Source organism: Giraffa tippelskirchi, chromosome 13 (assembly GCF_054371585.1).
Source record: "Giraffa tippelskirchi isolate mGirTip1 chromosome 13, T2T-mGirTip1v1.2.pri, whole genome shotgun sequence".
NCBI lineage: Eukaryota > Metazoa > Chordata > Mammalia > Artiodactyla > Giraffidae > Giraffa > Giraffa tippelskirchi.
Window position 1 is genome coordinate 44,454,194 of NC_137287.1, and position 137,081 is coordinate 44,591,274.

Sequence of the window (137,081 nt, forward strand, 5' to 3'; positions counted from 1 at the left end):
GTACCAGAGGCCTGCAGACAGGTCCTCACCTCCCGAGCCAGGAAAGGCCTAGTCATGAGAGCTCTCTCCTGCAGAGTAAACGTGACGGAAGAGCTGTGTAGAGGGAGCCTTAATGTTCCCGGGCAAAGGCAGCCCCAGAGATTGGGTTTTTCGGTCTCCCTCGCACAGCAAGTGTGGGGCTATGCAGACGCCAGTACAAGAGGCCTGCAAACAGGTCCTCACTTCCCGAGCCAAGAAGGGCCTAGTTTCAAGAGCTCACGCCTGCAGAGCTAACGTGACGGAAGGGCTGTGTGGAGGGAGCCTTGATGTTCCCGGGCAGTGTGGGAGGCCTAGCTGTCAACGTGCAGCCAGCTGCCATGGACGCTGGAAACTGACTTCCCAGGCAGCACTTCCCAGCCCAATGTGACTTTGAGGTTGAAGGCGGCCGAGCAGGCTGTCTTCCTTGGAGGGAAGAAAGGCAGCCCCAGAGATTGGGTTTTTCGGCCTCCCTCGCACAGCAAGTGTGGGGCTATGCAGACGCCAGTACAAGAGGCCTGCAAACAGGTCCTCACTTCCCGAGCCAAGAAGGGCCTAGTTTCAAGAGCTCTCGCCTGAAAAGCTAACGTGACGGAACAGCTGTGTGGAGGGAACCTTGATGTTCTAGGCAGTGTGGGAGCCCTAGGCATACACCTGCACCCAGCCGCCATTGCCCCTGAAAACGTACTTCCCAACTAGCACTTCCCAGCCCGATGTGACTTTCAGCCAGAAGGGGGCCGGGCAGGCTGTCTTCCTTGGAGGGAGGAAAGGCAGCCCCAGAGAATGGGTTTTCAGGCCTCCCGTGCGCAGGCAACGTGAGGCTCTTGAGACGCCCGACCATAGTGCTTCGAGCAGGGCCTCACTTCCCGAGTCAAGAAAGGCCTATTCTCGTGAGCTCTCTCCTGCAGAGCAAACCTGATGGAAGAGCTGCGTGGAGGGAGCCTTAATGTTCCCAGGCAAAGTCAGCCCCAGAGATTGGGTTTTTCAGCCTCCCTCTCACAGCAAGTGTGGGGCTAGGCAGACGCCAGTACAAGAGGCCTGCAAACAGGTCCTCACTTCCCGAGCCAAGAAGGGCCTAGTTTCAAGAGCTCACGCCTGCAGAGCTCACGTGACGGAAGTGCTGTGTGGAGGGAGCCTTGATGTTCCCGGGCAGTGTGGGAGGCCTAGCTGTCAAAGTGCAGCCAGCTGCCATGGACCCTGGAAACTGACTTCCCAGGCAGCACCTCCCAGCCCAATGTGACTTTGAGGTTGAAGTTGGCCGAGCAGGCTGTCTTCCTTGGAGGGAAGAAAGGCAGCCCCAGAGATTGGGTTTTTCGGCCTCCCTCGCACAGCAAGTGTGGGGCTATGCAGACGCCAGTACAAGAGGCCTGCAAAAAGGTCCTCACTTCCCGAGCCATGAAGGGCCTAGTTTCAAGAGCTCTCGCCTGCAGAGCTAACGTAATGGAAGAGCTGTGCGGAGGGAACCTTGATGTTCTAGGCAGTGTGTGAGCCCTAGGCATACACGTACACCCAGCGGCCATTGCCCCTGAAAACGGACTTCCCAACTAGCACTTCCCAGCCCGATGAGACTTTCACCCAGAAGGCGGCCGAGCAGGCTGTCTTTCTTGGAGGGAGGAAAGGCAGCCCCAGAGAATGGGTTTTCAGGCCTCCCGTGCGCAGGCAACGTGGGGCTCTTGAGACGCCCGACCATAGTGCTGCGAGCAGGGCCTCACTTCCCGAGTCAAGAAAGGCCTATTCTCGTGAGCTCTCTCCTGCAGAGCAAACCTGACGGAAGAGCTGTGTGGAGGCAGCCTTAATGTTCCCAGGCAAAGTCAGCCCCAGAGATTGGGTTTTTCGGCCTCCCTCGCACAGCAAGTGTGGGGCTAGGCAGACGCCAGTACAAGAGGCCTGCAAACAGGTCCTCACTTCCCGAGCCAAGAGAGGCCTAGCTTTGCGAGCTCTCTGCTGCAGAGCTAACATGACGTAAGAGCTGTGCAGAGGGAACCTTGAGGTTCTGGGCAGTGTGGGAGCCCTAGGCATACACGGGCACCCAACGTCCATTGCCGATGAAAACTGACGTCGCAACTAGCACTTCCCAGCCCGATGTGACTTTGAGGTTGAAGGCGGTCGAGCAGGCTGTCTTCCTTGGAGGGAGGAAAGGCAGACCCAGAGATTGCGTTTTTAGGCCTCCCTCGCACAGCAAGTGTGGGGCTCTGCAGACGCCAGTACAAGAGGCCTGCAGACAGGTCCTCACCTCCCGAGCCAGGAAAGGCCTAGTCATGAGAGCTCTCTCCTGCAGAGTAAACGTGACGGAAGGGCTGTGTGGAGGGAGCCTTGATGTTCCCGGGCAGTGTGGGAGGCCTAGCTGTCAACGTGCAGCCAGCTGCCATGGACCCTGGAAACTGACTTCCCAGGCAGCACTTCCCAGCCCAATGTGACTTTGAGGTTGAAGGCGGCCGAGCAGGCTGTCTTCCTTGGAGGGAAGAAAGGCAGCCCCAGAGATTGGGTTTTTCGGCCTCCCTCGCACAGCAAGTGCGGGGCTATGCAGACGCCAGTACAAGAGGCCTGCCAACAGGTCCTCACTTCCCGAGCCAAGAAGGGCCTAGTTTCAAGAGCTCTCGCCTGCAGAGGTAACGTGACGGAACAGCTGTGTTGAGGGAACCTTGATGTTCTAGGCAGTGTGGGCGCCCTAGGCATACACGTGCACCCAGCGGCCATTGCCCCTGAAAACGGACTTCCCAACTAGCACTTCCCAGCCCGATGAGACTTTCAGCCAGAAGGCAGCCGAGCAGGCTGTCTTCCTTGGAGGGAGGAAAGGCAGCCCCAGAGATTGCGTTTTGAGGCCTCCCTCGCACAGCAAGTGTGGGGCTCTGCAGACGCCAGTACAAGAGGCCTGCAGACAGGTCCTCACCTCCCGAGCCAAGAAAGGCCTGGTCTTGAGAGCTCTCTCCTGCAGAGCAAAGGTGACGGAAGAGCTGTGTGGAGGGAGCCTTGCTGTTCCTGGGCAGTGTGGGAAGCCCAGCTGTAAACGTGAAGCCAGCGGCTGTGGCCCCTGAAAACTGACTTCCCAGGTAGCATTTCCCAGCCCAATGTGACTTTCAGGTTGAAGTTGGCCGAGCAGGCTGTCTTCCTTGGAGGGAGGAAAGGCAGCCCCAGAGGTTGGGTTTTTAGGCCTCCGTTGCCCAGCAAGTGTGGGGCTCTGCAGACGCCAGTACAAGAGTCCTGCAAACAGGTCCTAACTTCCCGAGACAAGAAAGGCCTAGTTTCGCGAGCTCTCGCCTGCAGAGCTAACGTGACGGAACAGCTGGGTGGAGGGAACCTTGATGTTCTAGGCAGTGTGGGAGCCCTAGGCATACACGTGCACCCAGCCGCCATTGCCCCTGAAAACGTACTCCCAACTAGCACTTCCCAGCCCGATGTGACTTTCAGCCAGAAGGGGGCCGGGCAGGCTCTCTTCCTTGGAGGGAGGAAAGGCAGCCCCAGAGAATGGGTTTTCATGCCTCCCGCGTGCAGGCAACGTGTGGCTGTTGAGACGCCCGACGCATAGTGCTGCGAGCAAGGCCTCATTTCCCGAGACAACAAAGGCCTAGTCTGGCGAGCTCTCTGCTGCCGAGCAAACGTGACGGAAGGGCTGGGTGGAGGGAGCCTTGCTGTTCCCGGGCAGTGTGGGAGGCCTAGCTGTCAACGTGCAGCCAGCGGCCAGGGCCCCTGAAAACTGACTTCCCAGGTAGCGCTTCTCAGCCCAATGAGACTTTCAGCTTGAAGGCAGCCGAGCAGGCTGTCTTCCTTGCAGGGAGGAAAGGCAGCCCCAGAGATTGCGTTTTTAGGCCTCCCTCGCACAGCAAGTGTGGGGCTCTGCAGACGCCAGTACCAGAGGCCTGCAGACAGGTCCTCACCTCCCGAGCCAGGAAAGGCCTAGTCATGAGAGCTCTCTCCTGCAGAGTAAACGTGACGGAAGAGCTGTGTAGAGGGAGCCTTAATGTTCCCGGGCAAAGGCAGCCCCAGAGATTGGGTTTTTCGGTCTCCCTCGCACAGCAAGTGTGGGGCTATGCAGACGCCAGTACAAGAGGCCTGCAAACAGGTCCTCACTTCCCGAGCCAAGAAGGGCCTAGTTGCAAGAGCTCACGCCTGCAGAGCTAACGTGACGGAAGGGCTGTGTGGAGGGAGCCTTGATGTTCCCGGGCAGTGTGGGAGGCCTAGCTGTCAACGTGCAGCCAGCTGCCATGGACGCTGGAAACTGACTTCCCAGGCAGCACTTCCCAGCCCAATGTGACTTTGAGGTTGAAGGCGGCCGAGCAGGCTGTCTTCCTTGGAGGGAAGAAAGGCAGCCCCAGAGACTGGGTTTTTCGGCCTCCCTCGCACAGCAAGTGTGGGGCTATGCAGACGCCAGTACAAGAGGCCTGCAAACAGGTCCTCACTTCCCGAGCCAAGAAGGGCCTAGTTTCAAGAGCTCTCGCCTGAAAAGCTAACGTGACGGAACAGCTGTGTGGAGGGAACCTTGATGTTCTAGGCAGTGTGGGAGCCCTAGGCATACACGTGCACCCAGCCGCCATTGCCCCTGAAAACGTACTTCCCAACTAGCACTTCCCAGCCCGATGTGACTTTCAGCCAGAAGGGGGCCGGGCAGGCTGTCTTCCTTGGAGGGAGGAAAGGCAGCCCCAGAGAATGGGTTTTCAGGCCTCCCGTGCGCAGGCAACGTGAGGCTCTTGCGACGCCCGACCATAGTGCTTCGAGCAGGGCCTCACTTCCCGAGTCAAGAAAGGCCTATTCTCGTGAGCTCGCTCCTGCAGAGCAAACCTGATGGAAGAGCTGCGTGGAGGGAGCCTTAATGTTCCCAGGCAAAGTCAGCCCCAGAGATTGGGTTTTTCAGCCTCCCTCTCACAGCAAGTGTGGGGCTAGGCAGACGCCAGTACAAGAGGCCTGCAAACAGGTCCTCACTTCCCGAGCCAAGAAGGGCCTAGTTTCAAGAGCTCACGCCTGCAGAGCTCACGTGACGGAAGTGCTGTGTGGAGGGAGCCTTGATGTTCCCGGGCAGTGTGGGAGGCCTAGCTGTCAAAGTGCAGCCAGCTGCCATGGACCCTGGAAACTGACTTCCCAGGCAGCACCTCCCAGCCCAATGTGACTTTGAGGTTGAAGTTGGCCGAGCAGGCTGTCTTCCTTGGAGGGAAGAAAGGCAGCCCCAGAGATTGGGTTTTTCGGCCTCCCTCGCACAGCAAGTGTGGGGCTATGCAGACGCCAGTACAAGAGGCCTGCAAAAAGGTCCTCACTTCCCGAGCCATGAAGGGCCTAGTTTCAAGAGCTCTCGCCTGCAGAGCTAACGTAATGGAAGAGCTGTGCGGAGGGAACCTTGATGTTCTAGGCAGTGTGTGAGCCCTAGGCATACACGTACACCCAGCGGCCATTGCCCCTGAAAACGGACTTCCCAACTAGCACTTCCCAGCCCGATGAGACTTTCACCCAGAAGGCGGCCGAGCAGGCTGTCTTTCTTGGAGGGAGGAAAGGCAGCCCCAGAGAATGGGTTTTCAGGCCTCCCGTGCGCAGGCAACGTGGGGCTCTTGAGACGCCTGACCATAGTGCTGCGAGCAGGGCCTCACTTCCCGAGTCAAGAAAGGCCTATTCTCGTGAGCTCTCTCCTGCAGAGCAAACCTGACGGAAGAGCTGTGTGGAGGCAGCCTTAATGTTCCCAGGCAAAGTCAGCCCCAGAGATTGGGTTTTTCGGCCTCCCTCGCACAGCAAGTGTGGGGCTAGGCAGACGCCAGTACAAGAGGCCTGCAAACAGGTCCTCACTTCCCGAGCCAAGAGAGGCCTAGCTTTGCGAGCTCTCTGCTGCAGAGCTAACATGACGTAAGAGCTGTGCAGAGGGAACCTTGAGGTTCTGGGCAGTGTGGGAGCCCTAGGCATACACGGGCACCCAACGTCCATTGCCGATGAAAACTGACGTCGCAACTAGCACTTCCCAGCCCGATGTGACTTTGAGGTTGAAGGCGGTCGAGCAGGCTGTCTTCCTTGGAGGGAGGAAAGGCAGACCCAGAGATTGCGTTTTTAGGCCTCCCTCGCACAGCAAGTGTGGGGCTCTGCAGACGCCAGTACAAGAGGCCTGCAGACAGGTCCTCACCTCCCGAGCCAGGAAAGGCCTAGTCATGAGAGCTCTCTCCTGCAGAGTAAACGTGACGGAAGGGCTGTGTGGAGGGAGCCTTGATGTTCCCGGGCAGTGTGGGAGGCCTAGCTGTCAACGTGCAGCCAGCTGCCATGGACCCTGGAAACTGACTTCCCAGGCAGCACTTCCCAGCCCAATGTGACTTTGAGGTTGAAGGCGGCCGAGCAGGCTGTCTTCCTTGGAGGGAAGAAAGGCAGCCCCAGAGATTGGGTTTTTCGGCCTCCCTCGCACAGCAAGTGCGGGGCTATGCAGACGCCAGTACAAGAGGCCTGCCAACAGGTCCTCACTTCCCGAGCCAAGAAGGGCCTAGTTTCAAGAGCTCTCGCCTGCAGAGGTAACGTGACGGAACAGCTGTGTTGAGGGAACCTTGATGTTCTAGGCAGTGTGGGCGCCCTAGGCATACACGTGCACCCAGCGGCCATTGCCCCTGAAAACGGACTTCCCAACTAGCACTTCCCAGCCCGATGAGACTTTCAGCCAGAAGGCAGCCGAGCAGGCTGTCTTCCTTGGAGGGAGGAAAGGCAGCCCCAGAGATTGCGTTTTGAGGCCTCCCTCGCACAGCAAGTGTGGGGCTCTGCAGACGCCAGTACAAGAGGCCTGCAGACAGGTCCTCACCTCCCGAGCCAAGAAAGGCCTGGTCTTGAGAGCTCTCTCCTGCAGAGCAAAGGTGACGGAAGAGCTGTGTGGAGGGAGCCTTGCTGTTCCTGGGCAGTGTGGGAAGCCCAGCTGTAAACGTGAAGCCAGCGGCTGTGGCCCCTGAAAACTGACTTCCCAGGTAGCATTTCCCAGCCCAATGTGACTTTCAGGTTGAAGTTGGCCGAGCAGGCTGTCTTCCTTGGAGGGAGGAAAGGCAGCCCCAGAGGTTGGGTTTTTAGGCCTCCGTTGCCCAGCAAGTGTGGGGCTCTGCAGACGCCAGTACAAGAGTCCTGCAAACAGGTCCTAACTTCCCGAGACAAGAAAGGCCTAGTTTCGCGAGCTCTCGCCTGCAGAGCTAACGTGACGGAACAGCTGGGTGGAGGGAACCTTGATGTTCTAGGCAGTGTGGGAGCCCTAGGCATACACGTGCACCCAGCCGCCATTGCCCCTGAAAACGTACTCCCAACTAGCACTTCCCAGCCCGATGTGACTTTCAGCCAGAAGGGGGCCGGGCAGGCTCTCTTCCTTGGAGGGAGGAAAGGCAGCCCCAGAGAATGGGTTTTCATGCCTCCCGCGTGCAGGCAACGTGTGGCTGTTGAGACGCCCGACGCATAGTGCTGCGAGCAAGGCCTCATTTCCCGAGACAACAAAGGCCTAGTCTGGCGAGCTCTCTGCTGCCGAGCAAACGTGACGGAAGGGCTGGGTGGAGGGAGCCTTGCTGTTCCCGGGCAGTGTGGGAGGCCTAGCTGTCAACGTGCAGCCAGCGGCCAGGGCCCCTGAAAACTGACTTCCCAGGTAGCGCTTCTCAGCCCAATGAGACTTTCAGCTTGAAGGCAGCCGAGCAGGCTGTCTTCCTTGCAGGGAGGAAAGGCAGCCCCAGAGATTGCGTTTTTAGGCCTCCCTCGCACAGCAAGTGTGGGGCTCTGCAGACGCCAGTACCAGAGGCCTGCAGACAGGTCCTCACCTCCCGAGCCAGGAAAGGCCTAGTCATGAGAGCTCTCTCCTGCAGAGTAAACGTGACGGAAGAGCTGTGTAGAGGGAGCCTTAATGTTCCCGGGCAAAGGCAGCCCCAGAGATTGGGTTTTTCGGTCTCCCTCGCACAGCAAGTGTGGGGCTATGCAGACGCCAGTACAAGAGGCCTGCAAACAGGTCCTCACTTCCCGAGCCAAGAAGGGCCTAGTTTCAAGAGCTCACGCCTGCAGAGCTAACGTGACGGAAGGGCTGTGTGGAGGGAGCCTTGATGTTCCCGGGCAGTGTGGGAGGCCTAGCTGTCAACGTGCAGCCAGCTGCCATGGACGCTGGAAACTGACTTCCCAGGCAGCACTTCCCAGCCCAATGTGACTTTGAGGTTGAAGGCGGCCGAGCAGGCTGTCTTCCTTGGAGGGAAGAAAGGCAGCCCCAGAGATTGGGTTTTTCGGCCTCCCTCGCACAGCAAGTGTGGGGCTATGCAGACGCCAGTACAAGAGGCCTGCAAACAGGTCCTCACTTCCCGAGCCAAGAAGGGCCTAGTTTCAAGAGCTCTCGCCTGAAAAGCTAACGTGACGGAACAGCTGTGTGGAGGGAACCTTGATGTTCTAGGCAGTGTGGGAGCCCTAGGCATACACGTGCACCCAGCCGCCATTGCCCCTGAAAACGTACTTCCCAACTAGCACTTCCCAGCCCGATGTGACTTTCAGCCAGAAGGGGGCCGGGCAGGCTGTCTTCCTTGGAGGGAGGAAAGGCAGCCCCAGAGAATGGGTTTTCAGGCCTCCCGTGCGCAGGCAACGTGAGGCTCTTGAGACGCCCGACCATAGTGCTTCGAGCAGGGCCTCACTTCCCGAGTCAAGAAAGGCCTATTCTCGTGAGCTCGCTCCTGCAGAGCAAACCTGATGGAAGAGCTGCGTGGAGGGAGCCTTAATGTTCCCAGGCAAAGTCAGCCCCAGAGATTGGGTTTTTCAGCCTCCCTCTCACAGCAAGTGTGGGGCTAGGCAGACGCCAGTACAAGAGGCCTGCAAACAGGTCCTCACTTCCCGAGCCAAGAAGGGCCTAGTTTCAAGAGCTCACGCCTGCAGAGCTCACGTGACGGAAGTGCTGTGTGGAGGGAGCCTTGATGTTCCCGGGCAGTGTGGGAGGCCTAGCTGTCAAAGTGCAGCCAGCTGCCATGGACCCTGGAAACTGACTTCCCAGGCAGCACCTCCCAGCCCAATGTGACTTTGAGGTTGAAGTTGGCCGAGCAGGCTGTCTTCCTTGGAGGGAAGAAAGGCAGCCCCAGAGATTGGGTTTTTCGGCCTCCCTCGCACAGCAAGTGTGGGGCTATGCAGACGCCAGTACAAGAGGCCTGCAAAAAGGTCCTCACTTCCCGAGCCATGAAGGGCCTAGTTTCAAGAGCTCTCGCCTGCAGAGCTAACGTAATGGAAGAGCTGTGCGGAGGGAACCTTGATGTTCTAGGCAGTGTGTGAGCCCTAGGCATACACGTACACCCAGCGGCCATTGCCCCTGAAAACGGACTTCCCAACTAGCACTTCCCAGCCCGATGAGACTTTCACCCAGAAGGCGGCCGAGCAGGCTGTCTTTCTTGGAGGGAGGAAAGGCAGCCCCAGAGAATGGGTTTTCAGGCCTCCCGTGCGCAGGCAACGTGGGGCTCTTGAGACGCCCGACCATAGTGCTGCGAGCAGGGCCTCACTTCCCGAGTCAAGAAAGGCCTATTCTCGTGAGCTCTCTCCTGCAGAGCAAACCTGACGGAAGAGCTGTGTGGAGGCAGCCTTAATGTTCCCAGGCAAAGTCAGCCCCAGAGATTGGGTTTTTCGGCCTCCCTCGCACAGCAAGTGTGGGGCTAGGCAGACGCCAGTACAAGAGGCCTGCAAACAGGTCCTCACTTCCCGAGCCAAGAGAGGCCTAGCTTTGCGAGCTCTCTGCTGCAGAGCTAACATGACGTAAGAGCTGTGCAGAGGGAACCTTGAGGTTCTGGGCAGTGTGGGAGCCCTAGGCATACACGGGCACCCAACGTCCATTGCCGATGAAAACTGACGTCGCAACTAGCACTTCCCAGCCCGATGTGACTTTGAGGTTGAAGGCGGTCGAGCAGGCTGTCTTCCTTGGAGGGAGGAAAGGCAGACCCAGAGATTGCGTTTTTAGGCCTCCCTCGCACAGCAAGTGTGGGGCTCTGCAGACGCCAGTACAAGAGGCCTGCAGACAGGTCCTCACCTCCCGAGCCAGGAAAGGCCTAGTCATGAGAGCTCTCTCCTGCAGAGTAAACGTGACGGAACGGCTGTGTGGAGGGAGCCTTGATGTTCCCGGGCAGTGTGGGAGGCCTAGCTGTCAACGTGCAGCCAGCTGCCATGGACCCTGGAAACTGACTTCCCAGGCAGCACTTCCCAGCCCAATGTGACTTTGAGGTTGAAGGCGGCCGAGCAGGCTGTCTTCCTTGGAGGGAAGAAAGGCAGCCCCAGAGATTGGGTTTTTCGGCCTCCCTCGCACAGCAAGTGCGGGGCTATGCAGACGCCAGTACAAGAGGCCTGCCAACAGGTCCTCACTTCCCGAGCCAAGAAGGGCCTAGTTTCAAGAGCTCTCGCCTGCAGAGGTAACGTGACGGAACAGCTGTGTTGAGGGAACCTTGATGTTCTAGGCAGTGTGGGCGCCCTAGGCATACACGTGCACCCAGCGGCCATTGCCCCTGAAAACGGACTTCCCAACTAGCACTTCCCAGCCCGATGAGACTTTCAGCCAGAAGGCAGCCGAGCAGGCTGTCTTCCTTGGAGGGAGGAAAGGCAGCCCCAGAGATTGCGTTTTGAGGCCTCCCTCGCACAGCAAGTGTGGGGCTCTGCAGACGCCAGTACAAGAGGCCTGCAGACAGGTCCTCACCTCCCGAGCCAAGAAAGGCCTGGTCTTGAGAGCTCTCTCCTGCAGAGCAAAGGTGACGGAAGAGCTGTGTGGAGGGAGCCTTGCTGTTCCTGGGCAGTGTGGGAAGCCCAGCTGTAAACGTGAAGCCAGCGGCTGTGGCCCCTGAAAACTGACTTCCCAGGTAGCATTTCCCAGCCCAATGTGACTTTCAGGTTGAAGTTGGCCGAGCAGGCTGTCTTCCTTGGAGGGAGGAAAGGCAGCCCCAGAGGTTGGGTTTTTAGGCCTCCGTTGCCCAGCAAGTGTGGGGCTCTGCAGACGCCAGTACAAGAGTCCTGCAAACAGGTCCTAACTTCCCGAGACAAGAAAGGCCTAGTTTCGCGAGCTCTCGCCTGCAGAGCTAACGTGACGGAACAGCTGGGTGGAGGGAACCTTGATGTTCTAGGCAGTGTGGGAGCCCTAGGCATACACGTGCACCCAGCCGCCATTGCCCCTGAAAACGTACTCCCAACTAGCACTTCCCAGCCCGATGTGACTTTCAGCCAGAAGGGGGCCGGGCAGGCTCTCTTCCTTGGAGGGAGGAAAGGCAGCCCCAGAGAATGGGTTTTCATGCCTCCCGCGTGCAGGCAACGTGTGGCTGTTGAGACGCCCGACGCATAGTGCTGCGAGCAAGGCCTCATTTCCCGAGACAACAAAGGCCTAGTCTGGCGAGCTCTCTGCTGCCGAGCAAACGTGACGGAAGGGCTGGGTGGAGGGAGCCTTGCTGTTCCCGGGCAGTGTGGGAGGCCTAGCTGTCAACGTGCAGCCAGCGGCCAGGGCCCCTGAAAACTGACTTCCCAGGTAGCGCTTCTCAGCCCAATGAGACTTTCAGCTTGAAGGCAGCCGAGCAGGCTGTCTTCCTTGCAGGGAGGAAAGGCAGCCCCAGAGATTGCGTTTTTAGGCCTCCCTCGCACAGCAAGTGTGGGGCTCTGCAGACGCCAGTACCAGAGGCCTGCAGACAGGTCCTCACCTCCCGAGCCAGGAAAGGCCTAGTCATGAGAGCTCTCTCCTGCAGAGTAAACGTGACGGAAGAGCTGTGTAGAGGGAGCCTTAATGTTCCCGGGCAAAGGCAGCCCCAGAGATTGGGTTTTTCGGTCTCCCTCGCACAGCAAGTGTGGGGCTATGCAGACGCCAGTACAAGAGGCCTGCAAACAGGTCCTCACTTCCCGAGCCAAGAAGGGCCTAGTTTCAAGAGCTCACGCCTGCAGAGCTAACGTGACGGAAGGGCTGTGTGGAGGGAGCCTTGATGTTCCCGGGCAGTGTGGGAGGCCTAGCTGTCAACGTGCAGCCAGCTGCCATGGACGCTGGAAACTGACTTCCCAGGCAGCACTTCCCAGCCCAATGTGACTTTGAGGTTGAAGGCGGCCGAGCAGGCTGTCTTCCTTGGAGGGAAGAAAGGCAGCCCCAGAGATTGGGTTTTTCGGCCTCCCTCGCACAGCAAGTGTGGGGCTATGCAGACGCCAGTACAAGAGGCCTGCAAACAGGTCCTCACTTCCCGAGCCAAGAAGGGCCTAGTTTCAAGAGCTCTCGCCTGAAAAGCTAACGTGACGGAACAGCTGTGTGGAGGGAACCTTGATGTTCTAGGCAGTGTGGGAGCCCTAGGCATACACGTGCACCCAGCCGCCATTGCCCCTGAAAACGTACTTCCCAACTAGCACTTCCCAGCCCGATGTGACTTTCAGCCAGAAGGGGGCCGGGCAGGCTGTCTTCCTTGGAGGGAGGAAAGGCAGCCCCAGAGAATGGGTTTTCAGGCCTCCCGTGCGCAGGCAACGTGAGGCTCTTGCGACGCCCGACCATAGTGCTTCGAGCAGGGCCTCACTTCCCGAGTCAAGAAAGGCCTATTCTCGTGAGCTCGCTCCTGCAGAGCAAACCTGATGGAAGAGCTGCGTGGAGGGAGCCTTAATGTTCCCAGGCAAAGTCAGCCCCAGAGATTGGGTTTTTCAGCCTCCCTCTCACAGCAAGTGTGGGGCTAGGCAGACGCCAGTACAAGAGGCCTGCAAACAGGTCCTCACTTCCCGAGCCAAGAGAGGCCTAGCTTTGCGAGCTCTCTGCTGCAGAGCTAACATGACGTAAGAGCTGTGCAGAGGGAACCTTGAGGTTCTGGGCAGTGTGGGAGCCCTAGGCATACACGGGCACCCAACGTCCATTGCCGATGAAAACTGACGTCGCAACTAGCACTTCCCAGCCCGATGTGACTTTGAGGTTGAAGGCGGTCGAGCAGGCTGTCTTCCTTGGAGGGAGGAAAGGCAGACCCAGAGATTGCGTTTTTAGGCCTCCCTCGCACAGCAAGTGTGGGGCTCTGCAGACGCCAGTACAAGAGGCCTGCAGACAGGTCCTCACCTCCCGAGCCAGGAAAGGCCTAGTCATGAGAGCTCTCTCCTGCAGAGTAAACGTGACGGAAGGGCTGTGTGGAGGGAGCCTTGATGTTCCCGGGCAGTGTGGGAGGCCTAGCTGTCAACGTGCAGCCAGCTGCCATGGACCCTGGAGACTGACTTCCCAGGCAGCACTTCCCAGCCCAATGTGACTTTGAGGTTGAAGGCGGCCGAGCAGGCTGTCTTCCTTGGAGGGAAGAAAGGCAGCCCCAGAGATTGGGTTTTTCGGCCTCCCTCGCACAGCAAGTGCGGGGCTATGCAGACGCCAGTACAAGAGGCCTGCAAACAGGTCCTCACTTCCCGAGCCAAGAAGGGCCTAGTTTCAAGAGCTCTCGCCTGCAGAGGTAACGTGACGGAACAGCTGTGTTGAGGGAACCTTGATGTTCTAGGCAGTGTGGGCGCCCTAGGCATACACGTGCACCCAGCGGCCATTGCCCCTGAAAACGGACTTCCCAACTAGCACTTCCCAGCCCGATGAGACTTTCAGCCAGAAGGCAGCCGAGCAGGCTGTCTTCCTTGGAGGGAGGAAAGGCAGCCCCAGAGATTGCGTTTTGAGGCCTCCCTCGCACAGCAAGTGTGGGGCTCTGCAGACGCCAGTACAAGAGGCCTGCAGACAGGTCCTCACCTCCCGAGCCAAGAAAGGCCTGGTCTTGAGAGCTCTCTCCTGCAGAGCAAAGGTGACGGAAGAGCTGTGTGGAGGGAGCCTTGCTGTTCCTGGGCAGTGTGGGAAGCCCAGCTGTAAACGTGAAGCCAGCGGCTGTGGCCCCTGAAAACTGACTTCCCAGGTAGCATTTCCCAGCCCAATGTGACTTTCAGGTTGAAGTTGGCCGAGCAGGCTGTCTTCCTTGGAGGGAGGAAAGGCAGCCCCAGAGGTTGGGTTTTTAGGCCTCCGTTGCCCAGCAAGTGTGGGGCTCTGCAGACGCCAGTACAAGAGTCCTGCAAACAGGTCCTAACTTCCCGAGACAAGAAAGGCCTAGTTTCGCGAGCTCTCGCCTGCAGAGCTAACGTGACGGAACAGCTGGGTGGAGGGAACCTTGATGTTCTAGGCAGTGTGGGAGCCCTAGGCATACACGTGCACCCAGCCGCCATTGCCCCTGAAAACGTACTCCCAACTAGCACTTCCCAGCCCGATGTGACTTTCAGCCAGAAGGGGGCCGGGCAGGCTCTCTTCCTTGGAGGGAGGAAAGGCAGCCCCAGAGAATGGGTTTTCATGCCTCCCGCGTGCAGGCAACGTGTGGCTGTTGAGACGCCCGACGCATAGTGCTGCGAGCAAGGCCTCATTTCCCGAGACAACAAAGGCCTAGTCTGGCGAGCTCTCTGCTGCCGAGCAAACGTGACGGAAGGGCTGGGTGGAGGGAGCCTTGCTGTTCCCGGGCAGTGTGGGAGGCCTAGCTGTCAACGTGCAGCCAGCGGCCAGGGCCCCTGAAAACTGACTTCCCAGGTAGCGCTTCTCAGCCCAATGAGACTTTCAGCTTGAAGGCAGCCGAGCAGGCTGTCTTCCTTGCAGGGAGGAAAGGCAGCCCCAGAGATTGCGTTTTTAGGCCTCCCTCGCACAGCAAGTGTGGGGCTCTGCAGACGCCAGTACCAGAGGCCTGCAGACAGGTCCTCACCTCCCGAGCCAGGAAAGGCCTAGTCATGAGAGCTCTCTCCTGCAGAGTAAACGTGACGGAAGAGCTGTGTAGAGGGAGCCTTAATGTTCCCGGGCAAAGGCAGCCCCAGAGATTGGGTTTTTCGGTCTCCCTCGCACAGCAAGTGTGGGGCTATGCAGACGCCAGTACAAGAGGCCTGCAAACAGGTCCTCACTTCCCGAGCCAAGAAGGGCCTAGTTTCAAGAGCTCACGCCTGCAGAGCTAACGTGACGGAAGGGCTGTGTGGAGGGAGCCTTGATGTTCCCGGGCAGTGTGGGAGGCCTAGCTGTCAACGTGCAGCCAGCTGCCATGGACGCTGGAAACTGACTTCCCAGGCAGCACTTCCCAGCCCAATGTGACTTTGAGGTTGAAGGCGGCCGAGCAGGCTGTCTTCCTTGGAGGGAAGAAAGGCAGCCCCAGAGACTGGGTTTTTCGGCCTCCCTCGCACAGCAAGTGTGGGGCTATGCAGACGCCAGTACAAGAGGCCTGCAAACAGGTCCTCACTTCCCGAGCCAAGAAGGGCCTAGTTTCAAGAGCTCTCGCCTGAAAAGCTAACGTGACGGAACAGCTGTGTGGAGGGAACCTTGATGTTCTAGGCAGTGTGGGAGCCCTAGGCATACACGTGCACCCAGCCGCCATTGCCCCTGAAAACGTACTTCCCAACTAGCACTTCCCAGCCCGATGTGACTTTCAGCCAGAAGGGGGCCGGGCAGGCTGTCTTCCTTGGAGGGAGGAAAGGCAGCCCCAGAGAATGGGTTTTCAGGCCTCCCGTGCGCAGGCAACGTGAGGCTCTTGCGACGCCCGACCATAGTGCTTCGAGCAGGGCCTCACTTCCCGAGTCAAGAAAGGCCTATTCTCGTGAGCTCGCTCCTGCAGAGCAAACCTGATGGAAGAGCTGCGTGGAGGGAGCCTTAATGTTCCCAGGCAAAGTCAGCCCCAGAGATTGGGTTTTTCAGCCTCCCTCTCACAGCAAGTGTGGGGCTAGGCAGACGCCAGTACAAGAGGCCTGCAAACAGGTCCTCACTTCCCGAGCCAAGAAGGGCCTAGTTTCAAGAGCTCACGCCTGCAGAGCTCACGTGACGGAAGTGCTGTGTGGAGGGAGCCTTGATGTTCCCGGGCAGTGTGGGAGGCCTAGCTGTCAAAGTGCAGCCAGCTGCCATGGACCCTGGAAACTGACTTCCCAGGCAGCACCTCCCAGCCCAATGTGACTTTGAGGTTGAAGTTGGCCGAGCAGGCTGTCTTCCTTGGAGGGAAGAAAGGCAGCCCCAGAGATTGGGTTTTTCGGCCTCCCTCGCACAGCAAGTGTGGGGCTATGCAGACGCCAGTACAAGAGGCCTGCAAAAAGGTCCTCACTTCCCGAGCCATGAAGGGCCTAGTTTCAAGAGCTCTCGCCTGCAGAGCTAACGTAATGGAAGAGCTGTGCGGAGGGAACCTTGATGTTCTAGGCAGTGTGTGAGCCCTAGGCATACACGTACACCCAGCGGCCATTGCCCCTGAAAACGGACTTCCCAACTAGCACTTCCCAGCCCGATGAGACTTTCACCCAGAAGGCGGCCGAGCAGGCTGTCTTTCTTGGAGGGAGGAAAGGCAGCCCCAGAGAATGGGTTTTCAGGCCTCCCGTGCGCAGGCAACGTGGGGCTCTTGAGACGCCCGACCATAGTGCTGCGAGCAGGGCCTCACTTCCCGAGTCAAGAAAGGCCTATTCTCGTGAGCTCTCTCCTGCAGAGCAAACCTGACGGAAGAGCTGTGTGGAGGCAGCCTTAATGTTCCCAGGCAAAGTCAGCCCCAGAGATTGGGTTTTTCGGCCTCCCTCGCACAGCAAGTGTGGGGCTAGGCAGACGCCAGTACAAGAGGCCTGCAAACAGGTCCTCACTTCCCGAGCCAAGAGAGGCCTAGCTTTGCGAGCTCTCTGCTGCAGAGCTAACATGACGTAAGAGCTGTGCAGAGGGAACCTTGAGGTTCTGGGCAGTGTGGGAGCCCTAGGCATACACGGGCACCCAACGTCCATTGCCGATGAAAACTGACGTCGCAACTAGCACTTCCCAGCCCGATGTGACTTTGAGGTTGAAGGCGGTCGAGCAGGCTGTCTTCCTTGGAGGGAGGAAAGGCAGACCCAGAGATTGCGTTTTTAGGCCTCCCTCGCACAGCAAGTGTGGGGCTCTGCAGACGCCAGTACAAGAGGCCTGCAGACAGGTCCTCACCTCCCGAGCCAGGAAAGGCCTAGTCATGAGAGCTCTCTCCTGCAGAGTAAACGTGACGGAAGGGCTGTGTGGAGGGAGCCTTGATGTTCCCGGGCAGTGTGGGAGGCCTAGCTGTCAACGTGCAGCCAGCTGCCATGGACCCTGGAAACTGACTTCCCAGGCAGCACTTCCCAGCCCAATGTGACTTTGAGGTTGAAGGCGGCCGAGCAGGCTGTCTTCCTTGGAGGGAAGAAAGGCAGCCCCAGAGATTGGGTTTTTCGGCCTCCCTCGCACAGCAAGTGCGGGGCTATGCAGACGCCAGTACAAGAGGCCTGCCAACAGGTCCTCACTTCCCGAGCCAAGAAGGGCCTAGTTTCAAGAGCTCTCGCCTGCAGAGGTAACGTGACGGAACAGCTGTGTTGAGGGAACCTTGATGTTCTAGGCAGTGTGGGCGCCCTAGGCATACACGTGCACCCAGCGGCCATTGCCCCTGAAAACGGACTTCCCAACTAGCACTTCCCAGCCCGATGAGACTTTCAGCCAGAAGGCAGCCGAGCAGGCTGTCTTCCTTGGAGGGAGGAAAGGCAGCCCCAGAGATTGCGTTTTGAGGCCTCCCTCGCACAGCAAGTGTGGGGCTCTGCAGACGCCAGTACAAGAGGCCTGCAGACAGGTCCTCACCTCCCGAGCCAAGAAAGGCCTGGTCTTGAGAGCTCTCTCCTGCAGAGCAAAGGTGACGGAAGAGCTGTGTGGAGGGAGCCTTGCTGTTCCTGGGCAGTGTGGGAAGCCCAGCTGTAAACGTGAAGCCAGCGGCTGTGGCCCCTGAAAACTGACTTCCCAGGTAGCATTTCCCAGCCCAATGTGACTTTCAGGTTGAAGTTGGCCGAGCAGGCTGTCTTCCTTGGAGGGAGGAAAGGCAGCCCCAGAGGTTGGGTTTTTAGGCCTCCGTTGCCCAGCAAGTGTGGGGCTCTGCAGACGCCAGTACAAGAGTCCTGCAAACAGGTCCTAACTTCCCGAGACAAGAAAGGCCTAGTTTCGCGAGCTCTCGCCTGCAGAGCTAACGTGACGGAACAGCTGGGTGGAGGGAACCTTGATGTTCTAGGCAGTGTGGGAGCCCTAGGCATACACGTGCACCCAGCCGCCATTGCCCCTGAAAACGTACTCCCAACTAGCACTTCCCAGCCCGATGTGACTTTCAGCCAGAAGGGGGCCGGGCAGGCTCTCTTCCTTGGAGGGAGGAAAGGCAGCCCCAGAGAATGGGTTTTCATGCCTCCCGCGTGCAGGCAACGTGTGGCTGTTGAGACGCCCGACGCATAGTGCTGCGAGCAAGGCCTCATTTCCCGAGACAACAAAGGCCTAGTCTGGCGAGCTCTCTGCTGCCGAGCAAACGTGACGGAAGGGCTGGGTGGAGGGAGCCTTGCTGTTCCCGGGCAGTGTGGGAGGCCTAGCTGTCAACGTGCAGCCAGCGGCCAGGGCCCCTGAAAACTGACTTCCCAGGTAGCGCTTCTCAGCCCAATGAGACTTTCAGCTTGAAGGCAGCCGAGCAGGCTGTCTTCCTTGCAGGGAGGAAAGGCAGCCCCAGAGATTGCGTTTTTAGGCCTCCCTCGCACAGCAAGTGTGGGGCTCTGCAGACGCCAGTACCAGAGGCCTGCAGACAGGTCCTCACCTCCCGAGCCAGGAAAGGCCTAGTCATGAGAGCTCTCTCCTGCAGAGTAAACGTGACGGAAGAGCTGTGTAGAGGGAGCCTTAATGTTCCCGGGCAAAGGCAGCCCCAGAGATTGGGTTTTTCGGTCTCCCTCGCACAGCAAGTGTGGGGCTATGCAGACGCCAGTACAAGAGGCCTGCAAACAGGTCCTCACTTCCCGAGCCAAGAAGGGCCTAGTTTCAAGAGCTCACGCCTGCAGAGCTAACGTGACGGAAGGGCTGTGTGGAGGGAGCCTTGATGTTCCCGGGCAGTGTGGGAGGCCTAGCTGTCAACGTGCAGCCAGCTGCCATGGACGCTGGAAACTGACTTCCCAGGCAGCACTTCCCAGCCCAATGTGACTTTGAGGTTGAAGGCGGCCGAGCAGGCTGTCTTCCTTGGAGGGAAGAAAGGCAGCCCCAGAGACTGGGTTTTTCGGCCTCCCTCGCACAGCAAGTGTGGGGCTATGCAGACGCCAGTACAAGAGGCCTGCAAACAGGTCCTCACTTCCCGAGCCAAGAAGGGCCTAGTTTCAAGAGCTCACGCCTGCAGAGCTCACGTGACGGAAGTGCTGTGTGGAGGGAGCCTTGATGTTCCCGGGCAGTGTGGGAGGCCTAGCTGTCAAAGTGCAGCCAGCTGCCATGGACCCTGGAAACTGACTTCCCAGGCAGCACCTCCCAGCCCAATGTGACTTTGAGGTTGAAGTTGGCCGAGCAGGCTGTCTTCCTTGGAGGGAAGAAAGGCAGCCCCAGAGATTGGGTTTTTCGGCCTCCCTCGCACAGCAAGTGTGGGGCTATGCAGACGCCAGTACAAGAGGCCTGCAAAAAGGTCCTCACTTCCCGAGCCATGAAGGGCCTAGTTTCAAGAGCTCTCGCCTGCAGAGCTAACGTAATGGAAGAGCTGTGCGGAGGGAACCTTGATGTTCTAGGCAGTGTGTGAGCCCTAGGCATACACGTACACCCAGCGGCCATTGCCCCTGAAAACGGACTTCCCAACTAGCACTTCCCAGCCCGATGAGACTTTCACCCAGAAGGCGGCCGAGCAGGCTGTCTTTCTTGGAGGGAGGAAAGGCAGCCCCAGAGAATGGGTTTTCAGGCCTCCCGTGCGCAGGCAACGTGGGGCTCTTGAGACGCCCGACCATAGTGCTGCGAGCAGGGCCTCACTTCCCGAGTCAAGAAAGGCCTATTCTCGTGAGCTCTCTCCTGCAGAGCAAACCTGACGGAAGAGCTGTGTGGAGGCAGCCTTAATGTTCCCAGGCAAAGTCAGCCCCAGAGATTGGGTTTTTCGGCCTCCCTCGCACAGCAAGTGTGGGGCTAGGCAGACGCCAGTACAAGAGGCCTGCAAACAGGTCCTCACTTCCCGAGCCAAGAGAGGCCTAGCTTTGCGAGCTCTCTGCTGCAGAGCTAACATGACGTAAGAGCTGTGCAGAGGGAACCTTGAGGTTCTGGGCAGTGTGGGAGCCCTAGGCATACACGGGCACCCAACGTCCATTGCCGATGAAAACTGACGTCGCAACTAGCACTTCCCAGCCCGATGTGACTTTGAGGTTGAAGGCGGTCGAGCAGGCTGTCTTCCTTGGAGGGAGGAAAGGCAGACCCAGAGATTGCGTTTTTAGGCCTCCCTCGCACAGCAAGTGTGGGGCTCTGCAGACGCCAGTACAAGAGGCCTGCAGACAGGTCCTCACCTCCCGAGCCAGGAAAGGCCTAGTCATGAGAGCTCTCTCCTGCAGAGTAAACGTGACGGAAGGGCTGTGTGGAGGGAGCCTTGATGTTCCCGGGCAGTGTGGGAGGCCTAGCTGTCAACGTGCAGCCAGCTGCCATGGACCCTGGAAACTGACTTCCCAGGCAGCACTTCCCAGCCCAATGTGACTTTGAGGTTGAAGGCGGCCGAGCAGGCTGTCTTCCTTGGAGGGAAGAAAGGCAGCCCCAGAGATTGGGTTTTTCGGCCTCCCTCGCACAGCAAGTGCGGGGCTATGCAGACGCCAGTACAAGAGGCCTGCAAACAGGTCCTCACTTCCCGAGCCAAGAAGGGCCTAGTTTCAAGAGCTCTCGCCTGCAGAGGTAACGTGACGGAACAGCTGTGTGGAGGGAACCTTGATGTTCTAGGCAGTGTGGGCGCCCTAGGCATACACGTGCACCCAGCGGCCATTGCCCCTGAAAACGGACTTCCCAACTAGCACTTCCCAGCCCGATGAGACTTTCAGCCAGAAGGCAGCCGAGCAGGCTGTCTTCCTTGGAGGGAGGAAAGGCAGCCCCAGAGATTGCGTTTTTAGGCCTCCCTCGCACAGCAAGTGTGGGGCTCTGCAGACGCCAGTACAAGAGGCCTGCAGACAGGTCCTCACCTCCCGAGCCAAGAAAGGCCTGGTCTTGAGAGCTCTCTCCTGCAGAGCAAAGGTGACGCAAGAGCTGTGTGGAGGGAGCCTTGCTGTTCCTGGGCAGTGTGGGAAGCCCAGCTGTAAACGTGAAGCCAGCGGCTGTGGCCCCTGAAAACTGACTTCCCAGGTAGCATTTCCCAGCCCAATGTGACTTTCAGGTTGAAGTTGGCCGAGCAGGCTGTCTTCCTTGGAGGGAGGAAAGGCAGCCCCAGAGGTTGGGTTTTTAGGCCTCCGTTGCCCAGCAAGTGTGGGGCTCTGCAGACGCCAGTACAAGAGTCCTGCAAACAGGTCCTAACTTCCCGAGACAAGAAAGGCCTAGTTTCGCGAGCTCTCGCCTGCAGAGCTAACGTGACGGAACAGCTGGGTGGAGGGAACCTTGATGTTCTAGGCAGTGTGGGAGCCCTAGGCATACACGTGCACCCAGCCGCCATTGCCCCTGAAAACGTACTCCCAACTAGCACTTCCCAGCCCGATGTGACTTTCAGCCAGAAGGGGGCCGGGCAGGCTCTCTTCCTTGGAGGGAGGAAAGGCAGCCCCAGAGAATGGGTTTTCATGCCTCCCGCGTGCAGGCAACGTGTGGCTGTTGAGACGCCCGACGCATAGTGCTGCGAGCAAGGCCTCATTTCCCGAGACAACAAAGGCCTAGTCTGGCGAGCTCTCTGCTGCCGAGCAAACGTGACGGAAGGGCTGGGTGGAGGGAGCCTTGCTGTTCCCGGGCAGTGTGGGAGGCCTAGCTGTCAACGTGCAGCCAGCGGCCAGGGCCCCTGAAAACTGACTTCCCAGGTAGCGCTTCTCAGCCCAATGAGACTTTCAGCTTGAAGGCAGCCGAGCAGGCTGTCTTCCTTGCAGGGAGGAAAGGCAGCCCCAGAGATTGCGTTTTTAGGCCTCCCTCGCACAGCAAGTGTGGGGCTCTGCAGACGCCAGTACCAGAGGCCTGCAGACAGGTCCTCACCTCCCGAGCCAGGAAAGGCCTAGTCATGAGAGCTCTCTCCTGCAGAGTAAACGTGACGGAAGAGCTGTGTAGAGGGAGCCTTAATGTTCCCGGGCAAAGGCAGCCCCAGAGATTGGGTTTTTCGGTCTCCCTCGCACAGCAAGTGTGGGGCTATGCAGACGCCAGTACAAGAGGCCTGCAAACAGGTCCTCACTTCCCGAGCCAAGAAGGGCCTAGTTTCAAGAGCTCACGCCTGCAGAGCTAACGTGACGGAAGGGCTGTGTGGAGGGAGCCTTGATGTTCCCGGGCAGTGTGGGAGGCCTAGCTGTCAACGTGCAGCCAGCTGCCATGGACGCTGGAAACTGACTTCCCAGGCAGCACTTCCCAGCCCAATGTGACTTTGAGGTTGAAGGCGGCCGAGCAGGCTGTCTTCCTTGGAGGGAAGAAAGGCAGCCCCAGAGATTGGGTTTTTCGGCCTCCCTCGCACAGCAAGTGTGGGGCTATGCAGACGCCAGTACAAGAGGCCTGCAAACAGGTCCTCACTTCCCGAGCCAAGAAGGGCCTAGTTTCAAGAGCTCTCGCCTGAAAAGCTAACGTGACGGAACAGCTGTGTGGAGGGAACCTTGATGTTCTAGGCAGTGTGGGAGCCCTAGGCATACACGTGCACCCAGCCGCCATTGCCCCTGAAAACGTACTTCCCAACTAGCACTTCCCAGCCCGATGTGACTTTCAGCCAGAAGGGGGCCGGGCAGGCTGTCTTCCTTGGAGGGAGGAAAGGCAGCCCCAGAGAATGGGTTTTCAGGCCTCCCGTGCGCAGGCAACGTGAGGCTCTTGCGACGCCCGACCATAGTGCTTCGAGCAGGGCCTCACTTCCCGAGTCAAGAAAGGCCTATTCTCGTGAGCTCGCTCCTGCAGAGCAAACCTGATGGAAGAGCTGCGTGGAGGGAGCCTTAATGTTCCCAGGCAAAGTCAGCCCCAGAGATTGGGTTTTTCAGCCTCCCTCTCACAGCAAGTGTGGGGCTAGGCAGACGCCAGTACAAGAGGCCTGCAAACAGGTCCTCACTTCCCGAGCCAAGAAGGGCCTAGTTTCAAGAGCTCACGCCTGCAGAGCTAACGTGACGGAAGTGCTGTGTGGAGGGAGCCTTGATGTTCCCGGGCAGTGTGGGAGGCCTAGCTGTCAAAGTGCAGCCAGCTGCCATGGACCCTGGAAACTGACTTCCCAGGCAGCACCTCCCAGCCCAATGTGACTTTGAGGTTGAAGTTGGCCGAGCAGGCTGTCTTCCTTGGAGGGAAGAAAGGCAGCCCCAGAGATTGGGTTTTTCGGCCTCCCTCGCACAGCAAGTGTGGGGCTATGCAGACGCCAGTACAAGAGGCCTGCAAAAAGGTCCTCACTTCCCGAGCCATGAAGGGCCTAGTTTCAAGAGCTCTCGCCTGCAGAGCTAACGTAATGGAAGAGCTGTGCGGAGGGAACCTTGATGTTCTAGGCAGTGTGTGAGCCCTAGGCATACACGTACACCCAGCGGCCATTGCCCCTGAAAACGGACTTCCCAACTAGCACTTCCCAGCCCGATGAGACTTTCACCCAGAAGGCGGCCGAGCAGGCTGTCTTTCTTGGAGGGAGGAAAGGCAGCCCCAGAGAATGGGTTTTCAGGCCTCCCGTGCGCAGGCAACGTGGGGCTCTTGAGACGCCCGACCATAGTGCTGCGAGCAGGGCCTCACTTCCCGAGTCAAGAAAGGCCTATTCTCGTGAGCTCTCTCCTGCAGAGCAAACCTGACGGAAGAGCTGTGTGGAGGCAGCCTTAATGTTCCCAGGCAAAGTCAGCCCCAGAGATTGGGTTTTTCGGCCTCCCTCGCACAGCAAGTGTGGGGCTAGGCAGACGCCAGTACAAGAGGCCTGCAAACAGGTCCTCACTTCCCGAGCCAAGAGAGGCCTAGCTTTGCGAGCTCTCTGCTGCAGAGCTAACATGACGTAAGAGCTGTGCAGAGGGAACCTTGAGGTTCTGGGCAGTGTGGGAGCCCTAGGCATACACGGGCACCCAACGTCCATTGCCGATGAAAACTGACGTCGCAACTAGCACTTCCCAGCCCGATGTGACTTTGAGGTTGAAGGCGGTCGAGCAGGCTGTCTTCCTTGGAGGGAGGAAAGGCAGACCCAGAGATTGCGTTTTTAGGCCTCCCTCGCACAGCAAGTGTGGGGCTCTGCAGACGCCAGTACAAGAGGCCTGCAGACAGGTCCTCACCTCCCGAGCCAGGAAAGGCCTAGTCATGAGAGCTCTCTCCTGCAGAGTAAACGTGACGGAAGGGCTGTGTGGAGGGAGCCTTGATGTTCCCGGGCAGTGTGGGAGGCCTAGCTGTCAACGTGCAGCCAGCTGCCATGGACGCTGGAAACTGACTTCCCAGGCAGCACTTCCCAGCCCAATGTGACTTTGAGGTTGAAGGCGGCCGAGCAGGCTGTCTTCCTTGGAGGGAAGAAAGGCAGCCCCAGAGATTGGGTTTTTCGGCCTCCCTCGCACAGCAAGTGCGGGGCTATGCAGACGCCAGTACAAGAGGCCTGCAAACAGGTCCTCACTTCCCGAGCCAAGAAGGGCCTAGTTTCAAGAGCTCTCGCCTGCAGAGGTAACGTGACGGAACAGCTGTGTTGAGGGAACCTTGATGTTCTAGGCAGTGTGGGCGCCCTAGGCATACACGTGCACCCAGCGGCCATTGCCCCTGAAAACGGACTTCCCAACTAGCACTTCCCAGCCCGATGAGACTTTCAGCCAGAAGGCAGCCGAGCAGGCTGTCTTCCTTGGAGGGAGGAAAGGCAGCCCCAGAGATTGCGTTTTTAGGCCTCCCTCGCACAGCAAGTGTGGGGCTCTGCAGACGCCAGTACAAGAGGCCTGCAGACAGGTCCTCACCTCCCGAGCCAAGAAAGGCCTGGTCTTGAGAGCTCTCTCCTGCAGAGCAAAGGTGACGGAAGAGCTGTGTGGAGGGAGCCTTGCTGTTCCTGGGCAGTGTGGGAAGCCCAGCTGTAAACGTGAAGCCAGCGGCTGTGGCCCCTGAAAACTGACTTCCCAGGTAGCATTTCCCAGCCCAATGTGACTTTCAGGTTGAAGTTGGCCGAGCAGGCTGTCTTCCTTGGAGGGAGGAAAGGCAGCCCCAGAGGTTGGGTTTTTAGGCCTCCGTTGCCCAGCAAGTGTGGGGCTCTGCAGACGCCAGTACAAGAGTCCTGCAAACAGGTCCTAACTTCCCGAGACAAGAAAGGCCTAGTTTCGCGAGCTCTCGCCTGCAGAGCTAACGTGACGGAACAGCTGGGTGGAGGGAACCTTGATGTTCTAGGCAGTGTGGGAGCCCTAGGCATACACGTGCACCCAGCCGCCATTGCCCCTGAAAACGTACTCCCAACTAGCACTTCCCAGCCCGATGTGACTTTCAGCCAGAAGGGGGCCGGGCAGGCTCTCTTCCTTGGAGGGAGGAAAGGCAGCCCCAGAGAATGGGTTTTCATGCCTCCCGCGTGCAGGCAACGTGTGGCTGTTGAGACGCCCGACGCATAGTGCTGCGAGCAAGGCCTCATTTCCCGAGACAACAAAGGCCTAGTCTGGCGAGCTCTCTGCTGCCGAGCAAACGTGACGGAAGGGCTGGGTGGAGGGAGCCTTGCTGTTCCCGGGCAGTGTGGGAGGCCTAGCTGTCAACGTGCAGCCAGCGGCCAGGGCCCCTGAAAACTGACTTCCCAGGTAGCGCTTCTCAGCCCAATGAGACTTTCAGCTTGAAGGCAGCCGAGCAGGCTGTCTTCCTTGCAGGGAGGAAAGGCAGCCCCAGAGATTGCGTTTTTAGGCCTCCCTCGCACAGCAAGTGTGGGGCTCTGCAGACGCCAGTACCAGAGGCCTGCAGACAGGTCCTCACCTCCCGAGCCAGGAAAGGCCTAGTCATGAGAGCTCTCTCCTGCAGAGTAAACGTGACGGAAGAGCTGTGTAGAGGGAGCCTTAATGTTCCCGGGCAAAGGCAGCCCCAGAGATTGGGTTTTTCGGTCTCCCTCGCAGAGCAAGTGTGGGGCTATGCAGACGCCAGTACAAGAGGCCTGCAAACAGGTCCTCACTTCCCGAGCCAAGAAGGGCCTAGTTTCAAGAGCTCACGCCTGCAGAGCTAACGTGACGGAAGGGCTGTGTGGAGGGAGCCTTGATGTTCCCGGGCAGTGTGGGAGGCCTAGCTGTCAACGTGCAGCCAGCTGCCATGGACGCTGGAAACTGACTTCCCAGGCAGCACTTCCCAGCCCAATGTGACTTTGAGGTTGAAGGCGGCCGAGCAGGCTGTCTTCCTTGGAGGGAAGAAAGGCAGCCCCAGAGACTGGGTTTTTCGGCCTCCCTCGCACAGCAAGTGTGGGGCTATGCAGACGCCAGTACAAGAGGCCTGCAAACAGGTCCTCACTTCCCGAGCCAAGAAGGGCCTAGTTTCAAGAGCTCTCGCCTGAAAAGCTAACGTGACGGAACAGCTGTGTGGAGGGAACCTTGATGTTCTAGGCAGTGTGGGAGCCCTAGGCATACACCTGCACCCAGCCGCCATTGCCCCTGAAAACGTACTTCCCAACTAGCACTTCCCAGCCCGATGTGACTTTCAGCCAGAAGGGGGCCGGGCAGGCTGTCTTCCTTGGAGGGAGGAAAGGCAGCCCCAGAGAATGGGTTTTCAGGCCTCCCGTGCGCAGGCAACGTGAGGCTCTTGAGACGCCCGACCATAGTGCTGCGAGCAGGGCCTCACTTCCCGAGTCAAGAAAGGCCTATTCTCGTGAGCTCGCTCCTGCAGAGCAAACCTGATGGAAGAGCTGCGTGGAGGGAGCCTTAATGTTCCCAGGCAAAGTCAGCCCCAGAGATTGGGTTTTTCAGCCTCCCTCTCACAGCAAGTGTGGGGCTAGGCAGACGCCAGTACAAGAGGCCTGCAAACAGGTCCTCACTTCCCGAGCCAAGAAGGGCCTAGTTTCAAGAGCTCACGCCTGCAGAGCTAACGTGACGGAAGTGCTGTGTGGAGGGAGCCTTGATGGTCCCGGGCAGTGTGGGAGGCCGAGCTGTCAAAGTGCAGCCAGCTGCCATGGACCCTGGAAACTGACTTCCCAGGCAGCACCTCCCAGCCCAATGTGACTTTGAGGTTGAAGTTGGCCGAGCAGGCTGTCTTCCTTGGAGGGAAGAAAGGCAGCCCCAGAGATTGGGTTTTTCGGCCTCCCTCGCACAGCAAGTGTGGGGCTATGCAGACGCCAGTACAAGAGGCCTGCAAAAAGGTCCTCACTTCCCGAGCCATGAAGGGCCTAGTTTCAAGAGCTCTCGCCTGCAGAGCTAACGTAATGGAAGAGCTGTGCGGAGGGAACCTTGATGTTCTAGGCAGTGTGTGAGCCCTAGGCATACACGTACACCCAGCGGCCATTGCCCCTGAAAACGGACTTCCCAACTAGCACTTCCCAGCCCGATGAGACTTTCACCCAGAAGGCGGCCGAGCAGGCTGTCTTTCTTGGAGGGAGGAAAGGCAGCCCCAGAGAATGGGTTTTCAGGCCTCCCGTGCGCAGGCAACGTGGGGCTCTTGAGACGCCCGACCATAGTGCTGCGAGCAGGGCCTCACTTCCCGAGTCAAGAAAGGCCTATTCTCGTGAGCTCTCTCCTGCAGAGCAAACCTGACGGAAGAGCTGTGTGGAGGCAGCCTTAATGTTCCCAGGCAAAGTCAGCCCCAGAGATTGGGTTTTTCGGCCTCCCTCGCACAGCAAGTGTGGGGCTAGGCAGACGCCAGTACAAGAGGCCTGCAAACAGGTCCTCACTTCCCGAGCCAAGAGAGGCCTAGCTTTGCGAGCTCTCTGCTGCAGAGCTAACATGACGTAAGAGCTGTGCAGAGGGAACCTTGAGGTTCTGGGCAGTGTGGGAGCCCTAGGCATACACGGGCACCCAACGTCCATTGCCGATGAAAACTGACGTCGCAACTAGCACTTCCCAGCCCGATGTGACTTTGAGGTTGAAGGCGGTCGAGCAGGCTGTCTTCCTTGGAGGGAGGAAAGGCAGACCCAGAGATTGCGTTTTTAGGCCTCCCTCGCACAGCAAGTGTGGGGCTCTGCAGACGCCAGTACAAGAGGCCTGCAGACAGGTCCTCACCTCCCGAGCCAGGAAAGGCCTAGTCATGAGAGCTCTCTCCTGCAGAGTAAACGTGACGGAAGGGCTGTGTGGAGGGAGCCTTGATGTTCCCGGGCAGTGTGGGAGGCCTAGCTGTCAACGTGCAGCCAGCTGCCATGGACCCTGGAAACTGACTTCCCAGGCAGCACTTCCCAGCCCAATGTGACTTTGAGGTTGAAGGCGGCCGAGCAGGCTGTCTTCCTTGGAGGGAAGAAAGGCAGCCCCAGAGATTGGGTTTTTCGGCCTCCCTCGCACAGCAAGTGCGGGGCTATGCAGACGCCAGTACAAGAGGCCTGCCAACAGGTCCTCACTTCCCGAGCCAAGAAGGGCCTAGTTTCAAGAGCTCTCGCCTGCAGAGGTAACGTGACGGAACAGCTGTGTTGAGGGAACCTTGATGTTCTAGGCAGTGTGGGCGCCCTAGGCATACACGTGCACCCAGCGGCCATTGCCCCTGAAAACGGACTTCCCAACTAGCACTTCCCAGCCCGATGAGACTTTCAGCCAGAAGGCAGCCGAGCAGGCTGTCTTCCTTGGAGGGAGGAAAGGCAGCCCCAGAGATTGCGTTTTTAGGCCTCCCTCGCACAGCAAGTGTGGGGCTCTGCAGACGCCAGTACAAGAGGCCTGCAGACAGGTCCTCACCTCCCGAGCCAAGAAAGGCCTGGTCTTGAGAGCTCTCTCCTGCAGAGCAAAGGTGACGGAAGAGCTGTGTGGAGGGAGCCTTGCTGTTCCTGGGCAGTGTGGGAAGCCCAGCTGTAAACGTGAAGCCAGCGGCTGTGGCCCCTGAAAACTGACTTCCCAGGTAGCATTTCCCAGCCCAATGTGACTTTCAGGTTGAAGTTGGCCGAGCAGGCTGTCTTCCTTGGAGGGAGGAAAGGCAGCCCCAGAGGTTGGGTTTTTAGGCCTCCGTTGCCCAGCAAGTGTGGGGCTCTGCAGACGCCAGTACAAGAGTCCTGCAAACAGGTCCTAACTTCCCGAGACAAGAAAGGCCTAGTTTCGCGAGCTCTCGCCTGCAGAGCTAACGTGACGGAACAGCTGGGTGGAGGGAACCTTGATGTTCTAGGCAGTGTGGGAGCCCTAGGCATACACGTGCACCCAGCCGCCATTGCCCCTGAAAACGTACTCCCAACTAGCACTTCCCAGCCCGATGTGACTTTCAGCCAGAAGGGGGCCGGGCAGGCTCTCTTCCTTGGAGGGAGGAAAGGCAGCCCCAGAGAATGGGTTTTCATGCCTCCCGCGTGCAGGCAACGTGTGGCTGTTGAGACGCCCGACGCATAGTGCTGCGAGCAAGGCCTCATTTCCCGAGACAACAAAGGCCTAGTCTGGCGAGCTCTCTGCTGCCGAGCAAACGTGACGGAAGGGCTGGGTGGAGGGAGCCTTGCTGTTCCCGGGCAGTGTGGGAGGCCTAGCTGTCAACGTGCAGCCAGCGGCCAGGGCCCCTGAAAACTGACTTCCCAGGTAGCGCTTCTCAGCCCAATGAGACTTTCAGCTTGAAGGCAGCCGAGCAGGCTGTCTTCCTTGCAGGGAGGAAAGGCAGCCCCAGAGATTGCGTTTTTAGGCCTCCCTCGCACAGCAAGTGTGGGGCTCTGCAGACGCCAGTACCAGAGGCCTGCAGACAGGTCCTCACCTCCCGAGCCAGGAAAGGCCTAGTCATGAGAGCTCTCTCCTGCAGAGTAAACGTGACGGAAGAGCTGTGTAGAGGGAGCCTTAATGTTCCCGGGCAAAGGCAGCCCCAGAGATTGGGTTTTTCGGTCTCCCTCGCACAGCAAGTGTGGGGCTATGCAGACGCCAGTACAAGAGGCCTGCAAACAGGTCCTCACTTCCCGAGCCAAGAAGGGCCTAGTTTCAAGAGCTCACGCCTGCAGAGCTAACGTGACGGAAGGGCTGTGTGGAGGGAGCCTTGATGTTCCCGGGCAGTGTGGGAGGCCTAGCTGTCAACGTGCAGCCAGCTGCCATGGACGCTGGAAACTGACTTCCCAGGCAGCACTTCCCAGCCCAATGTGACTTTGAGGTTGAAGGCGGCCGAGCAGGCTGTCTTCCTTGGAGGGAAGAAAGGCAGCCCCAGAGACTGGGTTTTTCGGCCTCCCTCGCACAGCAAGTGTGGGGCTATGCAGACGCCAGTACAAGAGGCCTGCAAACAGGTCCTCACTTCCCGAGCCAAGAAGGGCCTAGTTTCAAGAGCTCTCGCCTGAAAAGCTAACGTGACGGAACAGCTGTGTGGAGGGAACCTTGATGTTCTAGGCAGTGTGGGAGCCCTAGGCATACACGTGCACCCAGCCGCCATTGCCCCTGAAAACGTACTTCCCAACTAGCACTTCCCAGCCCGATGTGACTTTCAGCCAGAAGGGGGCCGGGCAGGCTGTCTTCCTTGGAGGGAGGAAAGGCAGCCCCAGAGAATGGGTTTTCAGGCCTCCCGTGCGCAGGCAACGTGAGGCTCTTGAGACGCCCGACCATAGTGCTTCGAGCAGGGCCTCACTTCCCGAGTCAAGAAAGGCCTATTCTCGTGAGCTCGCTCCTGCAGAGCAAACCTGATGGAAGAGCTGCGTGGAGGGAGCCTTAATGTTCCCAGGCAAAGTCAGCCCCAGAGATTGGGTTTTTCAGCCTCCTTCTCACAGCAAGTGTGGGGCTAGGCAGACGCCAGTACAAGAGGCCTGCAAACAGGTCCTCACTTCCCGAGCCAAGAAGGGCCTAGTTTCAAGAGCTCACGCCTGCAGAGCTCACGTGACGGAAGTGCTGTGTGGAGGGAGCCTTGATGTTCCCGGGCAGTGTGGGAGGCCTAGCTGTCAAAGTGCAGCCAGCTGCCATGGACCCTGGAAACTGACTTCCCAGGCAGCACCTCCCAGCCCAATGTGACTTTGAGGTTGAAGTTGGCCGAGCAGGCTGTCTTCCTTGGAGGGAAGAAAGGCAGCCCCAGAGATTGGGTTTTTCGGCCTCCCTCGCACAGCAAGTGTGGGGCTATGCAGACGCCAGTACAAGAGGCCTGCAAAAAGGTCCTCACTTCCCGAGCCATGAAGGGCCTAGTTTCAAGAGCTCTCGCCTGCAGAGCTAACGTAATGGAAGAGCTGTGCGGAGGGAACCTTGATGTTCTAGGCAGTGTGTGAGCCCTAGGCATACACGTACACCCAGCGGCCATTGCCCCTGAAAACGGACTTCCCAACTAGCACTTCCCAGCCCGATGAGACTTTCACCCAGAAGGCGGCCGAGCAGGCTGTCTTTCTTGGAGGGAGGAAAGGCAGCCCCAGAGAATGGGTTTTCAGGCCTCCCGTGCGCAGGCAACGTGGGGCTCTTGAGACGCCCGACCATAGTGCTGCGAGCAGGGCCTCACTTCCCGAGTCAAGAAAGGCCTATTCTCGTGAGCTCTCTCCTGCAGAGCAAACCTGACGGAAGAGCTGTGTGGAGGCAGCCTTAATGTTCCCAGGCAAAGTCAGCCCCAGAGATTGGGTTTTTCGGCCTCCCTCGCACAGCAAGTGTGGGGCTAGGCAGACGCCAGTACAAGAGGCCTGCAAACAGGTCCTCACATCCCGAGCCAAGAGAGGCCTAGCTTTGCGAGCTCTCTGCTGCAGAGCTAACATGACGTAAGAGCTGTGCAGAGGGAACCTTGAGGTTCTGGGCAGTGTGGGAGCCCTAGGCATACGCGGGCACCCAACGTCCATTGCCGATGAAAACTGACGTCGCAACTAGCACTTCCCAGCCCGATGTGACTTTGAGGTTGAAGGCGGTCGAGCAGGCTGTCTTCCTTGGAGGGAGGAAAGGCAGACCCAGAGATTGCGTTTTTAGGCCTCCCTCGCACAGCAAGTGTGGGGCTCTGCAGACGCCAGTACAAGAGGCCTGCAGACAGGTCCTCACCTCCCGAGCCAGGAAAGGCCTAGTCATGAGAGCTCTCTCCTGCAGAGTAAACGTGACGGAAGGGCTGTGTGGAGGGAGCCTTGATGTTCCCGGGCAGTGTGGGAGGCCTAGCTGTCAACGTGCAGCCAGCTGCCATGGACCCTGGAAACTGACTTCCCAGGCAGCACTTCCCAGCCCAATGTGACTTTGAGGTTGAAGGCGGCCGAGCAGGCTGTCTTCCTTGGAGGGAAGAAAGGCAGCCCCAGAGATTGGGTTTTTCGGCCTCCCTCGCACAGCAAGTGCGGGGCTATGCAGACGCCAGTACAAGAGGCCTGCAAACAGGTCCTCACTTCCCGAGCCAAGAAGGGCCTAGTTTCAAGAGCTCTCGCCTGCAGAGGTAACGTGACGGAACAGCTGTGTTGAGGGAACCTTGATGTTCTAGGCAGTGTGGGCGCCCTAGGCATACACGTGCACCCAGCGGCCATTGCCCCTGAAAACGGACTTCCCAACTAGCACTTCCCAGCCCGATGAGACTTTCAGCCAGAAGGCAGCCGAGCAGGCTGTCTTCCTTGGAGGGAGGAAAGGCAGCCCCAGAGATTGCGTTTTTAGGCCTCCCTCGCACAGCAAGTGTGGGGCTCTGCAGACGCCAGTACAAGAGGCCTGCAGACAGGTCCTCACCTCCCGAGCCAAGAAAGGCCTGGTCTTGAGAGCTCTCTCCTGCAGAGCAAAGGTGACGCAAGAGCTGTGTGGAGGGAGCCTTGCTGTTCCTGGGCAGTGTGGGAAGCCCAGCTGTAAACGTGAAGCCAGCGGCTGTGGCCCCTGAAAACTGACTTCCCAGGTAGCATTTCCCAGCCCAATGTGACTTTCAGGTTGAAGTTGGCCGAGCAGGCTGTCTTCCTTGGAGGGAGGAAAGGCAGCCCCAGAGGTTGGGTTTTTAGGCCTCCGTTGCCCAGCAAGTGTGGGGCTCTGCAGACGCCAGTACAAGAGTCCTGCAAACAGGTCCTAACTTCCCGAGACAAGAAAGGCCTAGTTTCGCGAGCTCTCGCCTGCAGAGCTAACGTGACGGAACAGCTGGGTGGAGGGAACCTTGATGTTCTAGGCAGTGTGGGAGCCCTAGGCATACACGTGCACCCAGCCGCCATTGCCCCTGAAAACGTACTCCCAACTAGCACTTCCCAGCCCGATGTGACTTTCAGCCAGAAGGGGGCCGGGCAGGCTCTCTTCCTTGGAGGGAGGAAAGGCAGCCCCAGAGAATGGGTTTTCATGCCTCCCGCGTGCAGGCAACGTGTGGCTGTTGAGACGCCCGACGCATAGTGCTGCGAGCAAGGCCTCATTTCCCGAGACAACAAAGGCCTAGTCTGGCGAGCTCTCTGCTGCCGAGCAAACGTGACGGAAGGGCTGGGTGGAGGGAGCCTTGCTGTTCCCGGGCAGTGTGGGAGGCCTAGCTGTCAACGTGCAGCCAGCGGCCAGGGCCCCTGAAAACTGACTTCCCAGGTAGCGCTTCTCAGCCCAATGAGACTTTCAGCTTGAAGGCAGCCGAGCAGGCTGTCTTCCTTGCAGGGAGGAAAGGCAGCCCCAGAGATTGCGTTTTTAGGCCTCCCTCGCACAGCAAGTGTGGGGCTCTGCAGACGCCAGTACCAGAGGCCTGCAGACAGGTCCTCACCTCCCGAGCCAGGAAAGGCCTAGTCATGAGAGCTCTCTCCTGCAGAGTAAACGTGACGGAAGAGCTGTGTAGAGGGAGCCTTAATGTTCCCGGGCAAAGGCAGCCCCAGAGATTGGGTTTTTCGGTCTCCCTCGCACAGCAAGTGTGGGGCTATGCAGACGCCAGTACAAGAGGCCTGCAAACAGGTCCTCACTTCCCGAGCCAAGAAGGGCCTAGTTTCAAGAGCTCACGCCTGCAGAGCTAACGTGACGGAAGGGCTGTGTGGAGGGAGCCTTGATGTTCCCGGGCAGTGTGGGAGGCCTAGCTGTCAACGTGCAGCCAGCTGCCATGGACGCTGGAAACTGACTTCCCAGGCAGCACTTCCCAGCCCAATGTGACTTTGAGGTTGAAGGCGGCCGAGCAGGCTGTCTTCCTTGGAGGGAAGAAAGGCAGCCCCAGAGACTGGGTTTTTCGGCCTCCCTCGCACAGCAAGTGTGGGGCTATGCAGACGCCAGTACAAGAGGCCTGCAAACAGGTCCTCACTTCCCGAGCCAAGAAGGGCCTAGTTTCAAGAGCTCTCGCCTGAAAAGCTAACGTGACGGAACAGCTGTGTGGAGGGAACCTTGATGTTCTAGGCAGTGTGGGAGCCCTAGGCATACACGTGCACCCAGCCGCCATTGCCCCTGAAAACGTACTTCCCAACTAGCACTTCCCAGCCCGATGTGACTTTCAGCCAGAAGGGGGCCGGGCAGGCTCTCTTCCTTGGAGGGAGGAAAGGCAGCCCCAGAGAATGGGTTTTCAGGCCTCCCGTGCGCAGGCAACGTGAGGCTCTTGAGACGCCCGACCATAGTGCTTCGAGCAGGGCCTCACTTCCCGAGTCAAGAAAGGCCTATTCTCGTGAGCTCGCTCCTGCAGAGCAAACCTGATGCAAGAGCTGCGTGGAGGGAGCCTTAATGTTCCCAGGCAAAGTCAGCCCCAGAGATTGGGTTTTTCAGCCTCCCTCTCACAGCAAGTGTGGGGCTAGGCAGACGCCAGTACAAGAGGCCTGCAAACAGGTCCTCACTTCCCGAGCCAAGAAGGGCCTAGTTTCAAGAGCTCACGCCTGCAGAGCTCACGTGACGGAAGTGCTGTGTGGAGGGAGCCTTGATGTTCCCGGGCAGTGTGGGAGGCCTAGCTGTCAAAGTGCAGCCAGCTGCCATGGACCCTGGAAACTGACTTCCCAGGCAGCACCTCCCAGCCCAATGTGACTTTGAGGTTGAAGTTGGCCGAGCAGGCTGTCTTCCTTGGAGGGAAGAAAGGCAGCCCCAGAGATTGGGTTTTTCGGCCTCCCTCGCACAGCAAGTGTGGGGCTATGCAGACGCCAGTACAAGAGGCCTGCAAAAAGGTCCTCACTTCCCGAGCCATGAAGGGCCTAGTTTCAAGAGCTCTCGCCTGCAGAGCTAACGTAATGGAAGAGCTGTGCGGAGGGAACCTTGATGTTCTAGGCAGTGTGTGAGCCCTAGGCATACACGTACACCCAGCGGCCATTGCCCCTGAAAACGGACTTCCCAACTAGCACTTCCCAGCCCGATGAGACTTTCACCCAGAAGGCGGCCGAGCAGGCTGTCTTTCTTGGAGGGAGGAAAGGCAGCCCCAGAGAATGGGTTTTCAGGCCTCCCGTGCGCAGGCAACGTGGGGCTCTTGAGACGCCCGACCATAGTGCTGCGAGCAGGGCCTCACTTCCCGAGTCAAGAAAGGCCTATTCTCGTGAGCTCGCTCCTGCAGAGCAAACCTGATGGAAGAGCTGCGTGGAGGGAGCCTTAATGTTCCCAGGCAAAGTCAGCCCCAGAGATTGGGTTTTTCAGCCTCCCTCTCACAGCAAGTGTGGGGCTAGGCAGACGCCAGTACAAGAGGCCTGCAAACAGGTCCTCACTTCCCGAGCCAAGAAGGGCCTAGTTTCAAGAGCTCACGCCTGCAGAGCTCACGTGACGGAAGTGCTGTGTGGAGGGAGCCTTGATGTTCCCGGGCAGTGTGGGAGGCCTAGCTGTCAAAGTGCAGCCAGCTGCCATGGACCCTGGAAACTGACTTCCCAGGCAGCACCTCCCAGCCCAATGTGACTTTGAGGTTGAAGTTGGCCGAGCAGGCTGTCTTCCTTGGAGGGAAGAAAGGCAGCCCCAGAGATTGGGTTTTTCGGCCTCCCTCGCACAGCAAGTGTGGGGCTATGCAGACGCCAGTACAAGAGGCCTGCAAAAAGGTCCTCACTTCCCGAGCCATGAAGGGCCTAGTTTCAAGAGCTCTCGCCTGCAGAGCTAACGTAATGGAAGAGCTGTGCGGAGGGAACCTTGATGTTCTAGGCAGTGTGTGAGCCCTAGGCATACACGTACACCCAGCGGCCATTGCCCCTGAAAACGGACTTCCCAACTAGCACTTCCCAGCCCGATGAGACTTTCACCCAGAAGGCGGCCGAGCAGGCTGTCTTTCTTGGAGGGAGGAAAGGCAGCCCCAGAGAATGGGTTTTCAGGCCTCCCGTGCGCAGGCAACGTGGGGCTCTTGAGACGCCCGACCATAGTGCTGCGAGCAGGGCCTCACTTCCCGAGTCAAGAAAGGCCTATTCTCGTGAGCTCTCTCCTGCAGAGCAAACCTGACGGAAGAGCTGTGTGGAGGCAGCCTTAATGTTCCCAGGCAAAGTCAGCCCCAGAGATTGGGTTTTTCGGCCTCCCTCGCACAGCAAGTGTGGGGCTAGGCAGACGCCAGTACAAGAGGCCTGCAAACAGGTCCTCACTTCCCGAGCCAAGAGAGGCCTAGCTTTGCGAGCTCTCTGCTGCAGAGCTAACATGACGTAAGAGCTGTGCAGAGGGAACCTTGAGGTTCTGGGCAGTGTGGGAGCCCTAGGCATACGCGGGCACCCAACGTCCATTGCCGATGAAAACTGACGTCGCAACTAGCACTTCCCAGCCCGATGTGACTTTGAGGTTGAAGGCGGTCGAGCAGGCTGTCTTCCTTGGAGGGAGGAAAGGCAGACCCAGAGATTGCGTTTTTAGGCCTCCCTCGCACAGCAAGTGTGGGGCTCTGCAGACGCCAGTACAAGAGGCCTGCAGACAGGTCCTCACCTCCCGAGCCAGGAAAGGCCTAGTCATGAGAGCTCTCTCCTGCAGAGTAAACGTGACGGAAGGGCTGTGTGGAGGGAGCCTTGATGTTCCCGGGCAGTGTGGGAGGCCTAGCTGTCAACGTGCAGCCAGCTGCCATGGACCCTGGAAACTGACTTCCCAGGCAGCACTTCCCAGCCCAATGTGACTTTGAGGTTGAAGGCGGCCGAGCAGGCTGTCTTCCTTGGAGGGAAGAAAGGCAGCCCCAGAGATTGGGTTTTTCGGCCTCCCTCGCACAGCAAGTGCGGGGCTATGCAGACGCCAGTACAAGAGGCCTGCCAACAGGTCCTCACTTCCCGAGCCAAGAAGGGCCTAGTTTCAAGAGCTCTCGCCTGCAGAGGTAACGTGACGGAACAGCTGTGTTGAGGGAACCTTGATGTTCTAGGCAGTGTGGGCGCCCTAGGCATACACGTGCACCCAGCGGCCATTGCCCCTGAAAACGGACTTCCCAACTAGCACTTCCCAGCCCGATGAGACTTTCAGCCAGAAGGCAGCCGAGCAGGCTGTCTTCCTTGGAGGGAGGAAAGGCAGCCCCAGAGATTGCGTTTTTAGGCCTCCCTCGCACAGCAAGTGTGGGGCTCTGCAGACGCCAGTACAAGAGGCCTGCAGACAGGTCCTCACCTCCCGAGCCAAGAAAGGCCTGGTCTTGAGAGCTCTCTCCTGCAGAGCAAAGGTGACGGAAGAGCTGTGTGGAGGGAGCCTTGCTGTTCCTGGGCAGTGTGGGAAGCCCAGCTGTAAACGTGAAGCCAGCGGCTGTGGCCCCTGAAAACTGACTTCCCAGGTAGCATTTCCCAGCCCAATGTGACTTTCAGGTTGAAGTTGGCCGAGCAGGCTGTCTTCCTTGGAGGGAGGAAAGGCAGCCCCAGAGGTTGGGTTTTTAGGCCTCCGTTGCCCAGCAAGTGTGGGGCTCTGCAGACGCCAGTACAAGAGTCCTGCAAACAGGTCCTAACTTCCCGAGACAAGAAAGGCCTAGTTTCGCGAGCTCTCGCCTGCAGAGCTAACGTGACGGAACAGCTGTGTGGAGGGAACCTTGATGTTCTAGGCAGTGTGGGAGCCCTAGGCATACACGTGCACCCAGCCGCCATTGCCCCTGAAAACGTACTCCCAACTAGCACTTCCCAGCCCGATGTGACTTTCAGCCAGAAGGGGGCCGGGCAGGCTCTCTTCCTTGGAGGGAGGAAAGGCAGCCCCAGAGAATGGGTTTTCATGCCTCCCGCGTGCAGGCAACGTGTGGCTGTTGAGACGCCCGACGCATAGTGCTGCGAGCAAGGCCTCATTTCCCGAGACAACAAAGGCCTAGTCTGGCGAGCTCTCTGCTGCCGAGCAAACGTGACGGAAGGGCTGGGTGGAGGGAGCCTTGCTGTTCCCGGGCAGTGTGGGAGGCCTAGCTGTCAACGTGCAGCCAGCGGCCAGGGCCCCTGAAAACTGACTTCCCAGGTAGCGCTTCTCAGCCCAATGAGACTTTCAGCTTGAAGGCAGCCGAGCAGGCTGTCTTCCTTGCAGGGAGGAAAGGCAGCCCCAGAGATTGCGTTTTTAGGCCTCCCTCGCACAGCAAGTGTGGGGCTCTGCAGACGCCAGTACCAGAGGCCTGCAGACAGGTCCTCACCTCCCGAGCCAGGAAAGGCCTAGTCATGAGAGCTCTCTCCTGCAGAGTAAACGTGACGGAAGAGCTGTGTAGAGGGAGCCTTAATGTTCCCGGGCAAAGGCAGCCCCAGAGATTGGGTTTTTCGGTCTCCCTCGCACAGCAAGTGTGGGGCTATGCAGACGCCAGTACAAGAGGCCTGCAAACAGGTCCTCACTTCCCGAGCCAAGAAGGGCCTAGTTTCAAGAGCTCACGCCTGCAGAGCTAACGTGACGGAAGGGCTGTGTGGAGGGAGCCTTGATGTTCCCGGGCAGTGTGGGAGGCCTAGCTGTCAACGTGCAGCCAGCTGCCATGGACGCTGGAAACTGACTTCCCAGGCAGCACTTCCCAGCCCAATGTGACTTTGAGGTTGAAGGCGGCCGAGCAGGCTGTCTTCCTTGGAGGGAAGAAAGGCAGCCCCAGAGATTGGGTTTTTCGGCCTCCCTCGCACAGCAAGTGTGGGGCTATGCAGACGCCAGTACAAGAGGCCTGCAAACAGGTCCTCACTTCCCGAGCCAAGAAGGGCCTAGTTTCAAGAGCTCTCGCCTGAAAAGCTAACGTGACGGAACAGCTGTGTGGAGGGAACCTTGATGTTCTAGGCAGTGTGGGAGCCCTAGGCATACACCTGCACCCAGCCGCCATTGCCCCTGAAAACGTACTTCCCAACTAGCACTTCCCAGCCCGATGAGACTTTCACCCAGAAGGTGGCCGAGCAGGCTGTCTTTCTTGGAGGGAGGAAAGGCAGCCCCAGAGAATGGGTTTTCAGGCCTCCCGTGCGCAGGCAACGTGGGGCTCTTGAGACGCCCGACCATAGTGCTGCGAGCAGGGCCTCACTTCCCGAGTCAAGAAAGGCCTATTCTCGTGAGCTCTCTCCTGCAGAGCAAACCTGACGGAAGAGCTGTGTGGAGGCAGCCTTAATGTTCCCAGGCAAAGTCAGCCCCAGAGATTGTGTTTTTCGGCCTCCCTCGCACAGCAAGTGTGGGGCTAGGCAGACGCCAGTACAAGAGGCCTGCAAACAGGTCCTCACTTCCCGAGCCAAGAAGGGCCTAGTTTCAAGAGCTCACGCCTGCAGAGCTAACGTGACGGAAGTGCTGTGTGGAGGGAGCCTTGATGTTCCCGGGCAGTATGGGAGGCCTAGCTGTCAAAGTGCAGCCAGCTGCCATGGACCCTGGAAACTGACTTCCCAGGCAGCACCTCCCAGCCCAATGTGACTTTGAGGTTGAAGTTGGCCGAGCAGGCTGTCTTCCTTGGAGGGAAGAAAGGCAGCCCCAGAGATTGGGTTTTTCGGCCTCCCTCGCACAGCAAGTGTGGGGCTATGCAGACGCCAGTACAAGAGGCCTGCAAACAGGTCCTCACTTCCCGAGCCAAGAGAGGCCTAGCTTTGCGAGCTCTCTGCTGCAGAGCTAACATGACGTAAGAGCTGTGCAGAGGGAACCTTGAGGTTCTGGGCAGTGTGGGAGCCCTAGGCATACACGGGCACCCAACGTCCATTGCCGATGAAAACTGACGTCGCAACTAGCACTTCCCAGCCCGATGTGACTTTGAGGTTGAAGGCGGTCGAGCAGGCTGTCTTCCTTGGAGGGAGGAAAGGCAGACCCAGAGATTGCGTTTTTAGGCCTCCCTCGCACAGCAAGTGTGGGGCTCTGCAGACGCCAGTACAAGAGGCCTGCAGACAGGTCCTCACCTCCCGAGCCAGGAAAGGCCTAGTCATGAGAGCTCTCTCCTGCAGAGTAAACGTGACGGAACGGCTGTGTGGAGGGAGCCTTGATGTTCCCGGGCAGTGTGGGAGGCCTAGCTGTCAACGTGCAGCCAGCTGCCATGGACCCTGGAAACTGACTTCCCAGGCAGCACTTCCCAGCCCAATGTGACTTTGAGGTTGAAGGCGGCCGAGCAGGCTGTCTTCCTTGGAGGGAAGAAAGGCAGCCCCAGAGATTGGGTTTTTCGGCCTCCCTCGCACAGCAAGTGCGGGGCTATGCAGACGCCAGTACAAGAGGCCTGCCAACAGGTCCTCACTTCCCGAGCCAAGAAGGGCCTAGTTTCAAGAGCTCTCGCCTGCAGAGCTAACGTGACGGAACAGCTGGGTGGAGGGAACCTTGATGTTCTAGGCAGTGTTGGAGCCATAGGCATACACGTGCACCCAGCCGCCATTGCCCCTGAAAACGTACTCCCAACTAGCACTTCCCAGCCCGATGTGACTTTCAGCCAGAAGGGGGCCGGGCAGGCTCTCTTCCTTGGAGGGAGGAAAGGCAGCCCCAGAGAATGGGTTTTCATGCCTCCCGCGTGCAGGCAACGTGTGGCTGTTGAGACGCCCGACGCATAGTGCTGCGAGCAAGGCCTCATTTCCCGAGACAACAAAGGCCTAGTCTGGCGAGCTCTCTGCTGCCGAGCAAACGTGACGGAAGGGCTGGGTGGAGGGAGCCTTGCTGTTCCCGGGCAGTGTGGGAGGCCTAGCTGTCAACGTGCAGCCAGCGGCCAGGGCCCCTGAAAACTGACTTCCCAGGTAGCGCTTCTCAGCCCAATGAGACTTTCAGCTTGAAGGCAGCCGAGCAGGCTGTCTTCCTTGCAGGGAGGAAAGGCAGCCCCAGAGATTGCGTTTTTAGGCCTCCCTCGCACAGCAAGTGTGGGGCTCTGCAGACGCCAGTACCAGAGGCCTGCAGACAGGTCCTCACCTCCCGAGCCAGGAAAGGCCTAGTCATGAGAGCTCTCTCCTGCAGAGTAAACGTGACGGAAGAGCTGTGTAGAGGGAGCCTTAATGTTCCCGGGCAAAGGCAGCCCCAGAGATTGGGTTTTTCGGTCTCCCTCGCACAGCAAGTGTGGGGCTATGCAGACGCCAGTACAAGAGGCCTGCAAACAGGTCCTCACTTCCCGAGCCAAGAAGGGCCTAGTTTCAAGAGCTCACGCCTGCAGAGCTAACGTGACGGAAGGGCTGTGTGGAGGGAGCCTTGATGTTCCCGGGCAGTGTGGGAGGCCTAGCTGTCAACGTGCAGCCAGCTGCCATGGACGCTGGAAACTGACTTCCCAGGCAGCACTTCCCAGCCCAATGTGACTTTGAGGTTGAAGGCGGCCGAGCAGGCTGTCTTCCTTGGAGGGAAGAAAGGCAGCCCCAGAGATTGGGTTTTTCGGCCTCCCTCGCACAGCAAGTGTGGGGCTATGCAGACGCCAGTACAAGAGGCCTGCAAACAGGTCCTCACTTCCCGAGCCAAGAAGGGCCTAGTTTCAAGAGCTCTCGCCTGAAAAGCTAACGTGACGGAACAGCTGTGTGGAGGGAACCTTGATGTTCTAGGCAGTGTGGGAGCCCTAGGCATACACGTGCACCCAGCCGCCATTGCCCCTGAAAACGTACTTCCCAACTAGCACTTCCCAGCCCGATGTGACTTTCAGCCAGAAGGGGGCCGGGCAGGCTGTCTTCCTTGGAGGGAGGAAAGGCAGCCCCAGAGAATGGGTTTTCAGGCCTCCCGTGCGCAGGCAACGTGAGGCTCTTGAGACGCCCGACCATAGTGCTTCGAGCAGGGCCTCACTTCCCGAGTCAAGAAAGGCCTATTCTCGTGAGCTCTCTCCTGCAGAGCAAACCTGATGGAAGAGCTGCGTGGAGGGAGCCTTAATGTTCCCAGGCAAAGTCAGCCCCAGAGATTGGGTTTTTCAGCCTCCCTCTCACAGCAAGTGTGGGGCTAGGCAGACGCCAGTACAAGAGGCCTGCAAACAGGTCCTCACTTCCCGAGCCAAGAAGGGCCTAGTTTCAAGAGCTCACGCCTGCAGAGCTCACGTGACGGAAGTGCTGTGTGGAGGGAGCCTTGATGTTCCCGGGCAGTGTGGGAGGCCTAGCTGTCAAAGTGCAGCCAGCTGCCATGGACCCTGGAAACTGACTTCCCAGGCAGCACCTCCCAGCCCAATGTGACTTTGAGGTTGAAGTTGGCCGAGCAGGCTGTCTTCCTTGGAGGGAAGAAAGGCAGCCCCAGAGATTGGGTTTTTCGGCCTCCCTCGCACAGCAAGTGTGGGGCTATGCAGACGCCAGTACAAGAGGCCTGCAAAAAGGTCCTCACTTCCCGAGCCATGAAGGGCCTAGTTTCAAGAGCTCTCGCCTGCAGAGCTAACGTAATGGAAGAGCTGTGCGGAGGGAACCTTGATGTTCTAGGCAGTGTGTGAGCCCTAGGCATACACGTACACCCAGCGGCCATTGCCCCTGAAAACGGACTTCCCAACTAGCACTTCCCAGCCCGATGAGACTTTCACCCAGAAGGCGGCCGAGCAGGCTGTCTTTCTTGGAGGGAGGAAAGGCAGCCCCAGAGAATGGGTTTTCAGGCCTCCCGTGCGCAGGCAACGTGGGGCTCTTGAGACGCCCGACCATAGTGCTGCGAGCAGGGCCTCACTTCCCGAGTCAAGAAAGGCCTATTCTCGTGAGCTCTCTCCTGCAGAGCAAACCTGACGGAAGAGCTGTGTGGAGGCAGCCTTAATGTTCCCAGGCAAAGTCAGCCCCAGAGATTGGGTTTTTCGGCCTCCCTCGCACAGCAAGTGTGGGGCTAGGCAGACGCCAGTACAAGAGGCCTGCAAACAGGTCCTCACTTCCCGAGCCAAGAGAGGCCTAGCTTTGCGAGCTCTCTGCTGCAGAGCTAACATGACGTAAGAGCTGTGCAGAGGGAACCTTGAGGTTCTGGGCAGTGTGGGAGCCCTAGGCATACACGGGCACCCAACGTCCATTGCCGATGAAAACTGACGTCGCAACTAGCACTTCCCAGCCCGATGTGACTTTGAGGTTGAAGGCGGTCGAGCAGGCTGTCTTCCTTGGAGGGAGGAAAGGCAGACCCAGAGATTGCGTTTTTAGGCCTCCCTCGCACAGCAAGTGTGGGGCTCTGCAGACGCCAGTACAAGAGGCCTGCAGACAGGTCCTCACCTCCCGAGCCAGGAAAGGCCTAGTCATGAGAGCTCTCTCCTGCAGAGTAAACGTGACGGAAGGGCTGTGTGGAGGGAGCCTTGATGTTCCCGGGCAGTGTGGGAGGCCTAGCTGTCAACGTGCAGCCAGCTGCCATGGACCCTGGAAACTGACTTCCCAGGCAGCACTTCCCAGCCCAATGTGACTTTGAGGTTGAAGGCGGCCGAGCAGGCTGTCTTCCTTGGAGGGAAGAAAGGCAGCCCCAGAGATTGGGTTTTTCGGCCTCCCTCGCACAGCAAGTGCGGGGCTATGCAGACGCCAGTACAAGAGGCCTGCCAACAGGTCCTCACTTCCCGAGCCAAGAAGGGCCTAGTTTCAAGAGCTCTCGCCTGCAGAGGTAACGTGACGGAACAGCTGTGTTGAGGGAACCTTGATGTTCTAGGCAGTGTGGGCGCCCTAGGCATACACGTGCACCCAGCGGCCATTGCCCCTGAAAACGGACTTCCCAACTAGCACTTCCCAGCCCGATGAGACTTTCAGCCAGAAGGCAGCCGAGCAGGCTGTCTTCCTTGGAGGGAGGAAAGGCAGCCCCAGAGATTGCGTTTTTAGGCCTCCCTCGCACAGCAAGTGTGGGGCTCTGCAGACGCCAGTACAAGAGGCCTGCAGACAGGTCCTCACCTCCCGAGCCAAGAAAGGCCTGGTCTTGAGAGCTCTCTCCTGCAGAGCAAAGGTGACGGAAGAGCTGTGTGGAGGGAGCCTTGCTGTTCCTGGGCAGTGTGGGAAGCCCAGCTGTAAACGTGAAGCCAGCGGCTGTGGCCCCTGAAAACTGACTTCCCAGGTAGCATTTCCCAGCCCAATGTGACTTTCAGGTTGAAGTTGGCCGAGCAGGCTGTCTTCCTTGGAGGGAGGAAAGGCAGCCCCAGAGGTTGGGTTTTTAGGCCTCCGTTGCCCAGCAAGTGTGGGGCTCTGCAGACGCCAGTACAAGAGTCCTGCAAACAGGTCCTAACTTCCCGAGACAAGAAAGGCCTAGTTTCGCGAGCTCTCGCCTGCAGAGCTAACGTGACGGAACAGCTGGGTGGAGGGAACCTTGATGTTCTAGGCAGTGTGGGAGCCCTAGGCATACACGTGCACCCAGCCGCCATTGCCCCTGAAAACGTACTCCCAACTAGCACTTCCCAGCCCGATGTGACTTTCAGCCAGAAGGGGGCCGGGCAGGCTCTCTTCCTTGGAGGGAGGAAAGGCAGCCCCAGAGAATGGGTTTTCATGCCTCCCGCGTGCAGGCAACGTGTGGCTGTTGAGACGCCCGACGCATAGTGCTGCGAGCAAGGCCTCATTTCCCGAGACAACAAAGGCCTAGTCTGGCGAGCTCTCTGCTGCCGAGCAAACGTGACGGAAGGGCTGGGTGGAGGGAGCCTTGCTGTTCCCGGGCAGTGTGGGAGGCCTAGCTGTCAACGTGCAGCCAGCGGCCAGGGCCCCTGAAAACTGACTTCCCAGGTAGCGCTTCTCAGCCCAATGAGACTTTCAGCTTGAAGGCAGCCGAGCAGGCTGTCTTCCTTGCAGGGAGGAAAGGCAGCCCCAGAGATTGCGTTTTTAGGCCTCCCTCGCACAGCAAGTGTGGGGCTCTGCAGACGCCAGTACCAGAGGCCTGCAGACAGGTCCTCACCTCCCGAGCCAGGAAAGGCCTAGTCATGAGAGCTCTCTCCTGCAGAGTAAACGTGACGGAAGAGCTGTGTAGAGGGAGCCTTAATGTTCCCGGGCAAAGGCAGCCCCAGAGATTGGGTTTTTCGGTCTCCCTCGCACAGCAAGTGTGGGGCTATGCAGACGCCAGTACAAGAGGCCTGCAAACAGGTCCTCACTTCCCGAGCCAAGAAGGGCCTAGTTTCAAGAGCTCACGCCTGCAGAGCTAACGTGACGGAAGGGCTGTGTGGAGGGAGCCTTGATGTTCCCGGGCAGTGTGGGAGGCCTAGCTGTCAACGTGCAGCCAGCTGCCATGGACGCTGGAAACTGACTTCCCAGGCAGCACTTCCCAGCCCAATGTGACTTTGAGGTTGAAGGCGGCCGAGCAGGCTGTCTTCCTTGGAGGGAAGAAAGGCAGCCCCAGAGACTGGGTTTTTCGGCCTCCCTCGCACAGCAAGTGTGGGGCTATGCAGACGCCAGTACAAGAGGCCTGCAAACAGGTCCTCACTTCCCGAGCCAAGAAGGGCCTAGTTTCAAGAGCTCTCGCCTGAAAAGCTAACGTGACGGAACAGCTGTGTGGAGGGAACCTTGATGTTCTAGGCAGTGTGGGAGCCCTAGGCATACACGTGCACCCAGCCGCCATTGCCCCTGAAAACGTACTTCCCAACTAGCACTTCCCAGCCCGATGTGACTTTCAGCCAGAAGGGGGCCGGGCAGGCTGTCTTCCTTGGAGGGAGGAAAGGCAGCCCCAGAGAATGGGTTTTCAGGCCTCCCGTGCGCAGGCAACGTGAGGCTCTTGCGACGCCCGACCATAGTGCTTCGAGCAGGGCCTCACTTCCCGAGTCAAGAAAGGCCTATTCTCGTGAGCTCGCTCCTGCAGAGCAAACCTGATGGAAGAGCTGCGTGGAGGGAGCCTTAATGTTCCCAGGCAAAGTCAGCCCCAGAGATTGGGTTTTTCAGCCTCCCTCTCACAGCAAGTGTGGGGCTAGGCAGACGCCAGTACAAGAGGCCTGCAAACAGGTCCTCACTTCCCGAGCCAAGAAGGGCCTAGTTTCAAGAGCTCACGCCTGCAGAGCTCACGTGACGGAAGTGCTGTGTGGAGGGAGCCTTGATGTTCCCGGGCAGTGTGGGAGGCCTAGCTGTCAAAGTGCAGCCAGCTGCCATGGACCCTGGAAACTGACTTCCCAGGCAGCACCTCCCAGCCCAATGTGACTTTGAGGTTGAAGTTGGCCGAGCAGGCTGTCTTCCTTGGAGGGAAGAAAGGCAGCCCCAGAGATTGGGTTTTTCGGCCTCCCTCGCACAGCAAGTGTGGGGCTATGCAGACGCCAGTACAAGAGGCCTGCAAAAAGGTCCTCACTTCCCGAGCCATGAAGGGCCTAGTTTCAAGAGCTCTCGCCTGCAGAGCTAACGTAATGGAAGAGCTGTGCGGAGGGAACCTTGATGTTCTAGGCAGTGTGTGAGCCCTAGGCATACACGTACACCCAGCGGCCATTGCCCCTGAAAACGGACTTCCCAACTAGCACTTCCCAGCCCGATGAGACTTTCACCCAGAAGGCGGCCGAGCAGGCTGTCTTTCTTGGAGGGAGGAAAGGCAGCCCCAGAGAATGGGTTTTCAGGCCTCCCGTGCGCAGGCAACGTGGGGCTCTTGAGACGCCCGACCATAGTGCTGCGAGCAGGGCCTCACTTCCCGAGTCAAGAAAGGCCTATTCTCGTGAGCTCTCTCCTGCAGAGCAAACCTGACGGAAGAGCTGTGTGGAGGCAGCCTTAATGTTCCCAGGCAAAGTCAGCCCCAGAGATTGGGTTTTTCGGCCTCCCTCGCACAGCAAGTGTGGGGCTAGGCAGACGCCAGTACAAGAGGCCTGCAAACAGGTCCTCACTTCCCGAGCCAAGAGAGGCCTAGCTTTGCGAGCTCTCTGCTGCAGAGCTAACATGACGTAAGAGCTGTGCAGAGGGAACCTTGAGGTTCTGGGCAGTGTGGGAGCCCTAGGCATACACGGGCACCCAACGTCCATTGCCGATGAAAACTGACGTCGCAACTAGCACTTCCCAGCCCGATGTGACTTTGAGGTTGAAGGCGGTCGAGCAGGCTGTCTTCCTTGGAGGGAGGAAAGGCAGACCCAGAGATTGCGTTTTTAGGCCTCCCTCGCACAGCAAGTGTGGGGCTCTGCAGACGCCAGTACAAGAGGCCTGCAGACAGGTCCTCACCTCCCGAGCCAGGAAAGGCCTAGTCATGAGAGCTCTCTCCTGCAGAGTAAACGTGACGGAAGGGCTGTGTGGAGGGAGCCTTGATGTTCCCGGGCAGTGTGGGAGGCCTAGCTGTCAACGTGCAGCCAGCTGCCATGGACCCTGGAAACTGACTTCCCAGGCAGCACTTCCCAGCCCAATGTGACTTTGAGGTTGAAGGCGGCCGAGCAGGCTGTCTTCCTTGGAGGGAAGAAAGGCAGCCCCAGAGATTGGGTTTTTCGGCCTCCCTCGCACAGCAAGTGCGGGGCTATGCAGACGCCAGTACAAGAGGCCTGCCAACAGGTCCTCACTTCCCGAGCCAAGAAGGGCCTAGTTTCAAGAGCTCTCGCCTGCAGAGGTAACGTGACGGAACAGCTGTGTTGAGGGAACCTTGATGTTCTAGGCAGTGTGGGCGCCCTAGGCATACACGTGCACCCAGCGGCCATTGCCCCTGAAAACGGACTTCCCAACTAGCACTTCCCAGCCCGATGAGACTTTCAGCCAGAAGGCAGCCGAGCAGGCTGTCTTCCTTGGAGGGAGGAAAGGCAGCCCCAGAGATTGCGTTTTGAGGCCTCCCTCGCACAGCAAGTGTGGGGCTCTGCAGACGCCAGTACAAGAGGCCTGCAGACAGGTCCTCACCTCCCGAGCCAAGAAAGGCCTGGTCTTGAGAGCTCTCTCCTGCAGAGCAAAGGTGACGGAAGAGCTGTGTGGAGGGAGCCTTGCTGTTCCTGGGCAGTGTGGGAAGCCCAGCTGTAAACGTGAAGCCAGCGGCTGTGGCCCCTGAAAACTGACTTCCCAGGTAGCATTTCCCAGCCCAATGTGACTTTCAGGTTGAAGTTGGCCGAGCAGGCTGTCTTCCTTGGAGGGAGGAAAGGCAGCCCCAGAGGTTGGGTTTTTAGGCCTCCGTTGCCCAGCAAGTGTGGGGCTCTGCAGACGCCAGTACAAGAGTCCTGCAAACAGGTCCTAACTTCCCGAGACAAGAAAGGCCTAGTTTCGCGAGCTCTCGCCTGCAGAGCTAACGTGACGGAACAGCTGGGTGGAGGGAACCTTGATGTTCTAGGCAGTGTGGGAGCCCTAGGCATACACGTGCACCCAGCCGCCATTGCCCCTGAAAACGTACTCCCAACTAGCACTTCCCAGCCCGATGTGACTTTCAGCCAGAAGGGGGCCGGGCAGGCTCTCTTCCTTGGAGGGAGGAAAGGCAGCCCCAGAGAATGGGTTTTCATGCCTCCCGCGTGCAGGCAACGTGTGGCTGTTGAGACGCCCGACGCATAGTGCTGCGAGCAAGGCCTCATTTCCCGAGACAACAAAGGCCTAGTCTGGCGAGCTCTCTGCTGCCGAGCAAACGTGACGGAAGGGCTGGGTGGAGGGAGCCTTGCTGTTCCCGGGCAGTGTGGGAGGCCTAGCTGTCAACGTGCAGCCAGCGGCCAGGGCCCCTGAAAACTGACTTCCCAGGTAGCGCTTCTCAGCCCAATGAGACTTTCAGCTTGAAGGCAGCCGAGCAGGCTGTCTTCCTTGCAGGGAGGAAAGGCAGCCCCAGAGATTGCGTTTTTAGGCCTCCCTCGCACAGCAAGTGTGGGGCTCTGCAGACGCCAGTACCAGAGGCCTGCAGACAGGTCCTCACCTCCCGAGCCAGGAAAGGCCTAGTCATGAGAGCTCTCTCCTGCAGAGTAAACGTGACGGAAGAGCTGTGTAGAGGGAGCCTTAATGTTCCCGGGCAAAGGCAGCCCCAGAGATTGGGTTTTTCGGTCTCCCTCGCACAGCAAGTGTGGGGCTATGCAGACGCCAGTACAAGAGGCCTGCAAACAGGTCCTCACTTCCCGAGCCAAGAAGGGCCTAGTTTCAAGAGCTCACGCCTGCAGAGCTAACGTGACGGAAGGGCTGTGTGGAGGGAGCCTTGATGTTCCCGGGCAGTGTGGGAGGCCTAGCTGTCAACGTGCAGCCAGCTGCCATGGACGCTGGAAACTGACTTCCCAGGCAGCACTTCCCAGCCCAATGTGACTTTGAGGTTGAAGGCGGCCGAGCAGGCTGTCTTCCTTGGAGGGAAGAAAGGCAGCCCCAGAGACTGGGTTTTTCGGCCTCCCTCGCACAGCAAGTGTGGGGCTATGCAGACGCCAGTACAAGAGGCCTGCAAACAGGTCCTCACTTCCCGAGCCAAGAAGGGCCTAGTTTCAAGAGCTCTCGCCTGAAAAGCTAACGTGACGGAACAGCTGTGTGGAGGGAACCTTGATGTTCTAGGCAGTGTGGGAGCCCTAGGCATACACGTGCACCCAGCCGCCATTGCCCCTGAAAACGTACTTCCCAACTAGCACTTCCCAGCCCGATGTGACTTTCAGCCAGAAGGGGGCCGGGCAGGCTGTCTTCCTTGGAGGGAGGAAAGGCAGCCCCAGAGAATGGGTTTTCAGGCCTCCCGTGCGCAGGCAACGTGAGGCTCTTGCGACGCCCGACCATAGTGCTTCGAGCAGGGCCTCACTTCCCGAGTCAAGAAAGGCCTATTCTCGTGAGCTCGCTCCTGCAGAGCAAACCTGATGGAAGAGCTGCGTGGAGGGAGCCTTAATGTTCCCAGGCAAAGTCAGCCCCAGAGATTGGGTTTTTCAGCCTCCCTCTCACAGCAAGTGTGGGGCTAGGCAGACGCCAGTACAAGAGGCCTGCAAACAGGTCCTCACTTCCCGAGCCAAGAAGGGCCTAGTTTCAAGAGCTCACGCCTGCAGAGCTCACGTGACGGAAGTGCTGTGTGGAGGGAGCCTTGATGTTCCCGGGCAGTGTGGGAGGCCTAGCTGTCAAAGTGCAGCCAGCTGCCATGGACCCTGGAAACTGACTTCCCAGGCAGCACCTCCCAGCCCAATGTGACTTTGAGGTTGAAGTTGGCCGAGCAGGCTGTCTTCCTTGGAGGGAAGAAAGGCAGCCCCAGAGATTGGGTTTTTCGGCCTCCCTCGCACAGCAAGTGTGGGGCTATGCAGACGCCAGTACAAGAGGCCTGCAAAAAGGTCCTCACTTCCCGAGCCATGAAGGGCCTAGTTTCAAGAGCTCTCGCCTGCAGAGCTAACGTAATGGAAGAGCTGTGCGGAGGGAACCTTGATGTTCTAGGCAGTGTGTGAGCCCTAGGCATACACGTACACCCAGCGGCCATTGCCCCTGAAAACGGACTTCCCAACTAGCACTTCCCAGCCCGATGAGACTTTCACCCAGAAGGCGGCCGAGCAGGCTGTCTTTCTTGGAGGGAGGAAAGGCAGCCCCAGAGAATGGGTTTTCAGGCCTCCCGTGCGCAGGCAACGTGGGGCTCTTGAGACGCCCGACCATAGTGCTGCGAGCAGGGCCTCACTTCCCGAGTCAAGAAAGGCCTATTCTCGTGAGCTCTCTCCTGCAGAGCAAACCTGACGGAAGAGCTGTGTGGAGGCAGCCTTAATGTTCCCAGGCAAAGTCAGCCCCAGAGATTGGGTTTTTCGGCCTCCCTCGCACAGCAAGTGTGGGGCTAGGCAGACGCCAGTACAAGAGGCCTGCAAACAGGTCCTCACTTCCCGAGCCAAGAGAGGCCTAGCTTTGCGAGCTCTCTGCTGCAGAGCTAACATGACGTAAGAGCTGTGCAGAGGGAACCTTGAGGTTCTGGGCAGTGTGGGAGCCCTAGGCATACACGGGCACCCAACGTCCATTGCCGATGAAAACTGACGTCGCAACTAGCACTTCCCAGCCCGATGTGACTTTGAGGTTGAAGGCGGTCGAGCAGGCTGTCTTCCTTGGAGGGAGGAAAGGCAGACCCAGAGATTGCGTTTTTAGGCCTCCCTCGCACAGCAAGTGTGGGGCTCTGCAGACGCCAGTACAAGAGGCCTGCAGACAGGTCCTCACCTCCCGAGCCAGGAAAGGCCTAGTCATGAGAGCTCTCTCCTGCAGAGTAAACGTGACGGAAGGGCTGTGTGGAGGGAGCCTTGATGTTCCCGGGCAGTGTGGGAGGCCTAGCTGTCAACGTGCAGCCAGCTGCCATGGACCCTGGAAACTGACTTCCCAGGCAGCACTTCCCAGCCCAATGTGACTTTGAGGTTGAAGGCGGCCGAGCAGGCTGTCTTCCTTGGAGGGAAGAAAGGCAGCCCCAGAGATTGGGTTTTTCGGCCTCCCTCGCACAGCAAGTGCGGGGCTATGCAGACGCCAGTACAAGAGGCCTGCCAACAGGTCCTCACTTCCCGAGCCAAGAAGGGCCTAGTTTCAAGAGCTCTCGCCTGCAGAGGTAACGTGACGGAACAGCTGTGTTGAGGGAACCTTGATGTTCTAGGCAGTGTGGGCGCCCTAGGCATACACGTGCACCCAGCGGCCATTGCCCCTGAAAACGGACTTCCCAACTAGCACTTCCCAGCCCGATGAGACTTTCAGCCAGAAGGCAGCCGAGCAGGCTGTCTTCCTTGGAGGGAGGAAAGGCAGCCCCAGAGATTGCGTTTTGAGGCCTCCCTCGCACAGCAAGTGTGGGGCTCTGCAGACGCCAGTACAAGAGGCCTGCAGACAGGTCCTCACCTCCCGAGCCAAGAAAGGCCTGGTCTTGAGAGCTCTCTCCTGCAGAGCAAAGGTGACGGAAGAGCTGTGTGGAGGGAGCCTTGCTGTTCCTGGGCAGTGTGGGAAGCCCAGCTGTAAACGTGAAGCCAGCGGCTGTGGCCCCTGAAAACTGACTTCCCAGGTAGCATTTCCCAGCCCAATGTGACTTTCAGGTTGAAGTTGGCCGAGCAGGCTGTCTTCCTTGGAGGGAGGAAAGGCAGCCCCAGAGGTTGGGTTTTTAGGCCTCCGTTGCCCAGCAAGTGTGGGGCTCTGCAGACGCCAGTACAAGAGTCCTGCAAACAGGTCCTAACTTCCCGAGACAAGAAAGGCCTAGTTTCGCGAGCTCTCGCCTGCAGAGCTAACGTGACGGAACAGCTGGGTGGAGGGAACCTTGATGTTCTAGGCAGTGTGGGAGCCCTAGGCATACACGTGCACCCAGCCGCCATTGCCCCTGAAAACGTACTCCCAACTAGCACTTCCCAGCCCGATGTGACTTTCAGCCAGAAGGGGGCCGGGCAGGCTCTCTTCCTTGGAGGGAGGAAAGGCAGCCCCAGAGAATGGGTTTTCATGCCTCCCGCGTGCAGGCAACGTGTGGCTGTTGAGACGCCCGACGCATAGTGCTGCGAGCAAGGCCTCATTTCCCGAGACAACAAAGGCCTAGTCTGGCGAGCTCTCTGCTGCCGAGCAAACGTGACGGAAGGGCTGGGTGGAGGGAGCCTTGCTGTTCCCGGGCAGTGTGGGAGGCCTAGCTGTCAACGTGCAGCCAGCGGCCAGGGCCCCTGAAAACTGACTTCCCAGGTAGCGCTTCTCAGCCCAATGAGACTTTCAGCTTGAAGGCAGCCGAGCAGGCTGTCTTCCTTGCAGGGAGGAAAGGCAGCCCCAGAGATTGCGTTTTTAGGCCTCCCTCGCACAGCAAGTGTGGGGCTCTGCAGACGCCAGTACCAGAGGCCTGCAGACAGGTCCTCACCTCCCGAGCCAGGAAAGGCCTAGTCATGAGAGCTCTCTCCTGCAGAGTAAACGTGACGGAAGAGCTGTGTAGAGGGAGCCTTAATGTTCCCGGGCAAAGGCAGCCCCAGAGATTGGGTTTTTCGGTCTCCCTCGCACAGCAAGTGTGGGGCTATGCAGACGCCAGTACAAGAGGCCTGCAAACAGGTCCTCACTTCCCGAGCCAAGAAGGGCCTAGTTTCAAGAGCTCACGCCTGCAGAGCTAACGTGACGGAAGGGCTGTGTGGAGGGAGCCTTGATGTTCCCGGGCAGTGTGGGAGGCCTAGCTGTCAACGTGCAGCCAGCTGCCATGGACGCTGGAAACTGACTTCCCAGGCAGCACTTCCCAGCCCAATGTGACTTTGAGGTTGAAGGCGGCCGAGCAGGCTGTCTTCCTTGGAGGGAAGAAAGGCAGCCCCAGAGATTGGGTTTTTCGGCCTCCCTCGCACAGCAAGTGTGGGGCTATGCAGACGCCAGTACAAGAGGCCTGCAAACAGGTCCTCACTTCCCGAGCCAAGAAGGGCCTAGTTTCAAGAGCTCTCGCCTGAAAAGCTAACGTGACGGAACAGCTGTGTGGAGGGAACCTTGATGTTCTAGGCAGTGTGGGAGCCCTAGGCATACACGTGCACCCAGCCGCCATTGCCCCTGAAAACGTACTTCCCAACTAGCACTTCCCAGCCCGATGTGACTTTCAGCCAGAAGGGGGCCGGGCAGGCTGTCTTCCTTGGAGGGAGGAAAGGCAGCCCCAGAGAATGGGTTTTCAGGCCTCCCGTGCGCAGGCAACGTGAGGCTCTTGAGACGCCCGACCATAGTGCTTCGAGCAGGGCCTCACTTCCCGAGTCAAGAAAGGCCTATTCTCGTGAGCTCGCTCCTGCAGAGCAAACCTGATGGAAGAGCTGCGTGGAGGGAGCCTTAATGTTCCCAGGCAAAGTCAGCCCCAGAGATTGGGTTTTTCAGCCTCCCTCTCACAGCAAGTGTGGGGCTAGGCAGACGCCAGTACAAGAGGCCTGCAAACAGGTCCTCACTTCCCGAGCCAAGAAGGGCCTAGTTTCAAGAGCTCACGCCTGCAGAGCTCACGTGACGGAAGTGCTGTGTGGAGGGAGCCTTGATGTTCCCGGGCAGTGTGGGAGGCCTAGCTGTCAAAGTGCAGCCAGCTGCCATGGACCCTGGAAACTGACTTCCCAGGCAGCACCTCCCAGCCCAATGTGACTTTGAGGTTGAAGTTGGCCGAGCAGGCTGTCTTCCTTGGAGGGAAGAAAGGCAGCCCCAGAGATTGGGTTTTTCGGCCTCCCTCGCACAGCAAGTGTGGGGCTATGCAGACGCCAGTACAAGAGGCCTGCAAAAAGGTCCTCACTTCCCGAGCCATGAAGGGCCTAGTTTCAAGAGCTCTCGCCTGCAGAGCTAACGTAATGGAAGAGCTGTGCGGAGGGAACCTTGATGTTCTAGGCAGTGTGTGAGCCCTAGGCATACACGTACACCCAGCGGCCATTGCCCCTGAAAACGGACTTCCCAACTAGCACTTCCCAGCCCGATGAGACTTTCACCCAGAAGGCGGCCGAGCAGGCTGTCTTTCTTGGAGGGAGGAAAGGCAGCCCCAGAGAATGGGTTTTCAGGCCTCCCGTGCGCAGGCAACGTGGGGCTCTTGAGACGCCCGACCATAGTGCTGCGAGCAGGGCCTCACTTCCCGAGTCAAGAAAGGCCTATTCTCGTGAGCTCTCTCCTGCAGAGCAAACCTGACGGAAGAGCTGTGTGGAGGCAGCCTTAATGTTCCCAGGCAAAGTCAGCCCCAGAGATTGGGTTTTTCGGCCTCCCTCGCACAGCAAGTGTGGGGCTAGGCAGACGCCAGTACAAGAGGCCTGCAAACAGGTCCTCACTTCCCGAGCCAAGAGAGGCCTAGCTTTGCGAGCTCTCTGCTGCAGAGCTAACATGACGTAAGAGCTGTGCAGAGGGAACCTTGAGGTTCTGGGCAGTGTGGGAGCCCTAGGCATACACGGGCACCCAACGTCCATTGCCGATGAAAACTGACGTCGCAACTAGCACTTCCCAGCCCGATGTGACTTTGAGGTTGAAGGCGGTCGAGCAGGCTGTCTTCCTTGGAGGGAGGAAAGGCAGACCCAGAGATTGCGTTTTTAGGCCTCCCTCGCACAGCAAGTGTGGGGCTCTGCAGACGCCAGTACAAGAGGCCTGCAGACAGGTCCTCACCTCCCGAGCCAGGAAAGGCCTAGTCATGAGAGCTCTCTCCTGCAGAGTAAACGTGACGGAAGGGCTGTGTGGAGGGAGCCTTGATGTTCCCGGGCAGTGTGGGAGGCCTAGCTGTCAACGTGCAGCCAGCTGCCATGGACCCTGGAAACTGACTTCCCAGGCAGCACTTCCCAGCCCAATGTGACTTTGAGGTTGAAGGCGGCCGAGCAGGCTGTCTTCCTTGGAGGGAAGAAAGGCAGCCCCAGAGATTGGGTTTTTCGGCCTCCCTCGCACAGCAAGTGCGGGGCTATGCAGACGCCAGTACAAGAGGCCTGCCAACAGGTCCTCACTTCCCGAGCCAAGAAGGGCCTAGTTTCAAGAGCTCTCGCCTGCAGAGGTAACGTGACGGAACAGCTGTGTTGAGGGAACCTTGATGTTCTAGGCAGTGTGGGCGCCCTAGGCATACACGTGCACCCAGCGGCCATTGCCCCTGAAAACGGACTTCCCAACTAGCACTTCCCAGCCCGATGAGACTTTCAGCCAGAAGGCAGCCGAGCAGGCTGTCTTCCTTGGAGGGAGGAAAGGCAGCCCCAGAGATTGCGTTTTGAGGCCTCCCTCGCACAGCAAGTGTGGGGCTCTGCAGACGCCAGTACAAGAGGCCTGCAGACAGGTCCTCACCTCCCGAGCCAAGAAAGGCCTGGTCTTGAGAGCTCTCTCCTGCAGAGCAAAGGTGACGGAAGAGCTGTGTGGAGGGAGCCTTGCTGTTCCTGGGCAGTGTGGGAAGCCCAGCTGTAAACGTGAAGCCAGCGGCTGTGGCCCCTGAAAACTGACTTCCCAGGTAGCATTTCCCAGCCCAATGTGACTTTCAGGTTGAAGTTGGCCGAGCAGGCTGTCTTCCTTGGAGGGAGGAAAGGCAGCCCCAGAGGTTGGGTTTTTAGGCCTCCGTTGCCCAGCAAGTGTGGGGCTCTGCAGACGCCAGTACAAGAGTCCTGCAAACAGGTCCTAACTTCCCGAGACAAGAAAGGCCTAGTTTCGCGAGCTCTCGCCTGCAGAGCTAACGTGACGGAACAGCTGGGTGGAGGGAACCTTGATGTTCTAGGCAGTGTGGGAGCCCTAGGCATACACGTGCACCCAGCCGCCATTGCCCCTGAAAACGTACTCCCAACTAGCACTTCCCAGCCCGATGTGACTTTCAGCCAGAAGGGGGCCGGGCAGGCTCTCTTCCTTGGAGGGAGGAAAGGCAGCCCCAGAGAATGGGTTTTCATGCCTCCCGCGTGCAGGCAACGTGTGGCTGTTGAGACGCCCGACGCATAGTGCTGCGAGCAAGGCCTCATTTCCCGAGACAACAAAGGCCTAGTCTGGCGAGCTCTCTGCTGCCGAGCAAACGTGACGGAAGGGCTGGGTGGAGGGAGCCTTGCTGTTCCCGGGCAGTGTGGGAGGCCTAGCTGTCAACGTGCAGCCAGCGGCCAGGGCCCCTGAAAACTGACTTCCCAGGTAGCGCTTCTCAGCCCAATGAGACTTTCAGCTTGAAGGCAGCCGAGCAGGCTGTCTTCCTTGCAGGGAGGAAAGGCAGCCCCAGAGATTGCGTTTTTAGGCCTCCCTCGCACAGCAAGTGTGGGGCTCTGCAGACGCCAGTACCAGAGGCCTGCAGACAGGTCCTCACCTCCCGAGCCAGGAAAGGCCTAGTCATGAGAGCTCTCTCCTGCAGAGTAAACGTGACGGAAGAGCTGTGTAGAGGGAGCCTTAATGTTCCCGGGCAAAGGCAGCCCCAGAGATTGGGTTTTTCGGTCTCCCTCGCACAGCAAGTGTGGGGCTATGCAGACGCCAGTACAAGAGGCCTGCAAACAGGTCCTCACTTCCCGAGCCAAGAAGGGCCTAGTTTCAAGAGCTCACGCCTGCAGAGCTAACGTGACGGAAGGGCTGTGTGGAGGGAGCCTTGATGTTCCCGGGCAGTGTGGGAGGCCTAGCTGTCAACGTGCAGCCAGCTGCCATGGACGCTGGAAACTGACTTCCCAGGCAGCACTTCCCAGCCCAATGTGACTTTGAGGTTGAAGGCGGCCGAGCAGGCTGTCTTCCTTGGAGGGAAGAAAGGCAGCCCCAGAGATTGGGTTTTTCGGCCTCCCTCGCACAGCAAGTGTGGGGCTATGCAGACGCCAGTACAAGAGGCCTGCAAACAGGTCCTCACTTCCCGAGCCAAGAAGGGCCTAGTTTCAAGAGCTCTCGCCTGAAAAGCTAACGTGACGGAACAGCTGTGTGGAGGGAACCTTGATGTTCTAGGCAGTGTGGGAGCCCTAGGCATACACGTGCACCCAGCCGCCATTGCCCCTGAAAACGTACTTCCCAACTAGCACTTCCCAGCCCGATGTGACTTTCAGCCAGAAGGGGGCCGGGCAGGCTGTCTTCCTTGGAGGGAGGAAAGGCAGCCCCAGAGAATGGGTTTTCAGGCCTCCCGTGCGCAGGCAACGTGAGGCTCTTGCGACGCCCGACCATAGTGCTTCGAGCAGGGCCTCACTTCCCGAGTCAAGAAAGGCCTATTCTCGTGAGCTCGCTCCTGCAGAGCAAACCTGATGGAAGAGCTGCGTGGAGGGAGCCTTAATGTTCCCAGGCAAAGTCAGCCCCAGAGATTGGGTTTTTCAGCCTCCCTCTCACAGCAAGTGTGGGGCTAGGCAGACGCCAGTACAAGAGGCCTGCAAACAGGTCCTCACTTCCCGAGCCAAGAGAGGCCTAGCTTTGCGAGCTCTCTGCTGCAGAGCTAACATGACGTAAGAGCTGTGCAGAGGGAACCTTGAGGTTCTGGGCAGTGTGGGAGCCCTAGGCATACACGGGCACCCAACGTCCATTGCCGATGAAAACTGACGTCGCAACTAGCACTTCCCAGCCCGATGTGACTTTGAGGTTGAAGGCGGTCGAGCAGGCTGTCTTCCTTGGAGGGAGGAAAGGCAGACCCAGAGATTGCGTTTTTAGGCCTCCCTCGCACAGCAAGTGTGGGGCTCTGCAGACGCCAGTACAAGAGGCCTGCAGACAGGTCCTCACCTCCCGAGCCAGGAAAGGCCTAGTCATGAGAGCTCTCTCCTGCAGAGTAAACGTGACGGAAGGGCTGTGTGGAGGGAGCCTTGATGTTCCCGGGCAGTGTGGGAGGCCTAGCTGTCAACGTGCAGCCAGCTGCCATGGACCCTGGAAACTGACTTCCCAGGCAGCACTTCCCAGCCCAATGTGACTTTGAGGTTGAAGGCGGCCGAGCAGGCTGTCTTCCTTGGAGGGAAGAAAGGCAGCCCCAGAGATTGGGTTTTTCGGCCTCCCTCGCACAGCAAGTGCGGGGCTATGCAGACGCCAGTACAAGAGGCCTGCAAACAGGTCCTCACTTCCCGAGCCAAGAAGGGCCTAGTTTCAAGAGCTCTCGCCTGCAGAGGTAACGTGACGGAACAGCTGTGTTGAGGGAACCTTGATGTTCTAGGCAGTGTGGGCGCCCTAGGCATACACGTGCACCCAGCGGCCATTGCCCCTGAAAACGGACTTCCCAACTAGCACTTCCCAGCCCGATGAGACTTTCAGCCAGAAGGCAGCCGAGCAGGCTGTCTTCCTTGGAGGGAGGAAAGGCAGCCCCAGAGATTGCGTTTTGAGGCCTCCCTCGCACAGCAAGTGTGGGGCTCTGCAGACGCCAGTACAAGAGGCCTGCAGACAGGTCCTCACCTCCCGAGCCAAGAAAGGCCTGGTCTTGAGAGCTCTCTCCTGCAGAGCAAAGGTGACGGAAGAGCTGTGTGGAGGGAGCCTTGCTGTTCCTGGGCAGTGTGGGAAGCCCAGCTGTAAACGTGAAGCCAGCGGCTGTGGCCCCTGAAAACTGACTTCCCAGGTAGCATTTCCCAGCCCAATGTGACTTTCAGGTTGAAGTTGGCCGAGCAGGCTGTCTTCCTTGGAGGGAGGAAAGGCAGCCCCAGAGGTTGGGTTTTTAGGCCTCCGTTGCCCAGCAAGTGTGGGGCTCTGCAGACGCCAGTACAAGAGTCCTGCAAACAGGTCCTAACTTCCCGAGACAAGAAAGGCCTAGTTTCGCGAGCTCTCGCCTGCAGAGCTAACGTGACGGAACAGCTGGGTGGAGGGAACCTTGATGTTCTAGGCAGTGTGGGAGCCCTAGGCATACACGTGCACCCAGCCGCCATTGCCCCTGAAAACGTACTCCCAACTAGCACTTCCCAGCCCGATGTGACTTTCAGCCAGAAGGGGGCCGGGCAGGCTCTCTTCCTTGGAGGGAGGAAAGGCAGCCCCAGAGAATGGGTTTTCATGCCTCCCGCGTGCAGGCAACGTGTGGCTGTTGAGACGCCCGACGCATAGTGCTGCGAGCAAGGCCTCATTTCCCGAGACAACAAAGGCCTAGTCTGGCGAGCTCTCTGCTGCCGAGCAAACGTGACGGAAGGGCTGGGTGGAGGGAGCCTTGCTGTTCCCGGGCAGTGTGGGAGGCCTAGCTGTCAACGTGCAGCCAGCGGCCAGGGCCCCTGAAAACTGACTTCCCAGGTAGCGCTTCTCAGCCCAATGAGACTTTCAGCTTGAAGGCAGCCGAGCAGGCTGTCTTCCTTGCAGGGAGGAAAGGCAGCCCCAGAGATTGCGTTTTTAGGCCTCCCTCGCACAGCAAGTGTGGGGCTCTGCAGACGCCAGTACCAGAGGCCTGCAGACAGGTCCTCACCTCCCGAGCCAGGAAAGGCCTAGTCATGAGAGCTCTCTCCTGCAGAGTAAACGTGACGGAAGAGCTGTGTAGAGGGAGCCTTAATGTTCCCGGGCAAAGGCAGCCCCAGAGATTGGGTTTTTCGGTCTCCCTCGCACAGCAAGTGTGGGGCTATGCAGACGCCAGTACAAGAGGCCTGCAAACAGGTCCTCACTTCCCGAGCCAAGAAGGGCCTAGTTTCAAGAGCTCACGCCTGCAGAGCTAACGTGACGGAAGGGCTGTGTGGAGGGAGCCTTGATGTTCCCGGGCAGTGTGGGAGGCCTAGCTGTCAACGTGCAGCCAGCTGCCATGGACGCTGGAAACTGACTTCCCAGGCAGCACTTCCCAGCCCAATGTGACTTTGAGGTTGAAGGCGGCCGAGCAGGCTGTCTTCCTTGGAGGGAAGAAAGGCAGCCCCAGAGACTGGGTTTTTCGGCCTCCCTCGCACAGCAAGTGTGGGGCTATGCAGACGCCAGTACAAGAGGCCTGCAAACAGGTCCTCACTTCCCGAGCCAAGAAGGGCCTAGTTTCAAGAGCTCTCGCCTGAAAAGCTAACGTGACGGAACAGCTGTGTGGAGGGAACCTTGATGTTCTAGGCAGTGTGGGAGCCCTAGGCATACACGTGCACCCAGCCGCCATTGCCCCTGAAAACGTACTTCCCAACTAGCACTTCCCAGCCCGATGTGACTTTCAGCCAGAAGGGGGCCGGGCAGGCTGTCTTCCTTGGAGGGAGGAAAGGCAGCCCCAGAGAATGGGTTTTCAGGCCTCCCGTGCGCAGGCAACGTGAGGCTCTTGCGACGCCCGACCATAGTGCTTCGAGCAGGGCCTCACTTCCCGAGTCAAGAAAGGCCTATTCTCGTGAGCTCGCTCCTGCAGAGCAAACCTGATGGAAGAGCTGCGTGGAGGGAGCCTTAATGTTCCCAGGCAAAGTCAGCCCCAGAGATTGGGTTTTTCAGCCTCCCTCTCACAGCAAGTGTGGGGCTAGGCAGACGCCAGTACAAGAGGCCTGCAAACAGGTCCTCACTTCCCGAGCCAAGAAGGGCCTAGTTTCAAGAGCTCACGCCTGCAGAGCTCACGTGACGGAAGTGCTGTGTGGAGGGAGCCTTGATGTTCCCGGGCAGTGTGGGAGGCCTAGCTGTCAAAGTGCAGCCAGCTGCCATGGACCCTGGAAACTGACTTCCCAGGCAGCACCTCCCAGCCCAATGTGACTTTGAGGTTGAAGTTGGCCGAGCAGGCTGTCTTCCTTGGAGGGAAGAAAGGCAGCCCCAGAGATTGGGTTTTTCGGCCTCCCTCGCACAGCAAGTGTGGGGCTATGCAGACGCCAGTACAAGAGGCCTGCAAAAAGGTCCTCACTTCCCGAGCCATGAAGGGCCTAGTTTCAAGAGCTCTCGCCTGCAGAGCTAACGTAATGGAAGAGCTGTGCGGAGGGAACCTTGATGTTCTAGGCAGTGTGTGAGCCCTAGGCATACACGTACACCCAGCGGCCATTGCCCCTGAAAACGGACTTCCCAACTAGCACTTCCCAGCCCGATGAGACTTTCACCCAGAAGGCGGCCGAGCAGGCTGTCTTTCTTGGAGGGAGGAAAGGCAGCCCCAGAGAATGGGTTTTCAGGCCTCCCGTGCGCAGGCAACGTGGGGCTCTTGAGACGCCCGACCATAGTGCTGCGAGCAGGGCCTCACTTCCCGAGTCAAGAAAGGCCTATTCTCGTGAGCTCTCTCCTGCAGAGCAAACCTGACGGAAGAGCTGTGTGGAGGCAGCCTTAATGTTCCCAGGCAAAGTCAGCCCCAGAGATTGGGTTTTTCGGCCTCCCTCGCACAGCAAGTGTGGGGCTAGGCAGACGCCAGTACAAGAGGCCTGCAAACAGGTCCTCACTTCCCGAGCCAAGAGAGGCCTAGCTTTGCGAGCTCTCTGCTGCAGAGCTAACATGACGTAAGAGCTGTGCAGAGGGAACCTTGAGGTTCTGGGCAGTGTGGGAGCCCTAGGCATACACGGGCACCCAACGTCCATTGCCGATGAAAACTGACGTCGCAACTAGCACTTCCCAGCCCGATGTGACTTTGAGGTTGAAGGCGGTCGAGCAGGCTGTCTTCCTTGGAGGGAGGAAAGGCAGACCCAGAGATTGCGTTTTTAGGCCTCCCTCGCACAGCAAGTGTGGGGCTCTGCAGACGCCAGTACAAGAGGCCTGCAGACAGGTCCTCACCTCCCGAGCCAGGAAAGGCCTAGTCATGAGAGCTCTCTCCTGCAGAGTAAACGTGACGGAAGGGCTGTGTGGAGGGAGCCTTGATGTTCCCGGGCAGTGTGGGAGGCCTAGCTGTCAACGTGCAGCCAGCTGCCATGGACCCTGGAAACTGACTTCCCAGGCAGCACTTCCCAGCCCAATGTGACTTTGAGGTTGAAGGCGGCCGAGCAGGCTGTCTTCCTTGGAGGGAAGAAAGGCAGCCCCAGAGATTGGGTTTTTCGGCCTCCCTCGCACAGCAAGTGCGGGGCTATGCAGACGCCAGTACAAGAGGCCTGCCAACAGGTCCTCACTTCCCGAGCCAAGAAGGGCCTAGTTTCAAGAGCTCTCGCCTGCAGAGGTAACGTGACGGAACAGCTGTGTTGAGGGAACCTTGATGTTCTAGGCAGTGTGGGCGCCCTAGGCATACACGTGCACCCAGCGGCCATTGCCCCTGAAAACGGACTTCCCAACTAGCACTTCCCAGCCCGATGAGACTTTCAGCCAGAAGGCAGCCGAGCAGGCTGTCTTCCTTGGAGGGAGGAAAGGCAGCCCCAGAGATTGCGTTTTGAGGCCTCCCTCGCACAGCAAGTGTGGGGCTCTGCAGACGCCAGTACAAGAGGCCTGCAGACAGGTCCTCACCTCCCGAGCCAAGAAAGGCCTGGTCTTGAGAGCTCTCTCCTGCAGAGCAAAGGTGACGGAAGAGCTGTGTGGAGGGAGCCTTGCTGTTCCTGGGCAGTGTGGGAAGCCCAGCTGTAAACGTGAAGCCAGCGGCTGTGGCCCCTGAAAACTGACTTCCCAGGTAGCATTTCCCAGCCCAATGTGACTTTCAGGTTGAAGTTGGCCGAGCAGGCTGTCTTCCTTGGAGGGAGGAAAGGCAGCCCCAGAGGTTGGGTTTTTAGGCCTCCGTTGCCCAGCAAGTGTGGGGCTCTGCAGACGCCAGTACAAGAGTCCTGCAAACAGGTCCTAACTTCCCGAGACAAGAAAGGCCTAGTTTCGCGAGCTCTCGCCTGCAGAGCTAACGTGACGGAACAGCTGGGTGGAGGGAACCTTGATGTTCTAGGCAGTGTGGGAGCCCTAGGCATACACGTGCACCCAGCCGCCATTGCCCCTGAAAACGTACTCCCAACTAGCACTTCCCAGCCCGATGTGACTTTCAGCCAGAAGGGGGCCGGGCAGGCTCTCTTCCTTGGAGGGAGGAAAGGCAGCCCCAGAGAATGGGTTTTCATGCCTCCCGCGTGCAGGCAACGTGTGGCTGTTGAGACGCCCGACGCATAGTGCTGCGAGCAAGGCCTCATTTCCCGAGACAACAAAGGCCTAGTCTGGCGAGCTCTCTGCTGCCGAGCAAACGTGACGGAAGGGCTGGGTGGAGGGAGCCTTGCTGTTCCCGGGCAGTGTGGGAGGCCTAGCTGTCAACGTGCAGCCAGCGGCCAGGGCCCCTGAAAACTGACTTCCCAGGTAGCGCTTCTCAGCCCAATGAGACTTTCAGCTTGAAGGCAGCCGAGCAGGCTGTCTTCCTTGCAGGGAGGAAAGGCAGCCCCAGAGATTGCGTTTTTAGGCCTCCCTCGCACAGCAAGTGTGGGGCTCTGCAGACGCCAGTACCAGAGGCCTGCAGACAGGTCCTCACCTCCCGAGCCAGGAAAGGCCTAGTCATGAGAGCTCTCTCCTGCAGAGTAAACGTGACGGAAGAGCTGTGTAGAGGGAGCCTTAATGTTCCCGGGCAAAGGCAGCCCCAGAGATTGGGTTTTTCGGTCTCCCTCGCACAGCAAGTGTGGGGCTATGCAGACGCCAGTACAAGAGGCCTGCAAACAGGTCCTCACTTCCCGAGCCAAGAAGGGCCTAGTTTCAAGAGCTCACGCCTGCAGAGCTAACGTGACGGAAGGGCTGTGTGGAGGGAGCCTTGATGTTCCCGGGCAGTGTGGGAGGCCTAGCTGTCAACGTGCAGCCAGCTGCCATGGACGCTGGAAACTGACTTCCCAGGCAGCACTTCCCAGCCCAATGTGACTTTGAGGTTGAAGGCGGCCGAGCAGGCTGTCTTCCTTGGAGGGAAGAAAGGCAGCCCCAGAGACTGGGTTTTTCGGCCTCCCTCGCACAGCAAGTGTGGGGCTATGCAGACGCCAGTACAAGAGGCCTGCAAACAGGTCCTCACTTCCCGAGCCAAGAAGGGCCTAGTTTCAAGAGCTCTCGCCTGAAAAGCTAACGTGACGGAACAGCTGTGTGGAGGGAACCTTGATGTTCTAGGCAGTGTGGGAGCCCTAGGCATACACGTGCACCCAGCCGCCATTGCCCCTGAAAACGTACTTCCCAACTAGCACTTCCCAGCCCGATGTGACTTTCAGCCAGAAGGGGGCCGGGCAGGCTGTCTTCCTTGGAGGGAGGAAAGGCAGCCCCAGAGAATGGGTTTTCAGGCCTCCCGTGCGCAGGCAACGTGAGGCTCTTGCGACGCCCGACCATAGTGCTTCGAGCAGGGCCTCACTTCCCGAGTCAAGAAAGGCCTATTCTCGTGAGCTCGCTCCTGCAGAGCAAACCTGATGGAAGAGCTGCGTGGAGGGAGCCTTAATGTTCCCAGGCAAAGTCAGCCCCAGAGATTGGGTTTTTCAGCCTCCCTCTCACAGCAAGTGTGGGGCTAGGCAGACGCCAGTACAAGAGGCCTGCAAACAGGTCCTCACTTCCCGAGCCAAGAAGGGCCTAGTTTCAAGAGCTCACGCCTGCAGAGCTCACGTGACGGAAGTGCTGTGTGGAGGGAGCCTTGATGTTCCCGGGCAGTGTGGGAGGCCTAGCTGTCAAAGTGCAGCCAGCTGCCATGGACCCTGGAAACTGACTTCCCAGGCAGCACCTCCCAGCCCAATGTGACTTTGAGGTTGAAGTTGGCCGAGCAGGCTGTCTTCCTTGGAGGGAAGAAAGGCAGCCCCAGAGATTGGGTTTTTCGGCCTCCCTCGCACAGCAAGTGTGGGGCTATGCAGACGCCAGTACAAGAGGCCTGCAAAAAGGTCCTCACTTCCCGAGCCATGAAGGGCCTAGTTTCAAGAGCTCTCGCCTGCAGAGCTAACGTAATGGAAGAGCTGTGCGGAGGGAACCTTGATGTTCTAGGCAGTGTGTGAGCCCTAGGCATACACGTACACCCAGCGGCCATTGCCCCTGAAAACGGACTTCCCAACTAGCACTTCCCAGCCCGATGAGACTTTCACCCAGAAGGCGGCCGAGCAGGCTGTCTTTCTTGGAGGGAGGAAAGGCAGCCCCAGAGAATGGGTTTTCAGGCCTCCCGTGCGCAGGCAACGTGGGGCTCTTGAGACGCCCGACCATAGTGCTGCGAGCAGGGCCTCACTTCCCGAGTCAAGAAAGGCCTATTCTCGTGAGCTCTCTCCTGCAGAGCAAACCTGACGGAAGAGCTGTGTGGAGGCAGCCTTAATGTTCCCAGGCAAAGTCAGCCCCAGAGATTGGGTTTTTCGGCCTCCCTCGCACAGCAAGTGTGGGGCTAGGCAGACGCCAGTACAAGAGGCCTGCAAACAGGTCCTCACTTCCCGAGCCAAGAGAGGCCTAGCTTTGCGAGCTCTCTGCTGCAGAGCTAACATGACGTAAGAGCTGTGCAGAGGGAACCTTGAGGTTCTGGGCAGTGTGGGAGCCCTAGGCATACACGGGCACCCAACGTCCATTGCCGATGAAAACTGACGTCGCAACTAGCACTTCCCAGCCCGATGTGACTTTGAGGTTGAAGGCGGTCGAGCAGGCTGTCTTCCTTGGAGGGAGGAAAGGCAGACCCAGAGATTGCGTTTTTAGGCCTCCCTCGCACAGCAAGTGTGGGGCTCTGCAGACGCCAGTACAAGAGGCCTGCAGACAGGTCCTCACCTCCCGAGCCAGGAAAGGCCTAGTCATGAGAGCTCTCTCCTGCAGAGTAAACGTGACGGAAGGGCTGTGTGGAGGGAGCCTTGATGTTCCCGGGCAGTGTGGGAGGCCTAGCTGTCAACGTGCAGCCAGCTGCCATGGACCCTGGAAACTGACTTCCCAGGCAGCACTTCCCAGCCCAATGTGACTTTGAGGTTGAAGGCGGCCGAGCAGGCTGTCTTCCTTGGAGGGAAGAAAGGCAGCCCCAGAGATTGGGTTTTTCGGCCTCCCTCGCACAGCAAGTGCGGGGCTATGCAGACGCCAGTACAAGAGGCCTGCCAACAGGTCCTCACTTCCCGAGCCAAGAAGGGCCTAGTTTCAAGAGCTCTCGCCTGCAGAGGTAACGTGACGGAACAGCTGTGTTGAGGGAACCTTGATGTTCTAGGCAGTGTGGGCGCCCTAGGCATACACGTGCACCCAGCGGCCATTGCCCCTGAAAACGGACTTCCCAACTAGCACTTCCCAGCCCGATGAGACTTTCAGCCAGAAGGCAGCCGAGCAGGCTGTCTTCCTTGGAGGGAGGAAAGGCAGCCCCAGAGATTGCGTTTTGAGGCCTCCCTCGCACAGCAAGTGTGGGGCTCTGCAGACGCCAGTACAAGAGGCCTGCAGACAGGTCCTCACCTCCCGAGCCAAGAAAGGCCTGGTCTTGAGAGCTCTCTCCTGCAGAGCAAAGGTGACGGAAGAGCTGTGTGGAGGGAGCCTTGCTGTTCCTGGGCAGTGTGGGAAGCCCAGCTGTAAACGTGAAGCCAGCGGCTGTGGCCCCTGAAAACTGACTTCCCAGGTAGCATTTCCCAGCCCAATGTGACTTTCAGGTTGAAGTTGGCCGAGCAGGCTGTCTTCCTTGGAGGGAGGAAAGGCAGCCCCAGAGGTTGGGTTTTTAGGCCTCCGTTGCCCAGCAAGTGTGGGGCTCTGCAGACGCCAGTACAAGAGTCCTGCAAACAGGTCCTAACTTCCCGAGACAAGAAAGGCCTAGTTTCGCGAGCTCTCGCCTGCAGAGCTAACGTGACGGAACAGCTGGGTGGAGGGAACCTTGATGTTCTAGGCAGTGTGGGAGCCCTAGGCATACACGTGCACCCAGCCGCCATTGCCCCTGAAAACGTACTCCCAACTAGCACTTCCCAGCCCGATGTGACTTTCAGCCAGAAGGGGGCCGGGCAGGCTCTCTTCCTTGGAGGGAGGAAAGGCAGCCCCAGAGAATGGGTTTTCATGCCTCCCGCGTGCAGGCAACGTGTGGCTGTTGAGACGCCCGACGCATAGTGCTGCGAGCAAGGCCTCATTTCCCGAGACAACAAAGGCCTAGTCTGGCGAGCTCTCTGCTGCCGAGCAAACGTGACGGAAGGGCTGGGTGGAGGGAGCCTTGCTGTTCCCGGGCAGTGTGGGAGGCCTAGCTGTCAACGTGCAGCCAGCGGCCAGGGCCCCTGAAAACTGACTTCCCAGGTAGCGCTTCTCAGCCCAATGAGACTTTCAGCTTGAAGGCAGCCGAGCAGGCTGTCTTCCTTGCAGGGAGGAAAGGCAGCCCCAGAGATTGCGTTTTTAGGCCTCCCTCGCACAGCAAGTGTGGGGCTCTGCAGACGCCAGTACCAGAGGCCTGCAGACAGGTCCTCACCTCCCGAGCCAGGAAAGGCCTAGTCATGAGAGCTCTCTCCTGCAGAGTAAACGTGACGGAAGAGCTGTGTAGAGGGAGCCTTAATGTTCCCGGGCAAAGGCAGCCCCAGAGATTGGGTTTTTCGGTCTCCCTCGCACAGCAAGTGTGGGGCTATGCAGACGCCAGTACAAGAGGCCTGCAAACAGGTCCTCACTTCCCGAGCCAAGAAGGGCCTAGTTTCAAGAGCTCACGCCTGCAGAGCTAACGTGACGGAAGGGCTGTGTGGAGGGAGCCTTGATGTTCCCGGGCAGTGTGGGAGGCCTAGCTGTCAACGTGCAGCCAGCTGCCATGGACGCTGGAAACTGACTTCCCAGGCAGCACTTCCCAGCCCAATGTGACTTTGAGGTTGAAGGCGGCCGAGCAGGCTGTCTTCCTTGGAGGGAAGAAAGGCAGCCCCAGAGATTGGGTTTTTCGGCCTCCCTCGCACAGCAAGTGTGGGGCTATGCAGACGCCAGTACAAGAGGCCTGCAAACAGGTCCTCACTTCCCGAGCCAAGAAGGGCCTAGTTTCAAGAGCTCTCGCCTGAAAAGCTAACGTGACGGAACAGCTGTGTGGAGGGAACCTTGATGTTCTAGGCAGTGTGGGAGCCCTAGGCATACACGTGCACCCAGCCGCCATTGCCCCTGAAAACGTACTTCCCAACTAGCACTTCCCAGCCCGATGTGACTTTCAGCCAGAAGGGGGCCGGGCAGGCTGTCTTCCTTGGAGGGAGGAAAGGCAGCCCCAGAGAATGGGTTTTCAGGCCTCCCGTGCGCAGGCAACGTGAGGCTCTTGAGACGCCCGACCATAGTGCTTCGAGCAGGGCCTCACTTCCCGAGTCAAGAAAGGCCTATTCTCGTGAGCTCGCTCCTGCAGAGCAAACCTGATGGAAGAGCTGCGTGGAGGGAGCCTTAATGTTCCCAGGCAAAGTCAGCCCCAGAGATTGGGTTTTTCAGCCTCCCTCTCACAGCAAGTGTGGGGCTAGGCAGACGCCAGTACAAGAGGCCTGCAAACAGGTCCTCACTTCCCGAGCCAAGAAGGGCCTAGTTTCAAGAGCTCACGCCTGCAGAGCTCACGTGACGGAAGTGCTGTGTGGAGGGAGCCTTGATGTTCCCGGGCAGTGTGGGAGGCCTAGCTGTCAAAGTGCAGCCAGCTGCCATGGACCCTGGAAACTGACTTCCCAGGCAGCACCTCCCAGCCCAATGTGACTTTGAGGTTGAAGTTGGCCGAGCAGGCTGTCTTCCTTGGAGGGAAGAAAGGCAGCCCCAGAGATTGGGTTTTTCGGCCTCCCTCGCACAGCAAGTGTGGGGCTATGCAGACGCCAGTACAAGAGGCCTGCAAAAAGGTCCTCACTTCCCGAGCCATGAAGGGCCTAGTTTCAAGAGCTCTCGCCTGCAGAGCTAACGTAATGGAAGAGCTGTGCGGAGGGAACCTTGATGTTCTAGGCAGTGTGTGAGCCCTAGGCATACACGTACACCCAGCGGCCATTGCCCCTGAAAACGGACTTCCCAACTAGCACTTCCCAGCCCGATGAGACTTTCACCCAGAAGGCGGCCGAGCAGGCTGTCTTTCTTGGAGGGAGGAAAGGCAGCCCCAGAGAATGGGTTTTCAGGCCTCCCGTGCGCAGGCAACGTGGGGCTCTTGAGACGCCCGACCATAGTGCTGCGAGCAGGGCCTCACTTCCCGAGTCAAGAAAGGCCTATTCTCGTGAGCTCTCTCCTGCAGAGCAAACCTGACGGAAGAGCTGTGTGGAGGCAGCCTTAATGTTCCCAGGCAAAGTCAGCCCCAGAGATTGGGTTTTTCGGCCTCCCTCGCACAGCAAGTGTGGGGCTAGGCAGACGCCAGTACAAGAGGCCTGCAAACAGGTCCTCACTTCCCGAGCCAAGAGAGGCCTAGCTTTGCGAGCTCTCTGCTGCAGAGCTAACATGACGTAAGAGCTGTGCAGAGGGAACCTTGAGGTTCTGGGCAGTGTGGGAGCCCTAGGCATACACGGGCACCCAACGTCCATTGCCGATGAAAACTGACGTCGCAACTAGCACTTCCCAGCCCGATGTGACTTTGAGGTTGAAGGCGGTCGAGCAGGCTGTCTTCCTTGGAGGGAGGAAAGGCAGACCCAGAGATTGCGTTTTTAGGCCTCCCTCGCACAGCAAGTGTGGGGCTCTGCAGACGCCAGTACAAGAGGCCTGCAGACAGGTCCTCACCTCCCGAGCCAGGAAAGGCCTAGTCATGAGAGCTCTCTCCTGCAGAGTAAACGTGACGGAACGGCTGTGTGGAGGGAGCCTTGATGTTCCCGGGCAGTGTGGGAGGCCTAGCTGTCAACGTGCAGCCAGCTGCCATGGACCCTGGAAACTGACTTCCCAGGCAGCACTTCCCAGCCCAATGTGACTTTGAGGTTGAAGGCGGCCGAGCAGGCTGTCTTCCTTGGAGGGAAGAAAGGCAGCCCCAGAGATTGGGTTTTTCGGCCTCCCTCGCACAGCAAGTGCGGGGCTATGCAGACGCCAGTACAAGAGGCCTGCCAACAGGTCCTCACTTCCCGAGCCAAGAAGGGCCTAGTTTCAAGAGCTCTCGCCTGCAGAGGTAACGTGACGGAACAGCTGTGTTGAGGGAACCTTGATGTTCTAGGCAGTGTGGGCGCCCTAGGCATACACGTGCACCCAGCGGCCATTGCCCCTGAAAACGGACTTCCCAACTAGCACTTCCCAGCCCGATGAGACTTTCAGCCAGAAGGCAGCCGAGCAGGCTGTCTTCCTTGGAGGGAGGAAAGGCAGCCCCAGAGATTGCGTTTTGAGGCCTCCCTCGCACAGCAAGTGTGGGGCTCTGCAGACGCCAGTACAAGAGGCCTGCAGACAGGTCCTCACCTCCCGAGCCAAGAAAGGCCTGGTCTTGAGAGCTCTCTCCTGCAGAGCAAAGGTGACGGAAGAGCTGTGTGGAGGGAGCCTTGCTGTTCCTGGGCAGTGTGGGAAGCCCAGCTGTAAACGTGAAGCCAGCGGCTGTGGCCCCTGAAAACTGACTTCCCAGGTAGCATTTCCCAGCCCAATGTGACTTTCAGGTTGAAGTTGGCCGAGCAGGCTGTCTTCCTTGGAGGGAGGAAAGGCAGCCCCAGAGGTTGGGTTTTTAGGCCTCCGTTGCCCAGCAAGTGTGGGGCTCTGCAGACGCCAGTACAAGAGTCCTGCAAACAGGTCCTAACTTCCCGAGACAAGAAAGGCCTAGTTTCGCGAGCTCTCGCCTGCAGAGCTAACGTGACGGAACAGCTGGGTGGAGGGAACCTTGATGTTCTAGGCAGTGTGGGAGCCCTAGGCATACACGTGCACCCAGCCGCCATTGCCCCTGAAAACGTACTCCCAACTAGCACTTCCCAGCCCGATGTGACTTTCAGCCAGAAGGGGGCCGGGCAGGCTCTCTTCCTTGGAGGGAGGAAAGGCAGCCCCAGAGAATGGGTTTTCATGCCTCCCGCGTGCAGGCAACGTGTGGCTGTTGAGACGCCCGACGCATAGTGCTGCGAGCAAGGCCTCATTTCCCGAGACAACAAAGGCCTAGTCTGGCGAGCTCTCTGCTGCCGAGCAAACGTGACGGAAGGGCTGGGTGGAGGGAGCCTTGCTGTTCCCGGGCAGTGTGGGAGGCCTAGCTGTCAACGTGCAGCCAGCGGCCAGGGCCCCTGAAAACTGACTTCCCAGGTAGCGCTTCTCAGCCCAATGAGACTTTCAGCTTGAAGGCAGCCGAGCAGGCTGTCTTCCTTGCAGGGAGGAAAGGCAGCCCCAGAGATTGCGTTTTTAGGCCTCCCTCGCACAGCAAGTGTGGGGCTCTGCAGACGCCAGTACCAGAGGCCTGCAGACAGGTCCTCACCTCCCGAGCCAGGAAAGGCCTAGTCATGAGAGCTCTCTCCTGCAGAGTAAACGTGACGGAAGAGCTGTGTAGAGGGAGCCTTAATGTTCCCGGGCAAAGGCAGCCCCAGAGATTGGGTTTTTCGGTCTCCCTCGCACAGCAAGTGTGGGGCTATGCAGACGCCAGTACAAGAGGCCTGCAAACAGGTCCTCACTTCCCGAGCCAAGAAGGGCCTAGTTTCAAGAGCTCACGCCTGCAGAGCTAACGTGACGGAAGGGCTGTGTGGAGGGAGCCTTGATGTTCCCGGGCAGTGTGGGAGGCCTAGCTGTCAACGTGCAGCCAGCTGCCATGGACGCTGGAAACTGACTTCCCAGGCAGCACTTCCCAGCCCAATGTGACTTTGAGGTTGAAGGCGGCCGAGCAGGCTGTCTTCCTTGGAGGGAAGAAAGGCAGCCCCAGAGATTGGGTTTTTCGGCCTCCCTCGCACAGCAAGTGTGGGGCTATGCAGACGCCAGTACAAGAGGCCTGCAAACAGGTCCTCACTTCCCGAGCCAAGAAGGGCCTAGTTTCAAGAGCTCTCGCCTGAAAAGCTAACGTGACGGAACAGCTGTGTGGAGGGAACCTTGATGTTCTAGGCAGTGTGGGAGCCCTAGGCATACACGTGCACCCAGCCGCCATTGCCCCTGAAAACGTACTTCCCAACTAGCACTTCCCAGCCCGATGTGACTTTCAGCCAGAAGGGGGCCGGGCAGGCTGTCTTCCTTGGAGGGAGGAAAGGCAGCCCCAGAGAATGGGTTTTCAGGCCTCCCGTGCGCAGGCAACGTGAGGCTCTTGCGACGCCCGACCATAGTGCTTCGAGCAGGGCCTCACTTCCCGAGTCAAGAAAGGCCTATTCTCGTGAGCTCGCTCCTGCAGAGCAAACCTGATGGAAGAGCTGCGTGGAGGGAGCCTTAATGTTCCCAGGCAAAGTCAGCCCCAGAGATTGGGTTTTTCAGCCTCCCTCTCACAGCAAGTGTGGGGCTAGGCAGACGCCAGTACAAGAGGCCTGCAAACAGGTCCTCACTTCCCGAGCCAAGAGAGGCCTAGCTTTGCGAGCTCTCTGCTGCAGAGCTAACATGACGTAAGAGCTGTGCAGAGGGAACCTTGAGGTTCTGGGCAGTGTGGGAGCCCTAGGCATACACGGGCACCCAACGTCCATTGCCGATGAAAACTGACGTCGCAACTAGCACTTCCCAGCCCGATGTGACTTTGAGGTTGAAGGCGGTCGAGCAGGCTGTCTTCCTTGGAGGGAGGAAAGGCAGACCCAGAGATTGCGTTTTTAGGCCTCCCTCGCACAGCAAGTGTGGGGCTCTGCAGACGCCAGTACAAGAGGCCTGCAGACAGGTCCTCACCTCCCGAGCCAGGAAAGGCCTAGTCATGAGAGCTCTCTCCTGCAGAGTAAACGTGACGGAAGGGCTGTGTGGAGGGAGCCTTGATGTTCCCGGGCAGTGTGGGAGGCCTAGCTGTCAACGTGCAGCCAGCTGCCATGGACCCTGGAAACTGACTTCCCAGGCAGCACTTCCCAGCCCAATGTGACTTTGAGGTTGAAGGCGGCCGAGCAGGCTGTCTTCCTTGGAGGGAAGAAAGGCAGCCCCAGAGATTGGGTTTTTCGGCCTCCCTCGCACAGCAAGTGCGGGGCTATGCAGACGCCAGTACAAGAGGCCTGCAAACAGGTCCTCACTTCCCGAGCCAAGAAGGGCCTAGTTTCAAGAGCTCTCGCCTGCAGAGGTAACGTGACGGAACAGCTGTGTTGAGGGAACCTTGATGTTCTAGGCAGTGTGGGCGCCCTAGGCATACACGTGCACCCAGCGGCCATTGCCCCTGAAAACGGACTTCCCAACTAGCACTTCCCAGCCCGATGAGACTTTCAGCCAGAAGGCAGCCGAGCAGGCTGTCTTCCTTGGAGGGAGGAAAGGCAGCCCCAGAGATTGCGTTTTGAGGCCTCCCTCGCACAGCAAGTGTGGGGCTCTGCAGACGCCAGTACAAGAGGCCTGCAGACAGGTCCTCACCTCCCGAGCCAAGAAAGGCCTGGTCTTGAGAGCTCTCTCCTGCAGAGCAAAGGTGACGGAAGAGCTGTGTGGAGGGAGCCTTGCTGTTCCTGGGCAGTGTGGGAAGCCCAGCTGTAAACGTGAAGCCAGCGGCTGTGGCCCCTGAAAACTGACTTCCCAGGTAGCATTTCCCAGCCCAATGTGACTTTCAGGTTGAAGTTGGCCGAGCAGGCTGTCTTCCTTGGAGGGAGGAAAGGCAGCCCCAGAGGTTGGGTTTTTAGGCCTCCGTTGCCCAGCAAGTGTGGGGCTCTGCAGACGCCAGTACAAGAGTCCTGCAAACAGGTCCTAACTTCCCGAGACAAGAAAGGCCTAGTTTCGCGAGCTCTCGCCTGCAGAGCTAACGTGACGGAACAGCTGGGTGGAGGGAACCTTGATGTTCTAGGCAGTGTGGGAGCCCTAGGCATACACGTGCACCCAGCCGCCATTGCCCCTGAAAACGTACTCCCAACTAGCACTTCCCAGCCCGATGTGACTTTCAGCCAGAAGGGGGCCGGGCAGGCTCTCTTCCTTGGAGGGAGGAAAGGCAGCCCCAGAGAATGGGTTTTCATGCCTCCCGCGTGCAGGCAACGTGTGGCTGTTGAGACGCCCGACGCATAGTGCTGCGAGCAAGGCCTCATTTCCCGAGACAACAAAGGCCTAGTCTGGCGAGCTCTCTGCTGCCGAGCAAACGTGACGGAAGGGCTGGGTGGAGGGAGCCTTGCTGTTCCCGGGCAGTGTGGGAGGCCTAGCTGTCAACGTGCAGCCAGCGGCCAGGGCCCCTGAAAACTGACTTCCCAGGTAGCGCTTCTCAGCCCAATGAGACTTTCAGCTTGAAGGCAGCCGAGCAGGCTGTCTTCCTTGCAGGGAGGAAAGGCAGCCCCAGAGATTGCGTTTTTAGGCCTCCCTCGCACAGCAAGTGTGGGGCTCTGCAGACGCCAGTACCAGAGGCCTGCAGACAGGTCCTCACCTCCCGAGCCAGGAAAGGCCTAGTCATGAGAGCTCTCTCCTGCAGAGTAAACGTGACGGAAGAGCTGTGTAGAGGGAGCCTTAATGTTCCCGGGCAAAGGCAGCCCCAGAGATTGGGTTTTTCGGTCTCCCTCGCACAGCAAGTGTGGGGCTATGCAGACGCCAGTACAAGAGGCCTGCAAACAGGTCCTCACTTCCCGAGCCAAGAAGGGCCTAGTTTCAAGAGCTCACGCCTGCAGAGCTAACGTGACGGAAGGGCTGTGTGGAGGGAGCCTTGATGTTCCCGGGCAGTGTGGGAGGCCTAGCTGTCAACGTGCAGCCAGCTGCCATGGACGCTGGAAACTGACTTCCCAGGCAGCACTTCCCAGCCCAATGTGACTTTGAGGTTGAAGGCGGCCGAGCAGGCTGTCTTCCTTGGAGGGAAGAAAGGCAGCCCCAGAGATTGGGTTTTTCGGCCTCCCTCGCACAGCAAGTGTGGGGCTATGCAGACGCCAGTACAAGAGGCCTGCAAACAGGTCCTCACTTCCCGAGCCAAGAAGGGCCTAGTTTCAAGAGCTCTCGCCTGAAAAGCTAACGTGACGGAACAGCTGTGTGGAGGGAACCTTGATGTTCTAGGCAGTGTGGGAGCCCTAGGCATACACCTGCACCCAGCCGCCATTGCCCCTGAAAACGTACTTCCCAACTAGCACTTCCCAGCCCGATGTGACTTTCAGCCAGAAGGGGGCCGGGCAGGCTGTCTTCCTTGGAGGGAGGAAAGGCAGCCCCAGAGAATGGGTTTTCAGGCCTCCCGTGCGCAGGCAACGTGAGGCTCTTGAGACGCCCGACCATAGTGCTTCGAGCAGGGCCTCACTTCCCGAGTCAAGAAAGGCCTATTCTCGTGAGCTCGCTCCTGCAGAGCAAACCTGATGGAAGAGCTGCGTGGAGGGAGCCTTAATGTTCCCAGGCAAAGTCAGCCCCAGAGATTGGGTTTTTCAGCCTCCCTCTCACAGCAAGTGTGGGGCTAGGCAGACGCCAGTACAAGAGGCCTGCAAACAGGTCCTCACTTCCCGAGCCAAGAAGGGCCTAGTTTCAAGAGCTCACGCCTGCAGAGCTAACGTGACGGAAGTGCTGTGTGGAGGGAGCCTTGATGTTCCCGGGCAGTGTGGGAGGCCTAGCTGTCAAAGTGCAGCCAGCTGCCATGGACCCTGGAAACTGACTTCCCAGGCAGCACCTCCCAGCCCAATGTGACTTTGAGGTTGAAGTTGGCCGAGCAGGCTGTCTTCCTTGGAGGGAAGAAAGGCAGCCCCAGAGATTGGGTTTTTCGGCCTCCCTCGCACAGCAAGTGTGGGGCTATGCAGACGCCAGTACAAGAGGCCTGTAAAAAGGTCCTAACTTCCCGAGACAAGAAAGGCCTAGTTTTGCGAGCTCTCGCCTGCAGAGCTAACGTGACGGAACAGCTGTGTGGAGGGAACCTTGATGTTCTAGGCAGTGTGGGAGCCCTAGGCATACACGTGCACCCAGCCGCCATTGCCCCTGAAAACGTACTTCCCAACTAGCACTTCCCAGCCCGATGTGACTTTCAGCCAGAAGGGGGCCGGGCAGGCTCTCTTCCTTGGAGGGAGGAAAGGCAGCCCCAGAGAATGGGTTTTCATGCCTCCCGCGTGCATGCAACGTGTGGCTCTTGAGATGCCCGATGCATAGTTCTGCGAGCAAGGCCTCATTTCCCGAGACAACAAAGGCCTAGTCTGGCGAGCTCTCTCCTGCAGAGCAAAGGTGACGGAAGAGCTGTGTGGAGGGAGCCATGCTGTTCCTGGGCAGTGTGGGAAGCCCAGCTGTAAACGTGAAGCCAGCGGCTGTGGCCCCTGAAAACTGACTTCCCAGGTAGCATTTCCCAGCCCAATGTGACTTTGAGGTTGACGTTGGCCGAGCAGGCTGTCTTCCTTGGAGGGAGGAAAGGCAGCCCCAGAGATTGCGTTTTTAGGCCTCCCTCGCACAGCAAGTGTGGGGCTCCGCAGACGCCAGTACCAGAGGCCTGCAGACAGGTCCTCACTTCCCGAGCCAGGAAAGGCCTAGTCATGAGAGCTCTCTCCTGCAGAGTAAACGTGACGGAAGAGCTGTGTGGAGGGAGCCTTAATGTTCCCGGGCAAAGGCAGCCCCAGAGATTGGGTTTTTCGGCCTCCCTCGCACAGCAAGTGTGGGGCTATGCAGACGCCAGTACAAGAGGCCTGCAAACAGGTCCTCACTTTCCGAGCCAAGAAGGGCCTAGTTTCAAGAGCTCTCGCCTGCAAAGCTAACGTGACGCAACAGCTGTGTGGAGGGAGCCTTGATGTTCCAGGCAGTGTGGGAGCCCTAGGCATACACGTGCACCCAGCGGCCATTGCCCCTGAAAACGGACTTCCCAACTAGCACTTCCCAGCCCGATGAGACTTTCAGCCAGAAGGCAGCCGAGCAGGCTGTCTTCCTTGGAGGGAGGAAAGGCAGCCCCAGAGATTGCGTTTTCGCGCCTCCCGCACGCAGGCAACGTGGGGCTCTTGAGACTCCCGACCCATAGTGCTGCGAGCAGGGACTCACTTCCCGAGTCAAGAAAGGCCTAGTCTCGCGAGCTCTCTCCTGCAGAGCAAACGTGACAGAAGGGCTGGATGGAGGATGCCTTGCTGTTCCCGGGCAGTGTGGGAGGCCTAGCTGTCAACGTGCAGCCAGCGGCCATGGCCCCTGAAAACTGACTTCCGAGGTAGCGCTTCCCAGCCCAATGTGACTTTCAGCTTGAAGGCAGCCGAGCAGGCTGTCTTCCTTGGAGGGAGGAAAGGCAGCCCCAGAGATTGCGTTTTTAGGCCTCCCTCGCACAGCAAGTGTGGGGCTCTGCAGACGCCAGTACCAGAGGCCTGCAGACAGGTCCTCACCTCCCGAGCCAAGAAAGGCCTGGTCTTGACAGCTCTCTCCTGCAGAGCAAATGTGACGGAAGAGCTGTGTGGAGGGAGCCTTGCTGTTCCTGGGCAGTGTGGGAAGCCCAGCTGTAAACGTGAAGCCAGCGGCTGTGGCCCCTGAAAACTGACTTCCCAGGTAGCATTTCCCAGCCCAATGTGACTTTGAGGTTGAAGGCGGCCGAGCAGGCTGTCTTCCTTGGAGGGAAGAAAGGCAGCCCCAGAGATTGGGTTTTTCAGCCTCCCTCGCACAGCAAGTGTGGGGCTATGCAGACGCCAGTACAAGAGGCCTGCAAACAGGTCCTCACTTCCCGAGCCAAGAAGGGCCTAGTTTCAAGAGCTCTCGCCTGCAGAGCTAACGTGATGGAAGGGCTGTGTGGAGGGAGCCTTGATGTTCCCGGGCCGAGTTGGGAGGCCTAGCTGTCAACGTGCAGCCAGCTGCCATGGACCCTGGAAACTGACTTCCCAGGCAGCACTTCCCAGCCCAATGTGACTTTGAGGTTGAAGGCGGCCGAGCAGGCTGTCTTCCTTGGAGGGAAGAAAGGCAGCCCCAGAGATTGGGTTTTTCGGCCTCCCTCGCACAGCAAGTGTGGGGCTCTGGAGACGCCAGTACCAGAGGCCTGCAGACAGGTCCTCACCTCCCGAGCCAGGAAAGGCCTAGTCATGAGAGCTCTCTCCTGCAGAGGAAACATGACGGAAGAGCTGTGTGGAGGGAGCCTTAATGTTCCCGGGCAAAAGCAGCCCCAGAGATTGGGTTTTTCGGCCTCCCTCGCACAGCAAGTGTGGGGCTATGCAGACGCCAGTACAAGAGGCCTGCAAACAGGTCCTCACTTCCCGAGCCAAGAAGGGCCTAGTTTCAAGAGCTCTCGCCTGCAAAGCTAACGTGACGCAACAGCTGTGTGGAGGGAGCCTTGATGTTCTAGGCAGTGTGGGAACCCTAGGCATACACGTGCACCCAGCGGCCATTGCCCCTGAAAACGGACTTCCCAACTAGCACTTACCAGGCCGATGAGACTTTCAGCCAGAAGGCAGCCGAGCAGGCTGTCTTCCTTGGAGGGAGGAAAGGCAGCCCCAGAGATTGCGTTTTCGCGCCTCCCTCGCGCAGGCAACGTGGGGCTCTTGAGACTCCCGACCCATAGTGCTGCGAGCAGGGACTCACTTACCGAGTCAAGAAAGGCCTAGTCTCGCGAGCTCTCTCCTGCAGAGCAAACGTGACGGTAAGGCTGGGTGGAGGATGCCTTGCTGTTCCCGGGCAGTGTGGGAGGCCTAGCTGTCAACATGCAGCCAGCGGCCATGGCCCCTGAAAACTGACTTCCCAGGTAGCGCTTCCCAGCCCAATGTGACTTTCAGCTTGAAGGCAGCTGAGCAGGCTGTCTTCCTTGGAGAGAGGAAAGGCAGCCCCAGAGATTGCGTTTTGAGGCCTCCCTCGCACTGCAAGTGTGGGGCTCTGCAGACGCCAGTACCAGAGGCCTGCAGACAGGTCCTCACCTCCCGAGCCAAGAAAGGCCTGGTCTTGAGAGCTCTCTCCTGCAGAGCAAAGGTGACGGAAGAGCTGTGTGGAGGGAGCCTTGCTGTTCCTGGGCAGTGTGGGAAGCCCAGCTGTAAACGTGAAGCCAGCGGCTGTGGCCCCTGAAAACTGACTTCCCAGGCAGCACTTCCCAGCCCAATGTGACTTTGAGGTTGAAGGCGGCCGAGCAGGCTGTCTTCCTTGGAGGGAAGAAAGGCAGCCCCAGAGATTGGGTTTTTCGGCCTCCCTCGCACAGCAAGTGTAGGGCTGGCAGACGCCAGTACAAGAGGCCTGCAAACAGGGCCTCACTTCCCGAGCCAAGAAGGGCCTAGTTTCAAGAGCTCTCGCCTGCAGAGCTAACGTGATGGAAGGGCTGTGTGGAGGGAGCCTTGATGTTCCCGGGCCGTGTGGGAGGCCTAGCTGTCAACGTGCAGCCAGCTGCCATGGACCCTGGAAACTGACTTCCCAGGCAGCACTTCCCAGCCCAATGTGACTTTGAGGTTGAAGGCGGCCGAGCAGGCTGTCTTCCTTGGAGGGAAGAAAGGCAGCCCCAGAGATTGGGTTTTTCGGCCTCCCTCGCACAGCAAGTGTGGGGCTATGCAGACGCCAGTACAAGAGGCCTGCAAACAGGTCCTCACTTCCCGAGCCAAGAAGGGCCTAGTTTCAAGAGCTCTCGCCTGCAGAGGTAACGTGACGGAACAGCTGTGTGGAGGGAACCTTGATGTTCTAGGCAGTGTGGGAGCCCTAGGCATACACGTGCACCCAGCGGCCATTGCCCCTGAAAACGGACTTCCCAACTAGCACTTCCCAGCCCGATGAGACTTTCAGCCAGAAGGCAGCCGAGCAGGCTGTCTTCCTTGGAGGGAGGAAAGGCAGCCCCAGAGATTGCGTTTTCGCGCCTCCCGCGCGCAGGCAACGTGGGGCTCTTGAGACTCCCGACCCATAGTGCTGCGAGCAGGGACTCACTTCCCGAGTCAAGAAAGGCCTAGTCTCGCGAGCTCTCTCCTGCAGAGCAAACGTGATGGAAGGGCTGAGGGGAGGGAGCCTTGATGTTCCCGGGCAGTGTGGGAGGCCTAGCTGTCAACGTGCAGCCAGCGGCCATGGCCCCTGAAAACTGACTTCCCAGGTAGCGCTTCCCAGCCCAACGTGACTTTCAGCTTGAAGGCAGCCGAGCAGGCTGTCTTCCTTGGAGGGAGGAAAGGCAGCCCCAGAGATTGCGTTTTTCGGCCTCCCTCGCACAGCAAGTGTGGGGCTCTGCAGACGCCAGTACAAGAGGCCTGCAGACAGGTCCTCACCTCCCGAGACAAGAAAGGCCTGGTCTTGAGAGCTCTCTCCTGCAGAGCAAAGGTGACGGAAGAGCTGTGTGGAGGGAGCCTTGCTGTTCCTGGGCAGTGTGGGAAGCCCAGCTGTAAACGTGAAGCCAGCGGCTGTGGCCCCTGAAAACTGACTTCCCAGGTAGCATTTCCCAGCCCAATGTGACTTTCAGGTTGAAGTTGGCCGAGCAGGCTGTCTTCCTTGGAGGGAGGAAAGGCAGCCCCAGAGGTTGGGTTTTTAGGCCTCCGTTGCCCAGCAAGTGTGGGGCTCTGCAGACGCCAGTACAAGAGGCCTGTAAAAAGGACCTAACTTCCCGAGACAAGAAAGGCCTAGTTTCGCGAGCTCTCGCCTGCAGAGCTAACGTGACGGAACAGCTGTGTGGAGGGAACCTTGATGTTCTAGGCAGTGTGGGAGCCCTAGGCATACACGTGCACCCAGCCGCCATTGCCCCTGAAAACGTACTTCCCAACTAGCACTTCCCAGCCCGATGTGACTTTCAGCCAGAAGAGGGCCGGGCAGGCTCTCTTCCTTGGAGGGAGGAAAGGCAGCCCCAGAGAATGGGTTTTCATGCCTCCCGCGGGCATGCAACGTGTGGCTCTTGAGACGCCCGACGCATAGTTCTGCGAGCAAGGCCTCATTTCCCGAGACAACAAAGGCCTAGTCTGGCGAGCTCTCTCCTGCAGAGCAAAGGTGACGGAAGAGCTGTGTGGAGGGAGCCATGCTGTTCCTGGGCAGTGTGGGAAGCCCAGCTGTAAACGTGAACCCAGCGGCTGTGGCCCCTGAAAACTGACTTCCCAGGTAGCATTTCCCAGCCCAATGTGACTTTCAGGTTGAAGTTGGCCGAGCAGGCTGTCTTCCTTGGAGGGAGGAAAGGCAGCCCCAGAGATTGCGTTTTTAGGCCTCCCTCGCACAGCAAGTGTGGGGCTCCGCAGACGCCAGTACCAGAGGCCTGCAGACAGGTCCTCACCCCCAGAGCCAGGAAAGGCCTAGTCATGAGAGCTCTCTCCTGCAGAGTAAACGTGACGGAAGAGCTGTGTGGAGGGAGCCTTAATGTTCCCAGGCAATGTCAGCCCCAGAGATTGGGTTTTTCGGCCTTCCTCGCACAGCAAGTGTGGGGCTATGCAGACGCCAGTACAAGAGGCCTGCAAACAGGTCCTCACTTCCCGAGCCAAGAAGGGCCTAGTTTCAAGAGCTCTCGCCTGCAGAGCTAACGTGACGGAAGGGCTGTGTGGAGGGACCCTTGATGTTCCCGGGCAGTGTGAGAGGCCTAGCTGTCAACGTGCAGCCAGCTGCCATGGACCCCGGAAACTGACTTCCCAGGCAGCACTTCCCAGCCCAATGTGACTTTGAGGTTGAAGGCGGCCGAGCAGGCTGTCTTCCTTGGAAGGAAGAAAGGCAGCCCCAGAGATTGGGTTTTTCCGCCTCCCTCGCACAGCAAGTGTGGGGCTATGCAGACGCCAGTACAAGAGGCCTGTAAACAGGTCCTCACTTCCCGAGCCAAGAAGGGCCTAGTTTCAAGAGCTCTCGCCTGCAGAGCTAACGTGACGGAAGGGCTGTGTGGAGGGAGCCTTAATGTTCCCGGGCAAGTGTGGGGCTATGCAGACACCAGTACAAGAGGCCTGCAAACAGGTCCTCACTTCCCGAGCCATGAAGGGCCTAGTTTCAAGAGCTCTCGCCTGCAGAGCTAACGTAATGGAAAAGCTGTGCGGAGGGAACCTTCATGTTCTAGGCAGTGTGTGAGCCCTAGGCATACACGTACACCCAGCGGCCATTGCCCCTGAAAACGGACTTCCCAACTAGCACTTCCCAGCCCGATGAGACTTTCACCCAGAAGGCGGCCGAGCAGGCTGTCTTTCTTGGAGGGAGCAAAGGCAGCCCCAGAGAATGGGTTTTCAGGCCTCCCGTGTGCAGGCAACGTGGGGCTCTTGAGACGCCCGACCATAGTGCTGCGAGCAGCGCCTCACTTCCCGAGTCAAGAAAGGCCTATTCTCGTGACCTCTCTCCTGCCGAGCAAACCTGACGGAACAGCTGTGTGGAGGGAGACTTAATGTTCCCAGGCAAAGTCAGCCCCAGAGATTGGGTTTTTCGGCCTCCCTCGCACAGCAAGTGTGGGGCTAGGCAGACGCCAGTACAAGAGGCCTGCAAACAGGTCCTCACTTCCCGAGCCAAGAGAGGCCTAGCTTTGCGAGCTCTCTGCTGCAGAGCTAACATGACGTAAGAGCTGTGCAGAGGGAACCTTGATGTTCTGGGCAGTGTGGGAGGCCTAGGCATACACGGGCACCCAACGACCATTGCCGATGAAAACTGCCGTCGCAACTAGCACTTCCCAGCCCGATGTGACTTTGAGGTTGAAGGCAGTCGAGCAGGCTGTCTTCCTTGGAGGGAGGAAAGGCAGCCCCACATATTGCGTTTTTAGGCCTCCCTCGCACAGCAAGTGTGGGGCTCTGCAGACGTCAGTACCAGAGTCCTGCAGACAGGTCCTCACCTCCCGAGCCAGGAAAGGCCTAGTCATGAGAGCTCTCTCCTGCAGAGTAAACGTGACGGAAGAGCTGTGTGGAGGGAGCCTTAATGTTCCCGGGCAAAGGCAGCCCCAGAGATTGGGTTTTTCGGCCTCCCTCGCACAGCAAGTGTGGGGCTATGCAGACGCCAGTACAAGAGGCCTGCAAACAGGTCCTCACTTTCCGAGCCAAGAAGGGCCTAGTTTCAAGAGCTCTCGCCTGCAAAGCTAACGTGACGCAACAACTGTGTGGAGGGAGCCTTGATGTTCCAGGCAGTGTGGGAGCCCTAGGCATACACGTGCACCCAGCGGCCATTGCCCCTGAAAACGGACTTCCCAACTAGCACTTCCCAGCCCGATGAGACTTTCAGCCAGAAGGCAGCCGAGCAGGCTGTCTTCCTTGGAGGGAGGAAAGGCAGCCCCAGAGATTGCCTTTTCGCGCCTCCCGCACGCAGGCAACGTGGGGCTCTTGAGACTCCCGACCCATAGTGCTGCGAGCAGGGACTCACTTCCCGAGTCAAGAAAGGCCTAGTCTCGCGAGCTCTCTGCTGCAGAGCAAACGTGACGGAAGGGCTGGGTGGAGGATGCCTTGCTGTTCCCGGGCAGTGTGGGAGGCCTAGCTGTCAACGTGCAGCCAGCGGCCATGGCCCCTGAAAACTGACTTCCCAGGTAGCGCTTCCCAGCCCAATGTGACTTTCAGCTTGAAGGCAGCCGAGCAGGCTGTCTTCCTTGGAGGGAGGAAAGGCAGCCCCAGAGATTGCGTTTTTCGGCCTCCCTCGCACAGCAAGTGTGGGGCTCTGCAGACGCCAGTACAAGAGGCCTGCAGACAGGCCCTCACCTCCCGAGCCAAGAAAGGCCTGGTCTTGAGAGCTCTCTCCTGCAGAGCAAAGGTGACGGAAGAGCTGTGTGGAGGGAGCCTTGCTGTTCCTGGGCAGTGTGGGAAGCCCAGCTGTAAACGTGAAGCCAGCGGCTGTGGCCCCTGAAAACTGACTTCCCAGGCAGCACTTCCCAGCCCAATGTGACTTTGAGGTTGAAGGCGGCCGAGCAGGCTGTCTTCCTTGGAGGGAAGAAAGGCAGCCCCAGAGATTGGGTTTTTCGGCCTCCCTCGCACAGCAAGTGTGGGGCTATGCAGACGCCAGTACAAGAGGCCTGCAAACTGGGCCTCACTTCCCGAGCCAAGAAGGGCCTAGTTTCAAGAGCTCTCGCCTGCAGAGCTAACGTGATGGAAGGGCTGTGGGGAGGGAGCCTTGATGTTCCCGGGCAGTGTGGGAGGCCTAGCTGTCAACGTGCAGCCAGCTGCCATGGACCCTGGAAACTGACTTCCCAGGCAGCACTTCCCAGCCCAATGTGACTTTGAGGTTGAAGGCGGCCGAGCAGGCTGTCTTCCTTGGAGGGAAGAAAGGCAGCCCCAGAGATTGGGTTTTTCGGCCTCCCTCGCACAGCAAGTGTGGGGCTATGCAGACGCCAGTACAAGAGGCCTGCAAACTGGGCCTCACTTCCCGAGCCAAGAAGGGCCTAGTTTCAAGAGCTCTCGCCTGCAGAGCTAACGTGATGGAAGGGCTGTGGGGAGGGAGCCTTGATGTTCCCGGGCAGTGTGGGAGGCCTAGCTGTCAACGTGCAGCCAGCTGCCATGGACCCTGGAAACTGACTTCCCAGGCAGCACTTCCCAGCCCAATGTGACTTTGAGGTTGAAGGCGGCCGAGCAGGCTGTCTTCCTTGGAGGGAAGAAAGGCAGCCCCAGAGATTGGGTTTTTCGGCCTCCCTCGCACAGCAAGTGTGGGGCTATGCAGACGCCAGTACAAGAGGCCTGCAAACAGGTCCTCACTTCCCGAGCCAAGAAGGGCCTAGTTTCAAGAGCTCTCGCCTGCAGAGGTAACGTGACGGAACAGCTGTGTGGAGGGAACCTTGATGTTCTAGGCAGTGTGGGAGCCCTAGTCATACACGTGCACCCAGCGGCCATTGCCCCTGAAAACGGACTTCCCAACTAGCACTTCCCAGCCCAATGATTCTTTCAGCCAGAAGGCAGCCGAGCAGGCTGTCTTCCTTGGAGGGAGGAAAGGCAGCCCCAGAGATTGCGTTTTCGCGCCTCTCGCCCGCAGGCAACGTCGGGCTCTTGAGACTCCCGACCCATAGTGCTGCGAGCAGGGACTCACTTCCCGAGCCAAGAAGGGCCTAGTCTCGCGAGCTCTCTCCTGCAGAGCAAACGTGACGGAAGGGCTGGGTGGAGGATGCCTTGCTGTTCCCGGGCAGTGTGGGAGGCCTAGCTGTCAACGTGCAGCCAGCGGCCATGGCCCCTGAAAACTGACTTCCCAGGTAGCGCTTCCCAGCCCAATGTGACTTTCAGCTTGAAGGCAGCCGAGCAGGCTGTCTTCCTTGGAGGGAGGAAAGGCAGCCCCAGAGATTGCGTTTTTCGGCCTCCCTCGCACAGCAAGTGTGGGGCTATGCAGACGCCAGTACAAGAGGCCTGCAGACAGGTCCTCACCTCCCGAGCCAAGAAAGGCCTGGTCTTGAGAGCTCTCTCCTGCAGAGCAAAGGTGACGGAAGAGCTGTGTGGAGGGAGCCTTGCTGTTCCTGGGCAGTGTGGGAAGCCCAGGTGTAAACGTGAAGCCAGCGGCTGTGGCCCCTGAAAACTGTCTTCCCAGGTAGCATTTCCCAGCCCAATGTGACTTTCAGGTTGAAGTTGGCCGAGCAGGCTGTCTTTCTTGGAGGGAGGAAAGGCAGCCCCAGAGGTTGGGTTTTTAGGCCTCCGTTGCCCAGCAAGTGTGGGGCTCTGCAGACGCCAGTACAAGAGGCCTGCAAACAGGTCCTAACTTCCCGAGACAAGAAAGGCCTAGTTTTGCGAGCTCTGGCGTGCAGAGCTAACGTGACGGAACAGCTGTGTGGAGGGAACCTTGATGTTCTAGGCAGTGTGGGAGCCCTAGGCATACACGTGCACCCAGCCGCCATTGCCCCTGAAAACGTACTTCCCAACTAGCACTTCCCAGCCCGATGAGAGTTTCAGCCAAAAGGCAGGCGAGCAGGCTGTCTTCCTTGGAGGGAGGAAAGGCAGCCCCAGAGATTGCGTTTTTAGGCTCCCTCGCACAGCAAGTGTGGGGCTCTGCAGACGCCAGTACAAGAGGCCTGCAAACAGGTCCTCACGTCCCGAGCCAAGAATGGCCAAGTCTTGAGAGCTCTCTCCTGCAGAGTAAACGTGACGGAAGAGCTTTGTGGAAGGAGCCTTAATGTTCCCGGGCAAAGGCAGCCCCAGAGTTGGGTTTTTCGGCCTCCCTCGCACAGCAAGTGTGGGGCTCTGCAGACGCCAGTACAAGAGGCCTGCAGGCAGGTCCTCACCTCCCGAGCCAAGAAAGGCCAAGTCTTGAGAGCTCTCTCCGGCAGAGTAAACGTGACGGAAGAGCTGTGTGGAAGGAGCCTTAACTTTCCCGGGCAAAGGCAGCCCCAGGGTTGGGTTTTTCGGCCTCCCTCGCACAGCAAGTGTGGGGCTCTGCAGACGCCAGTACAAGAGGCCTGCAAAAAGGTCCTCAGTTCCCGAGCCAAGAAGGGCCTAGTTTCAAGAGCTCTCGCCTGCAGAGCTAACGTGACGGAACAGCTGTGTGGAGGAAACCTTGATGTTCTACGCAGTGTGGGAGGCCTAGGCATACACGTGCACCCAGCGGCCATTGCCCCTGAAAACGGAGTTCCCAACTAGCACTTCCCAGCGCGATGAGACTTTCAGCCAGAAGGCAGCCGAGCAGCCTGTCTTCCTTGGAGGGAGTAAAGGCAGCCCCAGAGATTGCGTTTTTAGGCCTCTCTCGCACAGCAAGTGTGGGGCTCTGCAGACGCCAGTACAAGAGGCCTGCAGACAGGTCCTCACCTCCCGAGCTAAGAAAGGCCAAGTCTTGAGAGCTCTCTCCGGCAGAGTAAACGTGACGGAAGAGCTGTGTGGAAGGAGCCTTAACGTTCCCGGGCAAAGGCAGCCCCAGAGAGTAGGTTTTTCGGCCTCCCTCGCACAGCAAGTGTGGGGCTCTGCAGACGCCAGTGCAAGAGGCCTGCAAACAGGACCTCACTTGCCGAGCCAATAGAGCCCTAGCTTTGCGAGCTCTCTCCTGCAGAGCAAACGTGACGGAACAGCTGTGCAGAGGGAATCTTGATGTTCTAGGCAGTGTGGGAGCCCTAGGCATACACGTGCACCCAGCGGCCATTGCCCCTCAAAACTGACTTCCCAACTACCACTTCCCAGCCCGATGTGACTTTCAGCCAGAAGGCGGCCGGGGAGGCTCCCTTCCTTGGAGGAAGGAAAGGCATCCCCAGAGAGTGGGTTTTCAGGCCTCACACGCGCAGGCAACGTGGGGCTCTGGAGACGCCAGATCCATAGGGCTTCGAGCAGGGCCTCACTCCAGAGTCATGAAAGGCCTAGTCTCGCGAACTCTATCCTGCAGAGTAAACGTGACGGAAGAGCTGTGTGGAGGGAGCCTTAATGTTCCCGGGCAAAGGCAGCCGCAGAGATTGGGTTTTTCGGCCTCCCTCGCACAGCAAGTGTGGGGCTATGCAGACGCCAATACAAGAGGCCTGCAGACAGATCCTCACCTCCCGAGCCAAGAAAGGCCTGGTCTTGAGAGCTCTCTCCTGCAGAGTAAACGTGACAGAAGAGCTGTGTGGAGGGAGCCTTAATGTTCCCGGGCAAAGGCAGCACCAGAGATTGGGTTTTTCGGCCTCCCTCGCAGAGCAAGTGTGAGGCTATGCAGACGCCAGTACAAGAGGCCTGCAAACAGGTCCACACTTCCCGAGCCAAGAAGGGCCTAGTTTCAAGAGCTCTCGCCTGCAGAGCTAATGTGACGGAAGGGCTGTGTGGAGGGAGCCTTGATGTTCCCGGGCAGTGTGGGAGGCCTAGCTGTCAACGTGCAGCCAGCTGCCATGGACCCTGGAAAGTGACTTCCCAGGCAGCACTTCCCAGCCCAATGTGACTTTGAGGTTGAAGTTGGCCGAGCAGGCTGTCTTCCTTGGAGGGAAGAATGGCAGCCCCAGAGATTGGGTTTTTCGGCCTCCCTCGCACAGCAAGTGTGGGGCTATGCAGACGCCAGTACAAGAGGCCTGCAAAAAGGTCCTCACTTCCCGAGCCATGAAGGGGCTAGTTTCAAGAGCTCTCGCCTACAGAGCTAAGGTAATGGAAGAGCTGTGTGGAGGGAACCTTGATGTTCTAGGCAGTGTGTGAGCCCTAGGCATACACGTACACCCAGCGGCCATTGCCCCTGAAAACGGACTTCCCAACTAGCACTTCCCAGCCCGATGAGACTTTCAGCCAGAAGGCGGCCGAGCAGGCTGTCTTTCTTGGAGGGAGGAAAGGCAGCCCCAGAGAATGGGTTTTCAGACCTCCCGTGCGCAGGCAACGTGGGGCTCTTGAGACGCCCGACCATAGTGCTGCGAGCAGGGCCTCACTTCCCGAGTCAAGAAAGGCCTATTCTCTTGAGCTCTCTCCTGCAGAGCAAACCTGACGTAAGAGCTGTGTGGAGGGAGCCTTAAGGTTCCAAGGCAAAGTCAGCCCCAGAGATTGGGTTTTTAGGCCTCCCTCGCACAGCAAGTGTGGGGCTAGGCAGACGCCAGTACAAGAGGCCTGCAAACAGGTCCTCACTTCCCGAGCCAAGAGAGGCCTAGCTTTGCGAGCTCTCTGCTGCAGAGCTAACATGACGTAAGAGCTGTGCAGAGGGAACCTTGATGTTCTGGGCAGTGTGGGAGGCCGAGGCATACACGGGCAACCAACGTCCATTGCCGATGAAAACTGACGTCGCAACTAGCACTTCCCAGCCCGATGTGACTTAGAGGTTGAAGGCGGTCGAGCAGGCTGTCTTCCTTGGAGGGAGGAAAGGCAGCCCCAGAGATTGCGTTTTTAGGCCTCCCTCGCACAGCAAGTGTGGGGCTCTACAGACGCCAGTACCAGAGGCCTGCAAACAGGTCCTCACTTCCCGAGCCAAGAAGGGCCTAGTTTCAAGAGCTCTCGCCTGCAAACCTAACGTGACGGAACAGCTGTGTGGAGGGAACCTTGATGTTCTAGGCAGTGTGGGAGCCCTAGGCATACACGTGCAGCCAGCGGCCATTGCCCCTGAAAACGGACTTCCCAACTAGCACTTCCCAGCCCGATGAGACTTTCAGCCAGAAGGCAGCCTAGAAGGCTGTCTTCCTTGGAGGGAGGAAAGGCAGCCCCAGAGATTGCGTTTTCGCGCCTCCCGCGCGCAGGCAACGTGGGGCTCTTGAGACTCCCGACCCATAGTGCTGCGAGCAGGGACTCACTTCCCGAGTCAAGAAAGGCCTAGTCTCCCGAGCTCTCTCCTGCAGAGCAAACGTGACGGAAGGGCTGGGTGGAGGATGCCTTGCTGTTCCCGGGCAGTGTGGGAGGCCTAGCTGTCAACGTGCAGCCAGCGGCCATCGCCCCTGAAAACTGACTTCCCAGGTAGCGCTTCCCAGCCCAATGTGACTTTCAGCTTGAAGGCAGCCGAGCAGGCTGTCTTCCTTGGAGGGAGGAAAGGCAGCCCCAGAGATTGCGTTTTTAGGCCTCCCTCGCACAGCAAGTGTGGAGCTCTGGAGACCCCAGTACCAGAGGCCTGCAGACAGGTCCTCACCTCCCGAGCCAGGAAAGGCCTAGTCATGAGAGCTCTCTCCTGCAGAGTAAACGTGACGGAAAAGCTGTGTGGAGGGAGCCTTAATGTTCCCGGGCACAGGCAGCCCGAGAGATTGGGTTTTTCGGCCTCACTGGCACAGCAAGTGTGAGGCTATGCAGATGCCAGTACAAGAGGCCTGCAAACAGGTCCTCACTTCTCGAGCCAAGAAGGGCCTAGTTTCAAGAGCTCTCGCCTGCAGAGCTAACGAGATGGAAGGGCTGTGTGGAGGGAGCCTTGATGTTCCCGGGCAAAGGCAGCCCCAGAGATTGGGTTTTTCGGCCTGCCTCGCACAGCAAGTGTGGGGCTATGCAGACGCCAGTACAAGAGGCCTGCAAACAGGTCCTCACTTGCCGAGCCAATAGAGGCCTAGCTTTGCGAGCTCTCTCCTGCAGAGCAAACGTGACGGAAGAGCTGCGCAGAGGGAATCTTGATGTTCCAGGCAGTGTGGGAGCCCTAGGCATACACGTGCACCCAGCGGCCATTGCCCCTCAAAACTGACTTCCCAACTACCACTTCCCAGCCCGATGTGACTTTCAGCCAGAAGGCGGCCGGGGAGGCTCCCTTCCTTGGAGGAAGGAAAGGCATCCCCAGAGAGTGGGTTTTCAGGCCTCACGCGCGCAGGCAACGTGGGGCTCTGGAGACGCCAGATCCATAGGGCTTCGAGCAGGGCCTCACTCCCGAGTCAAGAAAGGCCTAGTCTCGCGAACTCTCTCCTGCAGAGTAAACGTGACGGAAGAGCTGTGTGGAGGGAGCCTTAATGTTCCCGGGCAAAGGCAGCCGCAGAGATTGGGTTTTTCGGCCTCCCTCGCACAGCAAGTGTGGGGCTATGCAGACGCCAGTACAAGAGGCCTGCAGACAGGTCCTCACCTCCCGAGCCAAGAAAGGCCTGGTCTTGAGAGCTCTCTCCTGCAGAGCAAAGGTGACGGAAGAACTGTGTGGAGGGAGCCTTGCTGTTCCTAGGCAAAGGCAGCCCCAGAGATTGGGTTTTTCGGCCTCCCTCGCACAGCAAGTGTGGGGCTATGCAGACGCCAGTACAAGAGGCCTGCAAACAGGTCCTCACTTCCTGAGCCAAGAAGGGCCTAGTTTCAAGAGCTCTCGCCTGCAGAGCTAACGTGACGGAAGGGCTGTGTGGAGGGAGCCTTGATGTTCCCGGGCAGTGTGGGAGGCCTAGCTGTCAACGTGCAGCCAGCTGCCATGGACCCTGGAAACTGACTTCCCAGGCAGCACTTCCCAGCCCAATGTGACTTTGAGGTTGAAGGCGGCCGAGCAGGCTGTCTTCCTTGGAGGGAAGAAAGGCAGCCCCAGAGATTGGGTTTGCAGGCCTCCCGTGCGCAGGCAACGTGAGGCTCTTGAGACGCCCGACCGTAGTGCTGCGAGCAGGGCCTCTTTTCCCGAGTCAAGAAAGGCCTATTCTCGTGAGCTCTCTCCTGCAGAGCAAACCTGACGGAAGAGCTGTGTGGAGGGAGCCTTAATGTTCCCAGGCAAAGTCAGCCCCAGAGATTGGGTTTTTCGGCCTCCCTCGGACAGCAAGTGTGGGGCTAGGCAGACGCCAGTACAAGAGGCCTGCAAACAGGTCCTCACTTCCCGAGCCTAGAGAGGCACAGCTTTGCGAGCTCTCTGCTGCAGAGCTAACATGACGTAAGAGCTGTGCAGAGGGAACCTTGATGTTCTGGGCAGTGTGGGAGGCCTAGGCATACACAGGAACCCAACGTCCATTGCCGATGAAAACTGACTTCGCAACTAGCACTTCCCAGCCCGATGTGTCTTTGAGGTTGAAGGCGGTCGAGCAGGCTGTCTTCCTTGGAGGGAGGAAAGGCAGCCCCAGAGATTGCGTTTTTAGGCCTCCCTCGCACAGCAAGTGTGGGGCTCTGCAGACGCCAGTACCAGAGGCCTGCAGACAGGTCCTCACCTCCCGAGCCAGGAAAGGCCTAGTCATGAGAGCTCTCTCTTGCAGAGTAAACGTAACGGAAGAGCTGTGTGGAAAGAGCCTTAATGTTCCCGGGCAAAGGCAGCCCCAGAGATTGGGTTTTTCGGCCTCCCTCGCACAGCAAGTGTGGGGCTATGCAGACGCCAGTACAAGAGGCCTGCAAACAGGTCCTCACTTCCCGAGCCAAGAAGAGCCTAGTTTCAAGAGCTCTCGCCTGCAGAGCTAACGTGACGGAAGGGCTGTGTGGAGGGAGCCTTGATGTTCCCGGGCAGTGTGGGAGGCCTAGCTGTCAACGTGCAGCCAGCTGCCATGGACGCTGGAAACTGACTTCCCAGGCAGCACTTCCCAGCCCAATGTGACTTTGAGGTTGAAGGCGGCCGAGCAGGCTGTCTTCCTTGGAGGGAAGAAAGGCAGCCCCAGAGATTGGGTTTTTCGGCCTCCCTCGCACAGCAAGTGTGGGGCTATGCAGACGCCAGTACAAGAGGCCTGCAAACAGGTCCTCAATTCCCGAGCCAAGAAGGGCCTAGTTTCAAGAGCTCTCGCCTGCAAAGCTAACGTGACGGAACAGCTTTGTGGAGGGAACCTTGATGTTCTAGGCAGTGTGGGAGCCCTAGGCATACAGGAGCACCCAGCCGCCATTGCCCCTGAAAAGGTACTTCCCAACTAGCACTTCCCAGCCCGATGTGACTTTCAGCCAGAAGGGGGCCGGGCAGGCTCTCTTCCTTGGAGGGAGGAAAGGCAGCCCCAGAGAATGGGTTTTCATGCCTCCCGCGTGCAGGCAACGTGTGGCTCTTGAGACGCCCGACGCATAGTGCAGCGAGCAAGGCCTCATTTCCTGAGACAACAAAGGGCTAGTCTCGCGAGCTCTCTCCTGCAGAGCAAACGTGATGGAAGGGCTGGGTGGAGGATGCCTTGCTGTTCCCGGGCAGTGTGGGAGGCCTAGCTGTCAACGTGCAGCCAGCGGCCATGGCCCCTGAAAACTGACTTCCCAGGTAGCGCTTCCCAGCCCAATGTGACTTTCACATTGAAGACAGCCGAGCAGGCTGTCTTCCTTGGAAGGAGGAAAGGCAGCCCCAGAAATTGCGTTTTTAGGCCTCCCTCGCACAGCAAGTGTGGGGCTCTGCAGACGCCAGTACCAGAGGCCTGCAGACAGGTCCTCACCTCCCGAGCCAGGAAAGGCCTAGTCATGAGAGCTCTCTCCTGCAGAGTAAGCGTGACGGAAGAGCTGTGTGGAGGGAGCCTTAATGTTCCCGGGCAAAGGCAGCCCGAGAGATTGGGTTTTTTGGCCTCACTGGCACAGCAAGTGTGAGGCTATGCAGATGCCAGTACAAGAGGCCTGCAAACAGGTCCTCACTTCTCGAGCCAAGAAGGGCCTAGTTTCAAGAGCTCTCGCCTGCAGAGCTAACGAGACGGAAGGGCTGTGTGGAGGGAGCCTTGATGTTCCCGGGCAGTGTGGGAGGCCTAGCTGTCAACGTGCAGCCAGCTGCCATGGACCCTGGAAACTGACTTCCCAGGCAGCACTTCCCAGCCCAATGTGACTTTGAGGTTGAAGTTGGCCGAGCAGGCTGTCTTCCTTGGAGGGAAGAAAGGCAGCCCCAGAGATTGGGTTTTTCGGCCTCCCTCGCACAGCAAGTGTGGGGCTATGCAGACGCCAGTACAAGAGGCCTGCAAAAAGGTCCTCACTTCCCGAGCCATGAAGGGGCTAGTTTCAAGAGCTCTCGCCTGCAGAGCTAACGTAATGGAAGAGCTGTGTGGAGGGAACCTTGATGTTCTAGGCAGTGTGTGAGCCCTAGGCATACACGTACACCCAGCGGCCATTGCCCCTGAAAACGGACTTCCCAACTAGCACTTCCCAGCCCGATGAGACTTTCAGCCAGAAGGCGGCCGAGCAGGCTGTCTTTCTTGGAGGGAGGAAAGGCAGCCCCAGAGAATGGGTTTTCAGGCCTCCCGTGCGCAGGCAACGTGGGCCTCTTGAGACGCCCGACCATAGTGCTGCGAGCAGGGCCTCACTTCCCGAGTCAAGAAAGGCCTATTCTCGTGAGCTCTCTCCTGCAGAGCAAACCTGACGGAAGAGCTGTGTGGAGGGAGCCTTAATGTTCCCAGGCAAAGTCAGCCCCAGAGATTGGGTTTTTCGGCCTCCCTCGCACAGCAAGTGTGGGACTAGGCAGACGCCAGTACAAGAGGCCTGCAAACAGGTCCTCACTTCCCGAGCCAAGAAAGGCCTAGCTTTGCGAGCTCTCTGCTGCAGAGCTAACATGACGTAAGAGCGGTGCAGAGGGAACCTTGATGTTCTGGGCAGTGTGGGAGGCCTAGGCATACACGGGCACCAAACGTCCATTGCCGATGAAAACTGACGTCGCAACTAGCACTTCCCAGCCCGATGTGACTTTGAGGTTGAAGGCGGTCGAGCAGGCTGTCTTCCTTGGAGGGAGGAAAGGCAGCCCCAGAGATTGCGTTTTTAGGCCTCCCTCGCACAGCATGTGTGGGGCTCTGCAGACGCCAGTACCAGAGGCCTGCAGACAGGTCCTCACCTACCGAGCCAGGAAATGCCTAGTCATGAGAGCTCTCTCCTGCAGAGTAAACGTGACGGAAGAGCTGTGTGGAGGGAGCCTTAATGTTCCCGGGCAAAGGCAGCCCCAGAGATTGGGTTTTTCGGCCTCCCTCGCACAGCAAGTGTGGGGCTATGCAGACGCCAGTACAAGAGGCCTGCAAACAGGTCCTCACTTCCCGAGCCAAGAAGGGCCTAGTTTCAAGAGCTCTCGCCTGCAAAGCTAACGTGACGGAACACCTGTGTGTAGGGAACCTTGATATTCTAGGCAGTGTGGGAGCCCTAGGCATACACGTGCACCCAGCGGCCATTGCCCCTGAAAACGGACTTCCCAACTAGCACTTCCCAGCCCGATGAGACTTTCAGCCAGAAGGCAGCCGAGCAGGCGGTCTTCCTTGGAGGGAGGAAAGGCAGCCCCAGAGATTGCGTTTTCGCGCCTCCCACGCGCAGGCAACGTGGAGCTCTTGAGACTCCCGACCCATAGTGCTGCGAGCAGGGACTCACTTCCCGAGTCAAGAAAGGCCTAGTCTCGCGAGCTCTCTCCTACAGAGCAAACGTGATGGAAGGGCTGGGTGGAGGATGCCTTGCTGTTCCCGGGCAGTGTGGGAGGCCTAGCTGTCAACGTGCAGCCAGCGGCCATGGCCCCTGAAAACTGACTTCCCAGGTAGTGCTTCCCAGCCCAATGTGACTTTCATCTTGAAGGCAGCCGAGCAGGCTGTCTTCCTTGGAGGGAGGAAAGGCAGCCCCAGAGATTGCGTTTTGAGGCCTCCCTCGCACAGCAAGTGTGGGGCTCTGCAGACGCCAGTACAAGAGGCCTGCAGACAGGTCCTCACCTCCCGAGCCAAGAAAGGCCTGGTCTTGACAGCTCTCTCCTGCAGAGCAAAGGTGACGGAAGAGCTGTGTGGAGGGAGCCTTGATGTTCCCGGGCAGTGTGGGAAGCCCAGCTATAAACGTGAAGCCAGCGGCTGTGGCCCCTGACAACTGACTTCCCAGGTAGCATTTAACAGCCCAATGTGACTTTCAGGTTGAAGTTGGCCGAGCAGGCTGTCTTCCTTGGAGGGAGGAAAGGTAGCCCCAGAGGTTGGGTTTTTCAGCCTCCCTTGCCCAGCAAGTGTGGGGCTCTGCAGACGCCAGTACAAGAGTCCTGCAAACAGGTCCTAACTTCCCGAGACAAGAAAGGCCTAGTTTCGCGAGCTCTCGCCTGCAGAGCTAACGTGACGGAACAGCTGTGTGGAGGGAACCTTGATGTTCTAGGCAGTGTGGGAGCCCTAGGCATACACGAGCACCCAGCCGCCATTGCCCCTGAAAACATACTTCCCAACTAGCACTTCCCAGCCCGATGTGACTTTCAGCCAGAAGGGGGCCGGGCAGGCTCTCTTCCTTGGAGGGAGGAAAGGCAGCCCCAGAGAATGGGTTTTCATGCCTCCCGCGTGCAGGCATCGTGTGGCTCTTGACACGCCCGACGCATAGTGCAGCGAGCAAGGCCTCATTTCCCGAGACAACAAAGGCCTAGTCTGGCGAGCTCTCTGCTGCAGAGCAAACGTGACGGAAGGGCTGGGTGGAGGGAGCCTTGCTGTTCCCGGGCAGTGTGGGAGGCCTAGCTGTCAACGTGCAGCCAGCGGCCATGGCGCCTGAAAACTGACTTCCCAGGTAGCGCTTCCCAGCCCAATGTGACTTTCAGCTTGAAGGCAGCCGAGCAGGCTGTCTTCCTTGGAGGGAGGAAAGGCAGCCCCAGAGATTGGGTTTTTCAGCCTCCCTTGCACAGCAAGTGTGGGGCTATGCAGACGCCAGTGCAATAGGCCTGCACAGAGGTCCTCACTTCCCGAGCCAAGAAGGGCCTAGTTTCAAGAGCTCTCGCCTGCAGAGCTAACGTGACGGAAGGGCTGTGTGGAGGGAGCTTTAATGTTCCCGGGCAAAGGCAGCCCCGGAGATTGGGTTTTTCGGCCTCCCTCGCACAGCAAGTGTGGGCCTCTGCAGACGCCAGTACAAGAGGCCTGCAAACAGTTCCTCACTTGCCGAGCCCATAGAGGCCTAGCTTTGCGAGCTCTCTCCTGCACAGCAAACGTGACGGAACAGCTGTGCAGAGGGAACCTTGATGTTCTAGGCAGTGTGGGAGCCCTAGGCATACACGTGCACCCAGCGGCCATTGCCCCTGAAAACGGATTTCCCAACTAGCACTTCCCAGCCCGATGAGACTTTCAGCCGGAAGGCAGCCGAGCAGCCTGTCTTCCTTGGAGGGAGGAAAGGCAGCCCCAGAGATTGCGTTTTTAGGCCTCCCTCGCACAGCAAGTGTGGGGCTCTGCAGACGCCAGTACAAGAGGCCTGCAGACAGGTCCTCACCTCCCGAGCCAAGAAAGGCCAAGTCTTGAGAGCTCTCTCCTGCAGAGTAAACGTGACGGAAGAGCTGTGTGGAAGGAGCCTTAACGTTCCCGGGCAAAGGCAGCCTCAGAGAGTGGGTTTTTCGGCCTCCCTCGCACAGCAAGTGTGGGGCTCTGCAGACGCCAGTACAAGAGGCCTACAAACAGGTCCTCACTTGCCGAGCCAATAGAGGCCTAGCTTTGCGAGCTCTGTCCTGCAGAGCCAACGTGACGGAACAGCTGTACAGAGGGAACCTTGATGTTCTAGGCAGTGTGGGAGCCCTAGGCATACACGTGCACCCAGCGGCCATTGCCCCTCAAAACTGACTTCCCAACTACCACTTCCCAGCCCGATGTAACTTTCAGCCAGAAGGCGGCCGGGGAGGCTCCCTTCCTTGGAGGAAGGAAAGGCATCCCCAGAGAGTGGGTTTTGAGGCCTCACGCGCGCAGGCAACGTGGGGCTCTGGAGACGCCAGATCCATAGGGCTTCGAGCAGGGCCTCACTTCCCGAGTCAAGAAAGGCCTAGTCTCGCGAACTCTCTCCTGCAGAGCAAACGTGACAGAAGAGCTGTGTGGAGGGAGCCTTGATGTTCCCGGGCAGTGTGGGAGGCCTCGCTGTCAACGTGCAGCCAGCGGCCATGGCCCCTGAAAACTGACTTCCCAGCCCAACGTGACTTTCAGCTTGAAGGCGGCCGAGCAGGCTGTCTTTCTTGGAGGGAGGAACGGCAGCCCCAGAGAATGGGTTTTCGCGCCTCCCGCGCGCAGGCAACGTGGGGCTCTGGAGACTCCTGACCCATAGTGCTGCGAGCAGGGACTCAGTTCCCGAGTCAAGAAAGGCCTAGTCTCGCGAGCTCTCTCCTGCAGAGCAAACGTGACGGAAGGGCTGTGTGGAGGGAGCCTTGTTGTTCCCAGCCAGTGTGGGAGGCCTAGCTGTCAACGTGCAGCCAGTGGCCATGGCCCCTGAAAACTGACTTCCCAGATAGCGCTTCCCAGCCCAATGTGACTTTCAGCTTGAAGGCAGCCGAGCAGGCTGTCTTCCTTGGAGGGAGGAAAGGCAGCCCCAGAGATTGCGTTTTTAGGCCTCCCTCGCACAGCAAGTGTCGGGCTCTGCAGACGCCAGTACAAGAGGCCTGCAGACAGGTCCTCTCCTCCCGAGCCAAGAAAGGCCTGGACTTGAGAGCTCTCTCCTGCAGAGCAAAGGTGACGAAAGAGCTGTGTGGAGGGAGCCTTGATGTTCCCGGGCAGTGTGGGAAGCCCAGCTATAAACGTGAAGCCAGCGGCTGTGGCCCCTGAAAACTGACTTCCCAGGTAGCATTTCCCAGCCCAATGTGACTTTGAGGTTGAAGTTGGCCGAGCAGGCTCTCTTCCTTGGAGGGAGGAAAGGCAGCACCAGAGAATGGGTTTTCATGCCTCCCGCGTGCAGGCAACGTGGGGCTCTTGAGACGCCCTACGCATAGTGCTGTGAGCAAGGCCTCATTTTCCGAGACTACAAAGGCCATGAGAGCTCTCTCCTGCAGAGTAAACGTGACGGAAGAGCTGTGTGGAGGGAGCCTTAATGTTCCCGGGCAAAGGCAGCCCCAGAGATTGGGTTTTTCAGCCTGCCTCGCACAGCAAGTGTGGGGCTATGCAGACGCCAGTACAAGAGGCCTGCAAACAGGTCCTCACTTCCCGAGCCAAGAAGGGCCTAGTTTCAAGAGCTCTCGCCTGTAGAGCTAACGTGACGAAAGTGCTGTGTGGAGGGAGCCTTGATGTTCCCGGTCAGTGTGGGAGGCCTAGCTGTCAATGTGCAGCCAGCTGCCATGGACCCTGCAAAATGACGTCCCAGGCAGCACTTCCCAGCCCAATGTGACTTTGAGGTTGAAGGCGGCCGAGCAAGCTGTCTACCTTGGAGGGAAGAAAGGAAGCCCCAGAGATTGGGTTTTTCGGCCTCCCTCGCACAGCAAGTGTGGGGCTATGCAGAAGCCAGTATAAGAGGCCTGCAAAAAGGTCCTCACTTCCCGAGCCAAGAAGGGCCTAGTTTCAAGAGCTCTCGCCTGCAGAGCTAACGTGACGGAACAGCTATGTGGAGGGAACCTTGATGTTCTAGGCAGTGTGGGAGCCCTAGGCATACACGTGCACCCAGCGGCCAGTGTCCCTGAAAACGGACTTCCCAACTAGCACTTCCCAGCCCGATGAGACTTTCAGCCAAAAGGCAGGCGAGCAGGCTGTCTTCCTTGGAGGGAGGAAAGGCAGCCCCAGAGATTGCGTTTTTAGGCCTCCCCCGCACAGCAAGTGTGGGGCTCTGCAGACGCCAGTACAAGAGGCCTGCAGACAGGTCCTCACCTCCCGAGCCAAGAAAGGCCAAGTCTTGAGAGCTCTCTCCTGCAGAGTAAACGTGACGGAAGAGCTGTGTGGAAGGAGCCTTAACGTTCCCGGGCAAAGGCAGCCCCAGAGAGTGGGTTTTTCGGCCTCCCTCGCACAGCAAGTGTGGGGCTCTGCAGACGCCAGTGCAAGAGGCCTGCAAACAGGTCCTGACTTCCCGAGCCAATAGAGGCCTAGCTTTGCGAGCTCTCTCCTGTAGAGCAAACGTGACGGAACAGCTGTGCAGAGGGAACCTTGATATTCTAGGCAGTGTGGGAGCCCTAGGCATACACGTGCACCCAGCGGCCATTGCCCCTCAAAACTGACTTCCCAACTACCACTTCCCAGCCCGATGTGACTTTCAGCCAGGAAGCGGCCGGGGAGGCTCCCTTCCTTGGAGGAAGGAAAGGCATCCCCAGAGAGTGGGTTTTCAGGCCTCACGCGCGCAGGCAACGTGGGGCTCTCGAGACGCCAGATCCATAGGGCTTCGAGCAGGGCCTCACTTCCCGAGTCAAGAAAGGCCTTCTCTCGCGAGCTCTCTCCTGAAGAGCAAACGTGACGGAAGTGTTGTGTGGAGGGAGCCTTGATGTTCCCAGCCAGTGTGCGAGGCCTAGCTGTCAACGTGCGGCCAGCGGCCTTGGCCCCTGAAAACTGACTTCCCAGCCCAACGTGACTTTCAGCTTGAAGGCGGCCGAGCAGGCTATCTTTCTTGGAGGGAGGAACGGCAGCCCCAGAGAATGGGTTTTCGCGCCTCCCGCGCGCAGGCAACGTGGGGCTCTGGAGAGTCCAGACCCATAGTGCTGCGAGCAGGGACTCACTTCCCGAGTCAAGAAAGGCCTTCTCTCGCGAGCTCTCTCCTGCAGAGCAAACGTGACGGAAGTGCTGTGTGGAGGGAGCCTTGATGTTCCCAGCCAGTGTGCGAGGCCTAGCTGTCAACGTGCGGCCAGCGGCCTTGGCCCCTGAAAACTGACTTCCCAGGTAGCGCTTCCCAGCCCAATGTGACTTTCAGCTTGAAGGCAGCCGAGCAGGCTGTCTTCCTTGGAGGGAGGAAAGGCAGCCCCAGAGGTTGGGTTTTTCGGCCTCCCTTGCCCAGCAAGTGTGGGGCTCTGCAGACGCCAGTACAAGAGGCCTGCAGACAGGTCCTCTCCTCCCGAGCCAAGAAAGGCCTGGACTTGAGAGCTCTCTCCTGCAGAGCAAAGGTGATGGAAGAGCTGTGTGGAGGGAGCCTTGATGTTCCCGGGCAGTGTGGGAAGCCCAGCTATAAACGTGAAGCCAGCGGCTGTGGCCCCTGAAAACTGACTTCCCAGGTAGCATTTCCCAGCCCAATGTGACTTTGAGGTTGAAGTTGGCCGAGCAGGCTCTCTTCCTTGGAGGGAGGAAAGGCAGCACTAGAGAATGGGTTTTCATGCCTCCCGCGTGCAGGCAACGTGGGGCTCTTGAGACGCCCTACGCATAGTGCTGCGAGCAAGGCCTCATTTCCCGAGACAACAAAGGCCATGAGAGCTCTCTCCTGCAGAGTAAACGTGACGGAAGAGCTGTGTGGAGGGAGCCTTAATGTTCCCGGGCAAAGGCAGCCCCAGAGATTGGGTTTTTCGGCCTGCCTCGCACAGCAAGTGTGGGGCTATGCAGACGCCAGTACAAGAGGCCTGCAAACAGGTCCTCACTTCCCGAGCCAAGAAGGGCCTAGTTTCAAGAGCTCTCGCCTGCAGAGCTAACGTGACGAAAGGGCTGTGTGGAGGGAGCCTTGATGTTCCCGGTCAGTGTGGGAGGCCTAGCTGTCAATGTGCAGCCAGCTGCCATGGACCCTGCAAAATGACGTCCTAGGCAGCACTTCCCAGCCCAATGTGACTTTGAGGTTGAAGGCGACCGAGCAGGCTGTCTACCTTGAAGGGAAGAAAGGAAGCCCCAGAGATTGGGTTTTTCGGCCTCCCCCGCACAGCAAGTGTGGGGCTATGCAGACGCCAGTACAAGAGGCCTGCAAAAAGGTCCTCACTTCCCGAGCCTCGAAGGGCTTAGTTTCAAGAGCTCTCGCCTGCAGAGCTAACGTAATGGAAGAGCTATGTGGAGGGAACCTTGATGTTCTAGGCAGTGTTGGAGCCCTAGGCATACATGTGCACCCAGCGGCCATTGTCCCTGAAAACGGACTTCCGAACTAGCACTTCCCAGCCCGATGAGACTTTCAGCCAAAAGGCAGGCGAGCAGGCTGTCTTCCTTGGAGGGAGGAAAGGCAGCCCCAGAGATTGCGTTTTTAGGCCTCCCTCGCACAGCAAGTGTGGGGCTCTGCAGACGCCAGTACAAGAGGCCTGCAGACAGGTCCTCACCTCCCGAGCCAGGAAAGGCCTAGTCATGAGAGCTCTCTCCTGCAGAGTAAACGTGACGGAAGAGCTGTGTGGAGGGAGCCTTAATGTTCCCGGGCAAACGCAGCCCCAGAGATTGGGTTTTTCGGCCTCCCTCGCACAGCATGTGTGGGGTATGCAGACGCCAGTACAAGAGGCCTGCAAAAAGGTCCTCAGTTCCCGAGCCAAGAAGGGCCTAGTTTCAAGAGCTCTCGCCTGCAGAGCTAACGTGACGGAACAGCTGTGTGGAGGGAACCTTGATGTTCTAGGCAGTGTGGGAGCCCTAGGCATACACATGCACCCAGCCGCCATTGCCCCTGAAAACGTACTTCCCAACTAGCACTTCCCAGCCCGATGTGACTTTCAGCCAGAAGGCGGCCGGGCAGGCTCTCTTCCTTGGAGGGAGGAAAGGCAGCCCCAGAGAATGGGTTTTCATGCCTCCCGCGTGCAGGCAACGTGGGTCTCTTGAGACGCCCTACGCATAGTGCTGCGAGCAAGGCATCATTTCCCGAGAAAACAAAGGGCTAGTCTGGCGAGCTCTCTGCTGCCGAGCAAACGTGACGGAAGGGCTGGGTGGAGGGAGCCTTGCTGTTCCCGGGCAGTGTGGGAGGCCTAGCTGTCAACGTGCAGCCAGCGGCCAGGGCCCCTGAAAACTGACTTCCCAGGTAGCGCTTCTCAGCCCAATGAGACTTTCAGCTTGAAGGCAGCCGAGCAGGCTGTCTTCCTTGCAGGGAGGAAAGGCAGCCCCAGAGATTGCGTTTTTAGGCCTCCCTCGCACAGCAAGTGTGGGGCTCTGCAGACGCCAGTACCAGAGGCCTGCAGACAGGTCCTCACCTCCCGAGCCAGGAAAGGCCTAGTCATGAGAGCTCTCTCCTGCAGAGTAAACGTGACGGAAGAGCTGTGTAGAGGGAGCCTTAATGTTCCCGGGCAAAGGCAGCCCCAGAGATTGGGTTTTTCGGTCTCCCTCGCACAGCAAGTGTGGGGCTATGCAGACGCCAGTACAAGAGGCCTGCAAACAGGTCCTCACTTCCCGAGCCAAGAAGGGCCTAGTTTCAAGAGCTCACGCCTGCAGAGCTAACGTGACGGAAGGGCTGTGTGGAGGGAGCCTTGATGTTCCCGGGCAGTGTGGGAGGCCTAGCTGTCAACGTGCAGCCAGCTGCCATGGACGCTGGAAACTGACTTCCCAGGCAGCACTTCCCAGCCCAATGTGACTTTGAGGTTGAAGGCGGCCGAGCAGGCTGTCTTCCTTGGAGGGAAGAAAGGCAGCCCCAGAGATTGGGTTTTTCGGCCTCCCTCGCACAGCAAGTGTGGGGCTATGCAGACGCCAGTACAAGAGGCCTGCAAACAGGTCCTCACTTCCCGAGCCAAGAAGGGCCTAGTTTCAAGAGCTCTCGCCTGAAAAGCTAACGTGACGGAACAGCTGTGTGGAGGGAACCTTGATGTTCTAGGCAGTGTGGGAGCCCTAGGCATACACCTGCACCCAGCCGCCATTGCCCCTGAAAACGTACTTCCCAACTAGCACTTCCCAGCCCGATGTGACTTTCAGCCAGAAGGGGGCCGGGCAGGCTGTCTTCCTTGGAGGGAGGAAAGGCAGCCCCAGAGAATGGGTTTTCAGGCCTCCCGTGCGCAGGCAACGTGAGGCTCTTGAGACGCCCGACCATAGTGCTTCGAGCAGGGCCTCACTTCCCGAGTCAAGAAAGGCCTATTCTCGTGAGCTCTCTCCTGCAGAGCAAACCTGATGGAAGAGCTGCGTGGAGGGAGCCTTAATGTTCCCAGGCAAAGTCAGCCCCAGAGATTGGGTTTTTCAGCCTCCCTCTCACAGCAAGTGTGGGGCTAGGCAGACGCCAGTACAAGAGGCCTGCAAACAGGTCCTCACTTCCCGAGCCAAGAAGGGCCTAGTTTCAAGAGCTCACGCCTGCAGAGCTAACGTGACGGAAGTGCTGTGTGGAGGGAGCCTTGATGTTCCCGGGCAGTGTGGGAGGCCTAGCTGTCAAAGTGCAGCCAGCTGCCATGGACCCTGGAAACTGACTTCCCAGGCAGCACCTCCCAGCCCAATGTGACTTTGAGGTTGAAGTTGGCCGAGCAGGCTGTCTTCCTTGGAGGGAAGAAAGGCAGCCCCAGAGATTGGGTTTTTCGGCCTCCCTCGCACAGCAAGTGTGGGGCTATGCAGACGCCAGTACAAGAGGCCTGCAAAAAGGTCCTCACTTCCCGAGCCATGAAGGGCCTAGTTTCAAGAGCTCTCGCCTGCAGAGCTAACGTAATGGAAGAGCTGTGCGGAGGGAACCTTGATGTTCTAGGCAGTGTGTGAGCCCTAGGCATACACGTACACCCAGCGGCCATTGCCCCTGAAAACGGACTTCCCAACTAGCACTTCCCAGCCCGATGAGACTTTCACCCAGAAGGCGGCCGAGCAGGCTGTCTTTCTTGGAGGGAGGAAAGGCAGCCCCAGAGAATGGGTTTTCAGGCCTCCCGTGCGCAGGCAACGTGGGGCTCTTGAGACGCCCGACCATAGTGCTGCGAGCAGGGCCTCACTTCCCGAGTCAAGAAAGGCCTATTCTCGTGAGCTCTCTCCTGCAGAGCAAACCTGACGGAAGAGCTGTGTGGAGGCAGCCTTAATGTTCCCAGGCAAAGTCAGCCCCAGAGATTGGGTTTTTCGGCCTCCCTCGCACAGCAAGTGTGGGGCTAGGCAGACGCCAGTACAAGAGGCCTGCAAACAGGTCCTCACTTCCCGAGCCAAGAGAGGCCTAGCTTTGCGAGCTCTCTGCTGCAGAGCTAACATGACGTAAGAGCTGTGCAGAGGGAACCTTGAGGTTCTGGGCAGTGTGGGAGCCCTAGGCATACACGGGCACCCAACGTCCATTGCCGATGAAAACTGACGTCGCAACTAGCACTTCCCAGCCCGATGTGACTTTGAGGTTGAAGGCGGTCGAGCAGGCTGTCTTCCTTGGAGGGAGGAAAGGCAGACCCAGAGATTGCGTTTTTAGGCCTCCCTCGCACAGCAAGTGTGGGGCTCTGCAGACGCCAGTACAAGAGGCCTGCAGACAGGTCCTCACCTCCCGAGCCAGGAAAGGCCTAGTCATGAGAGCTCTCTCCTGCAGAGTAAACGTGACGGAAGGGCTGTGTGGAGGGAGCCTTGATGTTCCCGGGCAGTGTGGGAGGCCTAGCTGTCAACGTGCAGCCAGCTGCCATGGACCCTGGAAACTGACTTCCCAGGCAGCACTTCCCAGCCCAATGTGACTTTGAGGTTGAAGGCGGCCGAGCAGGCTGTCTTCCTTGGAGGGAAGAAAGGCAGCCCCAGAGATTGGGTTTTTCGGCCTCCCTCGCACAGCAAGTGCGGGGCTATGCAGACGCCAGTACAAGAGGCCTGCAAACAGGTCCTCACTTCCCGAGCCAAGAAGGGCCTAGTTTCAAGAGCTCTCGCCTGCAGAGGTAACGTGACGGAACAGCTGTGTTGAGGGAACCTTGATGTTCTAGGCAGTGTGGGCGCCCTAGGCATACACGTGCACCCAGCGGCCATTGCCCCTGAAAACGGACTTCCCAACTAGCACTTCCCAGCCCGATGAGACTTTCAGCCAGAAGGCAGCCGAGCAGGCTGTCTTCCTTGGAGGGAGGAAAGGCAGCCCCAGAGATTGCGTTTTTAGGCCTCCCTCGCACAGCAAGTGTGGGGCTCTGCAGACGCCAGTACAAGAGGCCTGCAGACAGGTCCTCACCTCCCGAGCCAAGAAAGGCCTGGTCTTGAGAGCTCTCTCCTGCAGAGCAAAGGTGACGCAAGAGCTGTGTGGAGGGAGCCTTGCTGTTCCTGGGCAGTGTGGGAAGCCCAGCTGTAAACGTGAAGCCAGCGGCTGTGGCCCCTGAAAACTGACTTCCCAGGTAGCATTTCCCAGCCCAATGTGACTTTCAGGTTGAAGTTGGCCGAGCAGGCTGTCTTCCTTGGAGGGAGGAAAGGCAGCCCCAGAGGTTGGGTTTTTAGGCCTCCGTTGCCCAGCAAGTGTGGGGCTCTGCAGACGCCAGTACAAGAGTCCTGCAAACAGGTCCTAACTTCCCGAGACAAGAAAGGCCTAGTTTCGCGAGCTCTCGCCTGCAGAGCTAACGTGACGGAACAGCTGTGTGGAGGGAACCTTGATGTTCTAGGCAGTGTGGGAGCCCTAGGCATACACGTGCACCCAGCCGCCATTGCCCCTGAAAACGTACTCCCAACTAGCACTTCCCAGCCCGATGTGACTTTCAGCCAGAAGGGGGCCGGGCAGGCTCTCTTCCTTGGAGGGAGGAAAGGCAGCCCCAGAGAATGGGTTTTCATGCCTCCCGCGTGCAGGCAACGTGTGGCTGTTGAGACGCCCGACGCATAGTGCTGCGAGCAAGGCCTCATTTCCCGAGACAACAAAGGCCTAGTCTGGCGAGCTCTCTGCTGCCGAGCAAACGTGACGGAAGGGCTGGGTGGAGGGAGCCTTGCTGTTCCCGGGCAGTGTGGGAGGCCTAGCTGTCAACGTGCAGCCAGCGGCCAGGGCCCCTGAAAACTGACTTCCCAGGTAGCGCTTCTCAGCCCAATGAGACTTTCAGCTTGAAGGCAGCCGAGCAGGCTGTCTTCCTTGCAGGGAGGAAAGGCAGCCCCAGAGATTGCGTTTTTAGGCCTCCCTCGCACAGCAAGTGTGGGGCTCTGCAGACGCCAGTACCAGAGGCCTGCAGACAGGTCCTCACCTCCCGAGCCAGGAAAGGCCTAGTCATGAGAGCTCTCTCCTGCAGAGTAAACGTGACGGAAGAGCTGTGTAGAGGGAGCCTTAATGTTCCCGGGCAAAGGCAGCCCCAGAGATTGGGTTTTTCGGTCTCCCTCGCACAGCAAGTGTGGGGCTATGCAGACGCCAGTACAAGAGGCCTGCAAACAGGTCCTCACTTCCCGAGCCAAGAAGGGCCTAGTTTCAAGAGCTCACGCCTGCAGAGCTAACGTGACGGAAGGGCTGTGTGGAGGGAGCCTTGATGTTCCCGGGCAGTGTGGGAGGCCTAGCTGTCAACGTGCAGCCAGCTGCCATGGACGCTGGAAACTGACTTCCCAGGCAGCACTTCCCAGCCCAATGTGACTTTGAGGTTGAAGGCGGCCGAGCAGGCTGTCTTCCTTGGAGGGAAGAAAGGCAGCCCCAGAGATTGGGTTTTTCGGCCTCCCTCGCACAGCAAGTGTGGGGCTATGCAGACGCCAGTACAAGAGGCCTGCAAACAGGTCCTCACTTCCCGAGCCAAGAAGGGCCTAGTTTCAAGAGCTCTCGCCTGAAAAGCTAACGTGACGGAACAGCTGTGTGGAGGGAACCTTGATGTTCTAGGCAGTGTGGGAGCCCTAGGCATACACCTGCACCCAGCCGCCATTGCCCCTGAAAACGTACTTCCCAACTAGCACTTCCCAGCCCGATGTGACTTTCAGCCAGAAGGGGGCCGGGCAGGCTGTCTTCCTTGGAGGGAGGAAAGGCAGCCCCAGAGGTTGGGTTTTTAGGCCTCCGTTGCCCAGCAAGTGTGGGGCTCTGCAGACGCCAGTACAAGAGTCCTGCAAACAGGTCCTAACTTCCCGAGACAAGAAAGGCCTAGTTTCGCGAGCTCTCGCCTGCAGAGCTAACGTGACGGAACAGCTGTGTGGAGGGAACCTTGATGTTCTAGGCAGTGTGGGAGCCCTAGGCATACACGTGCACCCAGCCGCCATTGCCCCTGAAAACGTACTCCCAACTAGCACTTCCCAGCCCGATGTGACTTTCAGCCAGAAGGGGGCCGGGCAGGCTCTCTTCCTTGGAGGGAGGAAAGGCAGCCCCAGAGAATGGGTTTTCATGCCTCCCGCGTGCAGGCAACGTGTGGCTGTTGAGACGCCCGACGCATAGTGCTGCGAGCAAGGCCTCATTTCCCGAGACAACAAAGGCCTAGTCTGGCGAGCTCTCTGCTGCCGAGCAAACGTGACGGAAGGGCTGGGTGGAGGGAGCCTTGCTGTTCCCGGGCAGTGTGGGAGGCCTAGCTGTCAACGTGCAGCCAGCGGCCAGGGCCCCTGAAAACTGACTTCCCAGGTAGCGCTTCTCAGCCCAATGAGACTTTCAGCTTGAAGGCAGCCGAGCAGGCTGTCTTCCTTGCAGGGAGGAAAGGCAGCCCCAGAGATTGCGTTTTTAGGCCTCCCTCGCACAGCAAGTGTGGGGCTCTGCAGACGCCAGTACCAGAGGCCTGCAGACAGGTCCTCACCTCCCGAGCCAGGAAAGGCCTAGTCATGAGAGCTCTCTCCTGCAGAGTAAACGTGACGGAAGAGCTGTGTAGAGGGAGCCTTAATGTTCCCGGGCAAAGGCAGCCCCAGAGATTGGGTTTTTCGGTCTCCCTCGCACAGCAAGTGTGGGGCTATGCAGACGCCAGTACAAGAGGCCTGCAAACAGGTCCTCACTTCCCGAGCCAAGAAGGGCCTAGTTTCAAGAGCTCACGCCTGCAGAGCTAACGTGACGGAAGGGCTGTGTGGAGGGAGCCTTGATGTTCCCGGGCAGTGTGGGAGGCCTAGCTGTCAACGTGCAGCCAGCTGCCATGGACGCTGGAAACTGACTTCCCAGGCAGCACTTCCCAGCCCAATGTGACTTTGAGGTTGAAGGCGGCCGAGCAGGCTGTCTTCCTTGGAGGGAAGAAAGGCAGCCCCAGAGATTGGGTTTTTCGGCCTCCCTCGCACAGCAAGTGTGGGGCTATGCAGACGCCAGTACAAGAGGCCTGCAAACAGGTCCTCACTTCCCGAGCCAAGAAGGGCCTAGTTTCAAGAGCTCTCGCCTGAAAAGCTAACGTGACGGAACAGCTGTGTGGAGGGAACCTTGATGTTCTAGGCAGTGTGGGAGCCCTAGGCATACACCTGCACCCAGCCGCCATTGCCCCTGAAAACGTACTTCCCAACTAGCACTTCCCAGCCCGATGTGACTTTCAGCCAGAAGGGGGCCGGGCAGGCTGTCTTCCTTGGAGGGAGGAAAGGCAGCCCCAGAGGTTGGGTTTTTAGGCCTCCGTTGCCCAGCAAGTGTGGGGCTCTGCAGACGCCAGTACAAGAGTCCTGCAAACAGGTCCTAACTTCCCGAGACAAGAAAGGCCTAGTTTCGCGAGCTCTCGCCTGCAGAGCTAACGTGACGGAACAGCTGTGTGGAGGGAACCTTGATGTTCTAGGCAGTGTGGGAGCCCTAGGCATACACGTGCACCCAGCCGCCATTGCCCCTGAAAACGTACTCCCAACTAGCACTTCCCAGCCCGATGTGACTTTCAGCCAGAAGGGGGCCGGGCAGGCTCTCTTCCTTGGAGGGAGGAAAGGCAGCCCCAGAGAATGGGTTTTCATGCCTCCCGCGTGCAGGCAACGTGTGGCTGTTGAGACGCCCGACGCATAGTGCTGCGAGCAAGGCCTCATTTCCCGAGACAACAAAGGCCTAGTCTGGCGAGCTCTCTGCTGCCGAGCAAACGTGACGGAAGGGCTGGGTGGAGGGAGCCTTGCTGTTCCCGGGCAGTGTGGGAGGCCTAGCTGTCAACGTGCAGCCAGCGGCCAGGGCCCCTGAAAACTGACTTCCCAGGTAGCGCTTCTCAGCCCAATGAGACTTTCAGCTTGAAGGCAGCCGAGCAGGCTGTCTTCCTTGCAGGGAGGAAAGGCAGCCCCAGAGATTGCGTTTTTAGGCCTCCCTCGCACAGCAAGTGTGGGGCTCTGCAGACGCCAGTACCAGAGGCCTGCAGACAGGTCCTCACCTCCCGAGCCAGGAAAGGCCTAGTCATGAGAGCTCTCTCCTGCAGAGTAAACGTGACGGAAGAGCTGTGTAGAGGGAGCCTTAATGTTCCCGGGCAAAGGCAGCCCCAGAGATTGGGTTTTTCGGTCTCCCTCGCACAGCAAGTGTGGGGCTATGCAGACGCCAGTACAAGAGGCCTGCAAACAGGTCCTCACTTCCCGAGCCAAGAAGGGCCTAGTTTCAAGAGCTCACGCCTGCAGAGCTAACGTGACGGAAGGGCTGTGTGGAGGGAGCCTTGATGTTCCCGGGCAGTGTGGGAGGCCTAGCTGTCAACGTGCAGCCAGCTGCCATGGACGCTGGAAACTGACTTCCCAGGCAGCACTTCCCAGCCCAATGTGACTTTGAGGTTGAAGGCGGCCGAGCAGGCTGTCTTCCTTGGAGGGAAGAAAGGCAGCCCCAGAGATTGGGTTTTTCGGCCTCCCTCGCACAGCAAGTGTGGGGCTATGCAGACGCCAGTACAAGAGGCCTGCAAACAGGTCCTCACTTCCCGAGCCAAGAAGGGCCTAGTTTCAAGAGCTCTCGCCTGAAAAGCTAACGTGACGGAACAGCTGTGTGGAGGGAACCTTGATGTTCTAGGCAGTGTGGGAGCCCTAGGCATACACCTGCACCCAGCCGCCATTGCCCCTGAAAACGTACTTCCCAACTAGCACTTCCCAGCCCGATGTGACTTTCAGCCAGAAGGGGGCCGGGCAGGCTGTCTTCCTTGGAGGGAGGAAAGGCAGCCCCAGAGAATGGGTTTTCAGGCCTCCCGTGCGCAGGCAACGTGAGGCTCTTGAGACGCCCGACCATAGTGCTTCGAGCAGGGCCTCACTTCCCGAGTCAAGAAAGGCCTATTCTCGTGAGCTCTCTCCTGCAGAGCAAACCTGATGGAAGAGCTGCGTGGAGGGAGCCTTAATGTTCCCAGGCAAAGTCAGCCCCAGAGATTGGGTTTTTCAGCCTCCCTCTCACAGCAAGTGTGGGGCTAGGCAGACGCCAGTACAAGAGGCCTGCAAACAGGTCCTCACTTCCCGAGCCAAGAAGGGCCTAGTTTCAAGAGCTCACGCCTGCAGAGCTAACGTGACGGAAGTGCTGTGTGGAGGGAGCCTTGATGTTCCCGGGCAGTGTGGGAGGCCTAGCTGTCAAAGTGCAGCCAGCTGCCATGGACCCTGGAAACTGACTTCCCAGGCAGCACCTCCCAGCCCAATGTGACTTTGAGGTTGAAGTTGGCCGAGCAGGCTGTCTTCCTTGGAGGGAAGAAAGGCAGCCCCAGAGATTGGGTTTTTCGGCCTCCCTCGCACAGCAAGTGTGGGGCTATGCAGACGCCAGTACAAGAGGCCTGCAAAAAGGTCCTCACTTCCCGAGCCATGAAGGGCCTAGTTTCAAGAGCTCTCGCCTGCAGAGCTAACGTAATGGAAGAGCTGTGCGGAGGGAACCTTGATGTTCTAGGCAGTGTGTGAGCCCTAGGCATACACGTACACCCAGCGGCCATTGCCCCTGAAAACGGACTTCCCAACTAGCACTTCCCAGCCCGATGAGACTTTCACCCAGAAGGCGGCCGAGCAGGCTGTCTTTCTTGGAGGGAGGAAAGGCAGCCCCAGAGAATGGGTTTTCAGGCCTCCCGTGCGCAGGCAACGTGGGGCTCTTGAGACGCCCGACCATAGTGCTGCGAGCAGGGCCTCACTTCCCGAGTCAAGAAAGGCCTATTCTCGTGAGCTCTCTCCTGCAGAGCAAACCTGACGGAAGAGCTGTGTGGAGGCAGCCTTAATGTTCCCAGGCAAAGTCAGCCCCAGAGATTGGGTTTTTCGGCCTCCCTCGCACAGCAAGTGTGGGGCTAGGCAGACGCCAGTACAAGAGGCCTGCAAACAGGTCCTCACTTCCCGAGCCAAGAGAGGCCTAGCTTTGCGAGCTCTCTGCTGCAGAGCTAACATGACGTAAGAGCTGTGCAGAGGGAACCTTGAGGTTCTGGGCAGTGTGGGAGCCCTAGGCATACACGGGCACCCAACGTCCATTGCCGATGAAAACTGACGTCGCAACTAGCACTTCCCAGCCCGATGTGACTTTGAGGTTGAAGGCGGTCGAGCAGGCTGTCTTCCTTGGAGGGAGGAAAGGCAGACCCAGAGATTGCGTTTTTAGGCCTCCCTCGCACAGCAAGTGTGGGGCTCTGCAGACGCCAGTACAAGAGGCCTGCAGACAGGTCCTCACCTCCCGAGCCAGGAAAGGCCTAGTCATGAGAGCTCTCTCCTGCAGAGTAAACGTGACGGAAGGGCTGTGTGGAGGGAGCCTTGATGTTCCCGGGCAGTGTGGGAGGCCTAGCTGTCAACGTGCAGCCAGCTGCCATGGACCCTGGAAACTGACTTCCCAGGCAGCACTTCCCAGCCCAATGTGACTTTGAGGTTGAAGGCGGCCGAGCAGGCTGTCTTCCTTGGAGGGAAGAAAGGCAGCCCCAGAGATTGGGTTTTTCGGCCTCCCTCGCACAGCAAGTGCGGGGCTATGCAGACGCCAGTACAAGAGGCCTGCAAACAGGTCCTCACTTCCCGAGCCAAGAAGGGCCTAGTTTCAAGAGCTCTCGCCTGCAGAGGTAACGTGACGGAACAGCTGTGTTGAGGGAACCTTGATGTTCTAGGCAGTGTGGGCGCCCTAGGCATACACGTGCACCCAGCGGCCATTGCCCCTGAAAACGGACTTCCCAACTAGCACTTCCCAGCCCGATGAGACTTTCAGCCAGAAGGCAGCCGAGCAGGCTGTCTTCCTTGGAGGGAGGAAAGGCAGCCCCAGAGATTGCGTTTTTAGGCCTCCCTCGCACAGCAAGTGTGGGGCTCTGCAGACGCCAGTACAAGAGGCCTGCAGACAGGTCCTCACCTCCCGAGCCAAGAAAGGCCTGGTCTTGAGAGCTCTCTCCTGCAGAGCAAAGGTGACGCAAGAGCTGTGTGGAGGGAGCCTTGCTGTTCCTGGGCAGTGTGGGAAGCCCAGCTGTAAACGTGAAGCCAGCGGCTGTGGCCCCTGAAAACTGACTTCCCAGGTAGCATTTCCCAGCCCAATGTGACTTTCAGGTTGAAGTTGGCCGAGCAGGCTGTCTTCCTTGGAGGGAGGAAAGGCAGCCCCAGAGGTTGGGTTTTTAGGCCTCCGTTGCCCAGCAAGTGTGGGGCTCTGCAGACGCCAGTACAAGAGTCCTGCAAACAGGTCCTAACTTCCCGAGACAAGAAAGGCCTAGTTTCGCGAGCTCTCGCCTGCAGAGCTAACGTGACGGAACAGCTGTGTGGAGGGAACCTTGATGTTCTAGGCAGTGTGGGAGCCCTAGGCATACACGTGCACCCAGCCGCCATTGCCCCTGAAAACGTACTCCCAACTAGCACTTCCCAGCCCGATGTGACTTTCAGCCAGAAGGGGGCCGGGCAGGCTCTCTTCCTTGGAGGGAGGAAAGGCAGCCCCAGAGAATGGGTTTTCATGCCTCCCGCGTGCAGGCAACGTGTGGCTGTTGAGACGCCCGACGCATAGTGCTGCGAGCAAGGCCTCATTTCCCGAGACAACAAAGGCCTAGTCTGGCGAGCTCTCTGCTGCCGAGCAAACGTGACGGAAGGGCTGGGTGGAGGGAGCCTTGCTGTTCCCGGGCAGTGTGGGAGGCCTAGCTGTCAACGTGCAGCCAGCGGCCAGGGCCCCTGAAAACTGACTTCCCAGGTAGCGCTTCTCAGCCCAATGAGACTTTCAGCTTGAAGGCAGCCGAGCAGGCTGTCTTCCTTGCAGGGAGGAAAGGCAGCCCCAGAGATTGCGTTTTTAGGCCTCCCTCGCACAGCAAGTGTGGGGCTCTGCAGACGCCAGTACCAGAGGCCTGCAGACAGGTCCTCACCTCCCGAGCCAGGAAAGGCCTAGTCATGAGAGCTCTCTCCTGCAGAGTAAACGTGACGGAAGAGCTGTGTAGAGGGAGCCTTAATGTTCCCGGGCAAAGGCAGCCCCAGAGATTGGGTTTTTCGGTCTCCCTCGCACAGCAAGTGTGGGGCTATGCAGACGCCAGTACAAGAGGCCTGCAAACAGGTCCTCACTTCCCGAGCCAAGAAGGGCCTAGTTTCAAGAGCTCACGCCTGCAGAGCTAACGTGACGGAAGGGCTGTGTGGAGGGAGCCTTGATGTTCCCGGGCAGTGTGGGAGGCCTAGCTGTCAAAGTGCAGCCAGCTGCCATGGACCCTGGAAACTGACTTCCCAGGCAGCACCTCCCAGCCCAATGTGACTTTGAGGTTGAAGGCGGCCGAGCAGGCTGTCTTCCTTGGAGGGAAGAAAGGCAGCCCCAGAGATTGGGTTTTTCGGCCTCCCTCGCACAGCAAGTGTGGGGCTATGCAGACGCCAGTACAAGAGGCCTGCAAAAACGTCCTCACTTCCCGAGCCATGAAGGGCCTAGTTTCAAGAGCTCTCGCCTGCAGAGCTAACGTAATGGAAGAGCTGTGCGGAGGGAACCTTGATGTTCTAGGCAGTGTGTGAGCCCTAGGCATACACGTACACCCAGCGGCCATTGCCCCTGAAAACGGACTTCCCAACTAGCACTTCCCAGCCCGATGAGACTTTCACCCAGAAGGCGGCCGAGCAGGCTGTCTTTCTTGGAGGGAGGAAAGGCAGCCCCAGAGAATGGGTTTTCAGGCCTCCCGTGCGCAGGCAACGTGGGGCTCTTGAGACGCCCGACCATAGTGCTGCGAGCAGGGCCTCACTTCCCGAGTCAAGAAAGGCCTATTCTCGTGAGCTCTCTCCTGCAGAGCAAACCTGACGGAAGAGCTGTGTGGAGGCAGCCTTAATGTTCCCAGGCAAAGTCAGCCCCAGAGATTGGGTTTTTCGGCCTCCCTCGCACAGCAAGTGTGGGGCTAGGCAGACGCCAGTACAAGAGGCCTGCAAACAGGTCCTCACTTCCCGAGCCAAGAGAGGCCTAGCTTTGCGAGCTCTCTGCTGCAGAGCTAACATGACGTAAGAGCTGTGCAGAGGGAACCTTGAGGTTCTGGGCAGTGTGGGAGCCCTAGGCATACACGGGCACCCAACGTCCATTGCCGATGAAAACTGAGGTCGCAACTAGCACTTCCCAGCCCGATGTGACTTTGAGGTTGAAGGCGGTCGAGCAGGCTGTCTTCCTTGGAGGGAGGAAAGGCAGACCCAGAGATTGCGTTTTTAGGCCTCCCTCGCACAGCAAGTGTGGGGCTCTGCAGACGCCAGTACAAGAGGCCTGCAGACAGGTCCTCACCTCCCGAGCCAGGAAAGGCCTAGTCATGAGAGCTCTCTCCTGCAGAGTAAACGTGACGGAAGGGCTGTGTGGAGGGAGCCTTGATGTTCCCGGGCAGTGTGGGAGGCCTAGCTGTCAACGTGCAGCCAGCTGCCATGGACGCTGGAAACTGACTTCCCAGGCAGCACTTCCCAGCCCAATGTGACTTTGAGGTTGAAGGCGGCGAGCAGGCTGTCTTCCTTGGAGGGAAGAAAGGCAGCCCCAGAGATTGGGTTTTTCGGCCTCCCTCGCACAGCAAGTGCGGGGCTATGCAGACGCCAGTACAAGAGGCCTGCAAACAGGTCCTCACTTCCCGAGCCAAGAAGGGCCTAGTTTCAAGAGCTCTCGCCTGCAGAGGTAACGTGACGGAACAGCTGTGTTGAGGGAACCTTGATGTTCTAGGCAGTGTGGGCGCCCTAGGCATACACGTGCACCCAGCGGCCATTGCCCCTGAAAACGGACTTCCCAACTAGCACTTCCCAGCCCGATGAGACTTTCAGCCAGAAGGCAGCCGAGCAGGCTGTCTTCCTTGGAGGGAGGAAAGGCAGCCCCAGAGATTGCGTTTTTAGGCCTCCCTCGCACAGCAAGTGTGGGGCTCTGCAGACGCCAGTACAAGAGGCCTGCAGACAGGTCCTCACCTCCCGAGCCAAGAAAGGCCTGGTCTTGAGAGCTCTCTCCTGCAGAGCAAAGGTGACGCAAGAGCTGTGTGGAGGGAGCCTTGCTGTTCCTGGGCAGTGTGGGAAGCCCAGCTGTAAACGTGAAGCCAGCGGCTGTGGCCCCTGAAAACTGACTTCCCAGGTAGCATTTCCCAGCCCAATGTGACTTTCAGGTTGAAGTTGGCCGAGCAGGCTGTCTTCCTTGGAGGGAGGAAAGGCAGCCCCAGAGGTTGGGTTTTTAGGCCTCCGTTGCCCAGCAAGTGTGGGGCTCTGCAGACGCCAGTACAAGAGTCCTGCAAACAGGTCCTAACTTCCCGAGACAAGAAAGGCCTAGTTTCGCGAGCTCTCGCCTGCAGAGCTAACGTGACGGAACAGCTGTGTGGAGGGAACCTTGATGTTCTAGGCAGTGTGGGAGCCCTAGGCATACACGTGCACCCAGCCGCCATTGCCCCTGAAAACGTACTCCCAACTAGCACTTCCCAGCCCGATGTGACTTTCAGCCAGAAGGGGGCCGGGCAGGCTCTCTTCCTTGGAGGGAGGAAAGGCAGCCCCAGAGAATGGGTTTTCATGCCTCCCGCGTGCAGGCAACGTGTGGCTGTTGAGACGCCCGACGCATAGTGCTGCGAGCAAGGCCTCATTTCCCGAGACAACAAAGGCCTAGTCTGGCGAGCTCTCTGCTGCCGAGCAAACGTGACGGAAGGGCTGGGTGGAGGGAGCCTTGCTGTTCCCGGGCAGTGTGGGAGGCCTAGCTGTCAACGTGCAGCCAGCGGCCAGGGCCCCTGAAAACTGACTTCCCAGGTAGCGCTTCTCAGCCCAATGAGACTTTCAGCTTGAAGGCAGCCGAGCAGGCTGTCTTCCTTGCAGGGAGGAAAGGCAGCCCCAGAGATTGCGTTTTTAGGCCTCCCTCGCACAGCAAGTGTGGGGCTCTGCAGACGCCAGTACCAGAGGCCTGCAGACAGGTCCTCACCTCCCGAGCCAGGAAAGGCCTAGTCATGAGAGCTCTCTCCTGCAGAGTAAACGTGACGGAAGAGCTGTGTAGAGGGAGCCTTAATGTTCCCGGGCAAAGGCAGCCCCAGAGATTGGGTTTTTCGGTCTCCCTCGCACAGCAAGTGTGGGGCTATGCAGACGCCAGTACAAGAGGCCTGCAAACAGGTCCTCACTTCCCGAGCCAAGAAGGGCCTAGTTTCAAGAGCTCACGCCTGCAGAGCTAACGTGACGGAAGGGCTGTGTGGAGGGAGCCTTGATGTTCCCGGGCAGTGTGGGAGGCCTAGCTGTCAACGTGCAGCCAGCTGCCATGGACGCTGGAAACTGACTTCCCAGGCAGCACTTCCCAGCCCAATGTGACTTTGAGGTTGAAGGCGGCCGAGCAGGCTGTCTTCCTTGGAGGGAAGAAAGGCAGCCCCAGAGATTGGGTTTTTCGGCCTCCCTCGCACAGCAAGTGTGGGGCTATGCAGACGCCAGTACAAGAGGCCTGCAAACAGGTCCTCACTTCCCGAGCCAAGAAGGGCCTAGTTTCAAGAGCTCTCGCCTGAAAAGCTAACGTGACGGAACAGCTGTGTGGAGGGAACCTTGATGTTCTAGGCAGTGTGGGAGCCCTAGGCATACACCTGCACCCAGCCGCCATTGCCCCTGAAAACGTACTTCCCAACTAGCACTTCCCAGCCCGATGTGACTTTCAGCCAGAAGGGGGCCGGGCAGGCTGTCTTCCTTGGAGGGAGGAAAGGCAGCCCCAGAGAATGGGTTTTCAGGCCTCCCGTGCGCAGGCAACGTGAGGCTCTTGAGACGCCCGACCATAGTGCTTCGAGCAGGGCCTCACTTCCCGAGTCAAGAAAGGCCTATTCTCGTGAGCTCTCTCCTGCAGAGCAAACCTGATGGAAGAGCTGCGTGGAGGGAGCCTTAATGTTCCCAGGCAAAGTCAGCCCCAGAGATTGGGTTTTTCAGCCTCCCTCTCACAGCAAGTGTGGGGCTAGGCAGACGCCAGTACAAGAGGCCTGCAAACAGGTCCTCACTTCCCGAGCCAAGAAGGGCCTAGTTTCAAGAGCTCACGCCTGCAGAGCTAACGTGACGGAAGTGCTGTGTGGAGGGAGCCTTGATGTTCCCGGGCAGTGTGGGAGGCCTAGCTGTCAAAGTGCAGCCAGCTGCCATGGACCCTGGAAACTGACTTCCCAGGCAGCACCTCCCAGCCCAATGTGACTTTGAGGTTGAAGTTGGCCGAGCAGGCTGTCTTCCTTGGAGGGAAGAAAGGCAGCCCCAGAGATTGGGTTTTTCGGCCTCCCTCGCACAGCAAGTGTGGGGCTATGCAGACGCCAGTACAAGAGGCCTGCAAAAAGGTCCTCACTTCCCGAGCCATGAAGGGCCTAGTTTCAAGAGCTCTCGCCTGCAGAGCTAACGTAATGGAAGAGCTGTGCGGAGGGAACCTTGATGTTCTAGGCAGTGTGTGAGCCCTAGGCATACACGTACACCCAGCGGCCATTGCCCCTGAAAACGGACTTCCCAACTAGCACTTCCCAGCCCGATGAGACTTTCACCCAGAAGGCGGCCGAGCAGGCTGTCTTTCTTGGAGGGAGGAAAGGCAGCCCCAGAGAATGGGTTTTCAGGCCTCCCGTGCGCAGGCAACGTGGGGCTCTTGAGACGCCCGACCATAGTGCTGCGAGCAGGGCCTCACTTCCCGAGTCAAGAAAGGCCTATTCTCGTGAGCTCTCTCCTGCAGAGCAAACCTGACGGAAGAGCTGTGTGGAGGCAGCCTTAATGTTCCCAGGCAAAGTCAGCCCCAGAGATTGGGTTTTTCGGCCTCCCTCGCACAGCAAGTGTGGGGCTAGGCAGACGCCAGTACAAGAGGCCTGCAAACAGGTCCTCACTTCCCGAGCCAAGAGAGGCCTAGCTTTGCGAGCTCTCTGCTGCAGAGCTAACATGACGTAAGAGCTGTGCAGAGGGAACCTTGAGGTTCTGGGCAGTGTGGGAGCCCTAGGCATACACGGGCACCCAACGTCCATTGCCGATGAAAACTGACGTCGCAACTAGCACTTCCCAGCCCGATGTGACTTTGAGGTTGAAGGCGGTCGAGCAGGCTGTCTTCCTTGGAGGGAGGAAAGGCAGACCCAGAGATTGCGTTTTTAGGCCTCCCTCGCACAGCAAGTGTGGGGCTCTGCAGACGCCAGTACAAGAGGCCTGCAGACAGGTCCTCACCTCCCGAGCCAGGAAAGGCCTAGTCATGAGAGCTCTCTCCTGCAGAGTAAACGTGACGGAAGGGCTGTGTGGAGGGAGCCTTGATGTTCCCGGGCAGTGTGGGAGGCCTAGCTGTCAACGTGCAGCCAGCTGCCATGGACCCTGGAAACTGACTTCCCAGGCAGCACTTCCCAGCCCAATGTGACTTTGAGGTTGAAGGCGGCCGAGCAGGCTGTCTTCCTTGGAGGGAAGAAAGGCAGCCCCAGAGATTGGGTTTTTCGGCCTCCCTCGCACAGCAAGTGCGGGGCTATGCAGACGCCAGTACAAGAGGCCTGCAAACAGGTCCTCACTTCCCGAGCCAAGAAGGGCCTAGTTTCAAGAGCTCTCGCCTGCAGAGGTAACGTGACGGAACAGCTGTGTTGAGGGAACCTTGATGTTCTAGGCAGTGTGGGCGCCCTAGGCATACACGTGCACCCAGCGGCCATTGCCCCTGAAAACGGACTTCCCAACTAGCACTTCCCAGCCCGATGAGACTTTCAGCCAGAAGGCAGCCGAGCAGGCTGTCTTCCTTGGAGGGAGGAAAGGCAGCCCCAGAGATTGCGTTTTTAGGCCTCCCTCGCACAGCAAGTGTGGGGCTCTGCAGACGCCAGTACAAGAGGCCTGCAGACAGGTCCTCACCTCCCGAGCCAAGAAAGGCCTGGTCTTGAGAGCTCTCTCCTGCAGAGCAAAGGTGACGCAAGAGCTGTGTGGAGGGAGCCTTGCTGTTCCTGGGCAGTGTGGGAAGCCCAGCTGTAAACGTGAAGCCAGCGGCTGTGGCCCCTGAAAACTGACTTCCCAGGTAGCATTTCCCAGCCCAATGTGACTTTCAGGTTGAAGTTGGCCGAGCAGGCTGTCTTCCTTGGAGGGAGGAAAGGCAGCCCCAGAGGTTGGGTTTTTAGGCCTCCGTTGCCCAGCAAGTGTGGGGCTCTGCAGACGCCAGTACAAGAGTCCTGCAAACAGGTCCTAACTTCCCGAGACAAGAAAGGCCTAGTTTCGCGAGCTCTCGCCTGCAGAGCTAACGTGACGGAACAGCTGTGTGGAGGGAACCTTGATGTTCTAGGCAGTGTGGGAGCCCTAGGCATACACGTGCACCCAGCCGCCATTGCCCCTGAAAACGTACTCCCAACTAGCACTTCCCAGCCCGATGTGACTTTCAGCCAGAAGGGGGCCGGGCAGGCTCTCTTCCTTGGAGGGAGGAAAGGCAGCCCCAGAGAATGGGTTTTCATGCCTCCCGCGTGCAGGCAACGTGTGGCTGTTGAGACGCCCGACGCATAGTGCTGCGAGCAAGGCCTCATTTCCCGAGACAACAAAGGCCTAGTCTGGCGAGCTCTCTGCTGCCGAGCAAACGTGACGGAAGGGCTGGGTGGAGGGAGCCTTGCTGTTCCCGGGCAGTGTGGGAGGCCTAGCTGTCAACGTGCAGCCAGCGGCCAGGGCCCCTGAAAACTGACTTCCCAGGTAGCGCTTCTCAGCCCAATGAGACTTTCAGCTTGAAGGCAGCCGAGCAGGCTGTCTTCCTTGCAGGGAGGAAAGGCAGCCCCAGAGATTGCGTTTTTAGGCCTCCCTCGCACAGCAAGTGTGGGGCTCTGCAGACGCCAGTACCAGAGGCCTGCAGACAGGTCCTCACCTCCCGAGCCAGGAAAGGCCTAGTCATGAGAGCTCTCTCCTGCAGAGTAAACGTGACGGAAGAGCTGTGTAGAGGGAGCCTTAATGTTCCCGGGCAAAGGCAGCCCCAGAGATTGGGTTTTTCGGTCTCCCTCGCACAGCAAGTGTGGGGCTATGCAGACGCCAGTACAAGAGGCCTGCAAACAGGTCCTCACTTCCCGAGCCAAGAAGGGCCTAGTTTCAAGAGCTCACGCCTGCAGAGCTAACGTGACGGAAGGGCTGTGTGGAGGGAGCCTTGATGTTCCCGGGCAGTGTGGGAGGCCTAGCTGTCAAAGTGCAGCCAGCTGCCATGGACCCTGGAAACTGACTTCCCAGGCAGCACCTCCCAGCCCAATGTGACTTTGAGGTTGAAGGCGGCCGAGCAGGCTGTCTTCCTTGGAGGGAAGAAAGGCAGCCCCAGAGATTGGGTTTTTCGGCCTCCCTCGCACAGCAAGTGTGGGGCTATGCAGACGCCAGTACAAGAGGCCTGCAAAAACGTCCTCACTTCCCGAGCCATGAAGGGCCTAGTTTCAAGAGCTCTCGCCTGCAGAGCTAACGTAATGGAAGAGCTGTGCGGAGGGAACCTTGATGTTCTAGGCAGTGTGTGAGCCCTAGGCATACACGTACACCCAGCGGCCATTGCCCCTGAAAACGGACTTCCCAACTAGCACTTCCCAGCCCGATGAGACTTTCACCCAGAAGGCGGCCGAGCAGGCTGTCTTTCTTGGAGGGAGGAAAGGCAGCCCCAGAGAATGGGTTTTCAGGCCTCCCGTGCGCAGGCAACGTGGGGCTCTTGAGACGCCCGACCATAGTGCTGCGAGCAGGGCCTCACTTCCCGAGTCAAGAAAGGCCTATTCTCGTGAGCTCTCTCCTGCAGAGCAAACCTGACGGAAGAGCTGTGTGGAGGCAGCCTTAATGTTCCCAGGCAAAGTCAGCCCCAGAGATTGGGTTTTTCGGCCTCCCTCGCACAGCAAGTGTGGGGCTAGGCAGACGCCAGTACAAGAGGCCTGCAAACAGGTCCTCACTTCCCGAGCCAAGAGAGGCCTAGCTTTGCGAGCTCTCTGCTGCAGAGCTAACATGACGTAAGAGCTGTGCAGAGGGAACCTTGAGGTTCTGGGCAGTGTGGGAGCCCTAGGCATACACGGGCACCCAACGTCCATTGCCGATGAAAACTGAGGTCGCAACTAGCACTTCCCAGCCCGATGTGACTTTGAGGTTGAAGGCGGTCGAGCAGGCTGTCTTCCTTGGAGGGAGGAAAGGCAGACCCAGAGATTGCGTTTTTAGGCCTCCCTCGCACAGCAAGTGTGGGGCTCTGCAGACGCCAGTACAAGAGGCCTGCAGACAGGTCCTCACCTCCCGAGCCAGGAAAGGCCTAGTCATGAGAGCTCTCTCCTGCAGAGTAAACGTGACGGAAGGGCTGTGTGGAGGGAGCCTTGATGTTCCCGGGCAGTGTGGGAGGCCTAGCTGTCAACGTGCAGCCAGCTGCCATGGACGCTGGAAACTGACTTCCCAGGCAGCACTTCCCAGCCCAATGTGACTTTGAGGTTGAAGGCGGCGAGCAGGCTGTCTTCCTTGGAGGGAAGAAAGGCAGCCCCAGAGATTGGGTTTTTCGGCCTCCCTCGCACAGCAAGTGCGGGGCTATGCAGACGCCAGTACAAGAGGCCTGCAAACAGGTCCTCACTTCCCGAGCCAAGAAGGGCCTAGTTTCAAGAGCTCTCGCCTGCAGAGGTAACGTGACGGAACAGCTGTGTTGAGGGAACCTTGATGTTCTAGGCAGTGTGGGCGCCCTAGGCATACACGTGCACCCAGCGGCCATTGCCCCTGAAAACGGACTTCCCAACTAGCACTTCCCAGCCCGATGAGACTTTCAGCCAGAAGGCAGCCGAGCAGGCTGTCTTCCTTGGAGGGAGGAAAGGCAGCCCCAGAGATTGCGTTTTTAGGCCTCCCTCGCACAGCAAGTGTGGGGCTCTGCAGACGCCAGTACAAGAGGCCTGCAGACAGGTCCTCACCTCCCGAGCCAAGAAAGGCCTGGTCTTGAGAGCTCTCTCCTGCAGAGCAAAGGTGACGCAAGAGCTGTGTGGAGGGAGCCTTGCTGTTCCTGGGCAGTGTGGGAAGCCCAGCTGTAAACGTGAAGCCAGCGGCTGTGGCCCCTGAAAACTGACTTCCCAGGTAGCATTTCCCAGCCCAATGTGACTTTCAGGTTGAAGTTGGCCGAGCAGGCTGTCTTCCTTGGAGGGAGGAAAGGCAGCCCCAGAGGTTGGGTTTTTAGGCCTCCGTTGCCCAGCAAGTGTGGGGCTCTGCAGACGCCAGTACAAGAGTCCTGCAAACAGGTCCTAACTTCCCGAGACAAGAAAGGCCTAGTTTCGCGAGCTCTCGCCTGCAGAGCTAACGTGACGGAACAGCTGTGTGGAGGGAACCTTGATGTTCTAGGCAGTGTGGGAGCCCTAGGCATACACGTGCACCCAGCCGCCATTGCCCCTGAAAACGTACTCCCAACTAGCACTTCCCAGCCCGATGTGACTTTCAGCCAGAAGGGGGCCGGGCAGGCTCTCTTCCTTGGAGGGAGGAAAGGCAGCCCCAGAGAATGGGTTTTCATGCCTCCCGCGTGCAGGCAACGTGTGGCTGTTGAGACGCCCGACGCATAGTGCTGCGAGCAAGGCCTCATTTCCCGAGACAACAAAGGCCTAGTCTGGCGAGCTCTCTGCTGCCGAGCAAACGTGACGGAAGGGCTGGGTGGAGGGAGCCTTGCTGTTCCCGGGCAGTGTGGGAGGCCTAGCTGTCAACGTGCAGCCAGCGGCCAGGGCCCCTGAAAACTGACTTCCCAGGTAGCGCTTCTCAGCCCAATGAGACTTTCAGCTTGAAGGCAGCCGAGCAGGCTGTCTTCCTTGCAGGGAGGAAAGGCAGCCCCAGAGATTGCGTTTTTAGGCCTCCCTCGCACAGCAAGTGTGGGGCTCTGCAGACGCCAGTACCAGAGGCCTGCAGACAGGTCCTCACCTCCCGAGCCAGGAAAGGCCTAGTCATGAGAGCTCTCTCCTGCAGAGTAAACGTGACGGAAGAGCTGTGTAGAGGGAGCCTTAATGTTCCCGGGCAAAGGCAGCCCCAGAGATTGGGTTTTTCGGTCTCCCTCGCACAGCAAGTGTGGGGCTATGCAGACGCCAGTACAAGAGGCCTGCAAACAGGTCCTCACTTCCCGAGCCAAGAAGGGCCTAGTTTCAAGAGCTCACGCCTGCAGAGCTAACGTGACGGAAGGGCTGTGTGGAGGGAGCCTTGATGTTCCCGGGCAGTGTGGGAGGCCTAGCTGTCAACGTGCAGCCAGCTGCCATGGACGCTGGAAACTGACTTCCCAGGCAGCACTTCCCAGCCCAATGTGACTTTGAGGTTGAAGGCGGCCGAGCAGGCTGTCTTCCTTGGAGGGAAGAAAGGTAGCCCCAGAGATTGGGTTTTTCGGCCTCCCTCGCACAGCAAGTGTGGGGCTATGCAGACGCCAGTACAAGAGGCCTGCAAACAGGTCCTCACTTCCCGAGCCAAGAAGGGCCTAGTTTCAAGAGCTCTCGCCTGAAAAGCTAACGTGACGGAACAGCTGTGTGGAGGGAACCTTGATGTTCTAGGCAGTGTGGGAGCCCTAGGCATACACCTGCACCCAGCCGCCATTGCCCCTGAAAACGTACTTCCCAACTAGCACTTCCCAGCCCGATGTGACTTTCAGCCAGAAGGGGGCCGGGCAGGCTGTCTTCCTTGGAGGGAGGAAAGGCAGCCCCAGAGAATGGGTTTTCAGGCCTCCCGTGCGCAGGCAACGTGAGGCTCTTGAGACGCCCGACCATAGTGCTTCGAGCAGGGCCTCACTTCCCGAGTCAAGAAAGGCCTATTCTCGTGAGCTCTCTCCTGCAGAGCAAACCTGATGGAAGAGCTGCGTGGAGGGAGCCTTAATGTTCCCAGGCAAAGTCAGCCCCAGAGATTGGGTTTTTCAGCCTCCCTCTCACAGCAAGTGTGGGGCTAGGCAGACGCCAGTACAAGAGGCCTGCAAACAGGTCCTCACTTCCCGAGCCAAGAAGGGCCTAGTTTCAAGAGCTCACGCCTGCAGAGCTAACGTGACGGAAGTGCTGTGTGGAGGGAGCCTTGATGTTCCCGGGCAGTGTGGGAGGCCTAGCTGTCAAAGTGCAGCCAGCTGCCATGGACCCTGGAAACTGACTTCCCAGGCAGCACCTCCCAGCCCAATGTGACTTTGAGGTTGAAGTTGGCCGAGCAGGCTGTCTTCCTTGGAGGGAAGAAAGGCAGCCCCAGAGATTGGGTTTTTCGGCCTCCCTCGCACAGCAAGTGTGGGGCTATGCAGACGCCAGTACAAGAGGCCTGCAAAAAGGTCCTCACTTCCCGAGCCATGAAGGGCCTAGTTTCAAGAGCTCTCGCCTGCAGAGCTAACGTAATGGAAGAGCTGTGCGGAGGGAACCTTGATGTTCTAGGCAGTGTGTGAGCCCTAGGCATACACGTACACCCAGCGGCCATTGCCCCTGAAAACGGACTTCCCAACTAGCACTTCCCAGCCCGATGAGACTTTCACCCAGAAGGCGGCCGAGCAGGCTGTCTTTCTTGGAGGGAGGAAAGGCAGCCCCAGAGAATGGGTTTTCAGGCCTCCCGTGCGCAGGCAACGTGGGGCTCTTGAGACGCCCGACCATAGTGCTGCGAGCAGGGCCTCACTTCCCGAGTCAAGAAAGGCCTATTCTCGTGAGCTCTCTCCTGCAGAGCAAACCTGACGGAAGAGCTGTGTGGAGGCAGCCTTAATGTTCCCAGGCAAAGTCAGCCCCAGAGATTGGGTTTTTCGGCCTCCCTCGCACAGCAAGTGTGGGGCTAGGCAGACGCCAGTACAAGAGGCCTGCAAACAGGTCCTCACTTCCCGAGCCAAGAGAGGCCTAGCTTTGCGAGCTCTCTGCTGCAGAGCTAACATGACGTAAGAGCTGTGCAGAGGGAACCTTGAGGTTCTGGGCAGTGTGGGAGCCCTAGGCATACACGGGCACCCAACGTCCATTGCCGATGAAAACTGACGTCGCAACTAGCACTTCCCAGCCCGATGTGACTTTGAGGTTGAAGGCGGTCGAGCAGGCTGTCTTCCTTGGAGGGAGGAAAGGCAGACCCAGAGATTGCGTTTTTAGGCCTCCCTCGCACAGCAAGTGTGGGGCTCTGCAGACGCCAGTACAAGAGGCCTGCAGACAGGTCCTCACCTCCCGAGCCAGGAAAGGCCTAGTCATGAGAGCTCTCTCCTGCAGAGTAAACGTGACGGAAGGGCTGTGTGGAGGGAGCCTTGATGTTCCCGGGCAGTGTGGGAGGCCTAGCTGTCAACGTGCAGCCAGCTGCCATGGACCCTGGAAACTGACTTCCCAGGCAGCACTTCCCAGCCCAATGTGACTTTGAGGTTGAAGGCGGCCGAGCAGGCTGTCTTCCTTGGAGGGAAGAAAGGCAGCCCCAGAGATTGGGTTTTTCGGCCTCCCTCGCACAGCAAGTGCGGGGCTATGCAGACGCCAGTACAAGAGGCCTGCAAACAGGTCCTCACTTCCCGAGCCAAGAAGGGCCTAGTTTCAAGAGCTCTCGCCTGCAGAGGTAACGTGACGGAACAGCTGTGTTGAGGGAACCTTGATGTTCTAGGCAGTGTGGGCGCCCTAGGCATACACGTGCACCCAGCGGCCATTGCCCCTGAAAACGGACTTCCCAACTAGCACTTCCCAGCCCGATGAGACTTTCAGCCAGAAGGCAGCCGAGCAGGCTGTCTTCCTTGGAGGGAGGAAAGGCAGCCCCAGAGATTGCGTTTTTAGGCCTCCCTCGCACAGCAAGTGTGGGGCTCTGCAGACGCCAGTACAAGAGGCCTGCAGACAGGTCCTCACCTCCCGAGCCAAGAAAGGCCTGGTCTTGAGAGCTCTCTCCTGCAGAGCAAAGGTGACGCAAGAGCTGTGTGGAGGGAGCCTTGCTGTTCCTGGGCAGTGTGGGAAGCCCAGCTGTAAACGTGAAGCCAGCGGCTGTGGCCCCTGAAAACTGACTTCCCAGGTAGCATTTCCCAGCCCAATGTGACTTTCAGGTTGAAGTTGGCCGAGCAGGCTGTCTTCCTTGGAGGGAGGAAAGGCAGCCCCAGAGGTTGGGTTTTTAGGCCTCCGTTGCCCAGCAAGTGTGGGGCTCTGCAGACGCCAGTACAAGAGTCCTGCAAACAGGTCCTAACTTCCCGAGACAAGAAAGGCCTAGTTTCGCGAGCTCTCGCCTGCAGAGCTAACGTGACGGAACAGCTGTGTGGAGGGAACCTTGATGTTCTAGGCAGTGTGGGAGCCCTAGGCATACACGTGCACCCAGCCGCCATTGCCCCTGAAAACGTACTCCCAACTAGCACTTCCCAGCCCGATGTGACTTTCAGCCAGAAGGGGGCCGGGCAGGCTCTCTTCCTTGGAGGGAGGAAAGGCAGCCCCAGAGAATGGGTTTTCATGCCTCCCGCGTGCAGGCAACGTGTGGCTGTTGAGACGCCCGACGCATAGTGCTGCGAGCAAGGCCTCATTTCCCGAGACAACAAAGGCCTAGTCTGGCGAGCTCTCTGCTGCCGAGCAAACGTGACGGAAGGGCTGGGTGGAGGGAGCCTTGCTGTTCCCGGGCAGTGTGGGAGGCCTAGCTGTCAACGTGCAGCCAGCGGCCAGGGCCCCTGAAAACTGACTTCCCAGGTAGCGCTTCTCAGCCCAATGAGACTTTCAGCTTGAAGGCAGCCGAGCAGGCTGTCTTCCTTGCAGGGAGGAAAGGCAGCCCCAGAGATTGCGTTTTTAGGCCTCCCTCGCACAGCAAGTGTGGGGCTCTGCAGACGCCAGTACCAGAGGCCTGCAGACAGGTCCTCACCTCCCGAGCCAGGAAAGGCCTAGTCATGAGAGCTCTCTCCTGCAGAGTAAACGTGACGGAAGAGCTGTGTAGAGGGAGCCTTAATGTTCCCGGGCAAAGGCAGCCCCAGAGATTGGGTTTTTCGGTCTCCCTCGCACAGCAAGTGTGGGGCTATGCAGACGCCAGTACAAGAGGCCTGCAAACAGGTCCTCACTTCCCGAGCCAAGAAGGGCCTAGTTTCAAGAGCTCACGCCTGCAGAGCTAACGTGACGGAAGGGCTGTGTGGAGGGAGCCTTGATGTTCCCGGGCAGTGTGGGAGGCCTAGCTGTCAACGTGCAGCCAGCTGCCATGGACGCTGGAAACTGACTTCCCAGGCAGCACTTCCCAGCCCAATGTGACTTTGAGGTTGAAGGCGGCCGAGCAGGCTGTCTTCCTTGGAGGGAAGAAAGGCAGCCCCAGAGATTGGGTTTTTCGGCCTCCCTCGCACAGCAAGTGTGGGGCTATGCAGACGCCAGTACAAGAGGCCTGCAAACAGGTCCTCACTTCCCGAGCCAAGAAGGGCCTAGTTTCAAGAGCTCTCGCCTGAAAAGCTAACGTGACGGAACAGCTGTGTGGAGGGAACCTTGATGTTCTAGGCAGTGTGGGAGCCCTAGGCATACACCTGCACCCAGCCGCCATTGCCCCTGAAAACGTACTTCCCAACTAGCACTTCCCAGCCCGATGTGACTTTCAGCCAGAAGGGGGCCGGGCAGGCTGTCTTCCTTGGAGGGAGGAAAGGCAGCCCCAGAGAATGGGTTTTCAGGCCTCCCGTGCGCAGGCAACGTGAGGCTCTTGAGACGCCCGACCATAGTGCTTCGAGCAGGGCCTCACTTCCCGAGTCAAGAAAGGCCTATTCTCGTGAGCTCTCTCCTGCAGAGCAAACCTGATGGAAGAGCTGCGTGGAGGGAGCCTTAATGTTCCCAGGCAAAGTCAGCCCCAGAGATTGGGTTTTTCAGCCTCCCTCTCACAGCAAGTGTGGGGCTAGGCAGACGCCAGTACAAGAGGCCTGCAAACAGGTCCTCACTTCCCGAGCCAAGAAGGGCCTAGTTTCAAGAGCTCACGCCTGCAGAGCTAACGTGACGGAAGTGCTGTGTGGAGGGAGCCTTGATGTTCCCGGGCAGTGTGGGAGGCCTAGCTGTCAAAGTGCAGCCAGCTGCCATGGACCCTGGAAACTGACTTCCCAGGCAGCACCTCCCAGCCCAATGTGACTTTGAGGTTGAAGTTGGCCGAGCAGGCTGTCTTCCTTGGAGGGAAGAAAGGCAGCCCCAGAGATTGGGTTTTTCGGCCTCCCTCGCACAGCAAGTGTGGGGCTATGCAGACGCCAGTACAAGAGGCCTGCAAAAAGGTCCTCACTTCCCGAGCCATGAAGGGCCTAGTTTCAAGAGCTCTCGCCTGCAGAGCTAACGTAATGGAAGAGCTGTGCGGAGGGAACCTTGATGTTCTAGGCAGTGTGTGAGCCCTAGGCATACACGTACACCCAGCGGCCATTGCCCCTGAAAACGGACTTCCCAACTAGCACTTCCCAGCCCGATGAGACTTTCACCCAGAAGGCGGCCGAGCAGGCTGTCTTTCTTGGAGGGAGGAAAGGCAGCCCCAGAGAATGGGTTTTCAGGCCTCCCGTGCGCAGGCAACGTGGGGCTCTTGAGACGCCCGACCATAGTGCTGCGAGCAGGGCCTCACTTCCCGAGTCAAGAAAGGCCTATTCTCGTGAGCTCTCTCCTGCAGAGCAAACCTGACGGAAGAGCTGTGTGGAGGCAGCCTTAATGTTCCCAGGCAAAGTCAGCCCCAGAGATTGGGTTTTTCGGCCTCCCTCGCACAGCAAGTGTGGGGCTAGGCAGACGCCAGTACAAGAGGCCTGCAAACAGGTCCTCACTTCCCGAGCCAAGAGAGGCCTAGCTTTGCGAGCTCTCTGCTGCAGAGCTAACATGACGTAAGAGCTGTGCAGAGGGAACCTTGAGGTTCTGGGCAGTGTGGGAGCCCTAGGCATACACGGGCACCCAACGTCCATTGCCGATGAAAACTGACGTCGCAACTAGCACTTCCCAGCCCGATGTGACTTTGAGGTTGAAGGCGGTCGAGCAGGCTGTCTTCCTTGGAGGGAGGAAAGGCAGACCCAGAGATTGCGTTTTTAGGCCTCCCTCGCACAGCAAGTGTGGGGCTCTGCAGACGCCAGTACAAGAGGCCTGCAGACAGGTCCTCACCTCCCGAGCCAGGAAAGGCCTAGTCATGAGAGCTCTCTCCTGCAGAGTAAACGTGACGGAAGGGCTGTGTGGAGGGAGCCTTGATGTTCCCGGGCAGTGTGGGAGGCCTAGCTGTCAACGTGCAGCCAGCTGCCATGGACCCTGGAAACTGACTTCCCAGGCAGCACTTCCCAGCCCAATGTGACTTTGAGGTTGAAGGCGGCCGAGCAGGCTGTCTTCCTTGGAGGGAAGAAAGGCAGCCCCAGAGATTGGGTTTTTCGGCCTCCCTCGCACAGCAAGTGCGGGGCTATGCAGACGCCAGTACAAGAGGCCTGCAAACAGGTCCTCACTTCCCGAGCCAAGAAGGGCCTAGTTTCAAGAGCTCTCGCCTGCAGAGGTAACGTGACGGAACAGCTGTGTTGAGGGAACCTTGATGTTCTAGGCAGTGTGGGCGCCCTAGGCATACACGTGCACCCAGCGGCCATTGCCCCTGAAAACAGACTTCCCAACTAGCACTTCCCAGCCCGATGAGACTTTCAGCCAGAAGGCAGCCGAGCAGGCTGTCTTCCTTGGAGGGAGGAAAGGCAGCCCCAGAGATTGCGTTTTTAGGCCTCCCTCGCACAGCAAGTGTGGGGCTCTGCAGACGCCAGTACAAGAGGCCTGCAGACAGGTCCTCACCTCCCGAGCCAAGAAAGGCCTGGTCTTGAGAGCTCTCTCCTGCAGAGCAAAGGTGACGCAAGAGCTGTGTGGAGGGAGCCTTGCTGTTCCTGGGCAGTGTGGGAAGCCCAGCTGTAAACGTGAAGCCAGCGGCTGTGGCCCCTGAAAACTGACTTCCCAGGTAGCATTTCCCAGCCCAATGTGACTTTCAGGTTGAAGTTGGCCGAGCAGGCTGTCTTCCTTGGAGGGAGGAAAGGCAGCCCCAGAGGTTGGGTTTTTAGGCCTCCGTTGCCCAGCAAGTGTGGGGCTCTGCAGACGCCAGTACAAGAGTCCTGCAAACAGGTCCTAACTTCCCGAGACAAGAAAGGCCTAGTTTCGCGAGCTCTCGCCTGCAGAGCTAACGTGACGGAACAGCTGTGTGGAGGGAACCTTGATGTTCTAGGCAGTGTGGGAGCCCTAGGCATACACGTGCACCCAGCCGCCATTGCCCCTGAAAACGTACTCCCAACTAGCACTTCCCAGCCCGATGTGACTTTCAGCCAGAAGGGGGCCGGGCAGGCTCTCTTCCTTGGAGGGAGGAAAGGCAGCCCCAGAGAATGGGTTTTCATGCCTCCCGCGTGCAGGCAACGTGTGGCTGTTGAGACGCCCGACGCATAGTGCTGCGAGCAAGGCCTCATTTCCCGAGACAACAAAGGCCTAGTCTGGCGAGCTCTCTGCTGCCGAGCAAACGTGACGGAAGGGCTGGGTGGAGGGAGCCTTGCTGTTCCCGGGCAGTGTGGGAGGCCTAGCTGTCAACGTGCAGCCAGCGGCCAGGGCCCCTGAAAACTGACTTCCCAGGTAGCGCTTCTCAGCCCAATGAGACTTTCAGCTTGAAGGCAGCCGAGCAGGCTGTCTTCCTTGCAGGGAGGAAAGGCAGCCCCAGAGATTGCGTTTTTAGGCCTCCCTCGCACAGCAAGTGTGGGGCTCTGCAGACGCCAGTACCAGAGGCCTGCAGACAGGTCCTCACCTCCCGAGCCAGGAAAGGCCTAGTCATGAGAGCTCTCTCCTGCAGAGTAAACGTGACGGAAGAGCTGTGTAGAGGGAGCCTTAATGTTCCCGGGCAAAGGCAGCCCCAGAGATTGGGTTTTTCGGTCTCCCTCGCACAGCAAGTGTGGGGCTATGCAGACGCCAGTACAAGAGGCCTGCAAACAGGTCCTCACTTCCCGAGCCAAGAAGGGCCTAGTTTCAAGAGCTCACGCCTGCAGAGCTAACGTGACGGAAGGGCTGTGTGGAGGGAGCCTTGATGTTCCCGGGCAGTGTGGGAGGCCTAGCTGTCAACGTGCAGCCAGCTGCCATGGACGCTGGAAACTGACTTCCCAGGCAGCACTTCCCAGCCCAATGTGACTTTGAGGTTGAAGGCGGCCGAGCAGGCTGTCTTCCTTGGAGGGAAGAAAGGCAGCCCCAGAGATTGGGTTTTTCGGCCTCCCTCGCACAGCAAGTGTGGGGCTATGCAGACGCCAGTACAAGAGGCCTGCAAACAGGTCCTCACTTCCCGAGCCAAGAAGGGCCTAGTTTCAAGAGCTCTCGCCTGAAAAGCTAACGTGACGGAACAGCTGTGTGGAGGGAACCTTGATGTTCTAGGCAGTGTGGGAGCCCTAGGCATACACCTGCACCCAGCCGCCATTGCCCCTGAAAACGTACTTCCCAACTAGCACTTCCCAGCCCGATGTGACTTTCAGCCAGAAGGGGGCCGGGCAGGCTGTCTTCCTTGGAGGGAGGAAAGGCAGCCCCAGAGGTTGGGTTTTTAGGCCTCCGTTGCCCAGCAAGTGTGGGGCTCTGCAGACGCCAGTACAAGAGTCCTGCAAACAGGTCCTAACTTCCCGAGACAAGAAAGGCCTAGTTTCGCGAGCTCTCGCCTGCAGAGCTAACGTGACGGAACAGCTGTGTGGAGGGAACCTTGATGTTCTAGGCAGTGTGGGAGCCCTAGGCATACACGTGCACCCAGCCGCCATTGCCCCTGAAAACGTACTCCCAACTAGCACTTCCCAGCCCGATGTGACTTTCAGCCAGAAGGGGGCCGGGCAGGCTCTCTTCCTTGGAGGGAGGAAAGGCAGCCCCAGAGAATGGGTTTTCATGCCTCCCGCGTGCAGGCAACGTGTGGCTGTTGAGACGCCCGACGCATAGTGCTGCGAGCAAGGCCTCATTTCCCGAGACAACAAAGGCCTAGTCTGGCGAGCTCTCTGCTGCCGAGCAAACGTGACGGAAGGGCTGGGTGGAGGGAGCCTTGCTGTTCCCGGGCAGTGTGGGAGGCCTAGCTGTCAACGTGCAGCCAGCGGCCAGGGCCCCTGAAAACTGACTTCCCAGGTAGCGCTTCTCAGCCCAATGAGACTTTCAGCTTGAAGGCAGCCGAGCAGGCTGTCTTCCTTGCAGGGAGGAAAGGCAGCCCCAGAGATTGCGTTTTTAGGCCTCCCTCGCACAGCAAGTGTGGGGCTCTGCAGACGCCAGTACCAGAGGCCTGCAGACAGGTCCTCACCTCCCGAGCCAGGAAAGGCCTAGTCATGAGAGCTCTCTCCTGCAGAGTAAACGTGACGGAAGAGCTGTGTAGAGGGAGCCTTAATGTTCCCGGGCAAAGGCAGCCCCAGAGATTGGGTTTTTCGGTCTCCCTCGCACAGCAAGTGTGGGGCTATGCAGACGCCAGTACAAGAGGCCTGCAAACAGGTCCTCACTTCCCGAGCCAAGAAGGGCCTAGTTTCAAGAGCTCACGCCTGCAGAGCTAACGTGACGGAAGGGCTGTGTGGAGGGAGCCTTGATGTTCCCGGGCAGTGTGGGAGGCCTAGCTGTCAACGTGCAGCCAGCTGCCATGGACGCTGGAAACTGACTTCCCAGGCAGCACTTCCCAGCCCAATGTGACTTTGAGGTTGAAGGCGGCCGAGCAGGCTGTCTTCCTTGGAGGGAAGAAAGGCAGCCCCAGAGATTGGGTTTTTCGGCCTCCCTCGCACAGCAAGTGTGGGGCTATGCAGACGCCAGTACAAGAGGCCTGCAAACAGGTCCTCACTTCCCGAGCCAAGAAGGGCCTAGTTTCAAGAGCTCTCGCCTGAAAAGCTAACGTGACGGAACAGCTGTGTGGAGGGAACCTTGATGTTCTAGGCAGTGTGGGAGCCCTAGGCATACACCTGCACCCAGCCGCCATTGCCCCTGAAAACGTACTTCCCAACTAGCACTTCCCAGCCCGATGTGACTTTCAGCCAGAAGGGGGCCGGGCAGGCTGTCTTCCTTGGAGGGAGGAAAGGCAGCCCCAGAGGTTGGGTTTTTAGGCCTCCGTTGCCCAGCAAGTGTGGGGCTCTGCAGACGCCAGTACAAGAGTCCTGCAAACAGGTCCTAACTTCCCGAGACAAGAAAGGCCTAGTTTCGCGAGCTCTCGCCTGCAGAGCTAACGTGACGGAACAGCTGTGTGGAGGGAACCTTGATGTTCTAGGCAGTGTGGGAGCCCTAGGCATACACGTGCACCCAGCCGCCATTGCCCCTGAAAACGTACTCCCAACTAGCACTTCCCAGCCCGATGTGACTTTCAGCCAGAAGGGGGCCGGGCAGGCTCTCTTCCTTGGAGGGAGGAAAGGCAGCCCCAGAGAATGGGTTTTCATGCCTCCCGCGTGCAGGCAACGTGTGGCTGTTGAGACGCCCGACGCATAGTGCTGCGAGCAAGGCCTCATTTCCCGAGACAACAAAGGCCTAGTCTGGCGAGCTCTCTGCTGCCGAGCAAACGTGACGGAAGGGCTGGGTGGAGGGAGCCTTGCTGTTCCCGGGCAGTGTGGGAGGCCTAGCTGTCAACGTGCAGCCAGCGGCCAGGGCCCCTGAAAACTGACTTCCCAGGTAGCGCTTCTCAGCCCAATGAGACTTTCAGCTTGAAGGCAGCCGAGCAGGCTGTCTTCCTTGCAGGGAGGAAAGGCAGCCCCAGAGATTGCGTTTTTAGGCCTCCCTCGCACAGCAAGTGTGGGGCTCTGCAGACGCCAGTACCAGAGGCCTGCAGACAGGTCCTCACCTCCCGAGCCAGGAAAGGCCTAGTCATGAGAGCTCTCTCCTGCAGAGTAAACGTGACGGAAGAGCTGTGTAGAGGGAGCCTTAATGTTCCCGGGCAAAGGCAGCCCCAGAGATTGGGTTTTTCGGTCTCCCTCGCACAGCAAGTGTGGGGCTATGCAGACGCCAGTACAAGAGGCCTGCAAACAGGTCCTCACTTCCCGAGCCAAGAAGGGCCTAGTTTCAAGAGCTCACGCCTGCAGAGCTAACGTGACGGAAGGGCTGTGTGGAGGGAGCCTTGATGTTCCCGGGCAGTGTGGGAGGCCTAGCTGTCAACGTGCAGCCAGCTGCCATGGACGCTGGAAACTGACTTCCCAGGCAGCACTTCCCAGCCCAATGTGACTTTGAGGTTGAAGGCGGCCGAGCAGGCTGTCTTCCTTGGAGGGAAGAAAGGCAGCCCCAGAGATTGGGTTTTTCGGCCTCCCTCGCACAGCAAGTGTGGGGCTATGCAGACGCCAGTACAAGAGGCCTGCAAACAGGTCCTCACTTCCCGAGCCAAGAAGGGCCTAGTTTCAAGAGCTCTCGCCTGAAAAGCTAACGTGACGGAACAGCTGTGTGGAGGGAACCTTGATGTTCTAGGCAGTGTGGGAGCCCTAGGCATACACCTGCACCCAGCCGCCATTGCCCCTGAAAACGTACTTCCCAACTAGCACTTCCCAGCCCGATGTGACTTTCAGCCAGAAGGGGGCCGGGCAGGCTGTCTTCCTTGGAGGGAGGAAAGGCAGCCCCAGAGAATGGGTTTTCAGGCCTCCCGTGCGCAGGCAACGTGAGGCTCTTGAGACGCCCGACCATAGTGCTTCGAGTAGGGCCTCACTTCCCGAGTCAAGAAAGGCCTATTCTCGTGAGCTCTCTCCTGCAGAGCAAACCTGATGGAAGAGCTGCGTGGAGGGAGCCTTAATGTTCCCAGGCAAAGTCAGCCCCAGAGATTGGGTTTTTCAGCCTCCCTCTCACAGCAAGTGTGGGGCTAGGCAGACGCCAGTACAAGAGGCCTGCAAACAGGTCCTCACTTCCCGAGCCAAGAAGGGCCTAGTTTCAAGAGCTCACGCCTGCAGAGCTAACGTGACGGAAGTGCTGTGTGGAGGGAGCCTTGATGTTCCCGGGCAGTGTGGGAGGCCTAGCTGTCAAAGTGCAGCCAGCTGCCATGGACCCTGGAAACTGACTTCCCAGGCAGCACCTCCCAGCCCAATGTGACTTTGAGGTTGAAGTTGGCCGAGCAGGCTGTCTTCCTTGGAGGGAAGAAAGGCAGCCCCAGAGATTGGGTTTTTCGGCCTCCCTCGCACAGCAAGTGTGGGGCTATGCAGACGCCAGTACAAGAGGCCTGCAAAAAGGTCCTCACTTCCCGAGCCATGAAGGGCCTAGTTTCAAGAGCTCTCGCCTGCAGAGCTAACGTAATGGAAGAGCTGTGCGGAGGGAACCTTGATGTTCTAGGCAGTGTGTGAGCCCTAGGCATACACGTACACCCAGCGGCCATTGCCCCTGAAAACGGACTTCCCAACTAGCACTTCCCAGCCCGATGAGACTTTCACCCAGAAGGCGGCCGAGCAGGCTGTCTTTCTTGGAGGGAGGAAAGGCAGCCCCAGAGAATGGGTTTTCAGGCCTCCCGTGCGCAGGCAACGTGGGGCTCTTGAGACGCCCGACCATAGTGCTGCGAGCAGGGCCTCACTTCCCGAGTCAAGAAAGGCCTATTCTCGTGAGCTCTCTCCTGCAGAGCAAACCTGACGGAAGAGCTGTGTGGAGGCAGCCTTAATGTTCCCAGGCAAAGTCAGCCCCAGAGATTGGGTTTTTTGGCCTCCCTCGCACAGCAAGTGTGGGGCTAGGCAGACGCCAGTACAAGAGGCCTGCAAACAGGTCCTCACTTCCCGAGCCAAGAGAGGCCTAGCTTTGCGAGCTCTCTGCTGCAGAGCTAACATGACGTAAGAGCTGTGCAGAGGGAACCTTGAGGTTCTGGGCAGTGTGGGAGCCCTAGGCATACACGGGCACCCAACGTCCATTGCCGATGAAAACTGACGTCGCAACTAGCACTTCCCAGCCCGATGTGACTTTGAGGTTGAAGGCGGTCGAGCAGGCTGTCTTCCTTGGAGGGAGGAAAGGCAGACCCAGAGATTGCGTTTTTAGGCCTCCCTCGCACAGCAAGTGTGGGGCTCTGCAGACGCCAGTACAAGAGGCCTGCAGACAGGTCCTCACCTCCCGAGCCAGGAAAGGCCTAGTCATGAGAGCTCTCTCCTGCAGAGTAAACGTGACGGAAGGGCTGTGTGGAGGGAGCCTTGATGTTCCCGGGCAGTGTGGGAGGCCTAGCTGTCAACGTGCAGCCAGCTGCCATGGACCCTGGAAACTGACTTCCCAGGCAGCACTTCCCAGCCCAATGTGACTTTGAGGTTGAAGGCGGCCGAGCAGGCTGTCTTCCTTGGAGGGAAGAAAGGCAGCCCCAGAGATTGGGTTTTTCGGCCTCCCTCGCACAGCAAGTGCGGGGCTATGCAGACGCCAGTACAAGAGGCCTGCAAACAGGTCCTCACTTCCCGAGCCAAGAAGGGCCTAGTTTCAAGAGCTCTCGCCTGCAGAGGTAACGTGACGGAACAGCTGTGTTGAGGGAACCTTGATGTTCTAGGCAGTGTGGGCGCCCTAGGCATACACGTGCACCCAGCGGCCATTGCCCCTGAAAACGGACTTCCCAACTAGCACTTCCCAGCCCGATGAGACTTTCAGCCAGAAGGCAGCCGAGCAGGCTGTCTTCCTTGGAGGGAGGAAAGGCAGCCCCAGAGATTGCGTTTTTAGGCCTCCCTCGCACAGCAAGTGTGGGGCTCTGCAGACGCCAGTACAAGAGGCCTGCAGACAGGTCCTCACCTCCCGAGCCAAGAAAGGCCTGGTCTTGAGAGCTCTCTCCTGCAGAGCAAAGGTGACGCAAGAGCTGTGTGGAGGGAGCCTTGCTGTTCCTGGGCAGTGTGGGAAGCCCAGCTGTAAACGTGAAGCCAGCGGCTGTGGCCCCTGAAAACTGACTTCCCAGGTAGCATTTCCCAGCCCAATGTGACTTTCAGGTTGAAGTTGGCCGAGCAGGCTGTCTTCCTTGGAGGGAGGAAAGGCAGCCCCAGAGGTTGGGTTTTTAGGCCTCCGTTGCCCAGCAAGTGTGGGGCTCTGCAGACGCCAGTACAAGAGTCCTGCAAACAGGTCCTAACTTCCCGAGACAAGAAAGGCCTAGTTTCGCGAGCTCTCGCCTGCAGAGCTAACGTGACGGAACAGCTGTGTGGAGGGAACCTTGATGTTCTAGGCAGTGTGGGAGCCCTAGGCATACACGTGCACCCAGCCGCCATTGCCCCTGAAAACGTACTCCCAACTAGCACTTCCCAGCCCGATGTGACTTTCAGCCAGAAGGGGGCCGGGCAGGCTCTCTTCCTTGGAGGGAGGAAAGGCAGCCCCAGAGAATGGGTTTTCATGCCTCCCGCGTGCAGGCAACGTGTGGCTGTTGAGACGCCCGACGCATAGTGCTGCGAGCAAGGCCTCATTTCCCGAGACAACAAAGGCCTAGTCTGGCGAGCTCTCTGCTGCCGAGCAAACGTGACGGAAGGGCTGGGTGGAGGGAGCCTTGCTGTTCCCGGGCAGTGTGGGAGGCCTAGCTGTCAACGTGCAGCCAGCGGCCAGGGCCCCTGAAAACTGACTTCCCAGGTAGCGCTTCTCAGCCCAATGAGACTTTCAGCTTGAAGGCAGCCGAGCAGGCTGTCTTCCTTGCAGGGAGGAAAGGCAGCCCCAGAGATTGCGTTTTTAGGCCTCCCTCGCACAGCAAGTGTGGGGCTCTGCAGACGCCAGTACCAGAGGCCTGCAGACAGGTCCTCACCTCCCGAGCCAGGAAAGGCCTAGTCATGAGAGCTCTCTCCTGCAGAGTAAACGTGACGGAAGAGCTGTGTAGAGGGAGCCTTAATGTTCCCGGGCAAAGGCAGCCCCAGAGATTGGGTTTTTCGGTCTCCCTCGCACAGCAAGTGTGGGGCTATGCAGACGCCAGTACAAGAGGCCTGCAAACAGGTCCTCACTTCCCGAGCCAAGAAGGGCCTAGTTTCAAGAGCTCACGCCTGCAGAGCTAACGTGACGGAAGGGCTGTGTGGAGGGAGCCTTGATGTTCCCGGGCAGTGTGGGAGGCCTAGCTGTCAACGTGCAGCCAGCTGCCATGGACGCTGGAAACTGACTTCCCAGGCAGCACTTCCCAGCCCAATGTGACTTTGAGGTTGAAGGCGGCCGAGCAGGCTGTCTTCCTTGGAGGGAAGAAAGGCAGCCCCAGAGATTGGGTTTTTCGGCCTCCCTCGCACAGCAAGTGTGGGGCTATGCAGACGCCAGTACAAGAGGCCTGCAAACAGGTCCTCACTTCCCGAGCCAAGAAGGGCCTAGTTTCAAGAGCTCTCGCCTGAAAAGCTAACGTGACGGAACAGCTGTGTGGAGGGAACCTTGATGTTCTAGGCAGTGTGGGAGCCCTAGGCATACACCTGCACCCAGCCGCCATTGCCCCTGAAAACGTACTTCCCAACTAGCACTTCCCAGCCCGATGTGACTTTCAGCCAGAAGGGGGCCGGGCAGGCTGTCTTCCTTGGAGGGAGGAAAGGCAGCCCCAGAGGTTGGGTTTTTAGGCCTCCGTTGCCCAGCAAGTGTGGGGCTCTGCAGACGCCAGTACAA